The sequence below is a fragment of the Beta vulgaris genome, chromosome 6 (genome assembly GCF_026745355.1).
Source record: "Beta vulgaris subsp. vulgaris cultivar EL10 chromosome 6, EL10.2, whole genome shotgun sequence".
Lineage (NCBI taxonomy): Eukaryota > Viridiplantae > Streptophyta > Magnoliopsida > Caryophyllales > Amaranthaceae > Beta > Beta vulgaris.
In genome coordinates, this window is record NC_079207.1 from 66,514,427 (window position 1) to 66,657,772 (window position 143,346).

The 143,346-nt window shown below is 35.0% G+C and overlaps 12 protein-coding genes, 1 long non-coding RNA gene and 4 other non-coding genes across 22 annotated transcripts in view; 8 read left to right on the forward strand and 9 right to left on the reverse strand.

Annotated features, from left to right (window-relative positions):
- The first annotated feature begins 19,590 nt into the window (after positions 1–19,590).
- Positions 19,591–21,692, forward strand: LOC104897565 (F-box protein At1g67340). The gene is made up of 3 exons (XM_010684471.4): positions 19,591–20,124; positions 20,222–20,384; positions 20,548–21,692. The coding sequence occupies exons 1-3, from the start codon at positions 19,751–19,753 to the stop codon at positions 21,343–21,345; spliced, it is 1,335 nt and encodes a 444-aa protein (XP_010682773.1). The 5' UTR covers positions 19,591–19,750; the 3' UTR covers positions 21,346–21,692.
- Positions 21,693–44,152: 22,460 nt separating this feature from the next.
- LOC104897566 (REF/SRPP-like protein At1g67360) lies at positions 44,153–46,415 on the reverse strand. The gene is made up of 3 exons (XM_010684473.4): positions 46,256–46,415; positions 45,893–46,141; positions 44,153–44,789 (listed from the first exon to the last, which is right to left on the reverse strand). Exons 2-3 carry the CDS (start codon positions 46,139–46,141, stop codon positions 44,337–44,339), a joined length of 702 nt encoding a protein of 233 aa, XP_010682775.1. The 5' UTR covers positions 46,256–46,415; the 3' UTR covers positions 44,153–44,336.
- Positions 46,416–51,631: 5,216 nt separating this feature from the next.
- LOC104897567 (uncharacterized) lies at positions 51,632–57,148 on the reverse strand. 2 transcript variants are annotated; one of them, XM_019250455.3, is made up of 7 exons: positions 56,818–57,148; positions 55,513–55,692; positions 54,605–54,738; positions 53,839–53,935; positions 53,180–53,455; positions 52,476–52,813; positions 51,632–52,127 (listed from the first exon to the last, which is right to left on the reverse strand). In XM_019250455.3, the coding sequence occupies exons 2-7, from the start codon at positions 55,667–55,669 to the stop codon at positions 51,909–51,911; spliced, it is 1,221 nt and encodes a 406-aa protein (XP_019106000.1). In that variant the 5' UTR covers positions 55,670–55,692; positions 56,818–57,148; the 3' UTR covers positions 51,632–51,908. The 2 variants fall into 2 exon arrangements, with proteins under 2 accessions (XP_019106000.1, XP_010682776.3); XM_010684474.4 differs by having other exon boundaries at positions 55,513–55,739.
- Positions 57,149–60,736: 3,588 nt separating this feature from the next.
- Positions 60,737–62,403, forward strand: LOC104897568 (inositol-tetrakisphosphate 1-kinase 1). The gene is made up of 2 exons (XM_010684476.4): positions 60,737–61,304; positions 61,594–62,403. The coding sequence occupies exons 1-2, from the start codon at positions 60,933–60,935 to the stop codon at positions 62,299–62,301; spliced, it is 1,080 nt and encodes a 359-aa protein (XP_010682778.1). The 5' UTR covers positions 60,737–60,932; the 3' UTR covers positions 62,302–62,403.
- A 1,299-nt stretch (positions 62,404–63,702) lies between these two features.
- LOC104897569 (cytochrome P450 78A5) lies at positions 63,703–66,947 on the reverse strand. The gene is made up of 2 exons (XM_010684477.4): positions 65,567–66,947; positions 63,703–64,626 (listed from the first exon to the last, which is right to left on the reverse strand). Exons 1-2 carry the CDS (start codon positions 66,500–66,502, stop codon positions 64,003–64,005), a joined length of 1,560 nt encoding a protein of 519 aa, XP_010682779.1. The 5' UTR covers positions 66,503–66,947; the 3' UTR covers positions 63,703–64,002.
- A 17,319-nt stretch (positions 66,948–84,266) lies between these two features.
- Positions 84,267–87,447, reverse strand: LOC125498306 (uncharacterized). The gene is made up of 2 exons (XR_007275192.2): positions 86,672–87,447; positions 84,267–84,805 (listed from the first exon to the last, which is right to left on the reverse strand). It is a non-coding gene; the product is annotated as an uncharacterized LOC125498306 (long non-coding RNA).
- A 2,682-nt stretch (positions 87,448–90,129) lies between these two features.
- On the forward strand, positions 90,130–90,922 carry LOC104897571 (DNA polymerase II subunit B3-1). Its single transcript, XM_010684478.4, has one exon. The coding sequence runs from the start codon at positions 90,351–90,353 to the stop codon at positions 90,789–90,791; it is 441 nt and encodes a 146-aa protein (XP_010682780.1). The 5' UTR covers positions 90,130–90,350; the 3' UTR covers positions 90,792–90,922.
- Positions 90,923–92,123: 1,201 nt separating this feature from the next.
- Positions 92,124–97,598, reverse strand: LOC104897572 (65-kDa microtubule-associated protein 8). The gene is made up of 11 exons (XM_010684479.4): positions 97,027–97,598; positions 96,477–96,680; positions 95,489–95,746; positions 94,508–94,720; positions 94,252–94,407; positions 94,004–94,163; positions 93,750–93,901; positions 93,560–93,647; positions 93,165–93,238; positions 92,940–93,014; positions 92,124–92,685 (listed from the first exon to the last, which is right to left on the reverse strand). The coding sequence occupies exons 1-11, from the start codon at positions 97,108–97,110 to the stop codon at positions 92,338–92,340; spliced, it is 1,812 nt and encodes a 603-aa protein (XP_010682781.1). The 5' UTR covers positions 97,111–97,598; the 3' UTR covers positions 92,124–92,337.
- A 5,811-nt stretch (positions 97,599–103,409) lies between these two features.
- Positions 103,410–110,824, reverse strand: LOC104897573 (uncharacterized). Its single transcript, XM_010684480.3, has 4 exons — positions 110,644–110,824; positions 109,649–109,802; positions 104,677–104,912; positions 103,410–103,972 (listed from the first exon to the last, which is right to left on the reverse strand). The coding sequence occupies exons 2-4, from the start codon at positions 109,797–109,799 to the stop codon at positions 103,610–103,612; spliced, it is 750 nt and encodes a 249-aa protein (XP_010682782.1). The 5' UTR covers positions 109,800–109,802; positions 110,644–110,824; the 3' UTR covers positions 103,410–103,609.
- A 5,759-nt stretch (positions 110,825–116,583) lies between these two features.
- LOC104897574 (hypothetical protein) lies at positions 116,584–123,626 on the forward strand. Of its 2 annotated transcripts, none has more exons than XM_010684481.4 (23): positions 116,584–116,691; positions 116,810–116,866; positions 117,645–117,741; positions 117,833–117,901; positions 118,003–118,095; positions 118,333–118,459; positions 118,587–118,656; positions 118,741–118,782; positions 119,236–119,364; positions 119,450–119,563; positions 119,652–119,694; positions 119,834–119,881; positions 119,964–120,088; positions 120,188–120,200; positions 120,304–120,380; positions 120,480–120,584; positions 120,933–121,083; positions 121,173–121,249; positions 121,348–121,405; positions 121,503–121,672; positions 121,766–121,903; positions 122,003–122,089; positions 123,054–123,626. In XM_010684481.4, exons 1-22 carry the CDS (start codon positions 116,689–116,691, stop codon positions 122,054–122,056), a joined length of 1,860 nt encoding a protein of 619 aa, XP_010682783.1. In that variant the 5' UTR covers positions 116,584–116,688; the 3' UTR covers positions 122,057–122,089; positions 123,054–123,626. The 2 variants fall into 2 exon arrangements, with proteins under 2 accessions (XP_010682783.1, XP_057251443.1); XM_057395460.1 differs by having other exon boundaries at positions 123,135–123,626.
- On the forward strand, positions 122,775–122,877 carry LOC125499124 (U6 spliceosomal RNA). The gene has a single exon (XR_007275843.1). It is a non-coding gene; the product is annotated as a U6 spliceosomal RNA (small nuclear RNA).
- LOC125499297 (U6 spliceosomal RNA) lies at positions 123,524–123,626 on the forward strand. The gene has a single exon (XR_007276011.1). It is a non-coding gene; the product is annotated as a U6 spliceosomal RNA (small nuclear RNA).
- A 341-nt stretch (positions 123,627–123,967) lies between these two features.
- Positions 123,968–124,067, forward strand: LOC125499144 (U6 spliceosomal RNA). Its single transcript, XR_007275863.1, has one exon. It is a non-coding gene; the product is annotated as a U6 spliceosomal RNA (small nuclear RNA).
- A 343-nt stretch (positions 124,068–124,410) lies between these two features.
- LOC125499143 (U6 spliceosomal RNA) lies at positions 124,411–124,510 on the forward strand. The gene has a single exon (XR_007275862.1). It is a non-coding gene; the product is annotated as a U6 spliceosomal RNA (small nuclear RNA).
- A 326-nt stretch (positions 124,511–124,836) lies between these two features.
- On the reverse strand, positions 124,837–130,505 carry LOC104897575 (uncharacterized). Of its 4 annotated transcripts, none has more exons than XM_048646519.2 (9): positions 130,055–130,501; positions 127,786–127,895; positions 127,298–127,366; positions 126,958–127,073; positions 126,796–126,850; positions 126,048–126,168; positions 125,884–125,931; positions 125,448–125,506; positions 124,837–125,347 (listed from the first exon to the last, which is right to left on the reverse strand). In XM_048646519.2, exons 1-9 carry the CDS (start codon positions 130,098–130,100, stop codon positions 125,249–125,251), a joined length of 723 nt encoding a protein of 240 aa, XP_048502476.1. In that variant the 5' UTR covers positions 130,101–130,501; the 3' UTR covers positions 124,837–125,248. The 4 variants fall into 4 exon arrangements, 3 of the variants coding, with proteins under 3 accessions (XP_048502476.1, XP_010682784.1, XP_048502477.1); XM_010684482.3 differs by having other exon boundaries at positions 125,448–125,542; positions 130,055–130,490; XR_008969752.1 differs by having other exon boundaries at positions 125,257–125,347; positions 125,448–125,542; positions 126,040–126,168; positions 130,055–130,505.
- A 7,174-nt stretch (positions 130,506–137,679) lies between these two features.
- On the reverse strand, positions 137,680–138,753 carry LOC104897702 (uncharacterized). The gene is made up of 2 exons (XM_010684639.1): positions 138,379–138,753; positions 137,680–138,303 (listed from the first exon to the last, which is right to left on the reverse strand). Exons 1-2 carry the CDS (start codon positions 138,751–138,753, stop codon positions 137,680–137,682), a joined length of 999 nt encoding a protein of 332 aa, XP_010682941.1.
- A 3,029-nt stretch (positions 138,754–141,782) lies between these two features.
- Positions 141,783–143,346, reverse strand: part of LOC104897576 (flavonoid 3',5'-methyltransferase) — a 2,750-nt gene continuing 1,186 nt past the window's right edge. The window contains exons 3-5 of the mRNA XM_010684484.4: positions 142,948–143,092; positions 142,580–142,711; positions 141,783–142,225 (exon numbers count right to left, since the gene is read on the reverse strand). Of these exons, the coding sequence (XP_010682786.1) occupies positions 141,917–142,225; positions 142,580–142,711; positions 142,948–143,092 (586 nt within the window). The 3' untranslated portion in view covers positions 141,783–141,916. The remainder of the gene's footprint in view (positions 142,226–142,579; positions 142,712–142,947; positions 143,093–143,346) is intronic.

Here is a 143,346-nt window from a genome sequence, read left to right on the forward strand (position 1 = left end):
ATCTTAGATGAAAACATGGCATCTAACAAAACAAAAAACAAATATTTTCCTATCAAAAGAAAATATATAATTATTTGAACTACTCCTAGCTACTTTGTTATCAAAGATGATATCCAAAAAGGTTGACGTGAGCCAATGGTATGGGGGCCAATATGGACCAAATATGTGTTTTCTGGATGCCTGAAGAGACTTCAGCTCCTAAAAAAGAAAATAAAGACTTTCTAGCTAGGTTGCAATTATGCAAAACCAAACACCCTTTAAACTACACAACTGTTCATGAAAGAGGGAAACGTAATAAAAGGGAAACTTACCATTGCATTTTTGAAGTTTCTAGCCATTTACGGTTGAAAAATTTGGAATCGTCAAAATTCTAGATTGTCCTTTTTAGACTCTACATGAAATGCATGTGATCTGTAGGTTACTATTTCAGTCATATGACTTGACGAGTTAGTTTGTTGATTGGTTACTAATTGAAGTAGTATCAACTAATTAACCAACATACCTCACAAATGCAATCAATACACTCTTAGCTTAGGTTTCTCGGCCTTAATTTGTAATGTTTGGATAAAATTATTGATATGCATGATTATTGATTTGCTTAAGACCACTAGATTATTTATAGATTTGGAATCATTTAATAGGTTGTCAATGAATTTTATAAAAAATACCCCTAATTTTTCAAAAGTTGAATAAATATGATAAAAGTAAGAAAATTAAAACTTTGACCGCCCTTCTTAAGTACGGCCAAATATAGGTGTGCCCCCGCGCACGTGTATCAATCTGTCAGCTCGTGTTTAAAAGGTCATATCGATCTCATTCGTTTGTCATTGCAATCAAGCTTTTTACCAGGCGTTCGAAAGTTATTGATCGAGCCAAATTTTCATCTTTAACTTGAATCTTTCCAATGTATTGAGTGTGTTATGATATATGGCCTTTTGAAGTTAACCCTAGTGCACAAATCTTTATGAACAAATGAAGTTACTCTTATAAACAAATGGAGTTACTTATATGATTATGTGGTTAGTCTTAATAATAAAAGAGTGTTAATTACTTTTACAAACAAAGGTGGTTACTTTTATAACAAAAGAGAATACTAATCAGTCTACTTTTGTGAACAAATGAGCTTACTCGTATGAAGAAATGGGGTTACTTTTGTGAACAATTGGGGTTACTCGCAGTGGCGGATGGACATAGTAACACGCTGGTGCACGTGCACCAACAATAAAAAAAAAAATCAAAAAATTTCAAAAAATCACGCAAAAAAATCCTGAAGAACAACACTCTTTTCTCTCACGCAGACTTCTAACTTTCTCTCTCACGCAGACCTCAAGCCTTCTCACTGCCTCCCTGGTGGCTTGACTGGCTTTGTCCGGCAGCCTCACCGGCGACTCGTGGGTTCGTCAAATCGCCAGTACTGCTGGTGGCTTCGTCCTTCGTGGGCGATTCGTGGTTTCGACGCTTCGTATCGCCATCGTCCTTGACGATTCGCCGACGTGCAACCACAAAAGTGGTCAGAATTCCTTCCTTGGTGGACGACGGTGGACGGAATCTACTCTAGGTACATCTTAATCTACTCAATTTGTTTAATTTCTTGTTTTACTTTATAAATTAGGGTTTATCAATTTCATGAGAATTGAAAAATAAATTGCAATTTTAGTTGTTATGGGTGTCTATATATCAGATTATGTAATGTAGAATTGTTATAAATGTTGATTTTGTTGTTGTATTTTGATTTGTGTGTTATTGCCTTATTGGTGTTTGATAATTGAAATTACGTTATGTTTGAATTGGGTTTATCACTTTATTGCTGATTTTGTTGATGATAATTGATGGTCTATCACAAATTGGCATATGTTTCATTGGTGAGATACATCAAATTTAGTTCAATTGTTACTTGATTTTCAGATTTGATAATGAAGAGAAAACGTACTCCAAACAAAATGCAAAACATTGCTAGTTTCTTCACTAAGAAAAATCCAATTCCAAATTCTCCTCCACATCCAACCCCATTAGAATTTGGATATTTGGTTTTTCTAGTACTATTTGGTTGTATTTTGTATAATTATTAGTTATATATTTATTTTTTTCGATTGAAATTTAGTTTGGAGTATTTTTTAAAAAAATTAATTTTGATTTAGTGAACGGTAATTGATGGTGAACCACCATTAGAAAATTCCTGGATCCGCCACTGGTTACTCGTATCATTAAATAGGTTCGTCGTATGATTAGATGATGTTACTCCTAAGAACGAATGAGATTACTCGTATGAATAAATGCATGTGGTCACTTCTGTGAGCAATTGAGAATACTTGTCTTATTAAATAGAGTTGTCGTGTGATTAAACGAGTTAACTCTTATGAACGAATAAAGTTAGTCGTATGAAGAAATCGAGTTACTTTTGTAAACATTTGGGGTTATTTGTATGATTGAATAGCATCGTCGTATGATCAAATTAGGTTACTCTTATGAAAGAATTAGGTTTATTTTATTGTTAAACGGGGGTTACTCGTATGATTAAACAATAATGTTACTCCAAATAAAAAACGAGGTTATTTAGATAATATTTTTACGGTTATCCATAACAATAAAAGAGGTTACTTTTATAAATAAATAAAGTTCTGTTATTCATAAAGCGTCTATGAAATTCAGCTAAGTGCACAAATTGGAAAAAAGGATGGGTCTAGAGAGAGAAACTCTTCCTTCTCTCTAGAATTTTAGCATTGTTCCATTGATTATTGTTTTGTTCTTCAACAATTGTTGAATCCATGACAAAAGGAGCAAAAAAAGGTAACGATGGATAAAATGCGAAACAACCTGTTAAGATTGTGAAGAAACCTCAAACTGAAGATGCGAAGAAGAAGAAGAGTGTTAATGAAATCTCTGAGGTAGTTGTTGTAAGTTGGACTTCGGAAGAGGATTTGGGGTTGCAAGTGTGGGGAGGGGGGTTGGGGTGGTGGTGAGGTTAGGGTTAGGGATTATGGGTTATGGTTGGGGTTAGGAGTTAGGGTTAGGGTTTAGTTAGATTAATTAGGATTTAGTTAGGTTAATTAGGATTTAGTTAGGATTAAGACTAACGGAGTTAATCGTCGTTAGTAATTAAGGGCATTTGGATGTATTACTATGACACTGAGGGGTATTTGGTGTATTTTGAAAACTTTGAGGATATCTCGTGAGTTTTCTGAAAATTCGAGGGTACTTGGTGGAAAAACGTAAAATACTATCTCCGTTTTTTTATTTGTTACGCTTTCCTTTTTTAGCGCTTTTTATTTAATTGTTGCACTTTCACTTTTTCCTTATATAATAATATATCACATCAACTTTTTACATTTTCTATATCATATGCCCAACCACCCATTTTAATAAATCCACCCAACCTTCCCACTACCCTATTTTTCTCTCTCCTAAATTTTTTTAAGCTTCTTTTACATTTTCCAAAACCAAAATGTTCTTTTGTTATACTTCTTTCTTGCTTTTAACAAAATTTCCTTGATTATTGTTGCTCAAAGTTTATGTCATGCATATCATTATATTATGATTAGACCTGGTTATTAGTCGGGTCGGGTCAGTGTCAATATATGGTCAGAAGCGGGTCGGGTCATAAAAGGATCGCCTCATAAAAGGTCAGTAGCGTGTCGGGCCAAATGGGTAGTGGACCGGTAGCGGGTCGATAATAGGAGGGCCAGCAAACGAGCAAGAAAAATTAGGAACAAAGAGAGCCAAAAGTGAGTTTAAATTAATACGAATCCGAATATGTAATTGCTTTTACCAAACCTATTTTATTTATCAAAATTATTGGGTTTCTATACTGGTCCTATCCGATAATGACGCTATCTAATAAAAACCCTATGTCCAATAAACATCCTGTAAGTTAATTTGTTTTAACCTTTTAGCTATTAAGCTACCTTGTCCAATAACCATGTCTAATTATGAATTTATGATGATAGATAATTTATTTTAAGTGGATGGATCTAAAATTCAAAAGGAAGAAAGTAAAAGTTAAAATAAAAGTAGAAAGGAGGAGCAAAGGAGGAGGAAAAGAACCCAAAAAAAACCAGGGATGAGGAAGCATAGACAGATGTGTCCCAAGGAGGAAGACACGAATGGTCTACATCATCCTTTGAAATCCAAATCAGCTTCCTAAACTTATCCATGGCCATGGGTGTCAGGATATTATGCTTTTCGTGTTTCACCATTTGTAAAACTTAGCAGCTTTTTAATTCAACTCTTTCTTCTTCACTTCTTTTTTTTTTTTCTCCTTTCCACTCATTCTCTCTCTCTTGAATTTTGTCGCAATCATAAAACTCTATTCTTTTACACTTAATTTTAGTTTAATTTAATTCGATATGTTTTACTTCAATCTAATTCAATTTAGTTCTTACATGATAATATATTTTTAAATTTATTAGTTGAAAATAGATTCAATTTTTTTTTTGAAAAAAGAACGTAGTGCAACTAATAAAACGGAGAGGAATAAGTTACAATGAACCTAGGTAAGTCCCGTCAAAAAAAAAAAAAAAAAAACTTGGATAAGTATTAAAAAATCAATTTCATTCAAATTGAACAAATTATAACTTCAATTCATAATTACAATAAGCCGATATACATTCATATAAGTTGAATTCAACTTTAATACAATATCCACTAATTTCATTATATAATACTTCAGCATCCATCTCTAATTACTTGCTAGTTGTTATATAAGAGATATACATGCTTTAATATAGAAGTAAAAAGACGATCTTGACCCTGTTATTTGGAGGTCATATCTAGTATTCAGAGTTTGCCTCAATTTGGTACCGATCATTCAGATAGACGGCTGGTACTCGTCTCGTAGACGCAACTGGTACTTATGAAGGTAATCAAATTCTTCCTTCTCCTCTTTTTTTTTTAAAACCACCAAAGCACGAAAGCCGGGATCAGTTTAATAGGTATTTTCTTTTATATACTTTGGAGAATAAAAGTAAAGTCGTTATGTGGATATGAAATCTAACTTTAGTGAATAAGTAGAGAGAAATATCTTCAAAATTAAAATTAAGATTGATCAAATTGAAAAATGAATCCACAATTATTAAAATGAGACAGAGGGATGTACAAGGTTATCGTTGATTGTGACTATGCTCATGTACACCTTGACAATATACTCTTGAAAGTTGAAACTGAACGATATCCTAAAAGGGTATTCAAAGATAAAGGAAATTCCTCTTTTGGTGCTCAAATACTTCTGCAATTTGGTGTTCATATAGATCTTGATTTTGTTTCGTATTATCGATTTCTTGAAATGATTTCCACATTAAAAAAAAATATTGGTGTTTGGGTACTAATGAGTTGTTGTATATAATAGCATGCACTATGATAAAAAGTATAATGTGAAATTTCGCTAAATCTATTTAATACATACATTTAAAATAAAAATATATTATATACTTTTTATTATATTATTAGAAATATATAAACCATTAAAAATGGTTTTTTGGATATAAGCTTGTTTGACAACGGGTTTTTTTTGAAGTAGCTTTTAGAGTATGGATCAAGTCATAACTTTACTAATAATGGTAAAAAGTAGTGGTTGGACTAGTATCTTGGAAAAGCTAAACAAAATACCTTTTGTAATTTTTTGTAAAGGTAAGGAAAATAAGGTTATGAGACGCTCGGCACGAGAGAAGATCCAACTTTATCGTTTACAAGAAGTGAATAAAGAGTTGCCTCAAGATTACAATCAATAGAAAATTGAGCATGATCAACTAGATGACGCACATTATATTAGTTATTCGATCCGCTACTTTATCGGCTTCTCAATAGATGTGTTTGATGTTCCAGGAATTGAAGGCGAGTAACAAAGCTTGAAAATCTTTAAATGCATTGGTGAATCACTTTCGATACGGAGAAGGTTGAAGAAGTTTGGAGCAGTAGAAGCTAAAAGCTTTATGTTTTATTATTGTCTCATTGTTTCAGCAAACAAGAGGACCAGCGAGAATTAAATACAAGAGCTAAAAAACTAACAAACTTAGCCCCAGCTATAATAAGAAAAGAAAGATAAAAGATAATATGCAAGATAACATGATCAAGATAAACTAGGAAACAAAAGATAATATAATCAAGAAAGAATATCTTGACTAAGCTGATGATATTTTCTTCATCCCCCCCTCAAGTTGGACTTGGGTGGAAGAAACAAGACCCAACTTGGAAGCCAAAAACTGATGTTGCTGCTCTGGAAGAGATTTTGTCATGATGTCTGCAACTTGCATGCTAGAACTAATATAGAAGGTTTCTAAAAACCCACTGGCAATGTGTTCCCTGATGTAAAAATCATCCAACTTCAGATGCTTAGTTCGTTCATGTAATACAGGGTCTTTGGCAATGCAATGTGCAGCTTTATTGTCACCATAGAGAGGAATAGGTTTGGGTGTAGAGAAACGCAACTCTTCAAGAATACCATCCACCCAAACAACTTCGCTAGTAGTGTGAGACATACTGCGAAGTTCAGATTCGGCTGAAGATTTTGAGACGGTCTTCTGCTTCTTCGTTTTCCAAGTAACCAAGGAGTTACCTAAGAATACGCACCATCCTGTGAGAGACCGTCTAGTAAAATTGCATGCTCCCCAATCCGCATCCGAGAAAGCACGGATCTTCAAGGGGTTAGCACTTGGATAAAATAATCCTAAATCACTTGTGCCTTTGAGATATTTAACCAAATGAATAGCAGCATGCCAATGTGTATCTCTAGGAGCACTCATAAATTGACTAGACTGTTGCACCGAATATGAAATATCGGGACGCGACATATTGAGATATAGTAAACGCCCAGAAGTCTGCGGTATTGCTTAGGGTCTGCCATCAAGTTGCCTTCATGATTGTTAAGCTTAACATGCTTGGGAAAAGGGCACTTGGTGGCTGTAGCTTCAGTAAGGCGAGTATGAGAGAGAATGTCAAGAATGAACTTTCTTTGGTTAATCATCAACCCGGATGAATTCCGAAAAACTTCAAGACCAAGGAAATAACGCATTTCCCCGAGGTCTTTAATTGTGAATTTGGCATCCAGACTTCTCTTTAAATGTGCAACATAATCTTCATCATCCCCAGTGATTAAAAGGTCGTCGACGTAAACCAAAATAATAGTGTACTTCCCTTGGTTTACACGACAAAAGAGAGAATAATCACGCTTACACTGAAAGAATCCTTTCTGAACCAGAAACTGAGTGAGCTCAAGATTCCATTGACGAGACGCTTGTTTCAAACCGTAAAGAGTCCGTTTTAACTTGCATACTTCACCATGCTTCGCCTTTGTGTAGCCTTGTGGAGGCTTGAGGTAGACTTCTTCTTCCAAGAAACCATGTAAGAAAGCGTTGTTGATGTCGAGTTGATGTAATTTTCAATTATGAGAAGTAGCCAAAGCAAGAAGAATTCGCAAGGTGGAAAATTTGGCCACTGGTGAGAAAGTATACTTGTAGTCTTTGTGCTTAATCTGTTTGTCTCCGCGAGCAACAAGACGAGCCTTGAGACGTTCGACATGACCATCGGGCCTATACTTTACCTTATAGACCCATTTCGTATCAAGGGTTGTTTTACCTTCGGGCAAAGAGGTAAGCACCCATGTATTATTGGCTTCAAGAGCGTCCAGTTTAGCTTTCATGGCTACCTGCCATCCTTCTTCTTTGGCGGCTTGATGATAATGAAGAGACTCATGTACTTTCATCACGTTATAAAAGGAGATAACGTGATCAAGAGAGTAGAGAGCATTAGCCTGCATTTGAGAAGTGAAGAAAGCAGGTGATAATTTCATCATGGGCCTCGTGAGTAGACTTTCCAGGGATAGTGTGCTCATAATCTTGGAATTTGATAGGGGTCCATTTGGGCCGGACATACCTTCGAATTTCAAGGTCCGTAGCATGCTCTTGATAGGGCTGATCTGCTGCTGCATTAAGAGTGGGAATGTGGGCTGAACTGGATATCATGGGCCCCGTATCTGGGCCAGTTTCCTCCAAATTGTCATCACGAACTGGACTCAAAGTGTCTTCATGAAGTGCTGGATCAATGGGATTATCAACAATGGTATCATGAGAATCATCTGGGCCCCTGGAAAAATCATCATCAACACAAACTTCTTGTTGAGTTAGAGGCAAATTATTAAGTTGTATTTTGAGATTGTCTTGAGGATCCTCCATTTTTAAAAATGGAAAAACATTCTCTTTGAATACAACGTCTCTACTAACAAAAATCTTCTTGTTTTTTAAGTCATACAATTTGTATCCCTTTTGAGCATATGGATAGCCCACAAGAACACATCTCACCCCTCTTTCATCAAATTTGTCTCCTTTGTTCAAACCCTGGCTAGCATAGCATAAACATCCAATGGTACGTAAATGATCGTAACGTGGCTTTTGCTTCATCAACCTCTCATATGGAGTTTGCCACCCTATTACCACACTAGGTAAAAGATTGATGATGTGAGTAGCAGCCAATAAACATTCTCCCCAAAGATACTTTGGTAGGCCTGTATGGAGTCTCAAAGCCCTAGCCGTTTCCAAAAGGCTCCGATGCTTTCGTTCGACTCTTCCATTATGTTGTGGCACTCCAACCACACTTTTTTGATGAACAATGCCTTTACTAGCAAACAAATCTGCACAATAGGTTTGAACAATTTCCGTGCCATTATCGCTTCTAATGATTTTGACTTTTGCATTAAATTGAGTAGCAATATAGACAAGGAAATTTTCAATTATGTGCCTCACATTATGTTTATTGTTAAGCAAAGTAGTCCAAGTTGTTCGATTGTAATCATCCACCACTGTGAGGAAATAATGATCCTTGGAAATATTTGCAATTTTATATGGACCCCAAAGATCAACATGAATTAAGTCAAAAATCTCCTTTGCCATGTTTTTACTAACATTGAAAGGAAGTTTATGATGCTTTGCACAGGAACAAGTATCACAAAAGAATTCTTTAACATGTTTGCAATTGCAAAAATCCAAATGTCTCATCCTTGAAAGAGATCCATGCCCTAATCTAGCATGCATAACATCAACAGACACATCAAATGTATTATGCCTTATTACATGACATAACAATTTTTCTTTATTCTTCTTTTCCTGCTTTCCTCCTCCTTGTTCATCCAGAACATAAACGCCATCTTTTTGTCTCCCTTTGGTCACTACCCTTCTAGATAAGCGGTCCTGAAATTCACATCCTTTATCATCAAAACATACAATAATTCCCTGATCCTCCACCAATTTGCTAACTGACATCAAATTGTGCTTGAAATCAGGGACAAAAAGAACATTTATTAATCGAAGATTATTGCCAACCATAATCACACCAATCTGATTCACTTCTTTTAAAGTCTCATCTGGCAATTTAATTTTCAAGAGTTTGTGCAAGTTAGTTAAAGATTCAAACATGTTCTTATTCCATGCCATATGATCGGAAGCCCCGGAATCAATAATCCAACCATCATCATCATACTCATATATACTAACATTAGAAGCGTAAATTTTACCTGCGAAGTTACAGCTCCCCAGAGAGGCTGCCTTCACCCTTGCTGCTGCTGGACGTACCTTTGTTGTTGTACATCCTCATGACTTGCTTACCAACAGCATTGATAAGTTGGGTATCATGTTTCGAGCCTTCATCATCATGATCATCAAGTGGGCTCTCATCCTCCTCCTGCGCTTCTTTCTCGACATGGGCTGCAAATTTGCCTTTTGGTTTGTTCCCTTTGTACCAATCAGGGAACCCATTCAGTTCAAAACAACCGGTTTGAATATGACCCCTTTTTCCACAATAATCGCATCGCAATTTCAGCTTTTCTTGTTTATCTTTTCTGTAATCAACATCATTCTGAAATCTCCGCCCCTTTTGAACCATGAAAGCACTCATCTCAACATGCCCTTTCATGCCTCCAGTAATTCGTTTCTCACGTGCGGATTGATGCACCAACTGAAACACCTTGTTAAGATTAGGCAGTGGGTCCATGGCAAGAATTTGCCCTCGAATTTCTTTAAGATCAGGACTTAACTTCATCAAGAAGTCAATGATCTTCGTTTTTTCTTCTCTTTGTATAAGTTTTTCATAAATCCCGCAGGTGCAAGAACTTATGACTCCACAAACACATTGTGGCAAGGCTTCAAGTTCTTGTATTTCGTCCCATTTCTTTTTCATCTTATTGTAATATTCTGCAACCCCTAAATCTCCTTGTTCAAGGCTCCCTAATTCACGTTTCAACTGAAACAGCAGAGGAGCATTTGATTGAGAAAACCTCTCAATGATCTCGTCCCATAGCTGCTTGGCTGACCCTACCAAGAAGAAATCATTGGCTATTTCTTCTTTCGTGGATCGAAAGATCCAACACCTCACCATGTGATCTCCTCTAGTCCATCGAGCCAAATCCTTCGAATCCTTCACTGGTGTTTTTAGGGTTCCATCAATGAACCCTAATTTATTCTTTGCACCGAGTGCCAATTTGATGTGTCTGCTCCAAGTAATAAAATTATTTCCATCGAAAAGGGATTGAGAGATTTGAAGGTTTGTTGCCTCATTTGGGGCAATGTATAAAGGGTCATTCAGAAAGTTTTGCATGGAGTCAAAACTTTCTTTTGCTTTCTCTGTCATTTTGTGGTTTAATAAAAATCTTTAAGCTTTTGGATTTTAATCCTGCTCTGATACCATGAAGAAGTTCGGAGCAGTAGAAGCTAAAAGCTTTATGTTTTATTATTGTCTCATTGTTTCAGCAAACAAGAGGACCAGCGAGAATTAAATACATACAAGAGCTAAAAAAAACTAACAAACTTAGCCCTAGCTATAATAAGAAAAGAAAGATAAAAGATAATATGCAAGATAACATGATCAAGATAAACTAGGAAACAAAAGAAAATATATTCAAGAAAGAATATCTTGACTAAACTGATGATATTTTCTTCAATGGTGAATATTGTTTTGAATGGCGAGTTTAATGTCGTGGTGAAGGGTTGAGGCTTCAACAATGTAGTATATTTTAGAGTAGCTTTTGAAGAAAGAATATAGTTTATTTTTTTATTTTTTTAAAAATCAATAACTAGTTTTAGTAAAACATAATTGTTTCAAAAGAATTTGGTATTACATATAACGATTCCTCAATAAGCCAGGATTAGATTGGGAAATTATTTTATTGAACACTAAAGCGTGGGATTCTTTTTGTTTAGACACCATCTCAAGAAATAAGTATTAGGAACCAAAATCCAAACCTATGCAAACACCAAATCGCATAATTTTATTTTGTTGAACATTAGAGAGAATTTCTTATTTTTAGACACCATTTCAGGAAATTGAATTATAATTCTTTTTACTAGTAAATGGAATTTGGTTGCTCTTCATACATTATATGAGTACATATGGAATATGATTATTTGAATAAGTTTGATTAGCTAAAATTTATTTCGTAGATTTAATAAGATCTTTATTTATTATTATATTAAGTGGCGTATAAAAACCTTCTTTTTTTAGTCTATCTTTGTTTAGTTAATTAATATTTATTAAAAAATCATAGTTTTCATTCAATATATAACTCCCAAAGTTTAAAAGACTTTCAAGTAGTCTCTTGACAATCATAGGAACAAATCAATTTAGTCCCTCTAGTGTTTTTCATAAAGGCATATATGCTTTATGAAAAATTGCTTCGACCTTAAATTTCTCTTATGATACGACCAAAAAAATTAAAACTCCATTCGATTTGTCTAAAAAAATACTTTCATAATTATAATATTTCTTATAATTTTTTTTCAATATTATTTGATAGTAATTAACTATTAAAGTAGTTCGTCCTTAAATATTGTATACACCTTATAAAAAAGAAATATGGATAATATATAGCTTGTAGTCTCTAATTTCCGATGTCCATCTGAATATGTTTCTAGCACCAAAGAAAAAATGTCTGAATGTGATTCGTAGAATCTTGTAGTTTATTTGACCACATTTTGTAATATGTATGACTATTTTTTGCTTGTCACTGTGACATGTTCAGATCGAATTGTGTGCAAGAAACTACACCTCAAAAAATTATTTGCAGGAATCAGATTTATTTTACCAGAGTTATTTGATTATCACCATGCATGCAATCACGGGTGAATGAGGATGTGCAAGGAGTCCAACAATACAGGATCCTAAAAATATAAGGATCCTAAGATGTATTATACTAAAAAAATATAATGTATTTCATATTTGAGGAAATCACCCTTATTTTCCTCTCTTAATAAATTTCTTAATGACCAATCTTTAAATAATCAATTTTTCATCTTTAATATTTCAACCTTAATTCCATCTTTATTTTTTATAAGTTACGGGGCCTAATTTTCATGTTAGAACAGGACCCCCAAAATCTTCAAGACGCCCTGCATGCAATGACTTCCAATTCCTTTTTAGTTTATCAAAATGGTCTAGTAGCTATCTACAGGAAAAGTAAAAATCTATTTAAGCAGCAGTTTACGTTAACTAGGAGGCTTGTGAACTAAGGGATATAGATTCATTTTGAACTTAATTAATAACCAACTTCGTCCAATAAATCATTTGATCTTGCACGTATGTTGCATCAAATTCAAAACATGAACTTTGAAATCTAAGAAAATAAACATATAGTATACTAAATGGTCCATATTAATCTATAAGTTTCTCAAATCTCATGAGTCATACAATGATACAAAGTCGCTAACATGTTACAGGCTTCACCCATTTCATTATTTAAAGAACGACAATTGATCAAATTAAAACCATCTTCTTAAGTTGCTTATACGCAATTTATATTTATACTAGTCAAAATATTTCACCTGGTTGGTTCACATACATTTTCCATGACAATCATGAAGCCTGTGAAATTAACGAACAAGAAATATTGATTTGACTAAATATATAACATGTTTCTCAAAGAAAGATATAAAGAGATCAAGATTACATTTTTTTAACAATATCTTTATAGATATTAATAGAATAAGCTTCCAAGTCATGTAATTTGTGTTATAACATAGAGAAAGTACATCTAATTAATTCGCTACATCTTGTAAAAATCGTGGTTTAGCTTAAACGATTATACATCTAACAGTGACTAGTATATATATAAATCAAAACTTTCTTCAATGAAGAGAAATGAGGTTTAAGTCTATTTTACACTAACAAAGTTTTTTCCTCAAAATACGTTATTGAGATTTACGCAAAAAAAGTAGTAATACACTTTTGTTTTTATGAAGAGTCCGACCATTCGACCAATACATATATAAGATGACATTATCTATTGTATAGTATATAGTTAGAATTCTTGAGCTTTGATAATAAATTAAAATAGAAGTATTAATGAATGAAGTAAGAAGCAAAGTTAAGCCAAGCACACAAGACAACGTCGTTATATTGACGTGACAACAATTAGTAAAATTACGGCGACGTGATACCATCTCATGTAGCGTTTTACAATCTTACGCGAACCTTAATTTAATCAAGTTTTAGTATCATTGTATTGTGTATATTTTATCTTACAATCAACATAGTGGTATATATTTTTGACAAATTATTCACTTTATGTAGTATTAAAATGTTTATATTAAGGAGGTATTATAGCTTTTGAAGTGGGCAAGAGAAAAGTCAGCCATCAGTTATCAGCATGCATGTTTCTTCTCTTTTTTTTATGCCGTTGCTTGAAAATGATTGAAGGTTTAGAGTCACTAAAAATGGTAAAGATAGAACCTGAAAAATAATGGCCTAAAAATGGTAAAGATAGAACCTTTTTCTCTTTAGTTAGTGGTAATACAGTATTCTGCTTTTTTTCTTGCCTCTTGTTCGTACTCAATGTATACGTACATCATCAGTACATGTACAACTAGTCAATTATCGCGTCAAACACGCACAATACTAGCTAGTGATAGGGATGATAATCTAGTTTGGATTCGAAGGAAAAAATTCAAGCCAATTTCGAGAAAAATAATAATTTGGATCTGACTCCATTTAAAAAGTTTAACTCCGAGTTAGGATAGGATCAGAGTCGGATCCCATAAAAAAATCCAACATCCGAATCCGACTCCAACTTTAAGTTAATTATCCTTTTTTATTTGTATTAACGTATTATATATATGTATAATTTGACTCTGAATTTGAAGCAATTGTATTATATAGGATTTTTCCATTGAAGAAATGATTGTTAAATTAATATTAATGTTTAGATTATATGCACTATGTAAGATTTACATATGATAATTACAAAAAATAGATATAATTAGATTTAAAATCCGACTTCTTGTAGGGCTGCAGTTGAATTATGTATAATTTGGTCCAATTTCGATCCATTGTCATCCCTAAGTGATCATATGTTTTTAATTAGTAGATTTTTTTTTTGTACATGAGAAAAAGTTTGGACACCCTTCTCTCAAGTGAGGTTCATAATTAGTAGATGCTACATTTTATGAATGCGCAACTTTAATTATTGATAATATGAAATGTCTATTTATAATAATATGAGCTAGTTTTTAGGTTATATATAATTCATTTATTAATATTTTTGCTTTACAATTGTAATACTAAATATCACTTGATTTAGTTGTCAATACTTAAGTGTATAAGTTTATATCACATGGGATTAAATTTTAAACGACGACTTTTTTAATTTTTTTTATCGTATGTCGATTACATGGAGTAAAAGTGTAAAACGCACTAAGGAGAGTGTCACTTGTGCTTTAGGTACTTTTTTATTGTAAAATTAATGAGTAAATACTTATATTGTATTTATGCATAATAATTATAATTTAAGGGTCGAATATCAACTATTAGCACATGACCCCCTTCCTTTTTAAAACAACCCTGATTCATTCACCACATCAATTAAACTATGATCGAAACAAAGAGAAATGCAAATTTAATTTAGAAGACCATATCTTTATGTGTGTTCTAAAATATGTACTCTGACGTACTTATTACTCCATGTGTCTCATAATATAGTGCTTGTTTTTTTATATTTTCTATTAATACGGCAATCAAGACATCGAAAGTCAAATGTACATCTTGCATACCGTGCAAAAAGAGTCAAGCATTACATTATGAGACGAATGGAGTATAAGATGATAAAGTTTTGAAAGACAAACGATAATATCTTAGAGAGCATCTACCACCATGACATGATCAAATTTGTTCATGGGATTAAAAAAAAAGTTCATCCCCATCATGAACAACTAACAAAATATATTTGGTCATAATGTGACCAACAAATGAATTAGTCAAATTTCTTTGATCAAATTTCTTTGAGATCTATAAAAGTAATATCCATTTTTCTATTTTTCCTTGAGCGATTGACAATTAATGATAATCTCATCATTTCCTTTTTTTTCTTTCACAATAGTCCTAACAAAATATTAACATCTATAACTAGTCAGGTTTGCAGGTCAAACTCCTTGGAGGGAAGGGGATGGTAAGGGAAACCTCACTTCAAAGAGCGCATAGTGAAATTTGATCTCATGACCTTGAAATCATGAGGCCAAATCTTACTTAGTCATCGTAATTTCTTAATTTGTACTAGTCTTTCAACTATAATTTTTTTCTACAAAAGCTAGATATGAGATACGATGAAAAATTATAGTAGTATACTCCAAATAACTGTTCTTGGAATTTCCTTGTGTACATGGATGACATTATCATTCACGGGAGACATTGAAAGAGTTTATTAATTAACTAGAATAAAAGGCTAAATGAACTTTGAATTTGCATGCAATGAAGATGATATTTGAAGGTCAACCAATATTTTAACATGTGATGAACTATTCTCTAATTATTCCAAAATTATATTGTTTTTATTCCCTTTCTTTAACTTTCATGCATTTAAATTCAAGACAATTTGGCTTAACGTGTTAGCAACTTAAAACAAGATGATTTGCAATTAGTAAATGTTTATTAGTTTCTTTGTGTAGGTGCAAAGGATGGGCCAAAATTCTAAAATTTAGTATTGAAGAACTAATCATATACCAAATAGATATTCCATGGGACCGAATATGAACAAGTTTCACACATTTCCAACCCTTTTCTTACTGTAAATTTTATTGGGGGACCCAAATTTGCGGTGGATTATCAGCTAATCTTTGTTGTCAATATTCCTCTTTGATAGATCAATATATATTGTAAACCAAAGTAAACAAATGGAATACGTGCTAACATCACTTCCAAATAATTTTTTTACAGCTATAAATATGTTGGTGTAATCTTTGTTGGGTTGACACTTTGGTCTCGAAACAAAGTTTATGTCTATATGATTATCTTTTACGCTCTTTAAATATTGTAGGTCCTGTTTAATTCGCCTTAACAAAATAAGTTTCGGTAAACATAAGTTTAGTTAAGTACAAATTAATAAATTGTGTAATTAAGAGAAAACAATAGAGAATAAGTAAAAATAAGTTTAGTTAAAAAGAAAACCAGTTTAGTAAAAACTAATTGAAGTGAACATGACCTATAATATATGATAAGCCAAATTAAACTAAGCTTGAGTCGACTTAAAATGAGTTGGGCATCAAGTCACTCTCGAACGTGTGATTTTTTCTTGAACTTGAAAAGCTCAACTTGAGATTTATCTTTATAAATTTCCAACTACGATACTGAGTACGCATTTTTCAAATCTATATTACAATGATGTAAAAAAAAAATAAGGTATTGAAAAGAGATGATTGGGATCATTTTACAAGATTGAATTGCCAAATATAAAACCTCTATTGTGAGTGTTTGATAAGTGGAGGTTTAAAAAGGAGGATTTTAAAAGTATAACCCACATATGAGTTAGGAGATATTTGTCCCACATAGAAGAGTTAGACTGTTAGAGAGAGAATGACTAATATATTGATTGGTAGGTTATTTCATCTGTTACCAATTGGTTTTAGGATGGAACCCTACCAAACATATATGTGGTCAAACTATCCTCCGACACGCACTTGCATTAGGCCCAATGATGTTTAACATGGTATCAGAGCGGACGATCATGTCCCATTATGAAATGCACAAGGTAAAACTCTAAATTTTAAAAAAGCTCATGTATGTATTCGACTTTTAAGATAAATTGACATATTTTTCGAACAACATATAATGGAACCACAGACAACTATTAAAAGATATAGGGAATAGTTTTGAAGCAAATTGGATTCGATCTGAGTAAGGGCCTGTTCTCCCCAGCTTATTTTCAGTTCAGTTTAGTTCAGTTCAGTTCAGCTCCAATAAGTTCAGTTCAGTTCAGCTCCAATAAGTTCAGTTCAGTTCAGCTCCAATAAGTTCAGTTCAGATCAGTTCAGTTCAGTTCAGCTCCATTCTTTTATAATTATTTTGTTAAATATTATTATTATGTTGGTATAATTTATTTTACTAATTACTCTTATTATTATTATTATTATTATTATTATTATTATTATTATTATTATTATTATTATTATTATCATTATTATGATTATTATTATTATTTAAATATATATCATTACTATTAAGTATTATTATTATTATTATTGTTGTTTCTATATATTATTTTGTTTATTATAGCTTTACTCATTATTATTACTATTATTATTAGGATGAACATGATTTAGGTCAAAGCACAAATAAACCCACTTTTTTTAGCTCATAAACCAATCAAATCGCGTCAAGACGGTTTATGATGTAATTTTTGTGGTCCAACCCAATCATTATTTTTATTACTAAATATTTTTATATTATTAAATCTAATTATTAAAATAGTAATATTAATTTATTTCTTAGATATTATTGTTATTATATATCATCATCAAGTATTAATATATTAATACAAATAATATAAAATAATTATTATTAATCATCATTATTATCATTTATTATTATTATTATTATTATTAATTTATGATTATTAATATTATTTATTTATAACTATCATTTTAAAATATCCAAAATACTATTATTATTATTATTCATTATTATTACTTATCTTTATAATTATTATTTAATATTCATATTATTCTTGTTTAAAATATTATTTATATATTTATTACATTCAGTTTATTTCAAATCAATTCAATTCAATTCAATTCAATTCAATTCAGTTCAGTTCAGTTCAGTTCAGTTCAGTTCAGTTCAGCTCTGATAAGTTCAGTTCAGTTCAGTTCAGCTCCAATAAGTTCAGTTCAGTTCAGTTCAGCTGTTTTATGCCGAAGAGAACAGGCCCTAACTCAAGAGTTGGTTTGATGTATTCTATTCAACCGATTTTGAGTTATTATGAAATGCATAAGGTAAAAAATTCTATTTTAAAAAAAAGCTCATGTATATACTCGGCTTTTAAGATAAATTGACATATTTTTCGAACAACACATAATGGAACCACGAACAACTATTAGAGGATATAAGGAATAGTTTTGAAGCAAATTGGATTGGAGTAACTCACGAGCTGGTTTGATGTATTCTATTCAATTGATTTTAAGTTACTATTTATAACTTACTAGGACCTAATTGTGAGACCATGATTTTGTTTGGTTGGATGAAAAATATTTCTAATGAAAAATGATTTATATCCGTACACTAATTATCTCTTGTTTGATTCTAGTATGAAAAAGTTAGAAAGCGTAGAAAAAATGGTAAAGAAAATAGAGAAAATGGATAAAAAAAAAGAGAGGCTATGACGACAACAATGTTGCATTCATTATTTCTAGAAGAAAAATGTAATGCATTTTAGTTAACAGGCCTAACGTAGCAAATCCCTGGGTAAAAATAGCACTTGAAGAATTTTTCCCTTCTTAAAAACAAAATATCGAATCATATGAATAAGGTAGAAACTCCAAGAAAAGAAAGATTAATGATTCACATAGATCACTTAGTGGGAAATGCTTCCAATAAACCCAACGAGTCACTAATAATCCCATATTCCACCGCAAGCCAATCGTAGAAAATTGATAAAACCACTTTTGTTGGAAAATTATTTCCGCGTAACCAGACACTCTCTTAATGAAACTTATCTGATCATAATACATAAGTCAAATTAAACAATCCGAGCAATTCATAATTTTATCATAAATATTAAATTCCTATATTAATACTATGGAAAAAGCTAAATGCAGCTCTAACGGCTGCGTATAAGAAGCTAAAAATGGAAAAAAAACAAGCATTAACTGATCATTTATTACATAGATTAATGCAAACTTTTGTCATAAATTTACAACTAAATTCCATTTTTAGCCATATATTTATGTCTTATATGTACTATTTTCACTTTTTAAGACAGTATATATCAAAACCATTAAATCAACAGAACAAGGTAAAAAAAATTCCAACATAGCTTTTCTTCTTTTCTCCCCTCATAAATTACTGGTCAAATAAATCTCCAGAGATAACTTAAATGCATGTTTTCCAAACAGTTTACATTCGTTCTTCCACAAGCAAAGCAATCATCTCACTCTTTCACACCAGAATCTAGTCAACACCATTTGACCATGTAAAATTCTCTCTTCACTCAATTTTTTTTTTTTTTTTTAAAAGTACAAGAATCAGGAAACAAGGGTTAAAAACGTAAATTAAACTTCTTATTTACGCATAAATTAAAAAAGAAAAATTACTAATTCTAAAAATTCCCAACCAAATCTCCTCCTATATAAACCTCTCACTCCCCCTTTTTCCTCTTCGTCGTCTCTCTGAGACTGAGGATAAATAGTTTTCAGATACTCTCCCCATTCATTCTCTTCTTCTAGAGAGATAAAGTTCTAGAGAGAGAAACAAACAAACCTCAAAAAAAAATTTAAACAAAAAAAAAATCAAAGAAATGAGAACTAGAAGAGGACTATGTTATCCGGAAGTTCATGCATCTACTACCACAACTATGACTCTATCTCTTCAAAAAAAGCAGATGAAGGTGAAAAAAATGATGAAGAAAAATAGAGGTTTTGTTAATGGCGGCGATAAAGATGATGATAAAATGAGATCGTTTTCGTCGCCGGAAAATGATTTTGTTTTTACTAACTTTGAAAAAGAAAAAGTTGATTTTCGTTGCCGGAAAAGAGCGAAAATCTCGCCGGAATTTGCCGGAGGAGGTTCGGATTTCTTCGATTCTTTACCGGATGATCTTGTTGTGTGTATTTTAGCGAAGCTTAGTTCTACTGCTTCTTGTCCTGCTGATTTCATCAACGTACTCATAACGTATGTTTTCTTGAACTTTACTTTCTCTCTCCTCTTTTTTAGAAGAAGATTTGTGATCTTGAATTGATTGTGTTTTTTTTGATTGATTTTGTAACAGTTGTAAGAGATTTAACGGATTAGGTCTTAATTCTATGGTTTTATCAAAAGCTTCACCGAAAACTTTCGCAATTAAAGCTAAGAATTGGTCCGAATCTTCTCATCGTTTCCTCAAATTTTGCTCTGATGCCGGAAATGTCGAAGCCTGCTACACTCTCGGCATGGTAATTTATTTTCTCTCTCCAAAAATCATGATTATTCACTCCTAATTTTCCTCCAATTATTCTCAATCAAATCAAAAATAAAAGTAGAAAAATACGAGTTTCATTTTCAATAGTCGGTAAATTTCTGCTGATTTTTTGTTAATTTGAAATCGTTTTGTGACAGATTCGATTCTACTGTTTACAAAACCGAGGAAGTGGAGCTTCACTAATGGCGAAAGCCGCCATTAATTCACACGCACAAGCTCTATACTCATTAGCAGTGATTCAATTCAACGGAAGTGGAGGAACAAAGAGCGACAAAGACCTACGCGCAGGAGTCGCTCTATGCGCACGTGCCGCCTTCCTAGGTCACGTGGACGCTCTCCGTGAACTCGGCCACTGTCTTCAAGACGGTTACGGCGTCCGTCAAAACGTCGCCGAAGGACGTCGTTTTCTCGTCCAAGCAAACGCACGTGAGCTAGCCACCGCTCTCACGTGCGCCTCTTCTCCTTCCTCTTGTTGGCTCTCATCCTCACCAACCGGAAACCGCCACGTGTCTTCAACAACAGCAACAACAACAACAAACGTAGGTTGTCCATTGTTAAGTGATTTCGGTTGCAATGTTCCTGCTCCTGAAGCTCACCCAGCGAACCGGTTTTTATCCGAGTGGTTTTCGGTTCGAACCGGTGAAATTAACTCTAATGAAAATGAAAAAAATCCTGGACCCGGTTTAAGGCTATGTTCTCATATTGGATGTGGTAGACCGGAGACACGTAAGCATGAGTTTAGACGGTGTTCCGTTTGTGGGGCCGTTAATTACTGCTCACGCGCTTGTCAAGCGCTTGATTGGAAGTTGAGGCATAAAGGAGAGTGCGCGCCTATGCCTAGATGGGCTGAAGAAAATATTAACGCCGTTAACGGTCACGGTAACGATAACGATGATGGTGTTATTAATGGTATGGATGTAGATGATGACAGATAACGGTGACTGTGACGGTAGCTCCGCCACATGAGTTGTGATTGGGTGGATAAAAATGGGGGAAAGGGTAAAATTGGTAATTCATCTTATGATTAAGGTAAGAAAAAAGAAAAGGAAAAAGAAATTTTTGGGTACAAAAATGAGAAAGAAAAGAAGGTGGGGACTTTTTTTTTAAATTTTTTTGGATGAAGGGTAAAGGGTTAGGAACTTGGGTGTTCATCTTTGGGAAAGAATCGATATTTTTTTTTCTTTGTATAGAGGAAGGGATTTGTTCCCTTTTGCGGATATGATGTACTTTTTTTTCTTATAATTTTAATTTAGCTAATTACAAAATTTTCAATCAACAACTACTCTACTATTTCGTCTTTTTACTTCTCCGTTTTCTTTTGTTGTTCCTATTACGGAAATTGGTCAAAGTAGGAAAAACTCTACTTTCGAAATGAAGGGATTGTCTTTTTTCGACAAGAAATTGAGTTGTATATTTTGGGTATAAGAAAATTAGTTGAATTAGTTGTGGATGTCATGTTGTAGTTATTTGTTACATATGGGAGAATGAATCTGTGAAGAAAAACATTAGGTAAGTGGATTGGGATGAATTACCAAACAGGAATTTTGCTTAAGCCCGCCATTTAACTTTGAGGGAAAGAGAAGTTAGTTCTTCATTTCTTTTTAGCTTAATTGTTACAAAAAGTTGTAATTTGTTTTGCAATTTCAAATCATATAAAAACATGCAATTTTAGGAATAATAGAAAGGGAGAGTAAGTGATTGCAAAAAAAAAGTTCTTGTATGCAATGTTTCACAATATTAGTTGATTGTGTGGGTTACCAATTATGGAGAAAAAATATTGGGGAATCTAATAATATTACTAAAGTCGCAATAAAGTCACTAATAATGCTTATATGTGTTACTGATTAGTACAAATGGTAGTAGATGATCAGATTAGTTGGTCGGTCACTCTATTATAATTCCTCCATTTCTCAATACGTGATAAATTTTGACTCATAAACCATTCATATACCTCACTTTGATTGTACTTTAACTCTTACTAAAATATAAAAACAAAATGATAATATTAAATGTTGCTGGATATGTTTCAAAGAACATTTTTCATAATATCAAATATTATAATGGTTACAACATAAATAATTATAGATTTTAATGGTCAAAGTTGTTGTTGGCAATTGAGAAACGGGGAAGAAGTATCGACAAATCGAAAAGGAGGTTTAATATTTTTGGAAAAAGATAATATCACTGATGATAAAAAAATATTGCTCTCATCAAAAAATATTGCAATTATTGGTGACATCTAGTTGTGAAGTTAGAAGGTGAATTAGGTAAAAAAAAATGTGAAAAAAGAAGGTATCCAATGAAAATATATAGTAGTATCATTATGGCTAATAGTCCTATTTATTTAATTTTTCATTTAAGGTACTGGCTTTTGCTTTTAGTTAGTGTTGGTCAAAAAAAGAGTGTGTTTTGAGTTTTTTGGGGGATTGGAATTGACCAGAGATTGGTGTGGTAAGGTAAGTGTTTTGATGTAGGAAAAAGGGGGTGAGAAGTGGAGAATGAAACATGGAGGAGTAAGTGGGCACTTGGGTTGTCGATGGGTGGGAACCAACTACAATTTGCTAGTGGTGGATGAAAAAGTGAGTATATCAAATTTGAAAAAGAAGTGAAGAAATTAGGTATATATGGAAAAAGAAGAACAAGAAAGGTACCCTAGTGAGTGCCTAATGTTGGAGTGATCAACTTATTCAACTTGGTAATTCTCAAATTCTGAAACTTTTTACAAAATTAAGGGTGCATACTATGTGATCGAAGTGTTGATAATGCTAAAAAAGAGTAAACACAATTTGTCATCTTTGCATATTGTCATTGTTGGAATACTAAGGCATAGGTCTTGTAGATCGGTGACTGTGTGTTCAATAACGTACGTATTTATATAGACAAAAACTACCGGATGATGACTTACCTTTATTTTTCCTTAAAGCCGGCGAATTTATTATTGAAAAAGATATGTACAAATTTTTTTCATCATGAAACATTTTAAACCAGATTTTAATAGTAACGTGTGATATCATATGCCGTAATTAACACCTTTTTCTTGATCCATGAGGAACCAACCAAAATTTCGAGCTTGGAAAGTGTGCGCCATACCAAAACTACCTCACGCTCATGAAACTAATCTAACTTCATAAACTTGAGAGTATTCCCAAGTTCTTCTCTTCAGTTGGAGTGAACTTATCCCTTCGACCTTCTTTCTATGCCAAGAGTTGATAGTGTTCCAAGAAACTTTGTCATCTTTGCGATATTCATTGGTGTAAACTCTAGTGTGAATTTAATACAACACCAGCCATGCATGTGCGCTATAAGGTATACATTTAAAGCAGTTAACTTATTAACATGGATATGTACAAAGTTGTATCTCATCACTCAACCGTTTACAATTTTTTTATGGTAACGTTTAGAATGTTACATATCGTCTCTCATACACTCAACTTTAGAGAGTTTAACGCTCGCTCTATAAAATACTTCTTTTCTGCAAAAAGCTAAATTCAAAACTTTCGACTCCTAAAAGACATGCGTCGCAACACCACAACCATCAAATCTATGAAATCATTAAAACATTACCACTTGGAAGCTCTCCCCTTTCACATACACATAGTGGGATCGGAGGGGAAAAAACCAAAAACTATTAATATATATTGCAATTATTAATCCCATTGAGCAATTTAGAAGTAGGTATAGGATGAATCAAGGAAAATGAGACAAGAAATTAGACTGTTGATAACAATAGTTCAGTTCTAACGCAATTTTCTAGATGTACTTGTATTTTGAAAATTTGGACCAATATTATGACCATACATAATAGAGGTTGGTGGTCCAAGGAATTGGTCAGCACTGAAGAAGGCTGGCTAATTAAGGTCAGTAGTTGAAGTCTTGGCTACTTTGGTTGAAGTTTTACATATTAGTACAAGCCGTGGTATAGATGCTGCTGACCATGTCTAACAACCAGCATCCTTCACAACGTCAAAGCATTAATGTACTGATTTATGTAATCCATTATCTTCTTGTTTTGTTTCGAATATTAGAATCAAGGTAATCTAAACATGCATAATTCCATATGTAAAAAAGGGATTCTCTATAAATATCTTTCATGAGAGTATTTATTTACTTGCGGAACTTTTTTATAAATTTGTGGAAAAAAAAACACGAATTTAGAAATTGAGAATCTATGGACTATATTAATTAAACGAATTTTTCTTAGCTTCATCGAAATATATTATTGTAACCAAGTTTGATATTTTTGAGACTTGTTTGAACTTATCTGAATGGTGAAACTCTTTTAATCTAAAAAGCAGGAATAAAAAAGTTAAACAACATCCCATTTAACATTTTAATTGATAGTAGTATTAGACTTTTCTTCCAAATTATATACAAAGTATAATTTTATTAGCATTAACATAATTTATATATACCTAGCGTCTGCACATGTTCGAGTTCTTACTCTACATTTATATATTTTCCATTAAGCTTTTAAGCGAATTCAATGTAGAGTTCGTCATTTTAGTTTATATATTTAAATAATATTTGCAATTATTAGATTTTCTTAAAAGCAAAACTATTGGAATCCATTTCTATTAATTGGAAAAACTAAAGCTATACGTTTCTTGGTGTTTTTAGTTTTGATTCTCTAGCTTATATGATTTCGAAATGTTGTTGATCTTAAGTATTTAAAGAAAAGATTGTTCGAGAAAAAGGAAAAAGATATTACTCCTATAAGAATAAATTGGGAATCATTACAAAACTATTCTGCACCAAAGAAGATATTAAATATTAGGAAGTTAAAGGTGCATATGCAATACATAGTTCTCATTTCGAAGCTCTTCATGGTGCTGTGGTGGTTAGAAACTTTTTCTTTCCTCTTTTTTCCATAGAATGGGCGAATATGGAGGCTAAATAATTATATACTACAATCTTTTCTTCTTCACTATTGAATCGTACATAATATTAAGTCTATGAATTAAGATTAGCAAGATATCTTGATAATGTTATTTATGATGAAATATTGATAATGGATCCTTCTGATTTTTATATGTTCGATACTCATAGTCCTAATTAAGTATGATCTTATATACTTTTGTAAAAGCGGAACTTATTATCCATGAACTTAATAAGAAAATCAGGTGAGAAGAACATATCCATATGACCGTACATGATATATCTCAATATGTCATGCTTGACTTTTCTAATTTAATTAGGCATACATAGATTAAATTGTGATTTTCAATGTAATTAATTATACAATTATTGTCATGTATTCATGAAATAAATATTTCATGCAAACTTTTAGTTCTATCACATTTGTTTATTTTGTATTGATATGTCTAAGAGAAAATTTTATGACGAAAAACTTGTTTTAATTCTACTCTTTGCGTTTTCAATGTAGTGACTTTGCCAACAATCTTGATTATAACAGTGATATGTTGATATTATATATATATATATATATATATATATATATATATTTATATATATATATATATATATATATATTTAGACGTTTGTAAGAAAATTTTAGTTGATCAAATCGTGTCTGAATCTTGATATCTACGTTGTATATACTCTCCATTTATTTGGAATTTTCAAAACATTTTCTTTTAAAGAAATATATATTTGCCATCCATTCCTTTATGGCTTGTACACTTGTCCCAAAAAAAATTCCATTAATTTCCAACACACATTTTTGTTTTATCATTGATGTCTTTGTTTAAGACTTTAAGTACCATCTTCATGAAATAATGGTGAATAACTAAGTGCTTAATTCAAATAAGGACGATGTGACAAAGAATTCTTAAGATATAGATTATACAATTCATACAAAAGATAAGACTTAAGAGACAAAAATTTCCCAAGTATGATAATACCATACCATAAAATGATAATACATGTTCATAAGCATTAATTACATATTCAATGAGATGGTCAATAAGCCCCTAAAGATGAAACTACACTCATACGATCATGTTGGCTGAAAGATATACACAATGAATAAAGGGTAGAAGTGGCACTTAAGTGAATATGTCCCATAAAAATAGAGTACTGACCACATAATTTTTGATGATGTTAAAGGCTCGAATTTTAGTGGCTAGTTGCCAGTTGGGAAAATCCTACTATATGATGGTGGTTCCTTTTCCCCCACACACTTAGGTATAATCATCCAATTTGCTTACACTTTTAAACTACTCCTTCCGTTTCATAATACTCGCTACATTTTTTATTGCGCGAAGTTATTTGTTACACTTTCTTTTTAGACAATAAACTCTCTTTATTTTTCTCGATCCTCTCACATGGGTCCCTTTTCTTTTTACTTTATACATCTTTCTTCTCCAAAAATTGCGTAGGAGTCCATGAATTGAAAAGTGTAGTGAGTAATATGAAACGGATAAAGTAATTAAGATCTCATATTATAACATTTAAACTAATATAAAATAAATATAAAAAATATCTAAAAATTGGAGACAAAAACTTTTGCTTTTAGACGTTTCAATAATATCGACCTAGTGATTATGCATGGTGACTAAGTAACATATCTTAAGGATGGTTAAAATTTGATGTTAATTAATTTCTTTGCTTGAGGATGAAATTGTCACCTCAATGGCATAACAAATTAAGCAAGAGAATAAATTTGTTACCCCACAAGTGTGGCAAGCAATTACTTCTTTTTCTTTATTCTCAACACTTTTTTTTTTTCTCTTCCCTCAATTTTTTTAAACACTAAGAGAAGATTATCCTAGCAAAAGAAAGTAGTGTACAAGAACCACTCATTGAGATTTGTTTATACTTTTTTTTTGAATTTGCGCCAACACAAAATTTCCATATCTTTTACTTTTCTTTACTATCTGATCTCCTTTTTTGTTTGGTGATGGTTTGCCAAATTTCTTGAAATTTGAAACTATTCTTTAAGAAAAAAAGAACTTGCAATTCGTCAAATAAAGAAGAGAAAATAACGTGAGACTCATATTAAAAGAAGTTATCAATTTACTCTCTTTGTATATTTGATAGAGAACAATTATTCAGATAATCTCACTCATTGATTGATAGCACTTAAATATATATACCTCGTTATATGAGGCAAACCTTTACAAATTTGGTATAAGCTAATTCAATTTGAATAGAGAAAAGAAATTGGTGTGAGACTCGTATGCCAAGTAAAGTTATCAACTTACTCTCTTTGTATATTTGGTAGAAAACAATTTTCCAAATAATTTCACTCATTGGTTGATAGCACTAGAATAAATAACTCATTATATGAAGCAAACCTTTACAAATTTAGTATACCCTAATTCAATTTGTAAGAATGAAGTTGAATGTTTTTTTAACGAGGGAATGAAGCTGAATGGTTAATCATATAAGTAATTTTTTTTTTTCTGTTGAATTTATCTAGTTTAACTTGAAATTTTGATATTTTTGATATTATTAATTAGCCAGCTAGCATATGTTTTCATGAGGTGCTAGTTGATCTAGGCTTAGCTAATGTCAACAAATAGCCTTTAAGATAAGAGTTGCAGATATAGAGTTGTTAGTCGACAAGTCTTAGAAGTGGAAGGAAAATAGCTAAAATGGTATAAAATAGCTCCAAGCACTTAATACTTAAGAGAACGTATTGTGTCGGACTCGTCCGACCATAATCTTTGGTCGGACGACTTTCAGGTGGTTCCAAAATTTTTTCAGTTAGTCTTAATTTTTTTTCAGGTAGTCTTCATTTTTTTTCAGGTAGTCTTCATTTTGTTTCAGGTAGTCTTCATTTTGTTTTCAGTTAGTCTTCTTTTTTTTTTCAGTTGGTTTTTGTACTTCAGTTAGACTTACTTTGGGTTTCAGTTGGTCTTTATTCTTTTTCAGGTAGTCTTCAATTTTTTTCAGGTAGTCTTCATTCTTTTTCAGGTAGTCCAACTGAAAGAAAACAAAGTCCAACTGAAAGAAAACAAAGTCCAATTGAAAGAAAATAAAGTCCAACTGAAAGAAAACAAACTCCAACTGAAAGAAAACAAAATCCAACTGAAAGAAAACAAAGTCCAACTGAAACAAAACAAAGTCCAACTGAAACAAAACAAAGTCCAACTGAAAATGGAAAATATCAAATGAAAGAATAAATGGGAACCTCCTCATTCAAATCCCATAGCAACTGAAATCCCATAGCAAAGTTTAAATTCTGGAGTTTTTGCTACTGCAGATTTATGTTATCAATCAAAAGGTACTGTGGAGTGGTGATGTGAGATTAATAAATAGAGTTTTTGCAACTGAAATTCCATAACCAATTTGACACACGGATCCTTTTCTTAAGTTTATCCATAACCAATTCGTCGGTCACGAGCTTTTAGTTGCAAAAATACCGTATTGCTTATTTATGTTATTCTTCATCCTTTGCACATTTTCATCCTCTTCATTCCTTCATCTTCATCTTCTCTGCAATTCGTCTTTTAATGGCGACGAATTCTTCGTCCTTGTGTTTTGCTCCTGTTGCTGGTGGACATGGAAACCTCGACGCTATTAATCGCGTTCTCTCTGATCTTTGCATCAAAGGAATTCCTAAGGTTTGTTTCATAAAATTGTATAGTACTGGGCTCAGCCCGTCTGACGAGAATATTGGGTCAGACGGTCTGACCCAATACTTTCACTTAATAGTCATATGGCACAATCTACACCTCTTAAACACCCGTGAAAAATGTGTAGTTCTCAGCTAGTGTTAGCCTTTGAAAGCAACCCTTATTTAAGGTTTTCCTCTAGAATGAAGAAGCAAAAGGACACTCAAATCTTTAAGAATCTTACTTGATGTACCCTCTATTAGAATTTTGACCATTCTTATGAGAAGATAATAATTACTCTCTTCGTTTTTTATCGTAAGGCACATTATAAAATTTTATTTTGAATATAGAACGACATCTCTTATAATATAACAATTAAATATTAAAAAAAATGTCATTAGACTTGCCTCAAAAAATATTACAATAATATTATTTTCTTACAAATTTTATCAATATCAAATAAAGAGTAATCTATACAAACATATTAAAAGGCGTGTGTGTGAAAATGTATATACGCAGGAAACTCGTTGGTCTTTCAAAGAAATTTTATCCTCTCGAGTTTTGGAAATAAGAAACATGATCTTCATGAGAGTTTCCATGCTAAATAGATTTTTAGATTTTTTTTAATGTTTATTGATTTACACATCCTTACTTCCACTTCTGTAGTTATGTACGTGAGGTTTTCTTTTTCATAATGCAAAGCAATGGCCTCCGGGTTTATTTGTTAGAACTAAAAAAGGGTGAAGAAGATGAATACTATGAGATAACAAATCTTCTAGGCGTGTGTAGACACTTTCTCAAAAGTGATATTCCGACCCTATACGAAGCACGGGTTGCACGGAATTCAAATTCGAGATACAAAGAAGAACAACAAGAGTCACGCTCGTATGAATCTTGTTAAAAATGAGAATAAGTTTTTTATGATTTTGTCTTTGATGAACAATGAAAAGATATACTTTAGAGAGAGTGCTTTTGAGAAAATAATCAAAATCAGAATGCTCCCTTTCATCTGTGGTAAACACCACTTTTATACACCCACACAAACAAACCGTCAAACAACCGCTCATCACGCACAAAACCGAGCAACAACAGAAGGCTGTCGCGAGCCGCGACAGAGCTCGCGAGTCGCGATGGAGCCTGTCGCGAGTCGCGACAGTGGTCGCGAGTCACGACCATGAGTCTGTCAGCCTCATGCTTCTTTGAGCCTGTCGCGAGCCACTGCAGAGATCGCGAGTCGCGATGACGTCTCTGCCCAGCTTTGTGTGTTCGTTTGTTTTCTTCGAGTCGCGAGCGAGATATCACTCCTTTCAACTCTTATTGTTTACTATACCATAAACAATTTACGTGCATACTTAACGCAACTTGAACAACGACACCATAACCAAGTAGTTCAAGCTATACGTTACATGAATTCAATCAACCAAATACTCTAAATTATCCAACAATCCTCCCCCATTTAGAGTATTCTATAAGATAAGCACTAAACACCATCAAAAACAAACATCTTATGCGTAAATGAAAGTGTATAAAACTTGAACTTTCATATAGTAAAGTACACATTCCAAGTATCCATATCCAATTGGTGTCGATAACGATTGAACCAATTTCAATACATAATGGAAACCCGAAGATACTATACACACAAGATAAAGATTACTTAAACTCATTATAAACCGACACATAAAGCCTTGTGTCCATATCTATTCATAAGTGTATCAAAGCTATGCCCCAATAGCTCCTTGAAGCGGCTAAACTTCACACTTACATAGGTAGATCTCTAAAATACATGCACAAAGCATAAACAAGAGACCTATTAAGTATACAACCTCCTTATACAACACAGTTATAGAACTATAAACTTAGGATGAATAAAAGTTCTACAATCATCTAAATGAAGAAATTAATCTTATTGAACTTAAGACCCAACGTCATATTGGGCGTTAAGTTAAGATTCCCTCATTCGTGATTCTCGAGGGGCTCCAATCCTAAACCGATTGCCATCCTCTTTACATTATCTCTAGCCAAGGCCTTTGTAAAACAATCCGCTAGATTATACGTTGTACGTACATAGTCAACAGTGATTACACTATCCTTGATAAGTCCTTGGATGTAGCTATGCCGCACACCAATATGTCTTGACTTACCTTATAGACTTGACTATATGCTCTTGCCAAAGCAGCATCGTTATCACAATGAATCGCTATAGATATCGGTTTTGGCAACAAAGGAATCTCAATCATGAGATTCTTTAACCACTCCGCCTCTTTGCTTGCGGAAGATAAGCAATGAATTCCGAAGTCATGGAGGAATCCGCTATGCAAGTTTGTTTCTTGGAAGCCCAAGATATAGCACCTCCCCCAAGTAGAAATACCCATCCACTTGTGAAGAGTGATCCTCTTTATTAGAGATCCAACTTGCATCGAATACCTTCTAAAACCGAAGGATATCCACTTAGGATAAACCATAGTCCTTGGTTTTTCCTAATACCTTAACACACGACGAATAGCTTGCCAATGTTGTACACTAGGATTACTAGTATACCTACTGATTTGCCTACCGCAAATGCGATATCCGGCCTAGTACTCGTCATTGCATACATCAAACATCCAATCACCCTTGAATACTCAAGTTGAGATACAGCACTACCTACATTAGGTAGTAATTTCTCACTAGGGTCCATTGGAGTTGACACAAAAGAGCAACCACTAACATCGAATTTCTTAAGAACCTTTTCAATGTAGTGAGATTGAGACAAACTCAATTTACCTTTGCTTCTTTTAATTCTAATTCCTAGAATGACATCCGCCTCCCCCAAATCTTTCATTGAGAACTTAGACGATAGAAAAGATTTAGTCCATTCAACTTGGGATAAATCAGTTCCAAAAATTAGCATGTCATCTACATATAAGCAAATCATCACACCATGACCATTGTCATCAAATTTGCTATATACACACTTGTCTGAATTGTTCAATTTGAATCCATTAGACAACACTACCTCATCAAATTTTTGATGCCATTGCTTAGGTGCTTGTTTTAGCCCATACAAAGATCTAATTAGTTTGCAAACTTTTGTTCTTGACCTTTGACAAAAAATCCAACCGGTTGTCTCATGTAAACCTCCTCATCTAATTCTCCATACAAAAATGCAGTCTTGACATCCATTTGATGGATCACAAGATTATGAATTGCTGCAAGGGCAATCAATAATCTTATAGTGGAGATTCGAGCTACAGGTGCATATGTATCGAAATAATCGATACCCGGCTTTTGAGAAAAGCCTTGTGCCACTAACCGGGCTTTGAACTTGTCAATAGTTCCATCGATTTTCATTTTCTTCTTGAAAATCCATTTGCACCCTATTGGTTTACATTTAGGAGGTAGGTCCGCTAAAACCCATGTGTTATTCCCCATGATTGAGTCCATTTCATCATCAATAGCTTCTTTCCAAAATGAAGCATCTTGAGATTGCATGGCCTCATCATAGTTAAAGGATCCCCTTCCACATTATAGACATATGGAAATTTAGTCAAAACACTATCTCTTGATCCTTCAACCAAATATACATGAAAATCCGGGCCAAAAGATTTCTCTTTCCTAACCCGTTTACTTCTCCTTGGTTGAGTTGATGTAGATGCAACATTTTCATCTAGAATTTGTTCATCTAACTCTTGATCATTAGTTTGATCAATTCTTGAATTTCGGTACTTGGAGTTATGTCCTTTGGTCTAGGAACCGATGAATATCTATTTTCATCAAAAATTGCATCTCTTGACTCCACAATAGTGTGAACCGACCAAAAGTCGTTTTGTTCTATAACATAGAACCTATAGGATTTGCTATGAGAGCATATCCTATAAAGATGCATTCAACTCCTCTTTCACCTAACTTTTTACGTTTAGGTTCCGGCACTTTCACTATTGCCCTACATCCCCAAACTCTAATGTAACTTAGATTTGGTTTTCTTTTGTACCATAATTCATAAGGGGTAACTTTGTTCTTTTTCATAGGAACACGATTCAAGATGTAACAAGCGTTAAAACCGCTTCACCCCAAAAACCATCACTCAAACCCGAGTAGGATAACATAGAATTTACCATTTCTTGTAAAGTTCTATTTTTTCTTTCCGCTACACCATTTTGTTGTGGTGTATAAGCCGCGGTTGTTTCATGTATAATTCCTAAAGCTTGGAAATAACTAGGATTATGAAATTCACCACCTCTATCGGTTCTAAACCGTTTAACCTTGTCACTTAGTTGCAATTCTACTTCATTTTTATAGATCTCAAATTTTTCTAGGGCTTCATCTTTAGTAGACAATAGATATACATAACAAAATCGTGAATGATCATCAATAAATGTTACTATATATTTTTTGTTTCCTAAAAAGGTGTACTATGAAAATCACAAAGATCACTATGTACCAAATCAAGCAATTTAGTATCTCTTTCCACATTATTAGGGAAAGAACACCTAGTTATTTTGGTAAGCATGCATGTTCTACACTTCTCAATACTTGGATCAAAAGCAGGAATTAAATCATCCTTAGCCATAGAATATAATTTTCTATAATTAACATGACCAAGTCTTAAATGCCAAAGAGAAGAATTATCATTAATAACACACACATTGTTTACTAAAGCATTTGAAATGCTAAGTTTAAACATACCATTACACAAATAACCAAGTCCAACAAACAAACCACCCTTAGATAATATAAATTTGTCCGACTCAAAGACCATTTTAAAACCTATTCGATTCAAGATAGCTCCTGACACTAGATTACGCCTAAGTTCCGGAGCAAATACAACATCTCTTAACACTAGAGATTTGCCGGAACTAAAGACCAACTCTACTTGTCCTACACCAAGAACTTGAGCTGTAGAGTCATTCCCCATGTATAGAACTTCTCCATTGTCCACCTCCTTGAAGGTTTTGAATGAAGACCGCTCCTTGCACACATGCCTTGAAGCTCCTGAATCGATATACCATGAACAATCATCCTGTACACAAAAGATTTCAGAAATCATACACATATAATTCAAACTTGAATTACATGAAAGTTGTGACAAGTACCTTGTTTGGCTTGGGATTGGCTAGACTCGCCTTTCCCTCCACCTTGCTCATTCTTTTTGTTCATTTTCCTCTTCCATAGGAAGCAATCCTTTTTGAAGTGTCCGGGCTTGCCACACTCCCAACAACCACGTTGTTGAACACCTCCACCATTCTTAGGCTTCTTAAAGTTGTTGCCTTTGGTGAAATTATTAGCCCTCTTCTTAGGATTTGAGTCTTTGAACTTTCCATCCTCCACCATGTTAATGGTAGAAGAATTAGGATTTACCTCCTTTTGTCCATCTTGAACCCGAATGCCCTCTTCAATCCGAAGATGAGCACCCAATTGTTCCACATTTATATCATCTTTCCTATGTTTAAGAGTATTTCTAACATCCTTCCAACTTGGTGGTAATTTGTTAATTATTGAAGATACAATAAAAGTTTCATCCATACTAATATTGTGTTGTTTAAAACTTCCTAAAATCCTTTGAATTTCATGGAATTGCTCCATCACAGGCCTTGTTTCATTCATCTTAAAGTTATTAAAGTTACTAACTAAAAACTTCTTACTAGATGCATCTTCGGCCATGTACTTTGACTCAAGGTCATCCCAAAGCATTTTAGCGGATTCATAGAAGTGATAAACATCAAATAAAGTATCAGACATACCGTTTAAAATGTGACCACGACATATATAATCGTCATTCTCCCACTTGTTCCTTCTCCTTGAGGCCTCCAAAGTTTCATCTTCCACAAACTCGGGTTTTGGAGTACTCAAAACATATGCACCGAAAGAGAAGTGAGAAGAAAATGCATCTTCTTTTGCCATCTACGGAATCCCACACCCTCAAACTTTTCAAGTTTCTGAAAATTCGAAGTCATTTCACGTACCGTAGCCATCTTCAAGAAAATATCACTTTTGGATTGTTAGAACTAAAAAAGGGTGAAGAAGATGAATACTATGAGATAACAAATCTTCTAGGCGTGTGTAGACACTTTCTCAAAAGTGATATTCCGACCCTATACGAAGCACGGGTTGCACGGAATTCAAATTCGAGATACAAAGAAGAACAACAAGAGTCACGCTCGTATGAATCTTGTTAAAAATGAGAATAAGTTTTTTATGATTTTGTCTTTGATGAACAATGAAAAGATATACTTTAGAGAGAGTGCTTTTGAGAAAATAATCAAAATCAGAATGCTCCCTTTCATCTGTGGTAAACACCACTTTTATACACCCACACAAACAAACCGTCCAACAACCGCTCATCACGCACAAAACCGAGCAACAACAGAAGGCTGTCGCGAGCCGCGACAGAGCTCGCGAGTCGCGATGGAGCCTGTCGCGAGTCGCGACAGTGGTCGCGAGTCACGACCATGAGTCTGTCAGCCTCGTGCTTCTTTGAGCCTGTCGCGAGCCACTGCAGAGATCGCGAGTCGCGATGACGTCTCTGCCCAGCTTTGTGTGTTCGTTTGTTTCTTCGAGTCGCGAGCGAGATATCACTCCTTTCAACTCTTATTTTTGTTTACTATACCATAAACAATTTACGTGCATACTTAACGCAACTTGAACAACGACACCATAACCAAGTAGTTCAAGTTATACGTTACATGAATTCAATCAACCAAATACTCTAAATTATCCAACATTATTTTTACCAAGAGGGTTGATTCTTTGGTGGCTTCTTATTGTATTATGTCTTTTCCTAGATGGTAATTTAAATTTTATTGTGGACACTTAAACCATGATTAAAAGTTGTTTGAGATGATAATTGTGTCATGCTATAATAACAAGAGGTCACGGGTGCAAATCTTGTTACGGACAAATTTTACTTTTGTTAATCGACATGACTTATGTACACATTGGACATAACTCTATAGTCGTCTATGCCCTAATATATACATATTTTGTCAGTAATAAACAAAACTATAACATATTTCTATGCAACAATAGTTATTGAATCCTAGATTTTTATTTCACTCAAAGACTTTTTCGAGGCAACACATATGTTCCAAGCACCCTCCCAATGTTACAAGACACATCGGCTTTCCTAGAAATATTTCGGGAGAAAATATGACCAGGTCCGGAGAAGTCCAAAAATTTCCCAAAAACAGACAAAATTGAAGGTTATAATACACGCTTTCGGACTTTCCCGAGGACCGAGCTACGGACGCCACGGGATGCCTCCTAGAGACATAGGAGGTTATTGGAAATGAGTCATGTGGATTGGAACGAATATGTGGATATCTTTATGTTCATTTCGAGAAAATTTTGGATTTCACGAGAAATAACCAAATGGGGTATTCACAGGCTTTTCGAGGCAACACAATTGGTGCCAAACACCTGCGCAAAGTTACAAGTCACATCGCCTTTTCTAAGAACATTTTGGGAGAAAATATGACCAGGCCCAGAGAAGTCAAAAAATGTCCCAAAACAGCCAAAATTGAATCTTATAACACCATTTTCAAAGTTTCCCAGGGCCCGAGCTACAGACGCCACGAGATTCCTCCTAGGGACACGGGAGATTATTGGAAAAGAGTCATATTGCTTGGAACAAATATGTGGATGCCTTTTAAGTTCATTTTGAGGCAGTTTTTAGATTTTACGAGAAATGAACAAATGGGGTATTTGGGGGCTTTTCGAGGCAACACAAATGGTGCCAAGCACCCGCGCAACGGTACATGTCACATCGACTTTCCAAGGAATGTTTTGGGAGAGTATATGGCCAGGCCCGGAGAAATCCAACAATATCCCAAAAACAACCAAAATTGAAGGTTATAAATACACGCTTTCGGATTTTCCCGTAGCCGGAGCTACGAATGCCACTGGGTGCCTCCTAGGGACATGGGAGGTCATTGGAAATGAGTCAAGTGGCTTAGAACGAATATATGGATGCTTTTACGTTCATTTTGAGGCAATTTTGGGTTTCACGAGAAATGAATAAATGCGGTGTTCATAAGCTTTTCGAGACAATTCAAATGTAACCAAGCACCCGCGCAAGGTTACAAGTCACGTTGGCGTTCCTAGGAACGTTTCAGGAGAAATTATGGCCAGGCCCGGAGAAGTAAAAAAATATCCCAAAAACAGCCAAAATTGAATGTTATAATATACGCTTTAAGGATTTCCTAGGGCCCGAGATCAAAACGCCACGAGATGCCTCCTAGGGACATGAGAAGTCGTTGGAAAGAATTCATGTGGCTTGGAACGAATATGTGGATGTCTTTACGTTCATTTTGAGGCAATTTTGGGTTTCACGAGAATAGAAAAAACGGGGTGTTCATAAGCTTTTTGAGGCAATGCAAATGCTATCAAGCATCCGTGCAACATTACAAGTCATTTCGGTAATCATAGAAATGTTTCGGTAGAAAATATGACCATGGCCGAAAAAGTCCAAAAATGTTGCAAAAATAGCCAAAATTGAAGGATATAATACACGCTTTAAGACTTTTTCGGGGACCAAGCTCCGAACGCCACGAGATGCCTCCTAAGGACATGGGAGGTCATTGGAAAAGAGTCATGTGACTTGGAACGAATATATGGATGCCTTTACGATAATTTCGAGGCAATTTTGGGTTTCACGAGAAATGAAAAAATGGGGTGTTCAGAGACTTTCGATGCAATGGAAATTGTGCCATACACCCACGCAACGATATAGGTCACGTCGGTACTCCTAGGAATTTTTCGGGAGAAATATGACCAAGCCTGGAGAAGTCAAAAAATGTCCCGAAAACAGCCATTATTGAAAGTTATAATACACGCTTTCGGATTTTCGCGGCCCGAGCTATGGACGCCACGGGATGCCTCCTAGGGACATGGGAGGTAATTAGAAATGAGTCATGTGGCTTGGAACGAATATGTGGATATCTTTAAATTTATTTCGAGGCAATTTTGGGTTTCACGAGAGATGAATAAATGGAGTATTCAGAAGCTTTTTGAGACAATGCAAATGGTGCCAAGAATCCGTGCAACGTTACAAGTCCCGTCGGTACTAATAGGAAGATTTTGGGATAAAACATGACCAGGTCCAGAGAAGTACAAAAATGTCACAAAAACAGCCAATATTGAAGGTTATAAATACACGCTTTCGGACTTTTTCGGGGTACGAGTAGCGAACGCCACATGATGCCTCCTAGGGGAATGGGAGGTCATTGGGAAGGAGTCATGTGACTTGGAACGAATATGTCAATGCCTTTATGTTCATTTCGAGAAAGTTTTAGGTTTCACAAGAAGTGAATAAATGGGGTGTTTAAAGGCTTTTCGAGGCAACACTAATGGTACCAAGCACCCGCGAATTGTTACAAGTTACTTTGGCTTTCAATGGAACGTTTCGAGAGAAAATATGGCCAGGCCTAGAAAAGTCGCAAAAACAACCAAAATTGAAGATTATAATACACGCTTACGGACTTTATCGGAGCTCGAGTTCCGAACGCCACGAGGTGCCTCCTAAGGTCATGGGAGGTCATTGGAAAGGAGACAAGTGGCTTGGAATGAATATATGGATGCTTTTACGTTCATTTTGAGGCAATTTTGCGTTTCACGAGAAATGAACCAATGCGGTGTTCATAGCCTTTTCGAGACAATTCAAATGGTGCCAAGCACCCGCGCAATGTTACACGTTACGTGGACGTTCCTAGAACCGTTTCAGGAGAAAATATGGTCAGGCCCGTTGAAGTCTAAAAATATCCCAAAAACATCAAAAATTGAAGGTTATAATACACGCTTCAGGAATTTCAAGGGGTCCGAGCTCCGAAAGCCACGGGATGCCTCCTAGGGACATGGAAGGTCATTCGAAAGAGGTAATGTCGCTTGGAACGAATATGTGGATGCCTTCATGTTCATTTCCTGACAATTTTGGGTTTCACGATAAATGAACATATGGGGTGTTTAGAGACTTTTCCAAGCAACACAAATGGTGCCAAGGACCCTCGCAACGCTATAAGTCACGTTGGCTTTCCTAGTAACGTTTCAGGAGAAAATGTGATCACGCCCGTACAGGTAAAAAATGTCCCCAAAACAGCCAAAATTGAAGGTTAATACACGCTTTTGGACTTTCCCCGGGATCCCATCCCCGAATGCCACGGGATTCCTCCTAGGAACATGATAGGTAATTGCAAAGGAGTCATATGGCTTGGAACGAATATGTGGATGCCTTTACGTTCATTTCGAGGCAAGTTGGGTTTCACGAGAAACGAAGAAATGGGGTATTAGAGGCTTTTCGAGACAATGCAAATTGTGCCAAGGACCCGTGCAACGTTACAAGTCACGTCGGTAGTTCTAGGAATGTTTCGGGAGAAGAAATTTGACCACGTCCGGAGAAGTAAAAAAATGTCTCAGAAACAGCCAAAATTGAAGGTTACAATACACGCTTTAGGAATTTCACAGGGACCGAGCTCCGAACGCCACGGGATGCCTCCTAGGGACATGGGAGGTCATTGGAAAGGATTCATGTGGCTTGGAACGAATATATGAATGCATTTACGTTCATTCCTAGGCAATTTTGGGTTTCACGAGAAATGAAAAATGGGGGATTAGAAGCTTTTCGAAGTAATGCAAATGGTGCCAAGCAGGCGTGCAACATTACAAGTCATGTCGGTACTCATAAAAATATTTCGGGAGACAATATGTCCAGGCCCGAAAAAGTCCAAAAATGTCGCAAAAACACCCAAGATTGAAGGTTATAATACACGTTTTTGGGCTTTTTCGGAGCCTGAGCTTCGAACGCCACGATATGCCTCCTAAGGACATGGGAGTCATTGGAATAGAGTCATGTGGCTTAGAACGAATATATGGATGCATTTACGTTCATTTCGAGGCAATTTGGGTTTCACGAGAAATGAAAAAATGGATTGTTCAGAAGCTTTTCGAGGTAATAAAAATTGTGCCAAGCACCTGTGCAACATTACAAGTCATGTCGGTACTCATAGGAATGTTTCGCGAGAAAATATGACTAGGCTCGAAAAAGTCCAATACTGTCGCAAAAACACCCAAAATTAAAGGTTATAATACACGCTTTCGGACTTTTCCGAGGCCCGAGCACCGAACGCCACGAGATGCCTCCTAAGGACATGGGGGTCATTGAAAATGAGTCATGTGGCTTGGAACAAATATATGGATGTCTTTACGATCATTTCGAGGCAATTTTGAGTTTCACGAGAAATGAACAAATGGGGTGTTCAGAGGCTTTTCGAGGCAATGCAACTGGTGCCATGCACACGCGCAACGTTACAAGTCACGTCAGCACTCCTAGGAATTTTTCGAGAGAAAATATGACCAGGTCCGGAGAAGTCCAAAAATGTCGCAAAAAAGCCAAAATTGAAGGTTATAATACACGCTTTCTTACTTTCTCGGGATCCGAGAGTTCCGAACGCCACGGGATGCCTCCTAGGGACATGGCCACATAGGAGGTCATTGAAAAGGAGTCATGTGGCTTGGAACAGATATATGCATGTCTTTACGTGTATTGCAGGGGTAATTTTGGGTTTCACGAGAAATGAACAAATGGGGGTGTTTAGAGGTTTTTCGAGGCAACACTAATGGTGCCAAGCACCCGCACAACGTCACAAGTTACGTCGACTTTCTTAGAAATGTTTCGGGAGAAAATATGACCAGGCCAGAAAAGTCCAAAAATGTCCCAAAAAAGACAAAATTGAAGGTTATAAGCAGTAAAAACTAAAGGTGAACCAATCAGATTAAAATTTAGCCGAAGTAATTTTACCTCCGTTCTTTTTCTATTACAACAATGTGTTTGGACACAATTTTTAAGTATTTGGAAGAATGAGTAGTTCAGCATTAAATTAACTCTTTAATTAACTAGAGTATGAGAGAAATCATCTTTAACAAATAAAAGCAATTTTTATAAGGCAAAGTGAGAATTAATGATGGTTTTAATAAGATAAAGTAAGGGCAATATTGTCAATTATAGTTGCTTTTTATACCAAAATTAGAATGGTTAGATGTGAAACTACCCAAATAAATAGTAACTATTGTAATACAAAAAGAACGGAGAAAGTATATTGTAACATCGTCTCATGTACGAATCTATAATATGTAAACTTCTGTGTGTTATAGGAGCTTTAGTGCTTTACCGCTTAATGCTACCATACATCATCTATTCTTAAATAAGTAAGATGTTGATGGAGACTGTGGAATTAAAGAAAGCAAAGAGATAGAAACAAAAAAATTGTGACCTATGTGCAAAAATTATAAGAGACCGTCTAATTTTAATTTAAAAGTATGCATTTTTTTTTGTATGAAGGAGATTCACTTGAGGGGGATATGGTAATTTACTCAAATGAGTCCTATGAAGTTTGATCCCTATAACTCAGGGATAACATATGGGAAGCGATATCACTACTCCACCACCTCAACCTTAATTAGGCAATTATTCAGGTCCAATATTAAGAAGAGAACATACCACTTTTTTAATACAGTGAATAGTTTAAGCTATGTCGATTAACAAAAGTAAAAGCTTGCAACAAAATTTGAACCCGTGACCTCTTGTTATTATAACATGACACAATTACCATCTTCAACCAACTTTTTATCATGCTTTAATTGTCCACATTATTATATTTTTATCTTTTAAATGTGAGTTTTCCTTAATATATTTTAGTAGGAATGAAAAAAAAATGCATATCAAGTTCAGAAACACAATACCAACCTCGGGAAACGCCCGGGCCCAAATACTAGTTAATAGTTAAAATCCAACCTTAGGTATTATGTGTGTCTTAATTTAGGTCTAGGTCCTAATATAGGACCAACTTACATCATCTATTCGGATGATGGAAGAAAAAACTAAATTAGAAGAAGAAAACAATATAACAGAGACAAAACTTTGTGACCACTATGAACCCTGAAATCCGCCGCTTGATTCGCTTTTCTAAAACAGTGGTTGAACGAGACTTCCGAAATATTCTTCAGGTCCTCAACCGAATCACCAATCAAACCAGAAATTTTCCATGGAACCTTCAAACAGTGTCTTAATTTTGAAATGAAGGGAGTACAAATATTACTTATTATAACTTATATTGAATCCAATTTAAAAATATATTTGAATTGCCTACAATTAGCATAAAAGAAGTATAAAGTATCATATTGTATGAGATGTAACATGTGGGTAAATCTTTTTGAAAATTGCCAATAATGAAAATAAATTTCTGATTTACGTATAGAGATCAAAATAATTAGTTCCCAATTAAGTTTTTTGTACGATTAATAGATACATAATTAGTTATTAGGCCCGAGCTATGCACCGGGTAAGAAAAAAATTTATTTATTAATATTGTACTTTGATATGATGACACTAAGGGCCTGTTCTCTTCGGCATAAAACAGCTGAACTGAACTGAAATGAACTGAACTGAACTGAATTGAACTGAACTGAATTGAACTGAACTGAACTGAATTGAACTGAACTGAACTGAACTGAAATGAATAGTGATATGTGAGAGTAAAAGTATTGTCAAGAGCTGAACTGAACTGAACTGGACTGAATTGGTCTGAACTGAACTGAACAGGTCTGAACTGAACTGATCTGAACTGAACTGAATTGAACTGAACTGAAAATAAGCTGGGGAGAACAGGCCTTAAATATAACTTGGTCTAGTGGTTAAAACTTTAGTACATAAACTTGAGGTCATGGGATCAAAACCTATACTATGCAATTTCTAATTTTTTTTATTGTACATGGATTACATGAGCTAAAACTCCTAAGGAAGAGCGCCACGTGGCACCGTTCCTGGTTTATGCACACCTTTTAATATATTAGTATAGATTCTTTTTTAAGAAAAATTAAAGCTATCCTATTCTTGTTATTCTTTTAAAAGTACAAATAATGGTACAACGTGTAACATATCTTAAGGCTGGTTGTATTTTTATTTCAACTACGTATATAAAGAACTAGAGATAAAATTGAGCATTTTACCAAACATTGATTTAAGGGGAGGAAGGTGGAAAAATCAATCTCAAAATTCAGTCTACTTGTGCATTTGTTGTTGGGTACTTTGGTATATAAATCAGCTGCATAAAGCTTGTAGCCATGGGCCGATAGTAGCATTTGAACATAAGCGACAGATAAGCCCATCTATTTCCTAGACAAATGCAATTGGGCCGAAAGCTCTATATAAAAAGTATCTAAAATTGGAGACAAAAACTTTTGCTTTTAGACGTTTCAATAATATTAACCTAGTGATTATGATTTATGCATGGTGACTAACATATCCTTAAGGATGGTTAAAATGGTGAGATTAATTAATTAATTCCTTTCCTTTGAGGATGAAATTGTCACCTCAATTACATAGCAAATTGGGAAAGAAATTAAATTTGTTAGACAAAGAAATCACAAGGAAAGGTCACATGCATATAACATTATTCTCCCTATTAAAAGATTTAAAAATACTAAAACAAAGAGCAAAAAAGGCTTCCCTAAGTTTATAGCAGACCAAGTAAATATTATTCATATCTTTATCATAATCTAATATTCCTAATAGTAGTAGAAACGCATGAATGTTATCTCTAAACAAGGTTGTTAATAAGGCTAGTTGGCTCGCAAACTATTCGAGCTCAACTCGATATTTTCTAGAGCCGAGCATGGCAAAGCCTGATTCGAAAAGTTCGTGAACATGCTCAAAATATGTTTTAGCTGCATTATTTTCTTATTATAAAAATTAAATGGAAGATTATACTTAAATTGTACACAATACTTGTGGAAACTCAAAATAAGGAATCTAAAACTATTCACATAATATATGTAATAATATATCTAAAATAATTTTTTAACTCAAGCTAGATTCTATGGCTAGATTCTAAGATAAATTGAACTTGAAAATTTAAGACCGAAAAACTCGAAACTCGCTCGAATTCAAGTAAAAGTGTTACAAGCCGAGCCAAGCAACCCCGAGCTCGTCTCGATTCGGCTCGTAACACCCCTCTCTCTAAGTTGATTAGTAAAGTTTCTAACACTATGAAAAAAGCAAATGATACAACTAAAAAACAGAGAAAGTATCAACTAGTGGTAGTGAAAAGGCAGCAGACCCTTGTCTCTTAGAATATCGATCCAAAACCCACAACCCATCATCTCTTACAATGACCCTATTCGAGGTCAGGTCTTAAATGACATTTTCAATCACCGATTGGAACTGCATGTCTGCATATGAACTACGAAGACATAATCAGCGCAAGATTTCACATATATAGAATCATATCTAATCTTCATAGCACATTAGTACACAACAACCTTCCCAAGACTTCAAACATCTGCACACATTCAAGTTTCGACAGATTCACAACTAACATTACATATTCTAAATCAAGCTAAACCAAACACAAAACATCAGAATTAGATCTACATATATCTCACTGTGAGATCGCCTCTTGACCAGCCGCTGAATGTCCAACATTGCCCTTGCCCTCGGCACCCTTTGACTGCTTAAATGCAGTCGAAATTTCATCTATTGGTACCAATGGAACATAGCTGAAAATTGTGTACCCTTGTCCTCGGATGTTTGTGATCACATTGTTGTACTTCTCGGACCAATGTGTGGCTGTAGGAATTGTCATCTCGGCCACCATGTGGAAGACTGGGAAATCGTCAAGTTTTGACCAAACTTTGACTGACTGGTTAAGAACCAACTCCTTTGTTTCGTTGGCGGCATATTGGGCTGCTGCTAGTGGACCACCAACTTGAACTTGGTGCACAACCTCTTTGGCTATTTGGGTTGTATGATCAATCACAATGTGGACTTGGGTCACTACCTGCTTGGCTAACGGAGGAGCGTGCTCACTGAATTTGGCACTAGCCACATCAACCTGTACATACAAGGTTAAGTTCCAATTCTACTTATGACAGGAAATAATTGCACATTTTAACATTAATTGTATTCCATATATGTCTAGCAAGCTTCCAAATCTTAAGATCATGAATTCTAAACAATGTTGCAACTTATATAAGGAGACAACAAATCAACAAATCAACAAAACAAATCAATAAAACAAGCAACAAAGGCAACCAAAAAGGATAGAACAATAAAGAGAGGATTTAGGTCCACCTTTGAAGAATGAAGCATAGAAGTTGAAGGAAAGCCAGCACAAGCTTCAGGTTTTGGATAAATTTGCATCTTAGTTTATCATCCCTAGTCTATGTTACTCAGATTAGGATACTAGTACTGGACACGGATAGTGTCCAACCCCAAGGGTCTAACTCGACTATTATATGAAAAAATTAACGACTTCAGCACAAAATGAAGTGTCCACACTCATGTCGGGGTGTCGAGGATCTCCCGTAGCATTTGAGGTAAAATAAAGAGTACGAGTATCATAGTCCATAGTTTACAATTCCATGGTCCATACCAAAGCTACAAATGACTCGGCGAGAGAATGAAAATCAAGGTTCTTTTCACCTTCCTTGGATAAGTTGGGCCAATGAGTCTAAAAGAAACACATGGAAAATTTCATATGCGGACCAATATGTTTCCATAAGGAAAACAAGATCAAATAAAAGAATTTAAGAAACAACATTAATGAATTTTACTTCCTAAAAGCCTGCAATATTTGCTAATCAAATTGTTCTAATTCATTGCAATCTAGCTTCAAAACCCCAAAAGTGCTTTTCCATCAAAAATCAATACAAAATTTAGCAATTTAGATAGTCAAAACACTTCTACCAAAATTAAGCTCAATATTTTTACAAGCATAGAGTTGTAAAAAAATCAATCATCAATGTCATATGAACAAAACATTTTTGATAGTCAAAACATATGAAGAACAACTTTTTTCATTGAGAGGTATATAATTAACTAACACTTGTATAAAGATCAACTTAACATAACAATCAATCAACCCAAAAACTCAAAAACAACAAAACATTATAAAGGGATTAAAAATTGATGCAAAAATAGAAGAAAAAATTATACCTTTTGATCAAGAAAAACAAGCATATGATCAGGGACATGTTTGAATTTATTGAAAACAGGGTTCACCACAGTAGTAACAGCACCTTCAACAGTTCCTACAGCTGATCTCAAAGGCCCAGAATTCTGCTTAGCATAATCATACAGATTTGATAAACACATGATTGTGTTAATTGCAGCAGCTCTAACAAAACCCAGGTGCTTTAATTGTTGTTGTTGGTTATTTTTCTTGGTTTCATCATTGTTCTCCATCTATTATGAAAATAAATTCACAAAAACAAAAATTAACAAAAACCCAGAAAACCCAAAAGTCAGTATTAATTGAAATGAGAAGAAATGAAGAAAAATGATAGAAAAAGATTGTACCTTGAAGATATCGAAATGAGTAGAAGGTTCTTGAAGTTGGAGATTGTAGTTGAAGGGAAAGTAATGAAAAAAGAAGATGAATAAGATGGGGAATCTTTTGGGGGTATTTATAATTATACAGTGAAAAGAAGAGTGTAGAGATATCTATGATCGAGTGGTGGAGAATGGATCTTGATGGTGATTGAATAAGGAAGTAGAAGGAATCTTTAATACTGATTCGTACCCGGATCCAATTTGGGTCTTCATGTGTTTGATCCAAAAAGTATAAAATATAATCCATCCCGTTTTTTATTAATTTACTCATTTTGACTTTTAACACTATTTACATATATGACTTCGATCATTTCTTGTAATTTGTACTCAAAAAAAATAGTTATGTGAGATCTTGTTAAATCTGTCTCAATTAGGGATGGCAATGGAGAATCTTTTACAGACTAAGACCCGCCCAGATACGTTGAGTCTAGATATTTCAGACCCAAATTTGTTGGGTCTGGCGGGTCCACGGGTCCTAGCTAGGTCTTTCTTAATTTTAAGTTTCCATCACATTTTTGAATATATGTAATTAAAAATTTCCGCCCTAATATTTATAAGTCTTGCATCCATGGTTAAAGCATTATCTAAATAAAATTCACGCATAAAATCTTAAAATATTACAACTTCCAAGTTTTAGGTGGAGTTACAACACTAACGAGCTCACAAAATCACAACTCATAAAACCTTAGAGTGTAGATAATTTTTTTTTCTAATATGTAAATGGGCATGCGGGCCGGATCTGGGTCTAACATATGTAAACCCGAACCCGACACGACCCATGCTATCTGGGATCCGGATCCATTGGGTTTAAAATTTCTGGACCCAAACCCTTGAAAATGAGTTGGGTCCTGCGAGTTTGGGTCGAGTCCAGGACCCATATTGCCATCTCTAGTCTCAATGTGTATTATTCAAATATCAACTTTTGTGATTTTTGCTTATTGATAATTAGATATATTAAGGCTTACATTAATGTCTCGACAAATGTGTCCCAAAAAAATGGGTAAAGTAATAAAATCTGAAGGAAGTAGCTTTTATTTACTGATGTAGAGCAAAAAGGTAGAAATTCTCAACTGAAATTGTCCTATCTAGGATTCAAGTAGGGTAGGCGAAGTAGTGGTGTGGGTGTATCGTACCTTTGGGGACTTGGCACTGGCGAGTGTCGAGCAACTCCCTTGTATGGAGCATGGCTTTTGATGAGTTGATGACGATCTGTTCGATCATTTGAAATGTAAAATATAGGTGATTAATTGAAGGGGTGGTATGTGATCGCGAGCAAACAATGGCCTACGTTCATAAACTCATGGTGAAGCTCCTTGTGGAGTTAAAGATGGGGCGTCTTGGGGGTTAGTTGCTCAACAATGTTGGACACCACCTAGGGACGCCTTTGTTTGAGCTCAATATAGACGGGGAAGCTAAGTGTACAAGGGTTGGGTGCGTCGTCAGACAAGAGTGGTGATTATGGGGATGGATGGCAAGGCGTTGGTTGCAACATGGAAGGTGGAGGATCGTTAGTTGGGATTCATTAATTGCTATGTCCACGTGTTGTAAAAAGTGATTGTGTTCACCTTGTTAGAGTAATTTCTTCATAAGAGCGAGGAGGAATCGGAGTAACTGGCATTTCCATTTTATTGATGATGACATTGTTCATGCCAGTCGTATATTAGATCGTGTGTGTCTTAGAATTTTGTCCGTAGGAATACAATAAAGTTGATCACGAGCTAGTTCATTGCTTATTACCTTGGGTTATTAGTAGGAAAGTTTGGTTATTTAATTCCTTCTATTAATCCATTTACGGGCCAATGACATAAAGGCTTATATGAGATCTTAACAATGTCATGGCTCTTTATTGGAATTGGACAATTCTATGAACGATATGTAGTTCCCCTTGTGGGATTTCCTTTGGAAAAAAAAAAACAAATTGTCATATAGTTACTTATTATTAAGTAACATGTTAGCTGAAATAATTAGGATGACATATAGATTATTTGGTAAAGTCTTGTAGTGATAGTACTCAAAACTTGTGACTAAAATCTGTCTGCATATCCACGTTCTCATGTGATGTGGTTGGACTATTTCTTGAAAAAATAACTCGACGTTAGTTGATTCGTAGCTAAGATAAAAGAAACGCCTAGTCATCGATCAATGATTAAACTTATTTTAAAGTTTTTACAGACTTAGTGTAGGTACATGATGGTTTGATAAAAAGTGTAAACTGAACGAAGGACTATTTTTTAAATTCTTTTTACATATTGGTTTCACTTCTTTGAAATTTTAAATAACTATTTCGTTTTCCCTCAAAAAAAATTAACATATTTAATTAATTACGATAAATTTTACTTGCGTTTTTTCTATTTTTGAGAAAATGCATTCACTTATCTAATTGACTCTACATGAGCAATTTTCTTTACTACAAAACTTCTTATAAAGTGTTCCTATATTTTTGTCAATCAAATTAACTTTACATTATTTCCGATCCTACAAACTTCTATATCCCATATTATTATAAGTGATTCGAAAAGCATTCACTTATCTAAAAGCACGTTTTGAGCTATTTGCTTGCCTTTCTCCATCGATAATTATATTAGTAAATTCATAGATTTTAAAAGATATCAAAGTAATATATAAGTTGATATCAAAATACAGTTAAATTGGTACTAGAATGGCTATTTTAGTGCCAACTTTACAATGATTCAGTACTAACTTATACTTCCTCTATTTTTATAGTTGCAATAATTTTCATATATAGGTGTTTTTTTTTATTGCTTTCATTCTTGTTAAAGGTTTTGGGACAATTTGATTATTTTATCCTTTACTTTACCTATCCCACATGCAAAAAATATGAATAATTAGGTCAAATCTTACTCTCTTCTTTTTCCTTAATATATGTGCAATAAAACATTTACTACTTAGTATTTACTTTGATACTCAAATTTATGAAATTACTTTACTACCCTTATTGAAATTTATTTTGGATTGTGACAACAGGGCCGGTTCTGAGGGTAGGCAAGGAGTGCCACCGCCAAGGGCCCACGACCGTGTGGGGCCCAAAAAAAGAAATTAACTATGACCAGTTAAATAAAAATTGATATACTTTTTGAATATTTTGTGAAATTTGTGCAATTTTTAATAATATTATGTGCTTATTTTTTATTGGTATCATTAACAAAATATAGATTATAGTTTTGGGTACGAAGGTTTTAATTATATGACCTATAAAATATTAGGATCGACTCATATAGGGGCCTTTATTTTTAGGTCCGCCTAAGGCTCAAAAATTATCAGGAACGGCCCTGTGTGACAATAAGATGCCAATACAAGGTCGCGGACAATAATGTCATTTTCCATTGCCGGCTTTGTTGTGTGGTGGACAATGGAGACTAGAAATTTCCCCAAAAATATCTTCTTTTTACGCCTTCCAATGCCCATTTCTTTAATGAATTGGGTTGGGTTGTTGAATTTGATACCAACTCTGTGGAGTATGGACTGCATTTGCCTAAAAGTTCTTAACTGTTCAAGCCCATGTAAAACCTCTCTAATCTTTCCAAGCACTGAGAATTAAGAATTTAATATAAGGTATATGTATGTACAATATTCGAGATCAAGCTTTGACACATTAATTACTTGCAGTTTTGATAATAATAATAAGAAGAAGATAATAGTGTATATTTCCTCCGTTCCTAAATTCGTTCAAGTTACATGAAACAGTTTATAATGTTTCGTGCAAATTGAACGAAACATGTTATGCGTTGTTATGAAACAGTTTATAATGTTTCGTGCAAAATGAACGAAACATGTTATGCATGGTTTATTGTGTATTGTACGAAATAGTGCTGATGGTTTTATTAATATTGCACAAATTGGTATATTTTCGGGTAACAAAAAATCAAGCAACTCATGTCTGATACAGGTTCATGTATGGTCAAAATCATCGCCCCATTGAAGATGAAATTCATCTCTTGCAATTTTTATTTATTTAGGTATAGGAGGAGATAATTTTTTTCCAAAGAGAAGTCTTTTAGAGGAGGAAGGCGCCAAAAATTAATAATTTAAAGAAACAAATTGACTAGAGTTGAACAACAATTCTTTTAACTCTAAAAAAATATACTCCATTTTTTTAAAATGTAACATATTGACTGTGGACACTATTCATTCAATACACTTCCATTAATTGTTATCTATACATAAAAAAAACATAGTCATGTGTGATCTTATTTGATTTGTCACGGTATACACTTTTTAAATATATATATTTATATTTTTACTTTTATACAATTAGAGATATTTTTGGTCAAAATTGTATCTCGCCAAATGTGAAAACTCCAATGTTACATCTAAAAAAACTGAGGGAGTAGCGATTTTTACAAATAAAAATCATAGAAACAAAATGACCATAGAGTTAAACAATAGTTCTTTCCAAAAATCAACTTCTTCCTGATTTATCTCTTTTATAATCTTCTTCCTCTTCTCCCTTCTATTAGTTACCTGCTACAAATAAAATTATGCAACTTTACTTTTTCAGGCATCGCGTGCATATAAGCCTAATATTGTACTTCTTGTGTTTCTTTTTACTTGCAACCATTGACTTTCACACTTGTCAATGTATAACTTAAACCATCCATATCTTTAACTATCGATAATTAAAAATTATAAAAATCAGATTTTTGAAAAATATATACTAAAACAAATCTAACAAGATCCCACATGATGACATGAATATGTTTTTCCTTAACAGTAAATCACAAAAGATTAAGTAGAGGTTGTAAATAGTATAAAAGTCAAACCGTTGCAAGTAAAAAGAAACAAAGTGGTATCCAAAGAAGAGGGTATTTGTGCTCAAACCAACCAAATTTTATGCCCTCCTCTTCATTATAATACTAGTAAAGATTGGGCACCAAACTTGCTGCCTATCTCAGGCCTTGGCCCAGCTGGGTTTACACCCCAACGGCCCAACATAACCCACCTCCACCCCATTAGATCAAATGAGCCCAGAGGGCCCACTACCACCTGAACCACCTCAAGGGCCAAAACTTTGGGGAAAGTAGCCCGAGGCCCATCTTGTCAGGCCATAATTGCCATTTTATGGTCCTGAATACATAGAGAGAAAATCTGAAATGGAAACTTGGAAATGCAAATCTCCACCTTTTGGCATAAGCTTTTTCTTATAAAGCCACTGTTCAGTGTTCATATCTAATATCTCTATCAAAAGAGTACTACTACTTGGCTAAGTTTTACAATTCTAGAGGCCGACTTTTCGTAACTTCAGGATTCCAAACACTCGTATAGTCCTATCTCCGCTAAAATTTAGCCAAATAGAGTTTTCAATGTCATAATTGACAATTCTCATAATAGAAGGATTAAGATTTATTAACTTGTCAAAGAAAATACAAGGACCACAACTCATGTTAAGAGAGTTCATAGCAAGTGAAGTTTCATAGAACCTATATCATCTGACTGCAACCGAAAACATAGCTCAGATGAAAAATTGGAAAATTACAAATGTTTAACAGGAGATTACAAGTTTGACACTCAGGTAAGCTTTCTGTCAGTCACTTGATTACAGTAGACATACTTAAGTATTGCTCTTACAGCTAAAGCAGACCAGTGAAATTAACAGGCTGGCTTACCTCTCGAAAGGATCCCCTCTATTTGAGTTTGATGATGGATAAACAGCTGCAGCTATTCTCTCTCTCAGATTGAATTTCCCCGCAATGAATGGGCGGACATCTTCAACCCCGGCTAAGCTCTCGAGAAAAGGAAGTAACTGCAACAATTCTTGATCTGAACGGTCATCAAACCAACTCTCAATGGGGATTCCGTTGTCCACTTGGAAACCAAATGCCTGCAGAGAACAACTTTGCCTTAGAAATTCAGACACCTATTAACAGGTTGCTTGAAAGATGCTGCATTTTATAAGTTAAGATGGCATAACTAGCTCCAGAACAAGATTTAATACATTATTACGTCCATATCTAAAGATTCGAACACATTTGAATTGACTATCAACTATCAAGTTTAATTCAGATCACTTTTTTGAGAAACTCAGAAACTTCCAAATTATTCAATCAAATTCTCATAAAATATTTGGGACAATTAGACCATGATATAGCTGTATTCTATGATGAAACTCACTGCGAGCTACATCAGACCAAAAATCAAAAAACAAGTGAAGCTGATTTAGAACAAATACCTGTGGGGAGTTGTCGATTATGATAACTCGTGATAAATCACGGCCAAGAACAGACAGATCTTTTAAGTAGTTTCCATCCACATAAACGCATGATTCACGATATACACGATGACGAAATACCCTCCTCTTTGGATCCAAGACGTTGAGAAGCTGTTCAGCATAAATACTTTGGCTGGCGGTAAAAATAATTATCTCAAACAGGCTGGCGACCCTTTCCATAAAATCTTGAAGGTGGGGCCGACATCGGACGTATACTGTATGATCCCTCTCGTTAAAGTTCACAGTAAATGTGAAGTCTGCATCATCACAATATTCAAGACTGGAGTGGACTAAGGTCTCTGCCATTGAAAAAGAGGTTTGCTTTTAAGTCAAGTTAATGATAATGCTAAGCGGCTTTGGTGCAATAAAGTTTAGTATACTACCCCTTTTCTCTCTTCTAGTTGCAACACCTTGACCTTTACACTCACCTTAACCGGAACTTTTTTACAAATATATAAACACGAATGTAGTCTTGTAAGAAGTTTTTTTGTTTAATTTCAATATGTATTTTTGAACTAGCAAGTTCCTTTTAATTTGTACTAGTAGATAGTCAAAATAATTAATGGTCAGATTTGTGCATTAGCAAACATGAGAATCAAAGTGTTGCAACCACAGGATGCAATGTAGATGGACTTTATCAACACTGTTACTCATGCTATGCATACCATCTAGATCTAAGACAAGAGTGGTTGAGGGACATCTCCGAGTTTGTTTAGGTAGCAGCATCTGGCGAAATGTTGGAACAACCGTTGACAATTCAGGTAAGTTCTTTATAAAGAAGTATGGATCAAAATCGTCGAATTCCTCATATTCCTCCTCCTCCACGGATGCATCAACCATCACGGAATCTTGTTCATACTCATCTAAGCATTCCAGCTTTGAATTCTTCATAGCAAGATAAATGGCTGAGACTTCCGAAGACATGCATACCTCTTTCGTATCTGCATAATTAGAATTATGTATCAGAAATATATATTCTGACATTTTTGTTGGTCAAAGAATTTAAATGACAATCAAAAATATATAATTACAATCTTTTATGATAAGCAAGATTAATAAGAATTTTGAAATTTTTACAATCTAGTCTAACAGTGTCTTCAGAATATTATGCTATTCATGCGCAACAAAATCAAAAACTAAGCTCCAAAACACAGTTGGTCAGTACCATAGAGCTTTATTCTTAAACAAGCATATGCGGCAGATGAAAAGAGGAAGTTTGAAGTTCAAAAAACAAAAATGAATGGCATATTATGAAGCTTCTCTAACCGTTTTAATACTGACTGCAAAATAAACATTATGCCATTTAGTGTATCGCAGGACTCACCTGCATCTACAATGTCCTCCTCGACACCTTTTGACAAGTGAAATGTTGGTGAAAAAATAGTTCCCGAATCACAATGAGCAGTCCCCTCATTACGTTCCTATGAGATGTCATATAGACAGCATTGAAGTCAGAGGAAAGAACAAATATACCTTTATGCTTTACAGAACAAGAGAATCATGTAGAAGTAGACTAGCAATTTTGTAGACATTAGCTTATTCTAGAGACAGCCTCCTAAAAAGAAACAGAATAGCAATGAGCTACAACTATATCGTTTCTCTTTGTATTACAGAAGCATAAATTTATGACTTTCGCCAGATATAAGACCAAATATCGTCTTCTGCTCCAGCAAGGCTTTGCTTTTTCAGAAAAAGGCTACGTAAACAGAAAGTTGCAGTTATACGAGCAATGGAGCATCATCCCCCCCCCCCCCAAAGAAAACGTACTTACCACATGCAAAAACCTTATGAGAACATGATATGACATAATGAAACAAGGCTCATCTCCATTCTCCACCCACTTGTTCCAGCAATCTGTGTATGTTCTACTCCTCAATCCTATGGAAAGTTCTGACGAGGTCTAATCCCATGACAAAGAACAGGCAAGATGTGTAATTGTACACACATTAAGAAGATACAGAAAAAGCTTTTTTACAGCTAGTACAATTCACTAGAACACCCCATCCCCAGCCGCCATGCAGAAAGAAAGGTGGAGAGGGACGATATATGCAACAATTACAGCCATGCATTAGAAAAGCAACAGCAATTACCTTAAGGACTGTAGAGGCATTATAAACTTCATCAGAACCCAACGATACATTGGAAGTATCATCTTGCAACAAATGAGAGGTCAAGCTTACGGTGGCAGAGTCATCATCTCTCTTAGCTACAGCCCTACCTGAAGCTAAAAATGCCAGATGATTAGATGCATGAACTGAATTACAAGGAGAGGTGTTTTACAGCTATAGTCAAAACTCAAAAGCATATTGCATAGACACAAAACTTCAGTTATTGGAGTGTAAAACCTATAATAATTGTTACCAAATTTCATAGACTGCATAGAAATACAAATATACTTAAACCTGTTTGAAGATCTCTCACTAACATCCTAAAATAGATCAATCTATTATAAAACCCCAAAAAGGTCAAGTAAAGAAGTGAAGAAGCAGCTAAACTGTACTTTGCAACTCGAAAATCATAGGTTTACCTATCATACTGGCATCAGATACTTATCCACAACCTGAAATGAGTATCCTCACCTATGAGGATTGAGCATATGTTACTCGGACTTGCGTACAGTAATCAAACACAAGCATATGTCCTAGTATCCGACTCGACTACTTTATGAAAATCTCCTTGATATTGGCCCGCCAAAAGCAAGTATTCTAGCAGGGAATCCTAACCATTGAAAGTCTTTTATAGGGACATTTAGAAATAAAATTGAAAATCGTAACACGTAGTCAGAAAAACTCCATCGATAATTTCCACATCAACATATTACAAACTCATAAGCCACATATCATACTTTCTGTGTGTGTCAAATGAAGTCAATTTGCTGATTTTAAGAACATATTCCAAATTTTCCAAGCAAGCAACTATAGGACATGCAAAGAAAACTGTTGCAATTCAATATGTCAGCAATAACATAAAGTCTTTAGCAAAAATGGAGCTCTCTTACCATAGGTTGATTTTCTAGCAGATGAGGTAATAAAATCAGCAGCTTTCTTCTCAACCACTTGAACATTTTCAGATACCTTCTTCTGGGATCTCAGTGTTCTAGTATTGGGAGGCTGTCGGGCCGAACTTCTAGAAGAAACTCTCTTCTTGGTCTGCATTGCCAAAGACAAAATGCTTTGGACTTTATCATTAACCACACTTCAGTCAAAATCCAATCACGGAGGTTGACTGCAAAACCAAAAGTCTCTTTTGAGAGTATAGATCAAGGCAGTAAAAGCATACAGAAATTAGAGAGAGAGAAACAGTAAACATTGCACATATAAACTGCTTCAAATTGTTGCAAGTTTATGAACACAACCTGGATAAAAATATCCCAGTTGACATGAGATACATTTCCAACATTAAAGCTTCTTCCAAAAAACCACTAAAACAACACTACATATATCTATGTCAATCGGACTCTTTACCTTACCTAATTTACCTCATATACATGTGTCACTCTACATGAATGAGGATACTTCGACACTCCATTTTGAGCAGAAATTACGGAAAATTTTCATAAATTAAGCAAGTCGGATACTCGAGCATGTACCCATGTCCAACATGAGTACCCAAATCCGAACAACACATATATACACATTCAAACTACAAGCAATGCATAGGCTATAGGTGAAATAATCCAAATTCAGCCATGAGAACTGTACATCAAGATTCGAAATCCACCCAAAAAACACTTGCCAATTCGCAAGTAACCCTATACAACTTGAGAGCATTAGCACAACCAAATACTCATAAAATTTCCCCTTAGCACCAAATTTCAAAACAATACATATTTTCAGATCCTCATTTACTAGCAATCAATCGCATACCAGATCCAAGTACAACAATTATGATTTTTGTTTCGCAAATTACACAAAGAAAAAACAAATTGCAAGCTCAGAACTTAAAAAAGAAAAAAATACATCTACCTAAATCATACTACTAAATCACCCCACCTAAATCATACTACCAAATCTTCCAAGCTCAATACTAAATACATAAGAACTTACAAACCACCAAATCTTCCAATTCATGCAAAACAAAAAACTAAATCACCATAACTGACAATCCAAACTACTAAAAACCCAGAAAAAAACAAATCAATTTCCCACAAATCTCAACCCCTAAAAACAAATTATCACAAACAATACTCTGAGTTTATGACACTAACAATGCACCCCAGAAAAACCCTAAAAGTTTCAGACCCAGATAAATTTAGAAAGTTAAAACTTCAAATTTGAGCTAAAATGAGCTAAATTAAAATTACCTGAACTCGATTTTTAGCTCCTCTAATTAACCCAGAACAACAAATTTTGTTGTAAGAAAAAGAGGAGAGAGAATGAAAACGAAAGATTACAGAAAAACCCTAAATTTATTTTCAGTAATGAAGAAGAGAGAATATATTTTCTTTTTTTTTAAGTGGGTTTTTTTTTGTTTTTGAAGAGTTGTAAGTTTTCTGGTTTTCCCTCCAAAGAAGAAAGAAGAAGAGGTAAAATGAAAAATGGAAAAAATTGAAAATTTTAAAAGAAATTAAAAAAAAAAAAGGAAAGTTTCTGAAAATTTTATGGCGTATTTTTCTGGTCTGAAAATCAGAGGAGAGAGAAAATAAATATGTGATGAAGAACAAAGTAGACGAAGATAAGTATAAATTATTTACTTGAATTTATTTCTTTTTTATTTAATTGTTTCATAATAAATAATTGCAGTTTTATGACGTGTAATTCAAAATCTGACACGTGTCCACTTTTATTTGAACTAACCAATGAGAGTGCGCGTGAGGTTGAAAGAAAGATGTCAGCGCGTTTGATGTAGGAATACTGTGGAGTTTACGACGTCGTATTGATTGGACCGCTTTATAAAACTTGAGACAAAAATTGTTAAAATTGTTAAAGTGGTCCTTGTAATTTGTGATTATTGTTGTAAAAGTCATGCTAATTAAGACAGATCTGACTTATCTTTTTGACCTAAATGGAGAGATGAATCATGAGAATGTGGTTAATTTTTTTTATAGTTTGGGTAAAAAATATGGGTATCATGATTTTTTACTGTGAGTAATTTTAAATAATGAATGAATGTGTGTGTTTGTTTGTGCTTCAATGAGTAAAAATATAAGTTGGGATTGGAGCCAATTTGACACCATGATATGACCTACGACAAGAGGCAAATAAGTTAGTTTAATAACGGTTAACATCTTTACATATTAAATAGTTTATATATATATATATATATATATATATATATATATATATATATATTTAGATTTTATATTTTAAAATTCAACAGCACTTTACTTAATAGTACTAGATAATTGATAAAAATATCAGTGGTTACAAGTACTTAGAAATGGTAAAAGTGTATATTAAGCATTTTAAGGATAAAAAAAACTTTTAAAAGTTCAATTTTACGAAAAAAGAATTTTTAAATCATTCTTTGTAAAAAAAAACTATAAATTTAATTTTTCTTGCAAGATGAAATTTATTCCCATCTTCCGGTGTGGTTTTTCTATTTCGGCGTTGACCCTTTTATCTTGCTTTAACTCCCTATTTCCATTAACTTTAACACTACCTGTATACATCTCAAAAAACACACCAAAATATGGGAATAACTTTTACCTTGCAGGAAAATTTGAGTTTGTGTTTTTTTTTGCAAAAAATGATTTAAAAGGTTTTTTTCGCAAAATTAAACTTTTAAAAGTTTTTTTTTTTGACAAATTTTTCAATATTTAAAAACAATCCTCTCAAAATAAATTGTATTGTGAGATCAAATTTTATCTCCTATGGTATAAATTATGAGATCAAAGATTTTTATGAGAGTATGGTCCTGTTTTTTTGGATTTATTTTCAGTTTAGTTCACTTCAGTTTCTTGCAATTCAATTTATTTCAGTTAATCGTAGTTTAATTCAGTTCAATTTCTCCATTCCAAAAGATCGGGGTCTCTACATATTTTTAGAGTAGGTCTTTGGACAAACCATCTGGCATTTAAGTTAACTGTCAAACGAGGTTAGTGTATGAGGCCCAAAACGCGACCCACGCATGTGGACCCTAGGAAATCAATCCACGTTAGTCTTTCCTAATTTTTTCACTTAAAACTAGGGGTGTAAATGATGCGAACCGAGTTTGAGTTTGAGCTAGCTTGACTCAACTTGTTACATTTCGAGTTGAGTCGAGTTTTCGTCGAGTAAATTTTGGATAGCTTGCAAACTGGGTCATGTTGTTAACCATAAGGTAGAAAAATATCGAATTTAGGTATTTTGTATGAGGCCCAAAACGCGACCCACGCATGTGGACCCTAGGAAATCAATCCACGTTAGTCTTTCCTAATTTTTTCACTTAAAACTAGGGGTGTAAATGATGCGAACCGAGTTTGAGTTTGAGCTAGCTCGACTCAACTTGTTACATTTCGAGTTGAGTCGAGTTTTCGTCGAGTAAATTTTGGATAGCTTGCAAACTGGGTCATGTTGTTAACCATAAGGTAGAAAAATATCGAATTTAGGTATTTTGCTGTTGATAATTAGTTATTCGAGTTTCTCACGAGTTTTCAAGTCGAGTATCGAGTTGCTCAACTCAACTCGACTCGCCAACATCTTGAGTCGAGTTTTGACCGAGTCGAACGCGCGTTGTCTCATCTCATTTACACCCTCACTTTACCCCAAAAACAATAACTAATAAAGAACCTCAACTATTAACTCAAAGATCTTACCTTTTAACCCTACATTATATATATCAGATAATCATAATTATTAACCCAAATGACATACTTTATATCATACTAGCCTTCATATGCACGCGATGCGTGCGTTAATTTCAAAATTTGTTAGTTTATTAGATACTCCATTCGTACTTTATTTATGATTAAACTTAAATGTGAAAAATTCAAAAGTTAGATGAATTTAGATATATTAATTCGCTAATGTAAAAAAATAAAAAGGTTGTGAGTGGTTGTTAACATTAATTTTTTGTGAATGAATGTTGAACAGAAAGAACAAAAATAATGAGTTGGTTTAACTGAATTAAAGAGTATCAAAGGTAGTGAATGTTCAGACTTTTCATGTGCATGTTATTTATGCCATCTTTTTTTATAAGGTATAAATATTTTGTCCATTTAATTTTTGATTGAAGTATTTGATGCATATACCATTTTAAACTTGTTTTAAATGGCAAGTTGGAATGAGAATTTATAAATGATTTGCTTTGTAATTTTTTTCATTCCATTAATTAGATCATTAAGGGTATTTTAGTCACTTCAAAAGAGGACACCACACCTCCTCCCTTGGCTTATATAATAGAGATTAGATTATGTTGGGGATCTGGGGTTGGGACTTGTGACTCGAATTCTAATGTTTTGGATCTCGTAGGCCAGTAGCTATGGGCTGCAAATGTATTTCTCGCGGGCTTGGAGGCTGAAAGCTGGGCTTTCTTCATTCGTGGCGTGGGTTTTGTGCTGCCTCAAACTGCATAGTTGGCCCCAAAATAGTGGCAATAATTTTGTTACTTTTTGTGCAATTATAATCCTATATTATCTCGATATGCTCTCCTTTAATTACTAGAAATCTATTATGTTATCTAAAGTATCTTTGATTCTCTCTTTTTGCAACCTATGATTATTAATTGATTACTGGATCCAATCTATTATTTGCAGCATATTCTTATATTCTGTCTCCATTATTACTAGTTCTTACTATTGTTAGTATTACTTATTGACGTATAGATTTATTCGATAAGAGATAATGGCTCGTTGAAATTTTTTAATCTAACAATTGAGGTCTCTTTGACATAAAACAATTGAACTGAACTGAACTACACTGAATCGAAGTAAAGTGAACTGAATTGAAGTGAATTGAACTTATTGCAAAAATAAGATGGGGAGAGCAGGCCCTTAGTTCAGTTTTAATTTCTTGGATGCTTTTGCTTTAGCTTCCATTACTACATTTTGTGTTTGTTTATGTAAGGGTAGTACAACATTATATGAATATAGGCAACTAGGCAAAGTAGAAACAACCAATATTCCAAAATATTTGTGCACCTTTAATTAACAAAGCAAAGATTAAGTATAAAACTATACAAGTGAAAGTAATATGTAAGATTCGGTTTTCATTGGAATAAGGACATTAAACTAGGTTATCCCCAAACTTTGATCATTAACAAAGATAGCAAAGTAGATTATTTACACGTGAAAGTATTTCCTAGATATGGTAGTATTGAATTGAAATTGTCTTGGCATCAATTTATACATATAGGAGTATAAATTTGACTCGTTTTTGTTACTTTTCCAGTCTTTTCTTTGTTCTTTCCTCACATTGAGTTGTTTCCTATATAGTAGTCCCTAAATCAGCAGTTTTCTTTCAGAAACTACAACAAAACAGAACACACATCAAAGTAAACATGCCTGAGAATGAGAGGAAGCTTAGTGCAACTACTGTAGGATATGCAATGCCACCAAACAAAGTAGAAACCGTAGTACAACCTTCCCTGGTTGCCCATGCTAAAGCTCGCGGAATCCATCTCATTCAAGTAGATATTGATAAGCCACTCGTTGAACAAGGCCCCTTCGACTGCCTTGTCCACAAGGTGTATGGCGAGGACTGGAAGGTTCGACTTCATGATTTCAAATTTAAGTACCCGGAAGCTATCATAATCGATTCTCCCATTGCCATTGAACGCCTTCATAACCGCCTTTCCATGCTTGAAGTGGTGAATCACCTTCCTGATCCTGTTCAGCAATCTCAAGGTTATTCCTTTGGGATACCTAAACAGGTGAGAGTCAAGCTAAGTATCTAACAGTTGGGTGATTAAGGCCACATAAAAAAGATTGTAATACCATTACTTTTCACTTGTACTCATTTCTGAAAAGTGCGTTCTCTTCACCTTAAAAATCCAAGTTACGGAAGTTCTAATTAGTTAAAAATAACTTCGCATAAGTTCTGATAAGTTGAGCTCAGAATGTCAGGTGAACAGAATATAGCCTTAGTAAGGGACGAAAAGATGAGAAAATTTATACCCTGTTAAACATCTAATTTGCTGATTGTTTATACTTTCTCAACAGGCAGTAATCAATGCAGATGATGATGCACATGAGTCTTTTCTGAATATGAGTGAGAAGTTGAATTTCCCAGTGATTGCCAAACCTCTGCTCGCTAATAGCAGCGACAACGCTCATGAGATGTCCCTTGTGTACAGCTCCCACGGGCTGAAGAAGGTAAAACCACCTGTTGTGCTGCAGGAGTTTGTGAACCATGGAGGGGTCCTCTTTAAGGTCTATGTAGCTGGGAATCATGTCAAGTGTGTTAAAAGGAAGTCCTTGCCTGATATTCATGTTTCCGATGCTGCTAAATTCGAAGGCCAAGGGGATATCATGTCATTTTCTCAAATTTCTAGTTCTGCTGCTGGGGATGATGACACACACATAAAAGAGGTTGAGATGCCATCCCCGGCTTTCGTTCATAGCTTAGCACAAGGATTGAGGGAGGCTTCCAAGCTTCATCTATTTAATTTCGACATGATTAAAGATGCAAGGGAAGGCAATAAGTACCTGATTATTGATATTAATTACTTCCCAGGTTATGCTAAAGTGCCTGGATTCGAGAACATGTTGACTGACTTCTTCTGCGACATCATCAACCATAAGAATGAAGCTGCAACTGCTCCTGTGAGTACTGAAATAGATGTCAGCAAAAATGAAAACTGTATAACTGTATTATATAACCATATAGTTGTTCCAATCTTCAGGTTGATTAACCGAACTACTAGATAATAGGATTTAGGTAACCATAGTAGAAATATGCTTAATGGTTATGAATTATGATCACTGTTAAATTTTTTCAATCAGGTTAATAAATGTGTGATTGGTTATTAAGTGCAGTACCCTAGAGAAAGTATACCTGTTTCAATTCACAACAATTGCCTATATACCAAATACTATCACTTCACTTTCCCTCCTCGGCTTGAATCTCTGTTTCTTTTGCTGTGAACTTAATATGATTCAGATATTTCGATTTGTGTATATGCATGCATCCTCTTGTCTTCTGTTCATGTTTTCTGTTCTTCACTTAACATAGTAATTTCTTTCTTTCTAATAATGAAAGAACTTAAAATAGCATAAGCTTTCTTTCTGTTTCCCTTTTGAGAGAAGGGGGGAGGGGTTGCGCAGTTTAGATCCTACACATGGGAGCACGACATACATCATGCTCCTGAAATCAACCTGCAAGAGAATATACAATGCTCAGTCAGTTAGAGTTATGGTTAGTAGTTAGTACCATGGAACCAAAATATTAAGTTTGATACCAACCGAGAACACCCCTACTTGACAGTGCACCTTTCATATAGACAGATATTATCAGCATTGAAGAAAACTGTGTTTTAAACTAAAGCTTAGCATCAAAGAAATCTGCAGACTATTTTTGGAAGATCCCAATGAAAAGTGAGAAACGAAGGCTTTTCTTTTGCGCGTCTTGCAACAATCAAGAAGGAAATGTGTCTTCAAAGAGGGATTGCTTGCTACATTCATACGCGATTATAAGCTTTGGTGAATTGATGTTGTTTCAATTTCTTGAGCTTGTCTAGAATTAATATGATCATCGGAATCTAGCGAGAGAAAGTTGAGAATCCAGATCTGATAGATGGCTGATCATCAAATCCATCTCTACATGCTTTAAAAAGCACAGTTAACCTGCCTACCTAACATAAGCAACAGGAGGTTTGTCATCAGTCACTCCTTTCCAGTTTCCACATACTAGTTAAACAAAGACTTGCATATGCCATGCCCATACATCACATCTCCGATGTGGCGGTGTCGATTAATGTCAAATGACTAGTACATAGTAATAATTTTACTTCTGCAAGTAAGCAATAAAAAGGACCTACAAAGTACAAAGAGAACTATGAATGATCCGTCAGCAGAAATATTCCATCTCTAGAACAGAAGGGAAGCTTTTACCACAGGTGTATCCTCTAGCAAGATGAGGAGGTAACTCTGCAGCTTTCTTCTCAACAGTTTGAAGTTTGAACACTTTCAAATGCCTTTTTCTCAGGGATCTCAACACACTGGGTTCTAGTCTTACTATGTCTAAGTAACGCAGGTTTATACCATAAAAAAAAGGGAGAACTGTACCAAAATTATCTTTTACATCATTAAAATTTAAACAACACTAACCTGTCTCAAAATCAAACCAATATATTGGATGTTGCACGTTTATACCATCAACACGACGTTTTTATTGGTTATATTCATCTATAATGACATAGAACATGTTATGTAACGTTATCAGTTACAGAATTATAGTAACTGAAAACCAAAGATCATCAGACATGTAGTCGATCTTTCTTTGTGATTTCAGTACTAGATAATGACATCAGCTTCGAGCTCTAATGAGCTACATCTTACAGCTAATATCCATCTTAATCATGCTAACTCGTTACTAATTCTATCTAAACATTTATGGAATTCATAGGATAATTAAGCTAGATTTATGCCAGTCTTACGAGGAACCACATAACAAGCCAGTGGTTTCTTCAGTTCAAGTGAAAGCCTTAAACGCTCCGAGAGATCCACAGTATTAAATTGAGCTGGCAACCACTTAAATTGGTGAAGCATTCGAGCCAACCACAAATGCACAGTGGCCAAGCCCAATGCCCTTCCTGGGCATACCCTTCGACCTGCTCCAAATGGTGCAAGTCTTAAATCTGTGCCCATGATCGAAACATCCTCATCGATGAACCTCATTGGCTTGAATGCCCATGGATCATTCCATATAGTTGGATCATGGGTGATGGCCCACATATTGACCATTGCCGTTGTGCCAGCTGGAATCTTAACCTTGTCTACATGGACATCATGGATCGCTAAGCGGGCCCATGAAAGTAGTGGACCTGGTGGGTGAAGCCTAAGGACCTCCTTGACTATAGCTTGAAGGAAGGGAAGGTTTTGAAGATCTGAATCTTGGACTTGCCGCTGGTTGTTCCCAATGCACAAGTCTAGTTCTTCTTGGGCCTTTGTTTGGATATCTTGGTGTAGAACCATTCTAGCCATGATCCACTCAAGAAGTGTAGCAACTGTGTCAGCTCCTCTAAAGATTGTTTCCTGCACAAGTTAGATATGATCAATTAGTAACTTGCAGAATACTAAAACAAAAATGATATATGCACAAAAACATGTGAAGATTCTGAATATGTACAGAAAAGCTAATGTAAAGGGTAGCACCACAAAAAAAGGTCCCTTCAAATAATGGAGTGGATACATGATGAATGTGCTTCCCCCTAATTTCTTACGCTCAGTCCCCCACCCCAAAGCCGCAGTGCGGATGAAGTTCGGAGAAGACGAGTGAAGCTCACCCGAGCTCACCACATCTCCATTGCACCTCTACTCTCAGAAAACAAAAGGACGATAATGTTTGGTAAAACATGAGCCATGTGTATGTCAAAAACTCATGATGGTAGAACCTAGAAAAGAAAAGGTAAGTCATGCATTTCACATGATCAAATAGTATAGGGCTATGAACACAAAACTGTAACACAAAATTTGTTGCAAAAATCTGAAAAAAGGAGTCAAACGGTGGCCAGGGAAGATAAATCTATCCAAGGATTTGGGATTTGGGGTGAAGTACTAAAAGAAAGATATACTACTACTTGACAAAATTATCATAGTAGCATGAAATAAAGCAATTGGACACCTGTACCATATTTTGGACAGTATGGGACCCAATGACAATTCAAAAGCTAAAGAGATTAAAAGACTACCAACTTTAGATCGCCTTATGATGATTATGTGTGCATCTTTTTTCTTTTTACTATCCCAATATTAGTATAATTTTGTGTTACAACAGTTGCACTGCACAAGGAACACTGTTGTTTAACTTCATCTTTATCTTCAGAATTTAAAGTTTCAAGAACTAAAATTTCTAAAAAAAAAATCACATAATATATATAGAATATGATTTGTGCTATTCATATAACTAATTTGTATCATCAAACTACGAGTATTATGCAAGTAAATTTTAGAGTACTATGTTGAATGTTCTTACCCATAAAACAGCCACCATATCAGAATGACTTAGTCGTTCATCATCAGGCAATGATAGCAGCACACTTAGGAAGTCATTTCTCTGCTTGAAGTTTACATCTTTTTTCCTAACTTCAATGAACTTACCTAGAAGTTCATTCACCCTGCAAGCCAACTTATGACATCTCCTTTTCACTCCATTAAAATCCAGGAGACCTAGAGGGAAATAATCCTCCAAATTGAACTCGGAAATCAACTCATAACCCTCCCTGACCATCAAGCCTAACTTCTCCCCTTCACTACCCAAGTTGCTTCCAAATACACTTTCTAACATGTTCTTCAAAGAAACTCCTAGTAGTATCCCTCTTAACTCCACCACTCCTCTACTCTTCATCTCCTTCGACACATTTTCCAACATTGCATCTGCTAGGCATTGCCGAACCTCTTCAAGGCTCGAGATTCTCCTAGGAGAGAACATGTAACTTGCCGCAATCCTCCTCAGGTGGCGCCAGTATGTACCATGGGGAGCAAATCCGATGGCACGTTCAAACATTAGCAAACGAGCTGAGGCTTTTATGGGACGATCTGAAAATGAAGGTGAACATAGGATTTGCTTGGCAGTTTCAGGGTGGCTACTAATGATCATAGGTGTGGTGCCCAAACTCAATGCCATGAGCCTAGTGCAGCCCAAGGAAGTTGCCATGGTGGCTAGTTTACGATGGGCCAAAGAGCCCATTTGAGGCAGTGACCCTAACAAGGGCCAACCTGAAGGCCCAATGAGTTTAGGGACAGAATTTAGGTTGTAACTTCGCCATGCAAAGCCTCCGGGGATCAACCAAAAGTGCAGTAGGAAATAGAGCAAAAAAGATAAGAAGACAATGGTCAGTGCAGAGAAGGTTTGCTGGGTGAATCCAGAACAAAGAGGCAGATTTAAGAGATAGGTAAGCATGGAGTTCATTTTTTAAAAATATTGAGTTTTGTGACTGTTTATATTAAAAAGGTTACCAAAAGCAGTATGCAAATATTTGACAACTAAAGAACTAAAGAACTTAACAAGCTGAAAGAACTGTCTGGAGTTCAAACTTATGATTTGTGAGAGGATAGCAAGTTGGATGACACATATTTATAGAGTTAGAGACAAAGCAGATAAGTTACAGTACAGTAAGTACAATAAAGTTTATGATGGTTAGCTGGAATTAGAGTTTATTTTCTCCAATAAACCCTGATTAGTGGTTAGTAAAATTAATACTTTATGTCCAAATATGTGGTTTAAATCTTAACTACGAGGTATGTTACTGTATCTTTGCTAAAGAAGAGATTAATTATATTCAATTCAAGACCTAAAGTATATTTACCCAACTAATATACCATTATAAAAACATCCAATATATTCTCACAAGAGAAAGAACATGATCAGTAAGATTGACATAATAATGTACGGAGTATTCTTAAGCATATAATATTCTCAAGAGTTCATTATAAAAAGCAATGGAAAGGATTAGGGAAATAGAGATTACTTAAAGAATTAAGTTGGAACAAACATCAACTCCCAACATTATTTAAAAATAGAATCAGGACCACCTCCAAACCAAATCTGTTCGCCCTCCTCGATTGGTTGATATTTAGCAAAAGATATTACAAATTAAGAGTAAATTGGAAACAGTAAAAAATCAGGTTGAAATCATGTCTGATTTTGTGTCACAGCTCCTAATGACTTTGACAAGTTACCAACTTCAAAATAATAATAAATATTTACTAGTAGATGCACAATAATGACCCTACTAAGGAACATGGAACATAAAATGCAATGGAAGATCTTTACCATGGAATTACATTATCGTGATTCCTGTCTTTAACAAATTAAAATTTTAATATTATTGATAGAGGTAGATAGGCATTAGGATGACACTATTAAACACAATACTTTCTCCCTATCATATAAATTATAATATTTAGCATCATACACTATTCAACTACTACTATAAGATAAAATATATGGTAGGACATAGAATCTCTACCACGAAATTCAAGTATGGTAATTCCTAACTTCAAATATGAAACAACATTTTCACCCGTCAAATGAATTGCCATAAAAGTTAAAGCCATCACAGTAAACACACTACTACACAAGCCTATTTGTTCCATTAATGCTAAAATATTCTCTTATCCTCTTTCCCAGTTGCTGTCCTAAGTCCCAACTTACACTACATGCCTAGAGACTTTTTGAACCTAGACAACTTTCTATAAGGTGCATGGATTACAATTTATGATTTCATGCATTCAGAAACCTCCTAAACTGAAAAATCTCCGTGCATGATGCATTGATGCATGCACCGGTTAAGCATCTACGCAACTAGGAACAATTCCAACGACTTGCCCCCTTAAGTTTGGTTGCCCAACATCAACCCAAACCAAAAAAAGGAAGAATTCCTACCTAAATCAAATTGCAATTAAAGGGATACTTTGACAAAATCACATGATGCATGCGTGTTTTTTATTTTACATATTGGTGAGTTAATCGTAAAAATGAACTCTATATTGAAGACATGTCATTCAAGAACATATAAAACTAGAGTAATAAGAATCATTGCTGCTGCAATACCAACAAAATTGACCAAAAAAAAGACTATCCACACTTTAATCTCTTAGATAAATACAATATTTAGACAGGAAATGTTTTTACTCAGTCTGATGGTATGATTATTGGGAGTCCTGGAAGGGAGCCGTAACTAGAGAATTTGTTCAGATTTTGATGAGTATGAGGAATAAACTACAAAACTAGAGTAAATCTTGTGAGTTTGAACAATAGAAAATTAGCGAAACCCTAATGTATCATAGTCTCTAAACTAGAAGAGAGCCTGAGAGATAAATATACCCTAAGCTCCAAGGTGAACCCTTGTGAGTCTGAACAATAGAAAGTTAGCGGAAACCTAATGTGGCATAGTCTGTAAACTAGAAAAGACTCTGAGAGATAAACATACCCTAAGCTCCAAGGTGAACCACTACAACGCATCAAATTACATACACCAAACCCAAAGCTCTTTCTGTTCACTGGCTTAGGTTTTGATAACAAGTTTTCCATTATTATTACTGAAACTCTTAGAGATAATCATAAACAATTAGAAATAAAACAGGGTCACACTTTTTTGAGCATGTACGTTATGTAACTCGACTCTTCGTTTAACCTTAATACGCATGTTGGTACCTTGACAATCCAATATGAATATGAATAGTTTGGCATTTCCTTTTTGGCCATATCAAGAAAGTTCCCATAAAATAGTTGAGTTGAACACTTGAGCATGAACACGTATCTGACATAAGTACTTTTTTTTTTTTTTTTTTTGGTGAAAAAGGCGAGAATCACATAAAGTTAAACATAATGTTAAAGTTATTACAATCCGAGATGTATGCATCCATGCAGAAAATAGGGGGATTAATAAAATCCGTAGCTACATTCATGCTATCATCTAGTCTTCTTGCCTCCTTAGCAAGCTTGTCCGCAAGTTGGTTCTTCCTCCGTGGGATGTGGATAATCCTAAGTGTGTGGAAAGCCTTGCATAGCTCCCTGCATAATATAATAATGTTCGTATACAAAGTGAGATCTGTGGGATCCTCCTTAAGGAGACAAGTAGCCTGAAGATTATCTGAACAAAGAATACAATCAACAATATTTTCATTTAAAGCACTTTGGAGCCCTTCTCTAATACTAAGGAGCTCAGCCATTAGAGAAGAGGACGCAAAGGTTTGTTTATAAAAGCCCTTAGTCCATAGTCCATTACAGTCCCGAATAATCCCACCCAAACCTACCGGGTCATCCCTATTACAGTACGAGGCATCCGTATGGATCATAAAGGTCGCGATTCTGGGTAAATGGGGCACATTTATAAGCTCATGGGGAGGGTCACTTTCGTTAGGCGTGGCAGTGGTATGGGTCCCAAACTCTCGACTAAGGTATAATGCTTGATCTATAATGGCGTTGGTATTAGTATGTTTTCCCTCAAATACTTCCAAATTTCGAGCTTTCCAAATCTGGAAACATAGTGTTGGGAAAAGGCTCTTCCAGGGTAGTCCATTAACCTCCGTCGTGTCCTCCAAGTTCTGACCTAACCACTCTTTTAAAGTGCCATGATGTAGGCTATTCCCGGTTGTCATGACTGTCCATACTTGAGTTGGCGAGTGTGCAATCTCGCAATACATGCAGACTATCTTCATAAGCGTTATCACATATTGGGCAAACAGGCGATTGGATAATGCGTCTAGTGTAGAGGAGTGCCCTGTGTGGGATTCGGTCCCTCCATGCTAGCCAGAGAAAAAACCTAATTCTAGGAGGTGTACGGGCTTTCCAGACTCTCTGTAATTCCGTGTGCATCTGATGATTCTTCCCTATAATGTCCCACAGGCTCTCCTTATACGCAGGGCGAGGGAAAAGCCTTGTGTAGTCACTAACCTCGAAATGGGGTGGTCTTGATCGGTTTCATTATATAGTACAGCTTGAATTCTCTTCTTGATGCCCGAGGGTAGGGAAAAGGAGAGTCTATGAAACTCCCACTCGTTGTCTCTAAGAATGTCCGAAACCCTAAAGTTCTCCTCCTCTTTCCTAAGGGGACCTTCTATACACTTCCTTAAAGGGCCAATCCCCACCCAGTCCTCCTCCCAAAAATTAATGGACTCCCCTTTCCCTAGTAACCAGGTATTGTTTTTGGTCAGAAGATCCCAACCCTTTCCTATCCCTTTCCAAACTGGCGACCCATAGTTGAAGCTGGTTACATGGTTCTTGTGTACATACTTAGATAAAATACACTCTTTGGCCAAACTATCTTTTCCATGGCACATCTTCCATCCCAGCTTGGCCATAGACGCTCTATTTAGGGCAAGTTGGTTCCTGATGCCTAGGCCTCCCATTTCCTTAGGTAGGAAGGTAATGTGTCTGTTGACTAGGTGTATACGATTTTTCGTCCCCGTATCACCCCATAGGAAATCATTGCAAATCTTATCAATGTTGTCCATTGTGGCCTTTGGCAGAAAGGTCGCCTGCATATAGTATGTGGGGATGGTTGATAGGGTGGATTTAATTAAGCAGAGCCTCCCTGCCTTAGACAGGAACGCTGTTTTCCAATTTGCCAGCTTTCTCCTCACCTTTTCGATAACGAATTGAACTTGGCTCTTAGTCGGCCTCTTATGAGAGAGGGGCAGTCCCAGGTAAGTGCCTAAGTCTTCGGATTGGGAGATGTTCAAAGTCTCTTGAAAGAGGAGGCGGTCAATCTCCGGTGTATTCGAGGAGAAAGTTAAACGACTCTTCTCTTCGTTAATCTTCTGCCCAGAAGATTCACAAAATTGCTTCACAACCTCCCTGACCGTGAAGGCTGTCGACTCCTCGACCCTTCCAAACAGTAAGAGGTCATCAGCGAACATGAGGTGGGACACAGGGACCTTCTTCCTTCCCACCCAAAAGGGAGTCCACTTCTTTGCTAGGCAGGCCTCATTAATCAGTGTTGTCAGAGCCTCCAAGCACAGATTAAACAGGTAGGGTGACATTGGGTCACCTTGTCTAAGTCCCCTAGTGTGTTTAAAATTTTCCCCTTTTCTACCATTGACTAAAATAGTTGACGAGGCCTTGGAAACACAGTCAAGGATGATTTTGATCGTGTGGTCATCCAATCCATGGATTTGAAGGCACTTTCTAACAAAACTCCACTCAATTCGATCATAAGCCTTCTCAAGGTCAATTTTTAGTGCAAACCATCCTAATTTACCCTTCTTCCTAGACATAGAGTGTAAAACCTCCGAAGCTACCACTAGGTTTATATCCGGTCCCCTTCCCTTAGTGAAGCTATTCTGATTTTGGGAGATTAGCTTAGGCATAAACGGTTTAAGCCTATTAACTAGAACCTTAGTGAGAACTTTGTAGAGAGTGTTGCATAAACTTATAGGTCTTAGGTGTTTTACAGTTTCCGGGGGATTTTGTTTGGTATAAGGCAAATTGTGGCCTCGCACATAGTTTCCGGTATACAACCCTCCCTCACCCAACCTTTAATTGTCTGACAGACCTCTTCCCCTAGTAGGTTCCATAGTTTTTGAAAGAAGACCGGGTGGAGGCCATCTGGTCCTGGAGCTTTATTGGGGTGCATCCCAAAAAGCGCACCTCTCACTTCCTCATTGGTTACTGGTCCCTGTAAGTCAATCAAGATAGGGTGGGTCCTAGTCTCTCTAATGCTCACTTCCTTTTCCGTCCCATATAGATTGACAAAGAAGTTTGAAATGTGCTCTCTAATATCTGCGGCATCCTCCAAGATATTCCCGACTCCATCCCTAATACTTAAAATTCTGCTCGCATTCCGGGCAATAACCACACTTCTATGGAAGTATCGTGTGTTTCTATCCCCTTCTACAATGTTCTTAGTTCGGCTCTTGGCTGCCCATAGGGCCTCCTCCTGGTCTAGGATTTGGGTTAGCTCCTGTTGGAGTTCTACTTCTAGGTCAAAAAGGAAACTGGAATGTGGGGATTCAGCTAATGCCTTTTGGGTTCCCGTCAGTCTTGCTAGCACTCTATTCTTCCTATGGTATACATTCCCAAATGTGGTCCTATTCCAATGGATAAGGGAACGACACAAGGCTGCTAAGTTTTCCTGCAGGTCTCCCTCCCTTAGATTCTCCCACTCGACCTCTACAAAGTCATGAAATGAAGGCTCAAGTAGCCACATTGGTTCGAATCTAAACGGCTTCGCTCCTATTGGTTGGGGTCTCTTATCTAGGTAAAGGAGAATCGGGCAATGGTCCGACGTAATCCTAGGAAGATGCCACAATGCCGAGTTTGGGAAGGCAAGAAACCAATTAGGGTTCCCCCACCCCCGGTCCAGGCGTTGGAAAATAGGATTATTCTTTCTTTTATTGGACCAAGTGAACTTAGGGCCGTGAAAACCTATGTCTATCAAGTTGCATTTATTCATTGTTTCAGCATACAATTCAGCTCTTTTTCTACTCAAAGGTCTCCCACCAAATTTTTCACTTTGGCATAAAATCTCATTAAAATCACCGACAGCTATCCAAGGTACATTCACAGTATTTGCCACCACAACAAGTTCGTCCCACAATGATTGACGTTTAATAGCATTCGGACTAGCATAAATTGAAGAAAGCAAAAAGGAAGATATGGGGTTACGTACCTCCACAAGCCCATGCACACTTTGAGTACTCCCTCCAGTAATATGGATAGTTACCCTATCCGGGTTCCATAAGAGAAGAATACCCCCAGCAAAACCAACCGGATCCACCAAGTGCCACGCCGAAAACGGTAGCTTCCTCACGATCACCTCCGTATGTTCCCTACTAACCCAAGTCTCTGCCAAAATTACTATGTCCGGCCCGTGTGTACTCACTAACTGCCTAAAGTTTGCTTTGAATGAAGGGCGAGCAATCCCCCGTGCATTCCAAAATAGCACCGACATATTCCTAGGTACGGGGGGTCGGTTGAGAATGCTTTGGTATAGCTCCCCTCCGTGAGCTCCCAACACTTCTACTTCTCGTCCCGTTATCGGGCACATCCAAAAGGCACGTTGTGGCCATAGAACCGTCACGGCTTCGCGCAGGCCGTTTTTCTCGCTTTCCTCTTCCCAACTCACTGACAATTGGAGTTGTTTCAGAGGTGTGCGAATCCGTGCTGCTATTAGAGCATTGGTGTTGCTCTTGAATGTCACTCTCTGTGCTGAATATGATACTCGAACTAGTAGCCTTCGGTGGGGAAGCAGTGGGGTTGGGTCCAACCAAGGCCCTAGGTTCTGTAGAAGTGCTCTTTCTTCCTCCTCCACCCCCCCTTTTTTCTGCAGCAACCATTTCATGAATATTTTCATGGTGGTCGGTAGGTGATGCATGGTCTGAAACTGAGGCATGTGCGGGGGAGTGAAGGCACAAGCATCGTGGTTGTACATGAGCAGAATTTTCGACATCTTCGGGTCGACCTTCGGGTTCAAGATCATCTCCTTCATTTTCTCGAATGTCATGTCTTCTACATAACCCTCCTCCTCCAGTGGGAACACATAATCCGTGAATCCCGGATTCAGTTCCGGCATTAGCGGTCGCACATGGCGATTGAACAAGAGAGGGCCCGTGTAGTCCTGGAACTGAATTCGTGGGGGGGAAATGGGTGGTGATGGTGGTGGCGTGTCTGGGGGGGAAGCTGGTGGGGGGATGTGATGATGATTTCCGACCGTTGTTGGTTCTGGAAGGCTAGAAGTGGAAAGGGGTCCATTTCGAGGTTTTAGTATGGCAATTTTTATGGGGAAGTTTTCTGTGATGAGTTTATGGGTTTTTACTTCAGAGTTTTCGGTCGAAAAAATAGATGGCAGCAGGGTCTTTTCTTTAAATAAATTAACTTGGTTGGGTTCCGTGTAGGTAGCTTCTCCTTCCCCACTTTTCGAGTTGTCATTGGGTGAGATTTCTGTTTTATCAGAAGGGAGGGGAGAAAAGGCGGCATTGCAGGTTCCTTGGGTCTCACAAAGTGCTTCAAAGGGATTTGGGTCTGACACACTTTTCATCTCCCCTCTCTCCTCTTTGCCGTTGACATGTAAAGTCTTTGGGACCCACTTTTCAGCAAAGCCTTGTTTTTGATTTTTACCTGTTTCCCTCCTTTTTTTCCCTTGGACCTCCTTCCACCCTGCTCCAACGGGAATTTCATTTTCATTTTTTCCCTTCTCCTCCCTGTGGTGTATCATGGTGGCTTTAGGACATGTTTTTGAGTGGTGTCCAAAGGTGTGACAACCACTACAAAATCCCGGACCTCCCGTATAGATTACCTCTTGGTATAGTTTCCCTATCCAAACTCCAGTTGGTAGTACCTTTGCTGCACTAACCCACAAGCATATCGACGCGTACCGTCGCTTATCCCCTTCAATGGAGTTAGTGTCAATTTTTAGAACCTCTCCCACAGCTTTCCCTATTCTCAAAAGTATCTCCCTGTGGAGGAACTCAACTGGAAGCTCAGGTAGATGAGCCCATACTTGCTTCTGTGATATGTCTACTTGGGAAGGCTTAAATCCGGGTACCCAAGGTTGGGTCCATATGTAACTCCCAGCTACACACCATGGGCCTCCCGTAAGCACCTCCACCTTCTTCTCCATCGATGGACATACAATTATGTAGAATCCTTTTCCGATGGCCGTGACCTCCATCACGCCTTTCCACCTCCATTTCTTACTTAGTTCTTGCTTGAGGAATTCTTTAGAGAGAGATTTCCCCATAGGTTTACATATGATAGCATTTTGCCATGGTTGACTTAATACACCATACTCTTCTTCCGATAATGGTAGGAAAACGTCTTTCGCTTCCATATTAGGTGGTGGTGCAGTAGCAAATGGTAGATTATGGGTCATTGTATTGAATGATTCCGACAGTGTAAAACCCCCTCTGAAATCTGCCCTTCCCAGGGCCTGTTTAAACGTACCTTTGTTGATGGTGGAGGTTTCCGGTGATGTTCTAACGTTGGCGGCGGTGGCGGCTGGATCCTCCGGTTGGCTTTGCTGGGTTGTGTGGATGACGAGTGGTAGGTGACTTTGTGCCTTGAGGGCGGTTTGGGGTTGAGTTTTATGTGGTGGTAATGGAGGAGAGAGAAGAGAGAAACCTCTCTCTTCTTTCTCACTCATCGTTTTTTTTTTTTATTATCCTGTGTTTACTACATAAGTACTTAAGTTCGAGTAATATGGCAAGCATGAAACTAGGTAGATCACCTGAGCTAATCCCTAGAAGAAAAAACCTATGGGCAAGCTGATTGGATAACACCAAAGATAATGGACTAAACTAAAAGGTGAACAAGAACCTAAACTTTTGCAAGTAATTAGACGTTGGAACTGAAATGCATGATAGTTACCTCATCAACTTCCACTGGAGAAAAACCTAATTTAATCAATACCTTTCCCTCTCTCTTAATTAAGATCACATTAATTATCAAGATGAAGTTGTTAAGAAATAATTTCATTGTCATGATTTGTTGTCAAACCTTTACTTCACCTCGACTACATCTAATCGTATTCTCTCACCAATTGTCTAGCTTCACACGAACATGTCATTGGCTAATGTTCCTCACTTAATACTTAGTGGGTATCTACCAATCACTCATTAGCTATATTACCTTCTTTTTCCAGGCAGTGATTCAATGTAAAGACAGTCTGATTAAGATACGACCAAACAATGTCCTAGGGGATATACACAAGTTAACACACTAATCCATCTACAATATCCATCTTTGGGCTTGTCTATTTATAAAAGTCTTATTCATCAATATGCACATGGACTGGATTTCTTATATATGTTTCCAAAGAACTAAATTACTTGGGAGATATGCTCATCAAGCCGTACTACTTTTGCCATTTTCTTACGGCCTATGCAGCTATGCAGATTATAGCGACATATTATTTTGACAACTGATTGTAAGTATCTCTACCCTTGAAATTTTGGCTTGCAACCCTTTTTCCCCAGGGTATCAACGTAATCAACAACTCAAAGTGTTTTTCTTGCATACATGACTCATACAAGATGAAATTAAAGGGCCTGAACTTGGTCCATGATTTCTTTTAATTCTCTCTTCTCTACAGTTTTGAGTCCGGCTAGTTGGAGAACGATTTACTAGAAAATAAGCATGTGTATAGATGTATGTATCCTTATTTCAAAACTAAAGCCACCTTTACCAACTAACCACGGTCACAATGTACTTCTTGTTCTCTACTAAAGCGTTCCACATATAATAGTTTTATCTTTTGGGTTTTTCAGGTACACAATCTTTGACTGCCACAAGCAATCAGATTCGTTGCCTATCCTCCTAGACAGAACTTATAATAGGGGACAATGCTGGGAGTGTATAAGAATGATGGCTAAATATAACATGTTACTATATTGTAAGAATTCTCGAGATATCACTTGACTATATATAGAGTTGAAATTAGAACGAGTCACTTACAAAAAAAGTTCATGCCATTCACTACATATACCTAAAATCACACAGGTTTGTAGAAAATTGCTTCAATACCATGTCAGTTAGCAAACAATCTTTCATGTGTCTTGTTACTCTTGTAGTCAACCATATTTTATGCAAACATGCATCAAGAAAGTTTTGCTAAGACATAAAAAGTCATAAATGATAGAAGGTAGATAATATCCTAACAGTTTGCTATGGGAATCATATTACTTTCCTGTCTTGGAGGGGATCCATCATGTAAATTAAGCAGTACAAGAACAGTTTGGGATCATCACATGGAACCAAAACGGGTTCATTTTTATGCACGTGGCTGTTAACAAATCTCAGGCAAATTCTAGATAATCAAGTGAAATATATGCAAGTAACTAACAGCGCACAGCTGTACATGGCACGAAAACATTAAGTTTCTGAGAGCCATGTATTAGTTGAATGGGTTCACCACTAGTGAGACAACATGAAAAAAAACCTTCAACAAAGTTCTATATCAAGAGCAGACCCAGCCAGGATTTTATATACGTAATGTCAACATCATAATAATTACATCACACAAACATGATAAATAGTTCATGGCGAACATGATAAATATGACTATGGAAATCTAGATCCAAAATATCTCGAGATTTAAAAATGTGAACCATAATCATTCTTGACCATTAAATTTTTTTAGTCATAGCTATCATGACCAACATACGTATGTCCCTCTTTTAATAGTATAACACTTGTTTTCAAGAAGTTTTGGAGAAGTTGCAAATACAAGTACACAACCATAGGTGGTAAAGGGTATTTCTATATCTCTTAATCAGTCGACTCCCATGCATGCATAGGTCTGCCACTGTTCTGTATGCACTTGCTTTTAATCATCTGAAGCAGTAAGCAACCTCATGCTAACAGATGTAGATTTTGAAATGTGGAATGGCGTAGAACCAGTCACTATTTTTTTTTATTATTATTGAAATCAAGGAGTTTCAAGGTGTTATGTATAGTAGATATTGAATAAAGCTGCAATGTTCATCAGAATCTTTTATTTCTAGTCCATATTTGACATCTAGTTGTGAAGAAAAGTCACTACAGTCTACAGAGTACCCAACTACGTTATTTATACTTTTTGTTTCACCTCAATTATCTGCCTTAGGAACTCGACACTCTAACTGTCTAACATAAAGCAATATACACTTGACACTTCATGTTGGATAAAAAAAATGCAAAACTTCCCTCAACTGGACAAGCACTTGCGCACATACTTGTGCCTCACATCAGTAGTTGAGTGATCAAGTCCGAGTAATATAGATGCGCACAGCTCATAGGTAAATAACAAAGCTAGAATGATTTAGAGGTGAAAGGATGGTAAAACTTGAGTGTATAGGCCTTCTGTTGTTCTTCAAGTTCAAGGCTTAGGACCAAGGCAATGTCACAAAACTCACCTTATACCCAATAGAAGGCTTGTTTTTTGACCTATTTTAGGGCCTATTTTAGTGGTCAGATACAATCATACAAGTAGACGACATTCCTAGGTCAGTAAATATTATAAAATGACTCCAAGCATATGCAAGATCAGCAATGAAAGTAGCAGAACATAGTAATAATCTTACAGGTCTTTGATATGCCAAACAAAGAAAAAGGTAGAAAAAATTAGGAAAAGCATACTCTAGTCTGCCTATATAGTTGGCAGACACAGAAGAATTTCACTTTGAATACTTTAAACTTTAAAGTAAGAGGCACTACTCACTAGCGTAGGAGCAAATGACAACACAAGAGTGTAAATTCCTAAATAAAGGAAACTTATTAGTAGCATCTAATCATAGTAATTCATATACATGCATATATTTTGCAAATTTATTGCTTAAGCAAAATCTAATTTGTACTAATTTTAAGTATTTACCCAGAGAAAACGAAATGTACTCATAACAACAATTTAGGTTTAAGTTGAGACGTATGAATTTCGTGTAGACAGTTAATTATATAGTTAGTTTTGACTCAATGTTTATATGCCTATGACTCCGCTAAAAAACTTCAAGATTGCTTGCAGGAAAAAGAAAAAGGGGCTTCATGTCAATTAGCACCTGCTCTTTATCACTTTACTTGGACTCTAAGTCCTTGGTGAGCCAAGTCAATATTAGAGTTTTGTTGGAATGACAAAGTTCCTAGATAAATAGAAGGAAAAATTGTCAAGAATAAGTCAACCTTTGCGTTGACCGCTTTTAACAAGTCAACCTTCATTTATTCCAGTAGCAAGTAAGCTTGTACATGAATTAGCTTTTAACAAGTTTTTTACTTATGACCTGAACAACCCCTATAATTTTGTTCAGTTTTAACAGGTGTGTATTCTAGAACTCATTAAATTGTTCTCTAGAACATATTTGCACTGCTTGAATTTTATAAAAGTTCCATGAGAAACTTAAAACTGAACAAAATTGTAGGGGTTGTTCAGGTCATAAGTAAAAAAACTCGTTAAAAGCTAATTTATGTACAAGCTTTACTTGCTACTGGAATAAATGAAGGTTGACTTGTCAAAAGCGGTCAACGCAAAGGTTGACTTATTCTTGACAATTTTTCCTAAATAGAATTCTTATATTCTTTTCTTTGGTTTGTAAAGTGTGAAAAGTTGTTCTATAGATGGAAATCTTTTCCTCTCTAGTAGAAGGAAGGCCACATGTTGATCTCTATTCTTAACCTTCTTTCTCGTCTTACATTCATCCACCCCCTCCACATTCACCTGTCCTTTTTTCTCGATGTGAGAAACCAAAGTAACCAATAATAGAAAATTGCAAATGTGTATTCCCTTGGAAAATGTTTAAAAGTTTCTCCATTTAACCAAATAAACCACATAATATAGGTTTCTCGCTTACTACAAGCATAATGTTAGTCTCCGATAGCTAGAAATTATGGTCATTGCTTGTGTTGTGAAATAGGTTCCGCGATCGCATTTAACTTCCATATTTCATACCCTGGTGGAATATCTAAATGGTTAGTGTTATGAGAACTATGGCCAAACTAGCTTTTCCTGATTTTTGCTCACCAAGGGTGTACATTTTATGCACACAAGCAAATGATTGATAACATGGGCACATTATTATACACATAAACAAAATAATCCAACCAAGTGGTCTTGGCATAATGGTTGCTCACTTTGTCCCTTAACCAATTGGTCGGGGTTCGATCCTCAACCTTTGGGAATGGAAAGAGATTATTGGTCAGCCCTTTACCCTTAAGTGGAGCATTTGGGGCGATGGGATTAGTCACTGCTATCGGCGGTGGATATCTTGGTTGTTCACCAAAAAAAGAAAAAAATCCGATGCCCTCAAAGTAGACACCAAAAAGAAATGCATATGCTAAGTTGCTAACTCCATTTGAATTATAACAGATAAGGAGAGGAAAAAAACCTTATTTGAAAAAGGAGAATATCTTATGATAGCAGAATCTGAAAGCACACCTGCTGCAACAGTTCCTTTACAATCTGTGGCACCAAATAATAAAAATGGGACCTGCTAAAAGAAATGCAGCACATTACACTCATGGGACCACATAAAATTTTAGAATAATTAATACGAGGAAAATAGCCGGGGGACACGTGGATATTTTCTCTTCCGTAGCTTCATTGTTACAATGTTAATATTAGAAATCATGAATACCACTTTATCAAAGGCACCACAAGTCCACAACAAAACATGAAAATTCCCCCACTCAACTAAGTACCTGGACAGCCTTATGAGTTATGACCACAAGAGTATTGTTTCAGTAAGAGACATGTAAAGAAACAGAAATGCCAAACATCAAAAAGAACAGTAAACAGAACAGTAGCCGCTTGCCCCTACATACTTGCTTGGATCAGCTGGTAAATGTTTCACTTTAAGTCTATAACCGAAATATCTCGTGCTTCGGCGCAGATATTGAAAAAAAAATTGGTAGAGAGTACTTTCCCATTCAAGGCTGGATCCAGCTCGCATCGGAGACGGAGACTAATAGGCTCTAGATACCAAGTGGTTTACCTAAAAAAAGTGTAGTAATTGCTTGAGACTACCAATAGGGAATCTACAAAAGAACTAAGACTCCGCTCGGTTGGATGGACAATATTTTCAAGGAATACATAAAAATATGTATTCAAGCCGAAACACAATTGTAGATTAGTTTTCCTTAATTTGGTTCCTTTCAATGGAACGTTAAAAAGAAAAGGATGTACGTAAATGAAAACAGGAGGATGAATGAGAGGAAGGTATAAAATAAAATAAAAAAAAGGAAAATGTTTTTCCACCCTTGGAACTATTTTACACCATTTGAAAAACTTTTTCCACCTTTTACAAACCAAACAAATAAAAAGAGGAAAACCTTTGCAGAAAAATGTTTCCCACCTAAACAAAAAATCATCTTTACAGCAAAAATTATTTCTCAGGACCTTCTGGTTCAGGGAGTGGAGGAGGCAGCGCATCCAAGAAAAAGAATTTAAAAATTTTGATCAAAGTGGAATGTTGTGGTAACCATTCATTGTTTAACATTATCATCGTATTTGACAGCATCCACGCAATCAACCATTTCCAAATAAACAAGTTAGTAAATAGAAGTCACCAGAAACGAAAAAAGAGAGAGGATGTACTTTGGCTGTCATTATGGTCAGGTAAGATTTCTTTCTAATAAAAGTAAGAGACAAGCAAGAATCTGCCTGCTATTTGTCCTAGCCATACTCAGAAAAGAAAGTCAATGGATCTTACATGAAGAGAGCTTTTAAGTTATGACCCAACTGCTACATTGAAAGCTTTTAGTGGTTTATATTTAATAGCTGGGTTTTACAAAGGCAATAATAAAAATGAAATTCACAATATAATAGTAACATCGACAATGTAATTTGAACTGATAATATGACGACAATTTTTTGACAAAGGTAGTTGGTTTCTCTCTGGATAGCTAAAGGTAGTGATACTATTCATTCTATGAATCATAATCCATAATGTGCTTATACAAGAGCCTCGGACAAAACCAGATGCATATCCCAATATATAAACGAACATCAGAGGCGGCTAAGGCCATGTGCAGGGTGAGCAACTGCATAGGACCTCCGAAATATAAGGGTCCAATTCTATTAGTGGTCCGCTTAAAGAAATAAAAAAAAAACTCAATCTAATTACAAATTTAAAGAGATTAATTTCTATTTGGTATTTTTCTTCTTATCCTATTCTTCAAAAAAAGCCCCATTTATAATTCTTCCGTTTCTTCTATTCACCAAAAAAATTTAATCTTTATACTTCCTCCGTTTTCTTTTAGATGTTACAAGACAGCCCTGACGAACATCCACAGTAAACAGGATATAAGAAGAAATTGGATGCCTAGAATAAGTTTGGTCCACTCACTAGTCACTAGTAAACCACCATGAAAATGGGCAAGAATCTCGACTATTACAGGGTCTAGAATCAAGCCAATACAACAGAAAGTTAAGCCCTCCATGACAAGAGATAGGCTGCTTTCGTTAGACCCTACAATGCAGATGCAACAACTCATCAACAAGAATGAATTCATTGCTTGTGCATGGCACAAGATCCAAGTGCACTCATCATCAACTCATTTGCTACTTCACAAGTTACAACAAATAAGTGAACGGCCACTTCCGCAATATAAGGTTATCAAATACCATATAATAGGACTGACTCTTTAAGCTTTACTAAAAAGAAACAAAAGCTCATAACATGGACGTTACACAAAAACTTATAAAAATACAAAGTGCATCTAGCAATAGATAGATATGCATTATTGTACACTCACTTTAGCCTCATGGCTTATCAAAAGTCAGGATTTGAGATAAGAATTAAAGTTATACTAAAACTATAGTTTCTATACAAAAGGAATGCTTAAATAAGAAGCAATGTTACAGAAGTTTATGCCTCTGCTGCTAACTAGAATCATATATAGGAAAAAAAATATTATAGGCATTCATTTTGCAAATGGTAGGCTTTATATAAATAGTAAAAGTACTGGATTTTCATTGCATTCTCCTGTCTTATTCTACAGATATGCAAAAAGTAGCACGTTTTTAAAAGGAATCCTAACTAATATACTGATTCGCCTAACTAAAACCATGGGTATTCAGTCACAATTTTCTCTAGAACTATCGACAATCTACTCAAATACATACGATAAGAAGCTGGCATTATGTACTCCCTCTGTTCGGAGATTTGTTGTCACATTTTCCCAAACCCTAAGACATGGTTTTACAGCAAGATTTGTTCTAATAGTTAGAACATGTACATCACTCCCCATCACTTATTACTAAATAGTAGCACATCTATAAATCTAATTTTCACTACTATATTAGGGCACATGAGAGCTGCTTTCCAAAAATCCTAAAATAGTATATGTGACAATAAATTCTGGACCGCTGGTATTAACATGTTGTTAGCTCTTATACAGAACCTTATATGATCCACATATGCACTTAAATGTCTAGCATATATGACTATTAATATATCGCCACCACCACTAAGAAGAGTGAGTTCTTTAAGCTTTATTGCATTATTATTCTCATTCGTATCATACCGTGCAATTACTTCCAATAAACAAACTTACGGCCCACAACATTAAGCAAAGGCTTTCTGTTCTTTTTGTTTCCCAAGGATACTCAAATAAAAGGGCGCACTGGAGGCATTGTGATCGTGTAGCTCGGTGTTATTTAAAACATAGTATTGCCCTGCCATCATCTTATTTCCCAAGTTACTCCCCATATGTGGAGCTAGTTCAACCTAATGACACATTGTTGATTTTAACTGCCTATCCATCAAATATAACCAGCAGCATCCTTATTAGTTATTATATGGAAGAATGTGCACTTTTATCTGAGAATTATATGAAAAGAAAGTAAGGAAAAAAATGTTTCGGGAAGCCACTTGACTATACCAAAGATCAGTTTTCATTTGATTCAGCCTTTTACTAAAGTGAAGCGAAGAACACTCCTACGTTAGACCTTTTAAATTTATATAGATAAAGGTCATTCTTTTGTGTTTTCTACACTTGGTTCCCAGAAGATGTTCTCCCAAAAATTGTGGCCTACTTGTATAATTGTATAGCTGAACTTCATCATATGACAGTTAATGAAACAGTTACTGATCAAATGTGAATTATTTGCCTTCCATTGATGTGAAAAATAAAACCAAAGGTCAAGATAAGAATGTTCCAAATGCTAGCTCACGTTCTAAGTCCATCCCCTGCCTCTCAAGCATGAAATTGCAGTCGAGCCATACAAAGGTCTGGAATTTAGTGATCTTTTTTTACGGTGCTATTGCCTTTCATAGACCTTCAGTGCACATTGCATTTGCTCAATCTAGATCCTTGATGAGAAGCAGCCAACTGAAATCTACTAATCCTCATTTATCTTATCGAACCAGAAAAGTTACTCATATTTATGAGGAAAAAGAAAAGAAAAAGAGGAATCTGATTACTTGACCCTTTTCTGCACCCTACAAGAGAACCAGTGAGCCACAACATTTCCACATTCAAATTCTCACAAATGACAATAGGTTGTTGCTGTCCTCAGCTGGCCAATGGCCCAATTACTATCTACTACTATGTTGCAATAAACTAAAAGAATGCAGTGAGGAGTCAAGCAGTGGTATAGCCAACAGGCACCCTATTACCAATATAACTCCAGCCTTTGGGAAATACGCTATCCCAAATAAGCCCTAGATCTTGAACTTATTTCCTCGTATTTACTTCTGTCAAGTGTCAACCCTTAACAATCAGAGGCCTCCTCCTAAAACAATAGATTTTACATGTAGTCTGCTTTATATCTAACTTCACTCAGATGCAAGCTCATTAACATACCGTGTAGATAAAAATGTTGTCACATTACATTTATAGTACATGTCGAATAGACAAGTGGGAACTCATAAATCAAATCTGCTCCTGTGTGAAATCTAACGTAAAACCATCACTTGAATTACCCAAAAAGTGGCTAGTGATACCCTTAAACCCAGTTTCTATCTGAAAATAGTCCATATATCTCTTCTTGTGCTTTACTATTTACGGCTAAAGGACTACTTCAATTAAAAATTTAAAACAAAGAAAAAACTAACCATCGTTGGGCAGCATACATCAAAATAGTACAATGCAAAGCCCAAACCATTTGTGGAACATCTAATCAGCCCAACTAATTACAAACAGATAGCACAGAATGGGAAAACAATGACAAAACATATAAGCAGTCTCCTAATAGAAATCCAAGAGTGGCCATGTATCACTTTCCAAAGACATTATTAGCATATGAAGCTTCAAAATGAGACTTCAATCTAATTTCAGCCAAATTGAGATATATTGCATGACCTGGAAAAAAGAAACAGAAACATTTCATATCATAACATAAGATGTGGAAGACGTCGGGGAAGAGACCAATGAATCAAGTCTTTAATTATCCCTATACACTCAGCTATTTGCTACAACCAGCATTACTTAAACTCATCGTGATATAGAGCATCCTTGTACACCTAAAAATGACAATGATGTACATATACTCTGAATTGGACCAAATGATGCAAGCCTTCAAAATATTCAAATACGACACTTCACTTCATTCTACAAGTAAAGAAAAAAAAAAGCTTCATTGGAACTGAGTAACACCACTCCTAAACGTATCCAGTATTCCTCACTGGGCCAAGGAGTAAAAGAAGGGACAAATCCTATACGTATAACCTCATTCACTGCCTTCCTCCCCCTCGGAAATCAAATCTAAAAGCATGTATACTTCTTTGTATCTGGAATAACTCCAGACCATTTTATGTGACTATCTAGATAGTGGGGCCCCTCCCCTACCACATGTAAGGTCATGCTAGTCGCTAGATATCACTAGAGGAAAAAGGCCAAGGGCTGCGGCCAAAAGTGGCCTAAGCCCTTGCACGGTTGCACCGCAGCCCTTGCGTTTTTTTCCACTAGTGTACGACATTAGTCTCCACTGACTCGATCCTTCATGATTCCCTCTGGATTCAAACCACGCATGCTAAACAATTGATTGTTTACTAGTATATCACTTCCCCAAAATCCATTTTCCAGATCAATGATTCCACTAGTTTTATATAGATAAAGATAGATCACCTATATATCTATGACCTCCTTGCAAGATATAGACTATGTAGCACGGGTACTTCTACTAGGTCGTATTCGTACCCCTACCCATGCCCGATACGATACGTATCTTGTATGGATATGCGTACCCACTCCTAAAATTTTGATATCTCGCCGTTTTCCGTCCCCGTACGCATAATCTGGCTCTGTGCAACCTAGGATATACTCCCTCCGTCCCAAAATATAGTTCCCATTTCTTTTTTGGTATGCAAGTAGAATATAAGAGGGATAGTAGATATTTTTGGTTTATTTAAATAAATGTTGTATGGGAAAAGATGATTTTAGGAGAGAGAGTGGAGAATAATTGGTGAAAGAGCATCAATTGTAAGATTTTGGTTGAATAGATAAAGGAAAAAACAAAATTCAAGAAGCAAATAAATGATGGGACACGGTTTTTTTAGACAAATTACTGAAAAATGTGGAACTAAATATGGAAATGAGAAATATATTTTGGGACACCCAAAATGGAAATGGGAACTATATTTTGGGACGGAGGGAGTACTATATAGAATGAGATCCCCAATTAAAGGCATTTCTTCTCTCGATGCTCATAGAAAACTTGCTAACTTTAGGTCATATTTCTATTTTCAAATGCAAATGATGAAATGACCTTCTATATATAGGTATTATGCATGAATCACTCGTAAGTAATTCCAATACATAGTTTTAGAATTCTTCAATGTGTTCACTAACTAGATTTCTTTGCTAACAATGTCAATAGACAAACAAAACGATAGAAACAAGAATTCAAGCCATGATCCATATTCGATACACATTCTCTCAACACAATGCTAACAATTTTAGCACGCAAATGAGAATTCGATAAGCAAAATCCTGAAAGACGAATATCAAATCGATCGGTAGAACACTAATTAAACTTTAAGTCGATAGAACAAAAGTTATATTCAATTGCTTTTCAAATTTCAAGCCACAATACACATCTCAGAAAATTATATCACTAATAGGTATGAAAAATCACCAAAATTCTATCAATTCGAGAACTTAAATGAAAACAATTATAAAATGTCTCAAATATTATAGTCAAATTAATCGAAAGAACAGTGAACTTACGTTGATGTTTGAAGGACTTCGCGAAAAAATACTTCATTGATGCACCTCCTTGAATAAATCGCAAAAAGACAATATTCTTCGAGCATAATTTCCATTGTTAATCTGCTAAATTGGACTTTGAAAACAGCCATTGAAGCTGTAGGCGAAGAGAGAAAGTAGACGACGAAATCCCTAAAATATTTTGCTTTGGCTTTCGCTCTGAAATTTTGGGATGTTTTGGCGCGCAGAATAATACTGTAGTAGAAGTATATTTCTCGACCAAAATCGACGGAATGCCCTTACTTACATACGGTAAGTCGGTAACCTAGTGGTATTGGTAATACGTTTGATTCCAAGAGTTCTGAAGACTGAAATCGAATCTTACCCCCTTGTAATTTGAAAGAGGAATTCTCAATTTTTGTTCTTTTCGTAATGGATTTCAACTTATCTATTCAAATTTGGGCGTGCAATATGAAGTACAACAAAAAGAAAAAGTTAAATACAGCAAAACATGTAAAAAAATTAACCCAATCCTTTTTGAAATTTAGCTTTAGGTGAGTAATGCTTTGCCAAATTATAAAAAATTTAAAAAAAAAATAACATATATATGAAAAATTAGATGTTTAAACGTTTTGCTTAAAAATTATATACTTCTGTATGTGTTCAGATGTTGTGATTAAGAAAAACTTGCACAATCATGACTCGTGAATCTGGAATAATCGTTTTGAGGTTAAACAAAAATCATGTATAAACACTCTTTGTATTCTATATTATCTTTCAAAAATATTTTCTATTTTTCATAAGATAATTTTGTAAGGAAATGTGGGTACTCGAGATCGTTCCTTAAGTAATGTCGTCTCATAATCATGATGAAATCTTACAAATTTCGTGTTATGAGAGAAAAACATTTAAAAAATGCTATATGATGTATGATATTAGGAAAACTAACAAGTAATTCAAAAATACATCATAAGAAAGGGTGTTTAAATATGCAAGATTACCTTCAAAATAAGAATTCTCATAGAAATACGACAAGCTAATTTTTTAATTAATAAATCTCTTAATGTCACCCAAATTTATTTGGGTATATCCTATATACTAGCAGTACTTGACAATTGTTATCCCTATCCTCTCCTCACTCCCTTCTCACTCTTGGTTGATGCATCAATCATGCAATTTTAGTTCTCATATCACATGTGAAACTTCGTATTTTCTGACATTCCTTTGCAATATATCATTTTGGTTGGACATAATTGTCCTAATACCAATAATTTGATTCGCTTTTTAGAGTAGTTGTTTTTAGCGTGTTAGTCGTTGCTAGTAAAATAATGGCTAATTGAATAGAAAGCACAAACGACTATATATGGCCTAAGTACCCTGAGCAGCACAGCATTTTGGTTATGTAGTTCTTAGCATGATCTTTGACTCGATGTGCAACCCGTAGTATAAATGCAGTTGGAGGTCTGAGATTCTGCCTAACTATCAAACTCTTGATTAATATATAAATTTTCTTCTCCTTTTCCCCCTTTTTCTCTCTCTATTTTCATTCTCTTTCAACTTCCTTTATCTTTTTTCCCATAAAAAAGAATCTTTTGATCTCTTTCTCAATTCCCAAAAAAAGTCAATTTCAGTTAACCCAATTTTAAAAAATTGAATGTACATCCAAATAACATATTGCAGCAGCAAGGAACAAGATATCAATGTGGTATCTTTGCAATGCTTTGTCGAACCATCTACCAGTTCCTCTAAAACCCTTGACCAATGATGATTCCTCCCTCTTTTGGATTGTTGTAATACATGGATGAATCATCATCATCCTCGCACTCGGGCTTGGTTACAACCTCCTCTTCTGTTGCGAATGGACATCTCTATAGTAGGTGACACCCTATCGTATTCATGTTCTCAGAGAAATTGGCATTCTCATGTAACAAGTCATGTATATGCCGCAACCTGCATTGCCATCCTCACTATATGGTGTGCCCCTATCGTTGCCCTTGCTCCCCAACGCCTCTGTCTTTGGCGTCACCTCCTTGATTTTCGTCCAGCACAACACATCTCCTAATGACGCCCTATCTTCGTTGCATCTCCAACCTCCCCTTCTTGGTTTGTCGTCCAACCACATGTTGTCCACGCCACCCGGCTTTGAAATTCCCTTGCTTGGTGAGTTACACATGCATGAGAAAAAGACAAAAAGTTGATTGAAATGTTACACACGCACAAGAAAAAGACCGAAAATTGATTGAAATTGGGAATTTCAAGAAAGGAAGTTAAAGAGAAGAGGAAGATAAAGCAAAAAGAAAGGCACATGGTGTGAACATTATGAGATACTCGGGCATAATCTGAGACCTCCGACCACATTTATGTTACGCGTTGCACCTCAAGTTAAGGTCGTGTTACGGATTGCATCAGCCTAAGTTGTGTTGCTTAGTGCACGTAGACGATTGGTCGTGTTGTTATATCCAATTTACTCTAAAATAAAACCTTTGGTCATTAGATTAACGATCCTATTTCAATTGCTCTAATTTGGTAATGTGAATGAATCGATGTCAAAATAGATTACGAGGCGATATGATAGACATTTCTTGTTATGGGAGGAATGAGAATGGATCATGTGACGGTTGACTCGCAGTAAAGCCAGTGCCATGATACAACAGCTACTAGTCTTATGACTCCTATTTATATCAACTCCATTACCGATGGAGCAACACGTCATAGTCTAAGCATTGCATAAATGGAGGGATAGATGATAGGGAGGACAAAACTTATAACTCCCCAAATTGATATGTTTTTTTTCCTTTCTTTTTACCGAAAAAGTATGAAAGCAAAAATAATTTTATTTACAGGAACTCAACCATATATTAACGGGTCTCAAACTTAATATTAGCCCGATATCATTTGAAAGGATAATATTTATAACCATATAATTAATATATATTACAAATTTTAAATTAACTTAATAGCTCTTGAAAATATATTGACAAATTTTAAAAAGATGTACAAATTATATAAAATATTTTGCAAACAATCATGGTCCATTTTAAAAACCTATAAATGTTACTACATCCGAATTCCAGAAGTTTATCTACTTTGAGTCTTTGACCGATTGCCTCTCACAAAAAGATTCCAAATAACAACAACAGAAAGTGAAGAGAGTATATATTTTATGGAAATTCAAAATACAAATAAATTAAACAACTCAAAAGAGGTGATTTTCAACCTCACAATACGAGTCATAACTTAACTTTTTTTTTTTTTTGAGGGGGACTCATTTAATTAAATGAGTCACTGGCATCAATTGTCAACCCATATATTTTTATTTTATTTTATTTTGAAGTTAAGTTCGGGACGAACTAGTGACTATAAAACCGTTTTTTCAAGTACAAGGACAAAATTTCCTAATTTGTCAAAATATATAAGATGGGATAGTAAATTATGGTTCGTTGGATTGACTATAGCCATTAGTCGCTAAATTAGGTAGAGAATGCCTTTAGTTTTAGGTATCATCAGCAACTCGATTAGCTTTCCGAAAAATGTAAGTCACTACTTAACTTTTGACAGCACTAATGGCAATGGTAAATGGCCAAAAAAAAAAAAAACCAGCCAATTTAACACAAAGCAATTCCCGCCATTTTAATCATATTCATCCCTCCAAAAATCTCAAAACCCTAACCATCTCTCTCCCTCTTTCTTCAAAAAAAAAATGGCGGAAGAAGAAGAAAAAACCTCAACAGAAACCCTAAATCCCTCATTTCCAATAGGAAGAGTGAAAAAAATCGTGAAATTCGACAAAGACATCACTAGAATATCCTCCGAAGCTCTATTTCTCGTCTCAGGAGCTTCCGAGTTATTCCTTGATTTTCTGGCGGAGAAATCGTTGGAAATCGCAACCGAGAAGAAGCGGAAAATTGTGAAGCTGGATCATCTTAGAATCGCCGTTAAGAGACATCAGCCAACTCGTGAATTCTTGCTTGATTCACTTCCGGTGTCTTTGCAGCCGTTGGATCAACCTCCTGTTGATCGGACGGTTAAGGAGAAGTCTGTTCTTCCGCGTAATACTCGTCGTATCTATAGCTTCTTTCGAAAGCCGTTGGATAATGATGATTCAAGAAATCAAGCTCAAGTTGGTGGTGAAAATGACTAAATGAGTCCTAGTGAATAGTGATTATGATGTAATTTTGAGAGTGTTAAAATTGGTGAAATGTTTGTACTTGTGTGTTTCTAGATTGTTGACATTTTTAATTGAATGATGATATCTTTTTATGTTCTTATTGATCTCATTGTTGTTATTGTGAAATAGCATGGCAATGAGTGGAATTCGATCGAGGGTTGAATGAGAATAGCCTCTTCAGAGTTGGAATGGTAATCGTAACTTCGTAAGCTTTGTATTAAAGATGCATTGTGAATCTGTGATTTTGGAGTGTGTGATGTCCTGTGGTATAATCTGTGCCTAATTTTAGTATTTGGTAATGAATTTATTACTGTTATGTTGGTGATATTCTTTTGAAGATGTTTTTAATTGATGAAAGTTCCGCCCAGGTCGCCTATCATTCCTTGATAAAATTTAGATGCAAGGTTTTGGATGGGATCCAAAAATGAAAAGGAAGCGCCCTCATTTAATTTCCTTCCGGAAATTGAACGGGCGAGCAAAGGGGATCAAATCCCCCCTGTGACTCCCAGCTGCAGTTTCTTGTTGATGGGTAGTGGTGTGGTGTTATGTTATTGTCGTAATATACCTTCATGATTATATCGTGATGTTTTAATGGAGTAAATGTTTGTGAGTTGGATCATTCTCCATCTGTTTATAAAGTCTTGTTTGTTGGACTTAGGCTCTGTTTGTTTTAATGAAAAACAAATTTCATGGGAAATTATTTTCTAAGGAAACGTTTTCCTTTGTTTGATTATGGGAAAACTTAGGTAGAAAAAGAAAATGGAAATAAAAGAGAGTGAAAGGATAGGAGGAGAGAACAAGGAGAAGCAAGTACTAAGGAGTAAGGTGGAAAATGTGGCATACCTTGATTAAAAAAGGACAACGGTTTTCATTTTCGAAAGAGCAATTTTCCACCTCTGAGAAAATGATTTCCCTCTCTTTAATAACTAAACAAACAACAGAAAAGATGATGGAAAATAATATTCTAGGAAAATGTTTTCCTCCAAAACAAACGGAGCCTTAAGTTGCTCGTTGAGTTCCTTTTTTACGATCTCTGAATGACGGGAAGGATTAGTAGATCAAACCATTATATGCATATATGGGTCTATGTTACTTTACATTGATTGACAAATGAATTCATGATGAAGTCGTTGAAGGCTAAGATTTTGCTACTACTCATATCTTTGTATATGTGTGGTTTTATGTGTTAAAGCATTGTATTGCATCCATGAATTCGAGTACTTTAGTGCATTAAAGAACATTTAGTAACATATCATGTTGGCACTTGGCAGTATATTTATCGTGAGCTGAGTTCATACTGGTAGGTTGATAAGAGAAAGCTCTATATTACACAAACTGGTCCACTGAAAGACTACATACATCTCCTCCTGAAAAAATGCAGGGAACTTTACAAAAGAAAAGTATATCTGGGGAAGGAGGGGGGGGGGGGTTGATAATCAGAATATCTGATATTATTTTTGCACAAAACTCTCAGATCTATGCTATGTTACAAACTCTTATGTGTTTCTTGTGAGTGCTCTCAGATTTCAGGAGATAAGGGCCCGGAAAAGGTTGATACAACTGAAGCTGTTTCATCTCTTGAGTGAGAAGCAAATTCAGATTGGGCATACATTTGCTGTCTTAATGGTTTAGTTCCTTCCTGCATGAATGATGTACATAGGCTCCGTGGGTTGAAACTGTTCGATCCTCCTTGTGCACCCAAAGATGATCTCCTGGTCGAAGGATTTCCGTTCAAGTTTCTGCTTGTAGGGGAACCACTGTTGAAACTACCATTTAGATTTCTGTTTGGGACACGTCGAGCACTGGTGCCTGGTCTGGGGCTCAATGAGAGATTATTTTGTACAGCTGCTACTTTTTTCTTTTCTATCTGAAATTTTTTAAGAAGCCCCCAGATAAGTACTCAGGTGAGCAGCAATTATTGCTATATTTCTCTACTAAATTTGCTTACTTGTCCTTTTTATTCCTTATCATGTTTTGTTGTGTAAATGTGCATGTATATGTTTTTCTTAAATGTTGGGGGGTGGGGGGTAAAATCATTTATAATTGCGTGTTTTTCAACCATGATTTATATAATTACCCATCTATGTTGTCTTTTAAGACCTTGTTCTACGTGAAACTTACCCTCTGTCTTTGCTTTTCCTCTTCCTTTTCTTGCCGCAATGCCATGTATTCTTCCAACATAGCTAGCAGAGGTGCCTAAAACAATAGAAACAATAGCCTTAACATGCTTGAAGTGAATACAGTTTACTTTGCCTGTATAGTTCTGTTTTCTGGTCTTTAAGATATAATTCCAAAGTAGCTCCAAATAGGAAGTCGAGAAAAATTACTCAAAACTGAAGTTCATACCTCGTCATATAAAAACACTTTCTTTCTTTCTTCTTCCCAACCTTTGATCCATGAGATCAACATATCTACTAAAGCTGCAAGCAAGTCTTTGTATGAGAATCTTGTCATCTGACTTGCAATGACTCACTTACCTATGTGCAATTATACTGTAGCTCTTCTGTCAAAGCTTAAGGAAATGTTGTCAACTAATGTTAATTGCTTTGTTCGATTACTGCTAAAGTTTTATTGGCAACAAGTAAAAATATTGTGAATCAGATTTTTGCTTGTCATTGGATCTTTTACAACAGCTTTAGTGTAGTAAAGTCTTAAAAGCATTAGAAATGTCATTGTTGTAGAACTTCTGTGGGTTGGTATTCTGTTGATAAAGAAACCATGCAAATAGCTATGAACATTACCTGGGATCTTGATTACTGTGACTCTGGCTCGCTCTGCACGTTTTAGGTTCCTGTGAGCACCTCTGCTGACCGAATATCGATTTTCATCCTGGAGTGCCGGCAGCACAACAGCATCAATACAAACAGTTAAATCTAGGCTCAGGTGTTCATATATCCATTGGACTTGCTAAATTATATTGATGATCATTACCATGTTATATTCTTCTAACCACCGTTCTTCATCACGTGCCAACATCAACTTATCCACCCTCTCCATTATAGCTTTTCTACTCGACGCTTCTTCTTGTGCTTTAGCAATCTGCTCATCCATGCTTCTGAGAAGATGGACAAGGTCGATTGTCCCTTTTATCCACACATATACACATATGAGTTCAATAAACATCAAGAATTTGGGAATTGCAAGTTTTTGCTTTATTAGATGGCAAATTGGAAGTCAGCTTTTACCTGAGTCAACTAGGTGTGTAATGTTTTCCATTTCAGATGGTGAAGGGATTTCCATATGTGATCTACTGCATATCTCTTGAAGCTCAAACTGTTTTCTGTGGAAAAGCTCTTTCATCTTGCTTGTTTTTAGTTCGTCTAGTCTCTGTACTTCAGTCTCAGCCTTGACACAGTAGGAGGCATCAGACACCCTTGTCAGTTGTGACCTACATTTGTGCGTTTTCTCTAAATAGAAAATCTCATGAACTGACCTGTTGGATGATGTTGGGGGTGAGGCTTCCAGGTTTTGTTATCTGGTCGAATGGGACTACCAGTAAGTTAACAACATGATAAAACTGTTGACGCTCTTTCTCTGGGGTATCAATAAGCTTCCACATGTCTAACAATGCTTTACCTAAATGGTGAAGCTGCAATGACAAGGAGTCAAGGACACTGTATTATTAATATCAGTAAGGAATGAATTGGTAGATTCAGCCAAAGAAAAGTCAGATCAGGAGGCAGTCTAACCTTCTCAATCCGCTCCTGTTTTTGTTCTTCGAGAGTCTTCACAGTCTCCTCAAGTTTAGCCAAAATGTTGTCACTTATATTTTTTGCTAATCCACACAATTCATTTAAGCTTGGATGAATCTTTGTAATAGTCATTGAGGAATCCATGCCCAATAATGCAGCCAGGTTATGGATTTGGCTTGTATATCTTTCCACCTTTTGGAGTCTGTTGCCCTTTATATCGAATGATGAAGAAGTTTAGTACTAATCTTTAGTATGCACTGGGTTTTATCAAGCGCATAACACTGCTTTGTCCTTAAAATAATAGGTTACGTTTCTATTGTAAGCCCAAGTTTTACTTAAAACTTTCTTATCTCCAAACAGAAGTAGAACTTCGAACTTTCTCATATTATTCATCTTAGTAACATCATCAGCTAAGAACTTCACAAAACAGTATGTTATCGTATGGTTGAGACATAAGAGACAAGACTCTAAGGCTCTGTTTGATAGGGTGTAAAATATTTTCCATGAAAATGAGTTTTTCTTTTTCTCTCATTGTCCGTCGTTTGGTTTGGTAAGGGGTATAAAACAAGTTTTCCATCAAGGGAGCTCTAGGTGAAAATCATTTTCCTTTTAAAAAGAAGGGAAAATATATTTTCCTCCCTCTTCCTTAGCAACCTTTTACTCTCCCTTTTACTCTCCTCTTATCCATCCTCTCCCTTCCTCTTCCATTTTTCTCTTTTCCATAACTTTTTTTACATTGAACCAAACAAAGGAAAATTAGCTTTGCATTTGAATTTTCCATTGTAAAAATGTTTTTCATGAAAAATCATTTTACATTGAAAATGTTTTACATCCAACCAAACGAAGCCTAAATGGTGAATGATAGGCAAAAGTATTTTCAACTCAATATATAATAAATAACCTCAAATTGAACTTAGCCTATTATTTAGGGACATAAAGAGCATCTATTTTCTAGATTGTTACGGTAGTCTGTAGTACCTTCTCATTTTGGAGTTTTTTCAGCTCAGCTTGGTACTCTTCAAGTTTCTTCAATGAAAGATCATTCTCATTGACTTTCATAGCTGATGCAGAGTCATCATATTCTGACAAACCTGCTATTTCTGCTTTAATTTTTTGTATTTGTCCTTGAACTGCTTGGAACTGGTTCATTCTCTCTCGTTTCCTCAGCCTCATTTCCCTTAAAGCTGGGGTGATCGAATCTATCTGTTGTCTTAGAGTCCCTGCCTTCTTCTCTGGCTGTTGGGAGAAAAGAAAATTTCAGCCATAGTATCCAACAAAATTCTTTTCCTAAGAGATTAGAGTTGATGCAGAAGAATAATATTAACTCTCATAAATCTTGTGAGCTAAGTTCACTAATAGAATTTTTTCTGACAAGATATGTATAATCACATCTATTGTCTCATTTTCTCCTAAATGTAGGCCTATGTTACTCGAACCCTGATACAAGTGTCCAGTGAAAATTTCACTTGATTTTGGCCTAAATAAGTCCATACCCATGTCGGAATGTCAAGTATCCCACACGAGTACTTGAGGTAAATTGAAGAGTCCGAGTAATGTAGATGTAGACAAGATCATTTTAGACTGATTTCTTACTATTATGTTGAATGAAACAAAATCACTGCTGCTATACACTTTTGTTGTTTTATTAATCTTCACTTGTGAGGCAGTTTGTTACAACGGTAACATGCAGTAGTGCAGTACTGAATGATTCACACATTCACCCAAGTTTTGAGCACATTCTGAACATACCAGTAGTCAGAGAATGTTTTTTTTTTTTTTTTTTTTTTTTCTGTGAGGAAAAGGTTTTTACAAAGCATACCATATTAGTTGTTTATTGAATAACTTCTCTGATAACAGCTCTTCTTGTCATTGCATAAAATTGCTGTCAGTTCATCCTAATCTCTTTTTTTTTAGTTTATAGGGAATATATCTCAATCACTAAGATGCCCAAGGAATAATAATTTACCCTTTCAGGAAGAGACCGTTCGCCGAGTGACAGAAGAAGCTGAGTGAACTCAGACTCAGACTCAGCCAATTCCTGGTGTAGACGTGATCTCGCCATGTTAGCATAATCAACCTTCTTTCTGTATACCTCAAGGCACTCTTGTTCAATGTCCAGTAACATTTTCTCCCTTTCAACTTCATCCTCTCCAACTTCATCCCATATCATCTGTTCCATTAAATTCATATACAGTAGTTAATTATCTAATCTATATGACAATATAAATTACAGCAACGCCCTCCTACAGGGCTCTAGAATGCAACTGACTCACAACCCCGAAACGAGGATCAAACCCCATGATTCTCATATACATACTTCCTCCGTTTCATATTAGTCGCTACACTTTTCATATTGCAGATAGAGAGAGTTTATTGCTCAAAAAGGAAGTGTAGCAAGTAATGTGAAACTTTCTACAATAGAAAGTGTAGCGAGTATTATGAAATTGAGGAAGTATATCAGTCCTGAGGTTAGAAATATTCACCACATCAAAGCAAAAAAAAAAAAAAAAACTTGCCTGCAATTCTTGAAGCAGATATCCACATGAAGTTTCGAGTAAGCCGGAGCTTCGAACTGATACCGGAGTCTGTATTGACCCCATTGAGCCTTTCTTTTAAGGTGAATTAGGGTTAGCATACACTGCTAAACCCAGGAAGTTTTTTTTTGTTTGTTTAGGCTCTGATAATGGAGGCCAAAAAAGGTGGAAATAATGGTTCTCTGAAAAAGATGGTGTGATTCTCTGATGGGAAGTTTAGAGATTTTTGCTTAAAAGAAAAGACTGAACAGAAGTAGGTGTGGTGTAACTAAAGCTTTGTGCTTAAGGTTGGTTTCATACTCATAGGTGGAAGTTCTTTTCTTTCTCTTCTTCTTTCCTTTTCTCTTCCCTCTTTTTTTTTTGGTTTTATTTTTTGGGGATGTTGGGTGATCTTCCAGGTTGTCTCTTTCAAGTTTCAACTGTAATATATACTATATTGGAATTGGGTATAAAGTTTAATGTCTCTTTCTTTCAACAGCTTCCTTCTTTTTTCATATTACATGAAATTATTATATGTATGTTATTGTGCTGGTTGCTATGCTTTTCTGCAGGTAGAAATACTTAAGTAAGCAATGAACAACAGAAAAAAAAAGGTTTGGATCTGCTTCAGTTACAAGCTTGACTGACCTGTCATCAATTTTTTGGCATTAAATTTCCCCTCCTAATTCCTATGCTTCCATGAAAAAGGGGTTTACTTTAATTATGATAATATATTATTAATACAATCTGTTTATGTCAAGAATTTTCTACTCTTTAGTTTTTTCCCGAAATGATGAGTTCTTTTCTAAATTTTTTAGGGAATATTTTTTTGGCTGTTAATGAACGACTAAGGGCCTGTTCTTTTCGGCATAAAACAATTCAATTCAATTGAACTGAAATGTATAGTGATATGTAAGTAAAAGTATTGTCCAGAATTGAACTAAACTGAAAATAAGTTGGGGAAAACAGGTTCTAAATACGGTGATTTAGACGAGATTTGATCTCAGATCTTGAGTATCACTTCTATTAAGAGTTTACCTTCTAAAGATGAAATTCAATTTTACAGGGAATATGGTAGCAGGCTATAGCAGAAGAATTTGGTAAGTTATGATTTGAAGGGTAGGGAGAACTGAGAAGGTCTAAATTCTTCGTGCATTAATTTAGGGCTGATAGAAGATTAGTCTGGATAGGATCCTCCGTGGTGGGTGGGAATGTGGGATCCATATATGATTATGATCTTTGGATAAAAGCATATGATTTGAATTTTCATAAATGGTGGGTCAAAATGAATAATTGTGTTTTAGCATTAAATTTATTATTACCTACTGTAGTATATTTTTCTGCCTTTATATATTTTTGTTCTCTTCGTAAAAGACAGTTACAACAGCCATAAAAAAAAGGAAGTTACAACTTATAATGGGAAGGAAATTTATATGTGTACAATTGTTTACTACTGTTGCATTACTGTTCTATTTATTAAAAGTCGAGTGTTTGTTTAGTTGATAATACTGGCCTGATTTTTATATACATGTCATACGTGAAACAACAAATAAAAAGTAAAATTTTTTTTAAAAATTGTTTATAAAGTATTAAAGTTTCTCTAAAGAGAAAATCGTCATAAATTTTGTTTAGTAAATATTAAAAAATTACGTGCATATGTAATGAAATTCATTGATTAAATAATATTTGCAGCATTTTTTAAATTGATTTAATTATTGTGTGAGTGAAGGTATTTCTTTTCTTTAAGTGGACATTGAACTTATCAAGAGTTGACTTATATAATAGAGGTCAATGGAAAATGCAATTCTAGTACAAATCAGTGAAATTGTTTGGCCGTTGATGTCATAATGTTAGATATAAAGTAGGATACTAAAGATATGATAAATATCGGCAGGATATATTAGTAGTTAGGATATAATATTATCTTAGGCAAATATTATCTTATGATTTATTTTCAATAATTATTAAGAATAATATATCTTCTAAAAATTATTTTTGGGTAGGAGTCATTGTTCATTATTGAACACACCTTACTAAAATCATATTGTTTTTCTTCTCATAAACTTGTCACATAATTAAAAAAAACCAAGAAAACTTAGTTTATGGAAATTTTTTCTCTCAAATTGGAGATTTAAAACTTTCCATGGAAATATCTGCTTCTCAGATTTACTCAAACCACCTTTACTTTTTAGAGGTGTTGTGGTTGTATTGTATTGACTTTTAATACTATTTACACACCTTACTTTTGACCTTCTTCAATTATTTGTACATCAACAAAAATGTATTCAAGTGAATTTTTTTATATTTGTCTTAATATGTATTTTCATAATGTCAACTTTTTATAATCAAATATTGATGTTTAAAATTATTTAGGACAAATGTACCAAGTTTTTTGGATAAAACTCAAAAAAATAGAAGAGGAAGTGTTTTTAAAATATACTTTATATATATTTGCATTCGTTTTAGGAAGTTATTTTTAGATCCAACTAAACAACCACTAAATTAAAGAGTTATTTTAGTTTTCAATTTGTGTAGTATGACTAATTATAGATAACCATTTAAATTCTTAATAAATTTGAAAACTGAATTTTGGAAACATACTTACAAAATGAATCAAACAATGTCTTTAACTTGCTTGACAAAGATCTTCATGGAATTTAAAAGAAGATTGGTTGTCAACCATGCAAGACAGCTTACACGTCAAATACTATTTTTTTAAAAAAATTCGTCTATAGGAGCTAGGAGGTATGAGATTATGGAAAGATACTTTGATTACTCGTGTGGGCTTAAAAAACATATTAAAGTGAAGTAATTATAATATGTTTCACTCTGAAATAGTAATTATAATATGTTACATATTGATTTTAGTACTTTTTACATATTTTATTTTGACTGTATTTCTATGATGATATTAAATAAGAGTTTGTCTTGTAAAAGATCGTTTGCTTTTAAATTAAAATTAGGTAATGGTAAGACCAATATTAAAAAGAAAATTAGCCCAATAATGACTAAGTTAACTTTTTTCGGTGACTAGTTTAATCCATTTAGTAACTAGGTAATGGTAAGACCAATATTAAAAAGAAAAAAAAAACTATATCTAAGCAAGTCCATACGCCACGTGGCATTTTATCTTTAGTTGTTTCGTTTCATGTTATCCATATACATTAAAAAAATAAGAAACATGCTCCGTATAAGATTCGACCACGTAACTTCAAGTTAATACAATAAAGTTCTAACCAATGAATTATGGAACATTAGATGCTACTCTTTTAAAATGAAAATATTAATAACTTGGAGCATTGTTCGGGTGTTATAACTAGTTATCTATCTATACTAATATATTAAAAGGCGTGCGCAAACAAGAAACTGCGCCACGTGACATTCTCCCTATGGAGTTTTAGTTCATGTAATCCATGTACAATAAAAAAAATTCAGAAATTCCATAGCATAAGGTTTGACCCCGAGACCTCAAGTACATATACTAAAGTTCTAACCACTAGGCTAACTTATATTTAGTGTTATTATCATAAAGTATTATATTAATAAATGAAATTTTTTCTTACCCGGGGCATAGCCCGGGGCTGATAACTAGTTATTAAATCTAAAAGGTGAAGTGAGTACTGATAAATGGATGAAGAATTTTCAAAGAGTAATAATTAAGAATTAACATAACATTATCAAAATCAATTTTGTAATACTGTCTCTTCATTGCTTATTTCGAGTTAGGGTAAAATGTGAAATTCTGATCTGATATCTTTAAAAATGTATAGTTTTTTTTTTCAAGACATTTATTACTAGATACTCCTATTTTCAAAAGATTTTTCTGTACTCTATCTACTTTCGTATTCAAACAATCTTCCTAAAATAAAATATTTATGCATGTATATAGGAAGTTAAAAATGAAAATATGAACCAATAAATAAGCACTAATTACAACGATTGATCCCCTAAAAAAAAAAAAATTTACAACGACGCGTGATTATGTAATAAATTCTTAAATAAGACCATTATAGCCTATAAAATATATATTTAATATTTATATGCAACCTTTAGAGCAGCATATATAAAAATCCTTAATTTTGTTCCCTTTCACACTACTTTACACTACTCTTAATATAAATAGAAATGGCTTACTTTTACATTTTCTCTCCTCTTTATCTCGATCTATGTTGCTACTGAAAATAAGATCTTCAAATAACTAAAAGAATAAAGGAATATCAGTCATATTTTGCTGAATTAAGAAAGTAGTCTATTAGCTCCAGTTAGAAGTGGATTTGCTTTGAATTAGGTGCTCCATTATTATAGTTGTTATTTATATACCATATTTTTATTGCTCAATTATTGAATCCAATCCATCCACTCAACCTTATGAACCAAAACTTGATTAATGTTACTATTTATATAATTTTGTTGATAAAAGTGGATTATGAACTATAATAACCTATCTTTTTTGGTACCCCACAACTCCACACCAAATACTTTAATGAAAAATTAGTGGAAGATGATTAGTACATGATAAGTTATTCCTACCAATAGTAGAATTTAATCAATAATGTCATCATAGTCAGCTCTCTATCACTATTTTTAAACAGGAGTTCATTGTCCTTTAATCAGTACATCATTGAAGGCAGTGTTTGGTACAATCAACTATTAGATGCCAAAATTGTCAAGCATTTCTTGGCAGCATCTATGCTTTAGTAAAGGTGAAACAAATGCTACCGTTTAACATATCTTCTGTATTCCCTGCCTTTCTAGTTTCTATGGAATCTTTCCAATCCTATATAAGTACACACTATTGTCAATTGTGATGGTTGTCTTAAACTTTCTAGGTGAAAGGCCCTCAAACAGTCAACACCACGGGCAACGACAACCGTACGTCGTCTAGTACAGGGCGAAGTGACACTTTTTATTTTAGAGGATTTAAAATACGAACTTCATTGTTTGTTTAGCTATATTGTTTAAATTCTGTACTTTATTTCACAAAACTTAATCAAGATATGATAAAACAATCCATCTCTCCCAACATCTCCAAGTGCTAGAATATATGGCACCACTAAACCTCAATCACCTTATGATTTCGGCAAATTCTTTACTTGAAAACTTGTGATTCACTTTATATGTACTTTTGAAATATGTTTAAGAAATTAACATTCATCTGTTATAGTCACAATGAAAATTTTAATTCCTTATCTTTTTGCAACACATATTCATCTTATAAGCTATATAATTATTCAAGTTTCTAGACTCAAGAATCATTATATACTTTACAACAACCTTTTTTTTTTTTTTCCTTTCTTCTTCAAAGTTTTTTATGCAATTCACTTATCCGTTTTGGAACTTGTTGAGTGCTCTCCTATAGGGTGTTCCAATATCAATTGAAAACTTACATTTTACATTGTACCCTTACCTCCTTCCGAGTTTTCCAAAAATATCTGAAGTTTTAGAATTATCTCAGTGAAATGAGATGTTTTATTTGTAACGCATTTTTGAGGTTGGAAGTTCATTTACCTAGCAAAATTATTATAAAGTGAGCAAAACGTAAAATAAACCCATTTCCCCCTTTCTTTGCTTAGAACAAGAAGTTTAAAATAATGAATTTGGTTTCAATAAAATATAAAATACGAAGCATAGTGTTAGGAAACAGGGTTTTGTAGTTTGATTAGTGCGGAACAAAATCAATGAAATAATAAGAATGAGAAAAACAATAAAGAAGAACAAACAAAGAACACAAGGATTTACGTGGTTCAGTCAAAATAGACCTACGTCCACATGTGGAGGATTATAGCTTCTTCACTATTATGGAGGAAAAAGCAGAGAGAATAATACAAGTAGTCCTAAATTATAAAGGCTAAAAGTGTTTGAAAAATTGTATGTTAAATAATGAACACCAGGAAAGCCTTTTATAACACAAGGAACCCCGTACAAGACCCTAAAAGATAACTCAAAACGAAAAAAGTCAAAAACCGCGTAACAGCTAAGCCGCCCGATCGGGCGAGCAAATTCCTCAAGCCATTGACGCCGCGGGCCAGATCGGGCGACATTGGCCCAGTCGTAATTCACGACGGATACCTGACCCGGTCTGGCGGGATTGCGAAAACCGATTTTGACGAAGTTTCAAGGCACCAAACTTAACACATAGAATACCTCTTTCAAATTGCCCTAGACAGCTGGGACATATCCAGATAAAGCTTCTCTGTTTTTGCAAAATTTTCCAACAATTGCAAATACTTCTATATTCCTTCGATACTGCATTTGGAATATGACCAGCACATGCTCCCCTGGAGTCTTTTGGAAGGGCTGTGCTTATATTTTGTAAGACAAGGTATGTGCTATTATATGAGGTGGTTGTGCCAAACACAAAGTAAAAGAAAAAGAAACACACAATATGCATCATTACTATGCCTAGATTAAAAATACTTGATAGTAGATTAACAGTAATGTAGACATGTAGTGTCATAGTACCTGGTACATTTGACCATAAAAAGAGTGGATATTCTAAGCCACAAACAGACACCAAGAGCAGCACCCCCTAAACTTCACCTAACAGTCTAATCTTTAGCAAACAACCAAGGGTCAAGAAAACCCATCAATAATAGCGTGGACCCGTATTGTAAAGTCGGCCCCCAGGGGTAGGAACCCGGGTATCAGCAACTTGCATTCTCCCACGCCCAAACGATTCATGGCGCTGTCGATAAGAATCAAACTGTACCCCACCACCATACTGTCGATGAGGTTCCCCAGGAACTGAATCTGGTGCTTCATATCCATGACGACCCATATCCATGTCACTGGGCCCACTGTTGCTCCGTAAGGGGCTCATACCTGCAAGCTGGTACTGCTGTAAGCGTGCATGTGACTCTCTCTGGAGAAGGTCTTTTCTTCGAGCAGCATGCTGAGCTCGAAGTACAGATAACTTTTCCTGATATTGATTATTGATATTGGCGATTTTCTGAAACATCCAACAAATTTTTTCAGCAGTCCAATATTTGAGATAATTTATAATGTAAAAAGAACAAACAACATTTGCGAGATAGCCCCGAGTATGGAGCAACGAAGAGCAGATGACAATATCAAAGCAACTTCACTGATATGGATCACATTCTCTGACAAAATCAAAGCAACTTCCCTTGCGTGTTTTAGAAACTCTGACATTAAAGATGATTACAACAAATTGCACAGCTAGAAATTCTGCAATAAACACCCAGTAAAAAAGATAAGCAGAAAGAAGACCTGATGGAGGAAAATAGGAAATCAGAGAATTTTTCTTTTGACATGTGATGAACTACAGCCGTTGTTAATTCCTTGGGGAAAGACTAACAGTTCAGCAGAATGTATTTTAGCCTTACAAGAGTTTATGTTATAATAAGTTGTGCTCAATATTATCAGGTGTTTAACTCACAACCGTTTGATAGATGGTAATAGTTTTTCCTCAAAAAACATATGCAAGTCAAATAGACCTCTACGAAATGACAATAAGCTGTAAGCCTGCAACTTTGTGACTGGTCTCCAGGACAACCAATGAAGAATGACAATACACAATTACTTTCTCCTTCAAGACAGGAACAGAGATTGACAAGCAGCAGTTTGGTATATCGACAAATGTATTTCAGCTGCTAGTGTACATAAAGATCCAATTTGAGACAGTAAACTGACCTCTCTGTGTCTAGCATTTTCTGAATCCTCTGCATCATCCTGTTCCTTCATTAATTTCATAATATCATTATGGAAACTTCGGTCAAGCCTTTCCAAAGTCTGTGGGGCTGCACTGTCTTCAAATCCAACTTCCATAGCTTGCTCCTGAGGATGGACTCTCTGTTCTTGATTGGAGCCCATTTTCGTGTCTGATACATGGTTAGGGTACAAAGATCTGCCAGCATTTCCCCCTTTTCCTGGAATTAAAAAGGCAACCACAGATTCAGATATAGAAGCTGAAGAAATCCAATTGGCCGACTGACAAACGCAATTGATCGAACTCACAATGAGCATTAGATATATTACTAACAAATAGCAATGAACTACTACTACTACAGGCTAAAGCGAAAAGAAGCCAAGATCGCTAAGACGCTAACCACCTTGCTAGAGAGACCAATATAGAGGGATTTTCTGAAAGATCCCCAACGAATTCCTTCTTTAGAAAAGGGTAAGAGGATGAGTTATTACAGTAAATAAACTAGAAGTGGGGGGACTAGATGCAATATAGCACCACAATTCTTCATTTTTTTGAACAGTGCAAAAGTGGAGAAGCTGAAAGTTGCTTTTCTTAAAGAGCAACTATCATAGACAATGACGTATTGGAGCAGGGCAAGTCTGCTTTGCTTTGCGAATTCTGCTTTCCAGGTTCAATTTTGGGAAGTGGCAAAATCCCAATTAAGAGATTGCTGGACACACAAAGGCCCATAGCCTTGACTAAGCATACATCTGGTGTTTTGATTTGTGGGTTTGGACTTTGGAGAGGAGGGAGGCACTCATGGAAGGACACCCTCACCCTTAACACATAGAGGAAAGAGGAGCGACAAACCATAAACAAGATATAGCCAAGTGAAACAGACATCCAGCCTACTGCAAAGGTAATGGAATCATGACAAGATTTTTCATGGGAGCTGCGCTATCAAGAGCAGCATCTATCTATACTATATGTTTGAAAGCTGCACAAGATATGTCATACAACAAGCAATAATAGCATAGGTTTACTGTGTAATTAATTTGCCTTCCAATAATGATGAGTGAAAATGGACTTGGCAATTCTTATTTGTTGACCCATGATCTTATGGTTATATACGTTATGCTTCAACCATCACAACAATGAATCACTTGACAATTTGTAGCATATATATAAGTCCACTTTATTGTTACCACTTACCATCACAAATTCACAACCAACTTAATGCCACATTTTCTTTTCATGTCTCCTTCCTTTCCATTATTACTAATTTTCTACCACTATAATGATGAAGTTTTCTATAGCCTACACAATTGCATGTCCAGTTCTCTGCTAGCTGAACTGGCCCCACAGTACTCAAGTAACTCTGATAAGCTTAAGGTAAAAACCCAATGAAAATCCAGCACTATTATGTGGATGATATTTGAACTTATACATCCACACAAAACTATCAAATGTAACATTACAGCATATGGTGGAAAATCTGCACGGAATTGAGGCCCTGTGTGGTTAAAGTCCTGGCATAGAGTTAGTATGGGTTTGAAATCAACCAAACCAAAAACAAAATTGACAAAGTTAATACCAGATAGGTCCACCCTTCAAAATCCTAAGATATCGGGTTACCCCAGCCGGGTACCAAATGCAAGCACTACGACCAGAAGACCTGACCCTCAGAATGCACCCTAAAACTCCGCCTAACTCCACCTGCAACCCCTCACCACACTTTTTACACCAACTCTCTACCGAATCACCGCCATTCTCCCTCCCCTCCTTTCTTGACCACCAGCATCTTGAAATCCATCACATAAAATAAGAATCACCGCGACAACTATCTACACAGAAACCAAGAATCCCACAATGTAGAGAGGTCTTTGATTTAGATCATCAGTGGTCATGTTATCTTTGGCCACTAAAGTTTCAGATAGACCACCAAAGGTTTGCCTTTTCCAATTAACCAAGAAAAGAGCAACCTTGAAAGATAGTCATATGTAAAACATTTAGAAGGATGGCGGGATAGATGTGCCATCAATAGGGGTGAGGAGGGGAGAGCAGGCGAAATGCTTTGCCAGTGGAAGATGCACTGATGACAACAGATGTGGAAGGATGAAAGAGGTGATGGTAGTAAAGGGAGAATAAGGTGGAACGAGAAAGAGAGGAGACAACTCCGGGGGGTGGAGGGTGTATAGAGGAACATCAGAAGAGGATGGGAGGAGTATAAATCATACAACAAGGATATTTGGTGGATTTCATTTGGCTGAACTATCAGGTATAATCCAAAATCACCTGTCTTAAAACCATGGGTCTGATACCTAACTCAGAAAACAAATACTACCAGCAATAAGTTTCGCCACCATTAACATCCCCACCTTAGAAAGAGATGATGGTGAAGGAGAAGGACGTGGAACGAGAAACAGAGGAGACACCTCGGAGAAGAGGAGGGAGAAAAAAAATATGGGCAGTTTGATGGATTTCATTTGAATTTTGGCTGAACAGATGAATCAGGTATCAAAATCTAGGAATCAGCTATCCCAAAACCCTGGGTTTGATACCTAAGTTATAAACAAAATCTTGACAGCAATAAGTCTCGCCACCATTAACCTCCCTAACTTATCTAGCACAAAAGAAATACTACTAAAATATGTGGCTTTGTGACACAAAACAACAGTGTAAGACAACTCAAAACAACGAAGTTGATGCACTCATATAAATTGCTTAGCTTTAAGTTATATATTGTATTCCTGTCCTAAGCACATGTTGAGTACTTGACTTACCTTAAAAGCAATACAGAAGTTGTTGAAAAGTGTTAGTAGCAAGGTGGTGCAATGATCTTTGTCAAAAAGGAACTCGCATAACAACAGACTCAATGTGCAACTGCCAAAGAACCAAACGTTCTATTGCATATAGCTATTGTGTTTTGTGCTGTCTTTCAGTTCCTCAATACTAGCTAATGCTTTTGTAAGAAAGCAGTGGAAACATTTACATCTGAAGTCATCATGAAGTTCTATCTGCAAATCATTTTGCTTCCTAAGATCTTTAACAAGTTTCTAAAACGTCGAATGAGACACCAGCGTTGTTCGGCAGCTTACTTCCTTCTCCACCCCCCCCCCCCGGCCGGGCAGGGGATGGGGGTGAGGGAAGAAAATTGACTTCTACAAGTGCTCTGATCTATCATCATGAACCTTATCAAAGTTATTACCACAATACTCAATCAGAAGTATCGATGATTCTCTCAAAGAGAAACTATGTACCAACAGATCCAGAATTAGGTAGGAGGGAGGGGGGGGGACAGGGACATAGAAGATGTGCGTTAGTTACAAGCAGAAAGTGAAAGAACAAAAAATAAGAGATGTAAGGCATTGTAGGAAGATTACTCAAACTACATTGTGTTTAGACTTTAGAGCATCGTGCATTTGCATTTACACAAGAGTATCAAATCCAGTCAGCTTTATGCTTGGAACTAGGCCCACATATAGCGGTTCAATGCCTAGGAAATTTGGTATGAAGTTCATGGATAGTAAGAAAATGATTTTACTGAAACAGAAAAGTTAATCATACACACATAGCTACAAAGTTATGTAGGTGTCCCGGGTAGGCTTAGTTACAAAGTAATGACAAGGCTTCCCAAGGAAAGAAGTACGTATACTTGAGCAAATTTATAGTACTTTCCCCTGTTGTCATTGATATCTTACACCGGTCCTGAAAAGGTGTCATAAACATCACTTATAAATTAAAATCTTCAAGATGACCTTCATTTGGGCCAGTGAGTGACACCTCAGCTCATAGCAGTCGCCTTTGCATACAGAAAGTGTAGATTAATACTCATGTAGATATCTAAATGCCAAATGAACCACAGGATGTCAACAAGGTTCGTACAATATATTCCAAAGGGTTGTTTGAGACTAGATCTCCCAGAATTGGCCTTGCCTAGTTCCTAGGGAGATAAATCTTAAATCTAGCTGGATATCAGACAAACCAATAATACTTTCTTCTCACTGTTGTAGATATTTTCTCAACCAAAGACGGGTCTCATCGACATGAATTATAGCTAAGGTTCGTTTGAGAATTAAGGACATCATATACAATATAATATGGACCACAGCTAAAGGACTTGTATCAAAGTCAACTTCCCTGCAACTTTCCCACTTTTCATCAATCTTTAAAAGTGCTTGTGAGTTACAATTTCTGTCCTTGTGATCAATTATAGGGTTAAGTATCATCCATGTCGCACTCATCTTTGAACGGCCCAATACCAATTGATCTCCTAAACCCAACAAAGGTAACTTATGATGTATGTAAGGCTGTAAGCTCAATATCTGTCTCACATATGAGTCATAACGTTCAAAATTGGACCAATGAAGGGTGATTCTTTACTATGTGTAATCGTGATTTCACATGTAAGTAAGAATTCAAATATTTTGACATCAATCACACAAATTGACAATTGAGAATCAACTAACTGGCGACTTGTCAAGATTGCAAGATAGGTACATTCTAAGCCCTTTACGCACAAAGATTCAAGGATAATCCAACACATTGGAGTCAATTGAGCTCAGAGCTAGATCACATCTGCTCATTAACAAATGACAGAATCTCAGTGCCTAATCAGCAAGTGCTCAATCTGACCAGGAGGTAGTTCATTTATAAATTTTATCCTGGATTATAAATGAAGTAATTGATCATTACCCCCAAGGCCTCTAACAAAATCACGTTAAGTCTGCTGGCCTAGCTTATATCAAAGACTGAAAGAAATCATCAACTCTTTAAAAATCTAAAATGGCCACAAGTAAAGTCCTATTCAAGAAAAACTGGCTGTAACTTGAAATAAATAGAGTAATACAGATGCACTCTCAAAGTCATCATAATAAAACCATTAGTCGTACCATACCTCTGAACAGGCTTATATTTACAATAAACATGAAATAGAAAGTTGAAACTAAGGTCAAATTACTAGAAACGGAAACTTACCATCACTGTAGAGTTGAGGTGACATTTGCTGGGCATCTCTATCCCATTGCCACTGACCTTCTGCTTTTGTTGAAGTATATTGACGCTCTTCCTCGTTTGGAAATGAGTCAGGTCGCCTAGAATAACTATTCACAGCCATATTCTGTTGCATCCTCTGGCAAACAAGTAATGCATTTGAGTTGAAACATCAAGGGTTGAGACACGATATCGAAAGTGGGGTTACAACAAAATTTAAAAAGAGAAAGTAGTATAAAATGTTCATTTATCTTAAAAGTTGTTTTGAAATTTCATTTCCTTAAACATATATATTTGAGATAAAATCGCTTCGATTGGCTTCGGTTTTGAGTTTAGGTGCATTATCCGTCATTTCCTAATTAAACAAATGGTAAAATCATTTTTATAAATTAATTGACGTTCATATATCACAAAAAACACAAGTACACTCCTTGTAAAACCGCGATTTAAATCATAGAGCATGGCCTGCCATGACGAAAATCACACGTTCATAACCCCAATTCCACACCAAATCCGCGATTAAACTTACAAAGTCCTCAAAAATTAATCCACACTAACATAATAACCTTGCCAAATTACTCTGATATAGGGCACAATCAACCAATCGAGTCAACAACAATCGAACTCCCCAAACAGGTAAACACTATTGAGTTACTAATTCATCCAATTAGCCACAGGTTCACCCAATCATCTCAACCAAATAACAATTATATGAAACAAATTACAACAAAACCTCAATCCACGATTACTAAACAAATTGAAAGTTCAAACACATCACCAAATTGGGTAAAATTCACACAACAATTCAATCAATAAAGCTAACAATTAACTCACTAATTCATCTCATCCCTATACCTCAACAAGTACATAACTCAAACCCATTACTAAAAAGACATATTTCCAAAAATCTCAAAACGCTGAAGCAAATCTAGAATAAAAATAACATATACTAACTATTATTTACAAAAGAGTGAGGATACCTAACAGAAAGAATGGCGTTATTACTATGTTGTTGTTGCTGAATTCGTCGACGACACCCTCTGAGAATTTAGTGCTACTGACTATGACTTGAACTTTCGCTAGTATTTTTGACACTGTTTGGCGAGAAGGGAAAGATAGTCAAATTATGATGGAAGAATTGAAATTTGGAGAATGATTGAGTGACTTGAACCTCGCCAATCCTCTTATTATTGAATTTTTATTGATTATGAATATATTAAAATACTCTCTCAGTCTCAAAATATAGTTTTTATTTTTATTTTTCACTGTAATTTATATAAGTAGAATATCAAAGGGATAGTAAAGATTTTTTGTTTATTTAAATAAATGTTGTATGGGAAAAAATGATTTTAAGAGAGAGAGATAATGGACAATAATTGGTGAAAGAGCATTAATTGTAACATTTTGGTTGAATAAATAAAGGAAAAAACAAAATTCAAGAAGCAAATAAATGATGGGACACGTTTTTTCTAGACAAATTACGGAAAAATATGGAACTAAATATGGAAATGGAAACTATATTTTGGGACACCCAAAATGGAAATGGAAACTATATTTTGGGACGGAGGGAGTATTATTTTTATATTACTTCTCCCTTCATTTATTACATATATATTAATATTTTATTTTAATGTGTCTAAGAGGGTTGGTAACTTAAGAGCACCTTTAGTGGTGATTGAAAACAAAGATCAAGTGGGTGATCTTAAAAAAAATGGATGAAAATAAGATCATGGATTGATTGGGATGAAAATTTTGTATGGGGTGAGTGAAATGGTGAATAAGATTGTGGGATGAATGATGTCAAATGTCACATTCTAATTGGATTTTAGAATATAGTAATTGTTATAAAATTTTCAATGGTTTTATTTTAAAAAATACAAAGTGAAAAAAAAAATATCAATAGCTCTATTTTTTCGAGCTCTATAAATATAGACCCATTTTGCTATATTTTGGAAAAAAAAAATTCAGCTATTTACTTATTTTCTCTAATTTTGTTTATTTTATATGAAATATCTTTCATTTTTACACTTCAAAAAAATAAAAAGCAAAGAGTAAGAGAGAGAAAAGTAGTTGGGTGGGGTAAAAAAAAATAAGAGAGAAAGAGGAAAAATGAGTTACGATGATTTTTTTTTTCATGGTTAAGAGGATATATAGGAAAAGATTGTGAAATGTTATTTTTCAGAAAGCTAGAAAAAGAGTGGGATGATCTTTGTTTAAGATCATGAATAATGGTGCTCTAAAGGTTATTCAAACCTTTTCCTTGAAATTTACCTCCCATTACAAAGGTTTCAGTGAGCACCTAAACTATTGGTTGGTCCGGCGATCCCAGGAATGACAATTTAGTTCGGATTCAATCTTGGTACGCTTCGATTTAAAGAAATCGAACTTGAGTCAACTATGATAAAAATAATTTGGAACCGACTTTATTAAAAATTTCCGACTTCGAGTTAGACGATAGTCGAAGTCGGATCCTATATATAAAAAAGAGAACGAGATCCGACCACAACTCCGACTTTAAGGCAATTAGTACTTTTTTATTTTTATTGATGGATTTTGTGTGTATAGTATGACTTCGACTTCGACTTTGAGTCAATTGTATTATATAAGATTTTTCTATTGAAGAAATGATTTTTGAAAAAACTAGTAATGATTACATTATCTGTACTAAAAGTATATAAGATCTATATAAAATTATGACTGTTTAAAAACATAGTAATGATTAGATTATTTGCATTATATAAGATTTTTCTATTTAAAAAAGGAGCAAAAAAAATCGAGTTTGGGTCGGAGTCGATTCAAATTTAGATTTTCAGAGTCAGGAGCCGACTTCTTGTAGGGTCAAAATCGAATTATGTATAATCAGGCCAGAGTCCAACTAGTTGACATCCCTAAATAATACCCTGCATCATTTACCAATGTGAATTTGAAGTCTTAAGTTTTTAATCAAACACTTGATAGAACTGTGAAAAGAGAGTTATAGCATTGCATTATGCTCAAGAAAGTACTATCTTCCAGTTTATTTTTTATTTTCCAATATAGTAAGTTATAGTAGTATAAATTATTCATCAATAAAACACTCGACTTCAAGATAATACATGTATTTGAATATATAATTATTTACAAATTAAGAATATGATACAACTTGTTTTTGAAATATAGGTTAATGTGTAAGAACATAACCAATAATATTGTAATTAAATGGTGTAATAATGTTAATTACGGAGGTAAATTTCCCCAACATTTCACATAGTTAGCTACCCATACAATGCAAGAGATAAGAAATTGTATTTTTAACACTATGCAGTCAGGCACCTCTGTGGTTTCATGAAATGGATGAGGTATCCATTCGTTTTGAAAACCTTATACCCTTTTGGTTTACCTATAATAAAGCCGAGACCCTTGCATAGATAACAAACTAGCTAGAATTCATACGAATTGAAGTATAATTGTTTTTAGTTGCAAAATTTGATTGGTTTAGTTTCTGTCTCTTAAGTCTCTCACCATTCTTTTTTTTTTTTTTACTTTTCAAAGTTAAATTCTATGAATAAAATAGAAAATTTTATTGAATTAATTTATGATTTCTAATATTATCATATTTTTAAGTTGATTTTTGAACTAAGTACAGTACTTCATAAATTGTAAAGAAAGTGCACACTTTGATTCAAGTCAATTTTTTCATAGGTTTAGTTTGTAAGTGAATTTTTAAGTTTTGTAAATTTTCCTCATTTTAGTGATTTGCATAACGTAAATTATGCAATTTCATAATTTTAGTTGACTTGTGATCGAGTGATTGTTATAATTATATTTTTGGTATTTTTGTTTGAAGCCCCCTTTGATTTGTAAGTGAATTTGCAATTTAAAATGGGAAGGGGGTAACATAATCTCTTCATTCGGGGACACCATAGCTCCCCCTTCCCGTATATAATCGAGATATGTTGTACTTTAATTCTTGAATGATATTTTACATAAACCTTTTTACCTTGATAATTAATCGCCATTATATAATAAAAAAGATAGGTCCAAATATATGTAAAAGTTTTATTATATATAGGAAACACTATAAATTTTTTTTTTCCTTGTCTAACTTTTAAATTCCTATTTAATTACAAATACACCTCTATTTTTTTTTTATCATGGCCCACCATTAATTGTGAATGGTTCTTGAGAATAGTGATTTGTAAGTAAATTTTTGTAAATGTTTTGGTATGTATTGACGTTCTAGGTTATTAGTTTTAGTTTGTATGTTAATTTTAAGTTTTAATAAAGTTTTCTGATTATCTGAGTGATTTGCGTGATTTTCATAATGTGATTTTCTCAATTGTATGAGTGATTTGTAAAGATTCTTCTTTTAAGTGATTTATGAGTGAGTGTTGTAAATTAATTTTCGGTACTTTTCTTTATTGAGTACCGATTTTGATTTTGACATTCCTATTGTAATTTAGAAAGGGAAAGGGGGCAAAATAGGCATTTCAAAAGAGGACATCATGCTTCCCCCTTCCCTTATGTAATAGAGATATTTATTTTGTTAACTTAAATGACATAAAATCACACAAACCTGGACCTAATTCATCTATTAATCCGCATAACGCCTAATATTTCCTTGTACAATGTTACAAATTGCCTTTATCATGTGGTAAATTTCTACTTATATAGGGGGACCTAGATAATAAGTAACTTCCTCCATTTTGTAGGAACTCAAAATTCCTAGAAATTTTTAATTTCTTTATTTTACTATTTTGTTGTCAACCAAACAACTTACCAAATTTTCAATTCCTAAAAATTTCTATTTTCACATGTTTTCTTATATAAAATTGTTTGATTTAACAAGTTAAAAAGCAGTCATGTATTATGCTCTAATTAATCATGAAACTTTATTAAGTAGAAAGGTGAGAGAAGATAGATAGTAGATACCAATGAGAATCCAGACAAAGAAAGAAGGGAGAGAAAAATTAATTTTTCTATATCTATACTAATATATTAAAAGGCGTTCCTAAATGTGGAACGGTGTCTCGTGGCGCACTCCCTAAATTATTTTACTCCATGTAATCCTCATATAATAAAAACTAGAAATTGCATGGCATAAGATTTGATCTCATGACCTCAAGGTCATATATTAAAGTTTTAACCACTAGACCAAGTGATATTTGGTGTTATTATTTTAAAGTATAATATTAATAAATGAAAGTTCTCCTTACTCGGGGCATAGCCCGAGCCTAATAACTAATTAATCTAGTAAAACCTGTAATTGAAACTAGCATGAGATAAATACCACAAGCGTATCAAACTTACAACTTAGCAAAACATAGAGCCGAAAATTAATTTTAAAGATAATTTGCAATTTGTCTATCGCATAACCGACCTCTACTTTTTCAAAGGGTTTTTGTGGAAGGACTAATTAAAATAGGCATTTTCTAGGGAAACACCACTTAAAAATTTATTTGGAGGGAATGATCAAATAAAATACTTTTGTTAGCAACTAAATACCACATTACGATTTTGAGGCAAAATTGTCAACTTCCGGCATTGACTTATACTTCCCTCCAAAACATCGATTTTTTTTCTTTTGTCTCATTCTACCTCCCTTTCTTACTATTCGAAACCCTAATTTGCAACTTTTCCCAAAGTAATCGAAGGTGCTCTCCTCCTCGGGACCTCAACTGCAATTCACTCAAACCATTTCCAACAATTTCTCACCAACGTTTGTTTCGAATTTCTTCCCAAAGTAATGAATTTCTTCGTTTCACTTTATTATCTTCTGAAGACAAGAAAGTAACACTCCCCTGTTATCTCTCATCACCTATGAATCTCCTCATTTTATCCTCTAAATTCACAATTCAAATTTCACACTCAAATGTCACTCAAATAAAACAGGCGAAAACAAAGTAAGAGAGAAAAAGTTGAAGAAACACAAATGGATCCGCTATATCACTTCATTCTCAACCCTCCTTCCATTCCTTCATATATGTACAAATTGAACTTAAAATCTAACGTTTCCGCCTTTTTAATTTCTGGGTATATATTTTTTTTTGACATGATATATAATGTTTCTTCTGTTTTTCACTATTTGAAGAAGTGTCGAAAATTTTACCCGGATAGGGAAGAGAAGGTTGTCTTGGATGATGAAGTGGCGAGCTGGTGGTGGTGTATGCTGTGTAGTAGTTGTGCTGCATAGGTGGTGAAGTAGCGGGTTGTGGTGGTTGTGCAGGTGCAGGGAGAAAAGAGGTGTAGCCGATGATAGTGGCTGGGAGGGTTGGGTGGAGGGAGAAAGAAGAAGTAAATGGGGGTGTTAATGGGAGGAGAGAAGACCTGGTTGGTGAGAGGCTGAAAGGAACTAGGGTAAAATGAGACAAAAGAAAAAATAATTGATGTTTTGGAGGGAAATATAAGTCAACGTTGGAAAGTTGACAATTTCGCCTGAAAATCGCAATGTGGTATTTAGTTGCCAACGAAAGTATTTTATTTGGTCCTTCCCTAAAAAAAAAAGATTTAAGTGATGTTTCTCCATAAAAAGCCTATTTTAATTGATCCTTTCTCACAAAAAATCTTTTATTAAACGAAGATTTTTGTAATAGGATGTATGATCTTACCCTCTCAACTCTCAAGTCTTGACCTCGTATGAGTGGAAAAAGCAAAACTAAAATGAAAATAAATCCATTACATTGGCCAAACATTAAGCAATGGAGTATACAAATCTAAACCTACAAATCACATAATACTCTTAGAAGCCCAAGATATAATTAAACAGTGAAGTGATTTTACTAAGTTGCCCTTACCCTTTACATCCGCACGCAATTTGCACGGCTCTAATTTTAACTCCAACTAACTTGACTCAAGTCAATTCCCTCCAATTAACCATGGTCAAAATTCGCGGTCTTTTATATATACCTCTGTGACTCTGTTTACACCATTTTTGCCTTCGACTCTCATTCTTCAAATTCAAATTTTCGAATCATCAAACCAACTTTCTCTCTCTGATATTTTAGTGCGCAAGTTTCTCTCTCTTACAAGCTCAAACTCTCACGAAAATGGTGAATTTCTCTCTCATCTCTCCAAAATTATTCTTAGCATTACAATTTACATCAGCATATCTGTTTTCAACCTCTTTTTGCGATTCTGAGTTCTTTGATTCTATTTCCTTTTCGTTAGGTTGTGGCGCAAAAAGTGAAGGAAGCGGAAATCACAGAGCAAGAATCGCTTCTTCTGGTATTTTTTTAAGTTTCTTAACTCAATTGAACTGAAATTTGCTGAATCGCTAAGTGTTACTTGATATTTTTTGTTCGATTATCTGAGTTTTGTGATAATTACCTTTTTTTAGAGCATTTGAGCTTCAGGTTCTAACTCATTGCATGATTTCCTTTAGTCTAATGCCTAATTTTCGTTGTGATAATCGAATTTACTGTTTTATCTTGTAATTAATGTGTTTTCGACCTCATGGAAATGAAAATTTGCTGAAGCGCTAACTGTTCATTTTTTTTGTTCGGTTATCTGAGTTTTGTGATAATTATCATTTTTAGAGTATTTGAGCTTCAGGTTCTAACTCATTGCATGATTTCCTTTAGCCTAATGCCTAATTTTCGTTGTGATAATCGAATTTACTGTATATCTTGTGATTAATGTGTTTTCGACCTCATGGAAATGAAAATTTGCTGAATCGCTAACTGTTACTTCATTTTTTTTGTTCGATTATCTGAGTGTTGTGATTATTTACATTTTTCTATTGCATTTGAGCTTCAGGTTCTAGCTCATTGCATGATTTCCTGTAGTCTTATGCCTAATTTTTGTTGTGATAATCGAATTTACAGTTTATGTTGTGATTATTTTGTTATCTACTGGAATTTTGTTGATGTTGCTGATATTCGGCTGAGTTTAATGTATAGATTTTGAATTTTGCGAAAATTTTGTTGTGCGAGAAGTTTCTTAGATTAGGTTTCCATTCTGGACATGTAATTAATGCTTGGCTAATGAAAAAAACTTACTGCAGACGAGGAATCTGCTTCGGATTGCAATATTCAATATCAGTTTCATAAGAGGCCTGTTTCCCGAGAAATATTTTAATGATAAGAATGTTCCTGCTTTAGGTAATTTTTTCTGTTGATTTGTAGTGTCTTTAGATAGATATCTGTTAGTCTAAGCAGTATGTATGTTTTGGTATTTCATGTTAATCACCAGAGATGAAGATAAAGAAGTTAATGCCGCTGGATGCTGAGTCTCGTAGACTGATAGACTGGATGGAGAAAGGCGAGTATACTTTTTTTAATGATTTTCCACATCAAAATTGTTTGGCTACATTGCTATTTGTTAATGTGGCTGATAAATTTGGCTATCTTGTATTTCTGTAGGCGTATATGATGCATTGCAGAAGAAGTATCTAAGGACACTACTGTTCAGCATATGCGAGGCTGTAGATGGTCCGGTGATTGAGGAATATGCATGTAAGATTCTTCTGCATGCAATAAGATTATTTCTGCATTTTCAATGTGTCAATTGGAGCGTATTCATCATTATGTTGCAATCTCTAAGCACGTATAAATATGAGATTCAAGCTCTTATACCATTGATCCGCTTATATGCAAGTCTTCTTGTTTCTTATTATCATAAGAACTGAATGACACTGCCTGACTATGATGCCTCACTGAATAATCTGTAATTGCTGAATGCAAATCTTGCAGTTTCTTTTAGCTATCCAAATGGTGATAGTGAAGAAGTCTGTATGAATTTCAACCGCACTGGAAACAAAAAGCAGGGAGGAACTTTCAAGTGCAACTCTACCAATGAAGTCACTCCCAATCAAATGAAGTAATTCCCACTAAATAACCTCTTTTCATTTTGAATTTTAATTTGATAGAAGATTGGAAGCAGTTGAACCTACTTTTACGTTAAATTTTGTATACTTGAAGTCTTATTTGGAGAGTAACTCTTGTAGGAGTTCAGCCTGCAAGATGATTCGCACTCTGGTTCAGCTCATGAGAACACTTGACAAAATGCCAGAAGAGGTAAAGATATTCTGCTAGTTAATCACAGCATATGAATATACGTTAGATTTTGCACATCTTTGATGAAACTCTTTTACATTTCAGCGTACAATATTGATGAAGCTCCTCTACTTTGATGATGTTACGGTATGTTTTTGCACGTTTACTGTATTATTCTCGTTGTTATGTGCCTATTATGCATCTTGCTTATGCTGTGAATGACAGTTAAATTCTTAGAAACTTCTTAAGCTCAATTATGGTTGGAAATATAAATATATATATATATAATGATATTTTTTCAGAAGCATAAATTTGTGTAGCTGTTAGTTATCAGTACAACTGTACTTTTAGCATTACATGACCACTGTCCATTGGATCAGCGTATCTTTGTCTCACAAAGTGCAGAATACAGACGCTGGGTGACCTTGATTCTTAGAGATACATCTAAGTACACAAGAGTCCTAAATAAATGAGTCGTCTAGATAGTCTAATGGTCGTAAATAAAAGCTCTAATATACACGTGCTTCCCTTGTTTTTATGTTTTAGATTATTCATGGTGTGTATCTTTAAGTAAAATCATAAATGTCAACTGAATTGCAGCCAGCGGACTATGAACCACCATATTTCAGAGGCTGCACAAATGAGGATGCTCGTAATCTGTGGAAAAGAAATCCATTGAGAATGGAGGTCGGAAATGTGAACAGCAAGCATTTCGTTTTGGCCCTGAAGGTGAGAATTAAGTTTTTGTGATATGGTTGGATTAGAAGGTTATAGTTCTCTCGGTCTTCATAATGGCAATCATCAATCTTTGTAGGTCAAGAGTGTGCTAGATCCCTGTGAAGACGACAATGAAGAAAATAATGATGATAGTGTGAGTTTAGGAGCTGATTCTGTTCAAAGAGATGATACTTCAGAGTCTGGCAGTGAGGTCCGTAACCTATTTTCCCGTTCATCTTGCTTGCCGTAATTATATTAAATGTATATTGTGTTTTAAACCCACTTCAAATCTCATTCAGGTTAGCTCCTCACAAGAAGATCAGTACAGAGTCGAACCAGTGGGTAATGCCCAAATTTCTCTCTTGACTAATTAGCCATCGATACTGTCTTTATAGAGCCTATGTTGGTTTCTTTGCTAGCTTTTATGTAACATGCTGTATCTGTGTGAGTGTCTTTTCTAAACTTTGCCCTGTGTACTCAGACATCCAGCAACCTTATCAAGAAGATACCATGGCTTCTCAAAGAAGTGGTAACAATGCTGCTAATGTTTTAGGCTGTTGGATCAAGGAAAATGCCTACATGTTTATACAGAAAAATCTGGTACTTTGCAGATCAAACACAGGATGCAGCAGAAGATGAAAATCAATTAAGTCGAGTAAAGGATTGGATCATCTCTAACATTAGCGAAACTGTGGAATTCACTGATGTGCTTGCTAATTTCCCTGACATCTCAGTGGTAATAATTGTTTCTCTGGACAAACTACACTTGCAGTTTGTTTTGTTCTTGAAATTTGTCTTAGCAATATCTTGTTTCTAAGAGTTTGCTTGATTACAGGTGCTGATTGAAGGTAAATTGATTCACTTTACCCCTCCAGAGAAGAGAGTATGAAGAGCCTACCTTTGAACTTCCATCATAACATTATGTACATATGTATTTTTGACTGATGACAGAGATCATGGAGAAGCTCGTTCTCGAAGGTGTTCTAGCTAAATCTGGGAAAGATACATATTATGTTAACAAACAAAAGGTTACTAGGATCTACTCTTTGTCACTCATGCTCATGTCTTTCTTGGCACATTATTTTGTAACTGTGTACTTTGTTATAAATGTCTATATATAATTCCAGGATCCTGAGTATGAATTTGATGTCAAAAAAGAAATAGATGACCAAGTTCCACTGAATGGAGAGAAAACTGCCCCTGCTTCTGGAGAAGATTTCTTGTATATGAAGGTTGTCTACTTTTCCTGCACGTTAGATTGAGTTCTTTTTTTGCCATATACCAGTAACCTTCTATTGGTGCAACTATGTGATGATTTTTTTTGTTTGAGATCAAAAGATGGCTTTTAAACTTTGTCGGCATCGGAGCATTTTTGCTGGACTGGAGAAACATGATTAAGAATTTTGCAAATGCTGGAACAAGATTTGTTTTAGGGAGATGCATAGTCGAGGGTTTATAATATGAATTGATATCATAAATTATTGATCCTGTGAGAATCATAAATCACTGCTCGAGATGATGTCTTATTTCAGTTTTTTGTTCTGATCTATAGTGTCCTAACTTATAAGTTCTAAGTGCAGGCCTTATACCATGCTCTTCCAATGGATTATGTCACAATCAGCAAACTTCAAAGCAAACTTGATGGTGATGCTAACCAAACCACTGTAAGAAAACTGATTGACAAAATGGCCCAAGATGGATTTGTTGAAGCTACAAGCAACCGCAGGCTAGGTATGTGTAGGTGCATTATGCTCATGCTCGTTGCTTTACAAGCTCGTACAATATTATCTTATGTTCATGTTCATCATGTTTTGTCTCAGGCAAGCGTGTAATTCATTCAGATGCAGCTGAGAAGAAACTACATGAAGTCAGAAAGACGTTGGATTTTGAAGCAATGGTGATGATGACAATTATTTGTTTCATTTTAACTTTCAGTTGCACCAAGAAAAATATGCAAGAAAGGCTCTTGTTACTGAATTCTTATCTGATCAACAGGACGTAGATGTTAATGCACCGCTAAGCAAGTTGAACCATGCTGAAGTTGAGAAAATTGGTAAAACACTCATCTTTTTCTGACATCTAGTATACATAATTTACAATATAGACTATTATAGAGTCTCCTATCTGCTAATCGTTTTGGTGATTCACAGGAAAGAAAGCTGATGTGTCAACCTGTGGCGTCCTACACTCCATTGGATCTGATATAACACGGATGCGAGTAAGATCTGAACTTGATACGCATCAAAACGGTTCCTTTAGGAGTGATCAGTCTATTTCAAAAACCAGGGAGGGTCCGTATACTCCTACAAGCAAGAACGGGGTTAGTGCAATTTTACTGAAGCATTCACCCTTTGTTTTGTATTAACTAATGCATAACTGTATTACTGATTCAGTTTAATTTAATATTTCGCAGCCAGCAGTTTCAAGAGAGAGTACTGTACCTGGGAGTGGTAAACCCAAATTAAATGGGAATAGCAAGAACTGCAATGAAGCTGATGATGTAATCTGCAGCAGACCATCTCAAGACAAGCGGTCTAGGAAGGCAAGCACGGTAAGCTATAATATTATAGCTAGCGATCTATTCATGTTTGAAAATGGTACTTAACTAAGCTATAACTTCTGACCTGTGATCTACTTTGCCTGGACATAGGTGAAAGAGCCAATCATTCAATACTTTAAGCGCCAGAAATCTCAAGCTGTTTAGAACGGCCATGCATGCTCTTCAAATATTCGAGAGGTAAACTTTTCTCGCTGATTTATGCCTTTTGAATATAGTGTACAACTAAGAGCTCTGTCACACCTTGAATTTGGAATGGATGTGAATGTTTTAATTTGTTACAACGTATCATAGTTGCTGATCTGCGAGTATAAACTTTCAGCTGACTTCCTTAGCTGGTTAGCTGATAAATCAGGAAGTTCTATTAGGAAGTACCATACTACCATATAAGTAGCTAGAGAACTAAAGACCTTCTCAATTCTACACTAGATGACTTTTTGCTTGTTACGGTTCAATTTCGAGTTTAATCACATTGTTTTTGTATTGGATTTCTTGTTAAATCATAATTTACACAAGTATGCATTTGCTTGTCAGTGACTGTGAGTTTCAAATGTGCACCAAATATTGGCCAAGCTGGATATTGATAAATTATGAAGTTTCTACGGTTTTGCTTTCTTTTAGCTGGTTAATTTAAATATATAAAATTAACTGTGATTCAGTTCAACTCATAATTTTAGAGTTCAGGAGCTGAAAACTGATTAGCTATAATATTGGATTCTTAGCAATTAGCATATTTATAGGAAAATTGAATGTTATTTACTGTTGAGAAGCGGAAATAATAACAAGGTTTAAACATAAGAGTCCCACATAGGAATTTCTTGAAAGAAAGAGACGGTTTATATATCAACTTAGCAAGCAATAGGTTGTCCCTTCGGGGACATCTGATAAAATTGGAACGATACAGAGAAGATTAGCATGGCCCCTGCGCAAGGATGACACGCACAAATCGAGAAATGGTCCAAATTTTTTTGTCATTTTTTGCACGATTCTTCTTCTGTGAAAGGTCTGTTTTCCCCCCTAGAGTTGTGGATAAATGTTCAAAAAAGTTTCCCTTACTAATTGCTGAGTTCATATTTTTACAATCTGAACATTTTTAGCTTGAAAGCTTTGTAAATAATTAAAATTTATCCCCCATTTTTCTCAGTATGGTGGAGCTATCAATCATCTGAATATTTCAAGAAGTGAAGACCTGATGTTGTTTCAGTAACCTGGGGTTTTTTTTTAGGTACAAAAGGTGGAATTTTTTGCATCGTAGTTGTGGTCCAATAGACTGATAGAGAGCTATCTATTCTATTAGTATTTACGACGAAAACTTGATTATTGATGTTGGGTTGTAGTCATGGAACTTTGTAAGTTTTGAAATACTGAAAGTTGCATAAACTTCTCCATGGCTACTTCGTGTCTTATCAGATTAGCACTTCTGGTTATAGAGCAATTTACTCAGAAAGTTTTCTATAGATATTGTAGGCTTGTAGCTCGCAGGCCAAGGTATTTGCAAGGTGGTTGTTGAATAGAGTATGTAATACTATATTACTGTCTACAGCTATTGGTCCCACATCTCTATTTTTACAGACTATTCCCTCTTTTATTAGCTAGAGGCTTCAGGTACTGTTTGTCCCTTCGGGGACATCTGATAAAATTGGAACGATACAGAGAAGATTAGCATGGCCCCTGCGCAAGGATGACACGCACAAATCGAGAAATGGTCCAAATTTTTTTTCCCTGAAAAAATTGGTCTCAATTTGCCTTTTTTTTTCCCAAAAAATGTGTTCAAATGCCTGTTTTTGTCAAAAAAATATATCTTCTGATTTCTAAGCTAATTATTGATGAGTAATTCTATAATAAAAAACTTTTCTCTTCCTATCTATTTGATAGTGAGTTATTAATGATTATGATCAACGCTAAGTGATAATTGATGAAACAATCAGTAATCAAGTTTTTCACAGAATCATGAGTAACTACTGATGAATAATTAAGGATTGATAAATTAGCTTGTTTCCTGTATGAAGACAATATTTACAGAAAATCACTAATAATAACATGCAAAATGAACTATTTGGATAATTTTCCATATCAAAACTTGTATTTATATAGAGAAGATTAGCATGGCCCCTGCGCAAGGATGACACGCACAAATCGAGAAATAGTCCAAATTTTTTTTTCCCGAAAAAATTGTTCTCAATTTGCCTTTTTTTTTCCCAAAAAATGTGTTCAAATGCCTGTTTTTGTCAAAAACATATATATCTTCTGATTTCTAAGCTGATTATTGATGAGTAATTCTATAATCAAAAACTTTTCTCTTCCTATCTATTTGATAATGAGTTATTAATGATTATGATCAACGCTAAGTGATAATTGATGAAACAATCAGTAATCAAGTTTTTCACAGAATCATGAGTAACTACTGATGAATAATTAAGGATTGATAAATTAGCTTGTTTCCTGTATGAAGACAATATTTACAGAAAATCACTAATAATAACATGCAAAATGAACTATTTGGATAATTTTCCATATCAAAACTTGTATTTATATAGAGAAGATTAGCATGGCCCCTGCGCAAGGATGACACGCACAAATCGAGAAATGGTCCAAATTTTTTTTTCCCGAAAAAATTGTTCTCAATTTGCCTTTTTTTTTCCCAAAAAATGTGTTCAAATGCCTGTTTTTGTCAAAAACATATATATCTTCTGATTTCTAAGCTGATTATTGATGAGTAATTCTATAATCAAAAACTTTTCTCTTCCTATCTATTTGATAATGAGTTATTAATGATTATGATCAACGCTAAGTGATAATTGATGAAACAATCAGTAATCAAGTTTTTCACAAAATCATGAGTAACTACTGATGAATAATTAAGGATTGATAAATTAGCTTGTTTCCTGTATGAAGACAATATCTACAGAAAATCACTAATAATAGCATGCAAACTGAACTATTTGGATAATTTTCCATATCAAAACTTGTATTCATAGAATTTTCACAAAACCACATTACAAGGAAACCAAAATGCTTTCGCTGATTGGCATAATCGTCAAAATAATCAGCACAAAGCACAAATTACTGATATGTGTTACAGTTCTCTTCCGATCTAAGCAAAATACATTTCAGAGTCAGGCTAAATGGAAAACACTTCATTGATGAACATGTAGGTGAGATGCGGACAATCTGGTAAATTCCACTTGGTGAAAACTTTCACCATGTATCTTCTCTTTAAGGATCCCAATTCCCACGTCGAGGAAAAAAGTTGAAGCAAGAAACAGCTATTTAGTCATCTAGCACCCCGTGTCATTCGAAAATATAGGAACTCCAGCATTTGCCATTATCTTTCAAGGGTTAACAGAGAAGGTTAAATGAAGGCATGTCTTCAATGCCTAGTACTTCATCCATTAGAAGCTCTTGCTCTAATTGTGCCCTCGTTGATTTTAGAACTTCCTGCAACAAGTTTAAAGAGAGCCATTAGTCTGTGTTAGTTCATACTCGTGATAGAAGGAGACAGGGAATGGGAAAGAATGATGATTGAATGTCTCCTTACGTTGAACTCCATGTAAGACGCATTCTTTTCTAGCCATTGCTTATCCATAACCGCAAAGGCTACACAATAAAGCAAATCAAAGGCCCAATGGTTTTCTGAAATTGTAGCAGAAATTTCTAATTAGTTTCAGTCACACTAGTACATGATAATTTACTATGAACGGATATTATGCCGTGCACAGTTCATTGTTTGCAACTTGAGTTGCTCATATCATTGGAAGGTTAGAAATGTACAATAGAGGTAGTAACTTCTGTATTTCAATTAAATGTACATTTTCCTTTTTAATCTTAGTAATATGGAATTGATATTTAAAAGTGGGAAAGAATATTTCATTGCTAATTTACGTGATAAATGATACAAAATAATGTTCAGTTGAGTGTTTAGATTCTTTTTCTTTGGTGCAAAGTGTTCAGATTATATGGAATGTTGCGAGTACCTGATAACATCTGCAAGAAGACCGCTCTAACAAAATTCCTTCCTTTCGCTGTATTAGAAAAAAGATAGTTAAGATTGGCTATGACTTATGAGGCTCGATAACTAACCAATACGAGATCCAGAAACATAAGTGTAAAATCCAGACAACAATGTTTACTTTCTTACGGGCATCTAGATTAAGCATCTGTATGAGCATAAATGTTATATTTACTCCAGCAACAGCAAAGGGATACTCCCACGTTGCACGTTTTCCACCTTGTTTTTTCACTAAATGCTGGTAAGATGTCTGCAACAAGTACAGGTGTTGAAACTACAATGTTAGTCTTGAAAGAGGAAAAAAACAAGGCACCAAAACACACCGGGGAAGGGGGTTGGGGATTATTTAGATGCAGGACATAAGCAGTATATTAAAAAGAAGAAAGACGGGTATCACAATGCCAAATTAGTAGGCACTAATCAGTAAATACATACTACAAAGTTAATGGCACGGAAGACGCCACACTTTTCAACACACCACATAGAAACACTAATTAGTGACCTTTGTCCCCCAACGTTTTACCCCTTTGCTATTGTAGTATTGTCAAAGTCAAAGTTCATCAACTTTGACCAGATTTTTTTAACTAAATATATGTATGAAAAACGAATCTTGTTAGATTGGTTTCAATGTGATGTCTCAAGATAACAACTTTCTATAGGCATTACCAATACATGGTTAAGATACTAATGGTCAAAGACATGTCTTGGAGGTTCACTCTAGAAAACACAAAATTCTCTTAAAAGTTCCTTAGAAGTCTTAACCTAAAGGAATTCTGAATTATCCAAAAAAAAGTGTCATTATCCAAAACATGCTCAATGCAAGATGATATTACTAATATTTCTGAATTTTTCATAAATATCTAGACGAGGATCTTACAGAAAATGTCTTGGCAAAGAACAGCAAGTTCTCCAAAGAAATAAAGCCAGCTCCTCTGTGCATTGTAACATAGACAAGATCAATGAAAACGAAAGTCATCCATATAGGATATCAAAAGGCACACATATGACAGAGAGAGTTGAAGGCTGGCAAGTTAGAAACCTGAAGTCCGTTGAAGGATCTCTTCCCTGCCATCCCATTTCTTTCCATTGCTCAGATATTAAAGCATGGAGCTGCTGATCAGGGTATGTAGCATACCATAAAGCCCTGAGAGCCTCCTGTCAATACGAATCATTACCAAACATGGGAAGGTTATTAAATACATCAATTTCAGTAGAAAGTAGAAACATCTTGCAAACGACAAAAAATCGAGCTTTATATGCATTTTCAATCAGTATATTTGCTGTGAATCTTTTATATACTTCAATCTAGATATATATGTGATTTAACATATTGATATGCACTCTTACCACGTAAGTATACTCGATCAGTGGGCGCATACCTGGTGGTCTGATCTTGAGGAATCGAAGTAAATCTTCATGCGATGCTTCAACCTATTAAGTCTTTGTTCCTGTTAATTATATTCAAGAGAGAGTGTAACTCAACATAATTTTGAACAAACTATTGAACACTTCTGACCTCCCTATCTAGCATCTGGCAAATTGCACATATATTCAGCTTCCCCACCCCCTCCCAGAAAGTGGAAAAAGAACTAAAGAAGTGAAAAAATTGTCCACCTTCTCAGACCCACAAAAAAAGATTCAAACTCAGTAAGAACTAACTTTTCAGAAAAATCTCCGAAAATCTGCCATTAACAAGCCTGGACAATACACAAATATGCATGTCATTTTGTCAAACATACAAGAGTTACGGATGAAAAAAAATTGTAACAAACATAATCTATGCCATCTCTTCCATGCCCCCACCTCCAAAAAGGTCCAATCTGCCCCTATGCCCCATCCTCTGTACAGTGTTGCACAGTGCTTTTACCTGCAAGGGTGTCAAGGTAATGCATATACGTTCATAGGACCCCTTCCTCTTGAAGCAATAACAAGTGAGGCCTTTACCTATCCAAGTTGGTGCACCACAAGTTGCATCATCTGCACACGACAGAAGTAGAACTCGGAATCTTGACTTGTTAAAAACAGCGCATTAACTTCAACTATGTACAGCAGATGAACTAAGATAAAGAGCATTGAAATCTGAAACATTTTTTTGAATGTCATATATTTCACAATCATACATCAGTTTTCGTGCAAAGAGTTTCCTGCAACCAGCACGGGAGGAGGAAAAGCACAAAACAATACATACTAGTATGTCGCAAACAGGGAGCTGCTAAAGGCTAGAGCCATGATGAACTTCGGCACAGTTCCATTAAGAAAGACTTAAATCATATAATTATAAGCGTTATTACTATGTGACATTTAGTATTAATATCCCTCTTATTATAAATTTCCAACATGAAGAAAGGGAATAAGTGCATGGTTCGTCATTTGACCAAAGTGAATCTCCGGAATCAGATTTCAGTGCACCATATGATACATCCAAAGACTCATAGACAAAGTTATGGGTTTATGCTTATGATCCAAAGACTGAATAGGTGTAGAGAAGAACTCAAACAATAAGCAAAAGCGAAAAAGTCGCATTATCAGTGACTAGTGGCATCATCAATTCATCATATACATTGATATTGCCAAGCAACCAAACAAATAAAAGCGAAATCTCTCATGTACAACTGTTGTTTATCCATGCAAGATTTTCTTCACCAAAGGAGAGAGTTGAGACAAATAAAAGCTGATGCAACCCATCAAAATATTAGCATACTACATTTTCATGTAACTATATATCTTCATATCACAGTTGACACAAAAGAGAGTTGTGAAACCCTCCCTTTCAAACCAACATGGTACCTATATAAAGTTAACTTCTAAGTAAAAGATGGAAGTACTAAAAGACATCTCAAATTTCAGGATCCCAATAATTATAAAGATAAGTGAGGAAGAGTTGCCGGGTAAAAAGGTAAACTCTAGCTCAAAACTAGGATTACGAAATTATTCGTTTGCCGGGCAAAAAAAAGGTAAACTCTAGCTCAAAACTAGGATTATGAAATCATTCGTTTGCCGGGCAAAAAGGTAAACTCTAGCTCAAAGCTAGGATTATGAAATCATTCGTTTGCCGGGCAAAAAGGTAAACTCTAGCTCAAAACTAGGATTACGAAATCATTCGTTTGTTTACGGGCATAGGTTATATAAATGATCAAATCAGAGTCAAACCACCATCACCGAATTTATTGGAGTCACAAGCATGTTAGTACTATTTATGAACTGAGTTAACAAAACTTTGTATACATTTCAAAATCTTAATCTATTCTTGGTTCTGTAAACTAAGGTAAAAAACTCTTTCTAGCTTCATGACAAAGGTATATGATGACTTTTTAGTGTCAAAGAAGCAACTCTTTCACTTTCTCCGAATTGTCCATATCCACCAGATCAAAAATTCCAAGGTTGATTACCAATTGGGTTGAATTCACAACTCTTGTTTGGTTAAAAGCAAATAATGCTGGAAGAAATGCATAGTAAATAAAATCAGAATTACCATGAAGCAGAAATTACAAAATTCCCACATGAAAGACAAACATCTCAATCATATACTCTAGTTCTTGGAAAACTGCAATACACTATATCATATTGTTAACTAAGCATTAAACTTTAAACATAAGCATTTCTGATTAATATATAGCAAATCTTTCGTGAACTAAAATAGCTGAAATCATGATAAATGAAGCTCAAGAACAAATCATAATCTTCCTCAACACAATTTCTCAAGTTTCATCCGTTAATCAAGATAGATCACTATTACATTCTATCATAATCATAAACAACAATTAACAAAAAAAAAAAAGATCCAATAATCCTTCCAATCAAAAAACCCACTTTAATTGACTAAATTCTTTAAAAGCATAACACATAATAGGTGCAAGAATTGCACAAATTACTAAATTATGAATTCTGCAACAAAATTATCCCACTCCCAAAAAAAAACCCAGAAATTGCAGCCAAGAAAATACCCAGAAGAAATACACAATAGAATAGTAAATTAAATTGCACCCCATAAATAAATAAATAAATAAATAAACCCAGATAAATGAAGTATTTCTTTGTGCATTTACATAATAAAATCAAACATAAAAGATAGGGATGAAAAAATGATAAATATAACTAGAAATAGATGATCATAAAAGAAAGAGAGAGAGTAGTACGGGAAGCAACGATGCAGGGGTTTCCATGGTTTCTTTCAGTTCCCATTGATTTGATGTTTGATGGTGAAATTGCTAAAATTTGTTAGTATGTATTGTGTGTTGTTGATCAATCTTATTTTACTACTAATTTTCTCTTTCTTCCTGTGAATCTCTCTACAGTAGAGTAGAGTGGGTAGTTCGTTACTAGTTGCTGGGTTAGTGGTTAGAGTGATGAGTGAATAGTGATGAGTTGATGACTCAATGATTCGGTCGTCGTTTTGTGGAAGGTCTCAACATCAACTCCTACTCCTACTCCTACTCCTTGGTGGTTTGTTTGACACTAGCTAGTAGTATACGTTTTTTTTTTTTTTAATTGTTACAATTTGACTCTCGTAATTTATATGATACTCCCGACTTTTGAGTAGGGATGATAATATGGTGGATTAAATAGGAGACCTGCTTCATTCCTGTTCAATTGGGGTGGAGATGTGTTTAGATTTGGTGAGGATGGGGAAGAAAATCTTACTCGCAATGAGTAGTGGAGCAAGTGCGGATTTTATGCTATATTCGTCTCATTCCTACCCGTCCCACCCACTATATGTCCCGCTCCGCCCATCCTTCATCTCATACCCTATTTTCTATGAAAAAACATATTTATATATTAGAATATTTATTATTAAAATCTAAATTATATATTTATATTATTAATAATTTTATTTTGTAACGATAGTACTGAGTACTGATAAATTGTTTGGAATTATTGGAAGCATAGTTACAGGTATAAAGTGGGTACGCCACGATTATGAACCGGGTGCATGAACCCATGCAGGTGGTGGTGCGAAAATAGGTTTAAATATGTACCTGCTGGACGGAGATGGATCTGAAAATTTCCCCCATAATGAACGGCGGGGCGATGATAGGAACGAGAATTTTATGCGGGTGCGGATATGGAGGGACCATCCTCCGCACCCGCCCACCAATTACCATCTACTCTTGAGTCTTGAGCAGCATGCGATAGTCTTGTTGTATTGACAATTTATATGGTACTCTTGTGTAAAGGACTTCAACTTACATTATAAAAAAAACTAATTGTATGGTACTCTTAAGTCTTAATTGAAAATTTAATCTTTTTATAGTATTAGTAATAGAAAATTAGAGATACCAAATGGTTACATTTCTGGGTTGACGTGGATGGCATATAGCTTAGTTGGTAAAGGCTTGTTGGGATGTTACCCAAGACTTGAAAGCGAAGCTCGTCTACGTTAGTGCACTTAATCACTCATTACAACAACAACAAAATGTGTTTTGGCAAGTAATTAGAAAGTCAAATTGTAGCGATTAATAAATAATGGAGGAAGTATGTATCTATAAAATAGACAAGATCATAATTCACTCATTTTTTTTCAAAAGTGTTTCACTTTGACTTCTTGGACTATATATGCACATGTTTTAAATTGAGCTTATTTTTTTCAACACATAAACATAAATGTTCTTATATACTTCCTCTTTTTCTTTTTACTTGCAACGGTTTGACTTTTACACTATTCACCAACTTTACTTAGTTTATGTTTGGTGATTTATAGTTAAGGAAAAACATATTCATGTGGGGTTTTGTTAGATTCGTCTAAATGTATATTTATCTAATACTTTTTATAATTTTTATTTATCGGTAATTAAACTTATTGATGGTTGAAATTATGCATTGGCAAGCGTGAAAGTCAAACTGTTGCAAGTAAAAAGAATCAGAGGAAGTAGAATATTAGGATTTTTCTTATGGCACATTTCATGCGTTCTTTTTATAATGGAAGTGTTTGGACTTTTTGCACTAAATATTACAGATATTAATAATCAAAGTTTAGGTTGGTATGTGGGATATTTGCAAATGTCAATATTATATAACAAAACGTACTAGAGGTCAAAGTTGCATGTTGGTAAAGTGAAACTTGTGCGTAACATCGAATTTTAGGTAAAAGAAAATTGTTACGATATGTTGGTTAACATGTTTGTTTCCACTAATTATTGACAAGCTGGAACTTTATAATGAAGTTAAATAATTGATTTAAAGTATGTTATTTGTTTTTGTATACTTTGATTAAACTAGGGAGTAAAAAAATGATTCTCATTCTCTCTCTCTTTATATATATATATATATTTTTAATTGGGAAATTAAGTCAGCCCAAGGGCTAACCCCTATCAAGACTACTAGTCTTGTAGGAACTACCAGCACATTGGCTGGTAAAGCATGCAAAGCATGCTAAGGAAATACTCCAACATAATGGGGGGGTAAGGATCGAACCCCTGACCTCAAGGATCAGAGGGAAGTGCTCTACCACATGAGCTAGCTCCTCATCCTTTTTCACCAAGTACCCCCGAGTTTTCAAAAAATTCACCTGGTACTCTCCAAGTTTTCAAAATTCACAGGGTACCCCTAAGTTTCAAACCAATACACGGGGGTACCCTTAAATGCCCTTAATGACTAACGGCATTGACCGCCATTAGTCATTAACCCCATTAAACCCTAATTAGGCCTAATTAACCTAACTACACCCTAATTAGGCCTAATTAACCTAACCCTAGTCCATAATTTCAAACCCTAACCCTAACCCCACTACCACCAGCCCCCACCCTCCCACCACCCCTGGCAGCCCCCCCTTGACAGCCCCCCACCACCCCGTGGCAGCCCCTCCCCTACACCGTCGCCACCCCATCGAATTACCCACCCCTGCTCCCGTCCCCACCCCTGTCGAATTACCCACCCCTGCCGCTCCCCACTCCCGTCAAATTACCACCCCTCCCCCTCCCCTGCCCGTCGCCTCCCCTCCCCAACACCATCGAATTATGCACTCCCTTTCCTTCGCTCTCTTCTCGGCACAAGTCGCCCACCAATGAGTCGCCCACCACCTCTTCAGCGCCCCCTCAAACTGCTCGGCGTCAGCGTCACTTGTGTTTCATCCCTAAAATCGAGTGGGTGGGGGGAACTATTGGGCGGCGCAAATATGAGATGAAGCGAGGGTGGGGAAGGGGGCATCGCGGTGGGGGAGGGGTGCGGAATTCATTCTTCGGGGGTTGGGGGAGGGGGTGGCGACGAGGTTGGGGGGTGGCAACGGGAAAGGGGAAGGAGGGCTGCGGAATTCTTGGAAGGGGCCTGCTGGGTGGGGGGTTGCGGTGGTTGCGGGGGTGGGGGGCTGCGGTGGGGGTGGGGGTTGTGGCTGTAGGGGATGGGGTGGGTGGAGGGGAGGGGGTGGTGGTTGGGTGGTAGTGGGGTTAGGGTTAGGGTTTGAAATTAGGGGTTAGGGTTAGGTTAATTAGGCCTAATTAGGATTTATTTAGGTTAATTAGGCCTAATTAGGGTTTAATGGGGTTAATGACTAACGCCGGTTAACATCGTTAGTCATTAAGGGCATTTAAGGGTACCCCGTGTATTAGTTTGAAACTTAGGGGTACCCTGTGAATTTTGAAAACTTGGAGGGTACCAGGTGAATTTTTTGAAAACTCGGGAGTACTTGGTGAAAAAACCGTATAATTAATCCAAAAGATATAGACCTCGCAAATACTTTTCATAAATAGAAAAACAAAAGGCATGCTTCATGATATTTTATTTATATGGAGTAAAAAAAATGATTCTCACTCTCTCTCTACATATAGAAGTATAATTTATCCAATAGATATAAAACTCGCAAATAATCTATATAATACTATAAAGCAATAAGGATTTGCTTATGTGTCAAGAGCAAATTGAATTGCTGATGTGTCAATCCTTTGTAATATCTTTTACAATTTTTTGCCACGTGTATTTGTCTTTAAATATTTCGGTTATGCATTACTTTTTTTAGGCATATAATTGGAAAGCTATTTAAGAAAGTTCTCTGTTATGGAATGTAAATCAACTAAATTTTAGGAATCGATTGCTATTATTTTTTATTTTTTTTTGAGGGGATTGATTGCTATTAATTAGTAATTACTTATGCATCATAAAACTGCCAAAAAAAATATATCTCCTAAATCCGATATTTTAGGCACTAATTAAAAAAATCATATCCCCTAAATACGGTATTTTAGAAACTAATTAAAAATTCATATCCCCTAAATTCGGTATTTGAGTTACTAATCATATATTTTGGCACTAATTAAGAAATAAATTTATACCAAGAAGCTGATGTTTTAGGTACTACTTAAGCTATTACAACTACTTAAATGAACATGTTGTACTCTCTTCTTAAACCCAAATTAAAACAAAAGTCTTAACAAATTATAATATTAAACTTAAAGTTTACCAAGAAGGGACGTATTAATCATACAATAAGTTGTATTATAGGTTTTTTTTTAAAAGTTCAAATTATAAGATTTACTCGCTACACTTTGAAAATTTCACTATTAATGAATGAGGTTTGACCATGCATTATTTACTATTAGATAAAATCAAATGTTATAATGTAATTAACATGTTGTTGGATTTGTCTCAACGTATATTTTCAGAAAATCAAAATTTTATACTTTATTCTAATACATAATTAAAGATATTAGTAGTCAAAGTAGTGCATCGACAAGTGTGAAAGTCAAAGTGTAACGAGTAATTTGAAACGGAGGAAGTATATTTGTTCAGTTTATTCACAACAACCGAATCACAACTAAAAAAAAAATATTACCATACATATGAAATTTGATGAGAGCTCATAATTTCTAGGTGTTCATCTCAAAGAAAAGATAAAATGTCATATAACATATTTCCACATATAAATTGATTTATATTTCTATATATTACCGTTCATTTGGAATAAGTATTATTGACATGAGTCAGTGAGCTAATCACAAACTCACAATAAAAATGAAAAAAAGGGTGAATTGTGCATGTAACAAATAATTGACAATACAATTTATTCTATATTTTACTTTCCAAAAATAAATAAATAAAATGGGTCAAATAGTATGAAACTTACAAGCTTTAAATTCTAAGAAAGGTGCATAGAATCTTACTTCTATCTAGAAGCCGAATATAATCTTAACAAAATTTAAGTTTGCTAATAAAGTTTCAAACTGTAACAAACCCTTGCTTAGAACTCTCAGTTTTCACTGCCATAAAAATTCTGTCTTTTTCCATCTCAATTTGAACATCTAGAAAGTGAATCATCATCTTCATGTAAAAAACTTAAGTAGATAACATCTGAATCTCACACATCCAACGTTAATGGATAAAAACACGATCAAATTCATTTTTTCTCCATTTTCGAAAATATCAAGTATGTTTGATAAATCTGTGGTCAAACTTTTTGGATAACTTTTTTCGAATAAATCTGGAATTGAACGGGAAATTTTTTTCTTTAATAACATAAGATTCAATTGATCGAATGTAGCAATTATTTGAAATAAATCTCCATTTTATTTAAATATGATATTGCCCAAATTCAGGAGAAAGGTTCAATTAAATATAACAATACTAGCTATGTTTTAAATCTCCATTTTTGGTTTGTAATGTGCACGGGTTCAGTTAGCCATATCAAGAGTTACTAGCATTAGGGTTTGAAATTTTATTTGTGATAAAGATCACGGGATATCAAGACAACAAAAGAGTGGGGGTGAGAGGGACTGTGGAAAGTAGGGACGATAGAAAGTGGGAAAAGAAGTGGTTGCGTGATTGAATCCTAATAATGGAGCGAACTGTGATTTTATTTGGTCCTCAATGTGAAGCACTGGGTAGAGCAAAGACTTCTTCAGTCAACGCTGCACAATAATATTAATTACATCAGTCATTGAACGCACGAGTTATAAGTCGGTTTTAAAATATTCCTCATAAACGATATGATTATAAAAAGTTTAAATCACGATCTAATATTCACCCCATGATTTTGGGAGAAACACCATAAAGTAATAAAATTTATAAATAAAAAAAAATTCCATGCATTTTGCACGGGCCAAAACCTAGTTTCATATATAGAAAAACAGAAAGCATGATTCATGATAATCTATATATGTTAGAGATTAGGGGAAGAAGAGTAAGAGAAGTAGAGGCAAAAGTATGAGTAGATCGATTGCCACATTCTTACTGATACAAGTGTGGTGATTTATACACCAAGGTTGCGTACAAAATTATGCATATACTACAGTGTACGGTACAATTGCATAGTAAAGGTTGATTATTCACTTATCTACATTCTGTTCTCAACACTCCCCCTTGAATAATCATCCATATACATTAGAACTAATTGCCTCATTAAAATGGCAGTCAGCAAATCTAGCTGTGAATAGATCACCTGTCATTGGTTCAAGATACTTTATAATGGATGGTGATTCAAAACCAACATATATTCCCAGCCTTCTTTGTGGACCCATTTTTGTGCGTTGTGGTGGAGCAATGGGGACATATACAGCGCATCCGAAGATTTTCAAGTGTGAGACATCTGGTTCTCTGCCAGAGACTAACTGTAATGGGGAGAATTTATGATAGGCAGTGGGTCTCAAGCGAATTAGTGATGCTGCATGTAATATAGCATGACCCCAAACAGATGAAGGCAATTTTGACTTCATTAATAATGGTCTTGCAATTAATTGCAACCTCTTAATTAATGCTTCCGCTAGACCGTTTTGTGTGTGGACATGTGGAACAGGGTGTTCTACCATAATTCCAATTGACATGCAATAATCATTAAACGTTTGGGACGTAAATTCCCCTGCATTATCAAGCCTCAATTTCTTTATTGTGTGATCTGGGAATTGAGTTCTTAATCGAATAATTTGAGCAAGAAGTTTTGCAAAAGCAATATTTCTACTTGACAAAAGGCTCACATGTGACCATCGTGTTGAGGCATCAATTAGTACCATGAAGTATCGGAATGGTCCACATGGAGGATTAATTGGCCCACAAATATCGCCTTGTATTCTCTCCAAAAATGTTGGCGATTCAGTTGCAATTTTATTTCTAGAAGGCCTTGTTATCAATTTGCCAAGAGAACATGCAACACATGATAATTCATCTGATTTAGGAATTCTTATGTTTCTTATCGAATGTCCAATTGAATTCCCGATTATCTTCTCCATCATTCCTGTGCCAGGATGACCTAAGCGGTCATGCCATAAAGTAATCAATGTTTTGTTCTCTAATTTTCGCTTAGAGATCATATTTATTTCAACTGGACATGTGTCAATAAGATATAATCCTGATAAATATGCTGGCAATTTTTCACATATAAATTTCTTGCCACATTTATTTTCTGTGATACAAAGATATTCCTTCTGGCTATCCATCATTGTTTCTAGATGATAACCATTTTTACGCACATCTCGAAAACTTATGAGATTTCTCCGAGATTTACTTGAGTATAGTGCATCATTGATGACTAATTTTGTCCCATTTGGGAGCATTATGCAAGCCTTTCCAGAGCCTTCTATTAATTTGGATGTTCCGGATATAGTGTTAACATCGGCTTGGAACATTACCAATTTTGAGAAATACTCTTTATTTTTCAATATGGTATGTGTTGTTCCACTATCCAAAAGGCATTGATATTCATTTCCAACTCGATCCATATCTTCAGAGTAAAATAAACATATAGTTAGTTTAAGAGAAAACAAATGTGTATTTTATTGATAGTAATGAAGTACATGACTGAAATAAAAGTACAAGTGAACAAGAAATAAAACAAATGCATTTGCTAAACATCGTTGTTTTCTCCCAGGGTAAAGTCTTTTCCCGAGTCAGCTTCATCCATGAAAAAGTCAGATATGTCAAGGCTGGGCATGGAGGTATTTGCCTCATTGACAAAGTTGGCTTCCGCATCCTTTCCTTTTCTTTTGGAAGCTTGGTAGAGTTCTACTAAATGTTTGGCTGTGCGGCAAGTGCGGCCCCAATGCCCAGTCATACCACATCTGTAACATGCATCTTTCCCTTTTGGGTTTTGCTTGTAATTTCCTTGTTGTCCCCTTCCGAAATTTTTAAAATTATTGTTTCTCGGGAAAAATTGGCCTCTACCACGTCCACGCCCTCGGCCACGATAATTACCACGGCCTCTCCCACGACCGTTGTAATTACCGCGTCCACCCCTATGTACAGCATTTGCTTCTGGTGGATCGGAGCTTTCTATTGCATTTATTTCATGTGAGGCTGAAGACCCTGTAGGTCTGAGATTATGATTTTTCAATAAAAGATCATTATTCTGTTCAGCCACAAGCAGCACCGAGATTAGCTCAGAGTATTTTTTGAAAGCTCTTAACCTGTATTGTTGTGCCAATATTATATTCGTAGCATGGAAAGTGGAGAGTGTTTTATCTATCATCTCCTGTTCAGTTATGGGATGATCACAATATTTCAACAATGATACAATTCTAAACAATGTTGAATTGTAATCACTGACTGTTTTAAAGTCCTGGAATCTCAGATTTGTCCAGTCAAAATGTGCCTTAGGGAGGAGCACACTTTTGTGATGCCCATATCTTTCATTTAAGCTGTCCCATAATTCTTTGGGATCATCCACAAGTAGATATTCAGTTTTCAAACTATCATATAAGTGATGCCTGAGAAGGACTAAGGCTTTTGCCTTTTCTTGTTCAGTTGCTATTTTAACTGAAGTGGTTGATGTAGTTGCATCATTTTGTTGGGCCGTGATACTTTGAATTGTATGTTCCAATCCCTGGGCCTTTAAATTCATTTGGGCGTCCACCTTCCATTCTAAAAATTTATGCCCAGATAGATCTAGTATGTTAAATTGTCTTTTCATTAGATCTCCCATCTTTACTACAAACATGTAAATATTTATAATTAGTAAATGATAATAAATCATATGTATTATCTCCCCCTGATTTTTATCATCATAAATATTATGCAAAGAAATATTACAAACACAATCCATATAAGTTTAGTATATAACAGATACTAATCTTTTGAGAACAAAACAAAAAAAATCAAAGAAAAATAAATGATAACAAGAAAAGGAAAAAAAAAGGACTATATAATACATACTAAAACAAAAAAAACTTAGTAAAATGCACAATTAATGAAAATTTTTGTGCATTTTTTTTGACTATTTCGCCGGGGGGATTTGTATTTGGATTTTATTTTTGTGTAAAAAAGAAAACAATTATCCCCATTAATAAAGCTATTAGAGCCATAATGAGGGATAAATAAAATCGTATCATCATAAAATCTTCTTCAAAAGAAGAAGATGAAGGTTGGCTATTGTTGTTGGGATTCATGGTGGCCGGGAAAAAATGGGGGTCGAAATTAGGTGGAAGAAGAAAAGTGGGAGATGGATAGATTTTGGATAAAAAGTAAAGATAAGATAAGGGGTGTGTGGTGGTAAGAGACGGGTAATCCGGTATTTATAGAGGTAATTGCCAAACTGTATTTTACAATATGTAAATGTATACATGTTGGTAATAAACAGATAATTTAGTTAATAATATTGGAGAAACTAGGACACGTGACCAGAAGTAACTATTACCAGTGATAACAATATTAACAGAAACAAGAAAGAACTATTAAACTTATGTGATAAGACGAAAGCAATACCCAAAAAAACTTGTGACAATAATATAAGTATCTCATAATATGTCCATTATATTCTTTATATCATTAGTTTTAGTTCTCTCTTATAAGGTTAAATGAAAGACAAAAGGAACAAAAACAACAACAATACTAGAAAAGGGAAAATAAAATGCTAGACAATAAAAAAACAAGGGGAAGATGCCAAAAAAAGTAGGACTTGCAATTTTACTTGTTAGCTTGTACGTGATATATGCAAAAGGAAAGTAAAAGTTGGGTGATAAGATCAATGTGTATGCTTTGACTATAGGCTATAGTAAAACCTCCTTTCTTTTTTTTCTTTTTTTTTTATGGAGTGATGTGTCATCAATCACCATGCATGAAGGCCATATGTATTGTGAAAGAGAAAAAAAACATGAAGGCTATATGTATTGTTCTTTTACAGGTTATAAGAAGTAGATCACTCTTATACTTTCCTCCTTATTTCTCATATTCAAAAGTCATCTATTCTTTCTCCCTCTTTTCTTCTTAAGTATAATGATATCTAGTGTATATCCAAGAAAAAAAAACATGATTCGATTACATTCATATTATTAGAGTGAGTATCAAAAAAAAAAAGTGAAGGTATGTAGTGGATATGGTGAGTATATTTTTTTTTTTAGTATCAAATAATTTCTCGGGAAGTCTAGTAGAGTTAGATATGAAAGGTTCTAAATTTTTTTTTATGAGTTTCTGATATAGAAGATCCGAGTTCTCGGCAACTATAGAGCATACTTCTCACAAAAAAAAAAAACTAAAGTAGTTTGTAGTAATTTATGTGAAGTGGGGAAAAAAAAATTTATACCTTAGAGTTCGTGCTGATAACGTGTTAGAGATTAGGGGAAGAAGAGTAAGAGAAGTAGAGGCAAAAGTATGAGTAGATCGATTGCCACATTCTTACTGATACAAGTGTGGTGATTTATACACCAAGGTTGCGTACAAAATTATGCATATACTACAGTGTACGGTACAATTGCATAGTAAAGGTTGATTATTCACTTATCTACATTCTGTTCTCAACAATATATATATAAACAGAAAGCATAATTCATGAGCCATGAGCCCATCCATTGAAGTGAACCAAAAGGTAATTTGGTTAGATAGTCATAGTCCTAGTACTGTAGTCCATATTGGTCTTTGTATTCTAGGAATGAAGACAACTGCTAAATTTGGACAACAAATTGTGAGACAAATTCGTGACAGAAAGAGTGTCCCTCCCAAGAGACAAAAAGTCTAACAGCCTGCAAAATTCAATTTATAAACACAGTTAAATCAGTAGATCATAGAAAAAGTTGTTAAGTCATTGTTGTCTAAATTCAGATATCTAAATAAAATGTTTATATAGGAGTATATTCTATCATTTTCAGGGAATCAGGGATGATTGAATTATGGCATGGCTTTAGCCTTTAGATGAAATTAATGTTCTCTCTTTTACGTGGAGTATTTTGAATTTTGGCTTGTCCTTGAGAAATCATTTGTACTTTTTTCCCCCTCTTTATTTAGTTAGTTGATAGACATAAGTTTAGTTTTACAATTTGTATGAAGTTAAATTTTAAGTTTGTAATTAAGTCGTATGAATTTTTTTGAAGTTGGTTGTTTTAAAATAATACTACTTCTGTTTTTTTTTTTTGTTGCAACGATTAGACATAAAGTGTAAGTAGAAAATATCTAATCGTTGCAACTAAAAAAACAGAGATAGCACTTGTCAAGTTGGTAAGGACTAAGGAGTTTGGAATGTATAGAAAAAGTTTTTCAAATAAGATTCATATATTTAATTAAGATTTATATTGAATCATTATATGTTGTAAGCTTGATTGGGATTTGCGAAAACAAGAATCAAGGATGTATTAGCTTCTAGGTCAGCCCGTGGTTGGGTTGGCTTGGGCTAAATCAAGCGACTAGCCAATTCTTACAATATGTATTACTAGAGCTGATTATTTTGGTCGGGTTCGTTTTTTGGGCAGAGTTTTTGGGCCGCAGTCAGGTCTGGTCCGGTCCGGTCCAAATTTTTTTTTGGTTTTGGGCAAGTCAAAAATGACTTTCTAGTCTATTTTTTTGGCCCGTAAAATCCGCTTATTTTGGCCCAAAATAGCAGGCTTTAAGCACAAACTTTTGGTCCGAACTTTGACCCAATCCGATTAATGGGCAATTTTTTTAGGCGCGGCCCGGCCCGGCCCATGATCACCTCTATTTATTACTAGTACCATAAATAGTATATTTAAAATTGGCACAATTGGATTATTGCCCAAAAGATCTCAATATTTTATTGACTTATAACATTATCCCTTCAAAAAAAACATGATAGGACTATTTTATTGGTACAATTACTTAGAACCACTCAACATAACATTAGAGAAAAAAAAGACGAAACTTCAATATTTACGCCTGCAAAGTGTAAGTCCATCACCAATTGAAAGAAGGCTTGATTCAATGCGAGGGTCCTTTGCAAGGAAGCTATTTAACTTCTTGATTGGCTCAAGTCCATGTTTAACAACTTTCATAATTGGGTCATTCTTGAATATTTCATCATCTTCATCATAAGCAACTGAGCCAAACCAAAGAGTGTTGTCAAAGGCAATTAGTCCTCCAACTTTGACAAGTTTTAGCAATGGTTCATGGTACTTGATGTAGTTTTCCTTGTCAGCATCAACAAATGCAAAATCAAAGGTCCCTTCTTTACCCTGTGTTTTGGTAAGTCAACAATGTTACGCGGAACTATTTAAAAACTCAAAAAAGGAAATTAAATAATTGATTCATGTTGAGATATGCCTTAAATTATAGGCGCTAGGATTAATCAAGCATGGAACGGTGTCTTATAATTAACTTATGCCTTCATCATTCTATAATTTGTATTCTCTATTCTAAACCTAATAAAATCAGTTTTCTCTATTGTGTGGACGTAGCTAACACATTGTTAATGAAACACGTTAAATTCTTCTGTCGATTGCTCTTTAATTCCTCGTTGCGTTCTTACAACAATCTATTAACCACCTTGAGGATCTTATAATAGTACAAATAATCTTTGTATGTCTTACCTCATTAATTAGGTCATCCAAAAATGGCGTGGCGGTTCCTTCAACAAAGTCAATTTTATGCTCAACTCCGGCCTTTTTGATGGCTGGTAGTCCAACTTCGTATGCTTCTCTATCTGGGTCAACTGCTAAAACCTACAAACATTAAAAAAAATATTAATGCTTTTAGACGAAAGAAGCACACACTTTAGAAAGATATTTAACAAACTCTATCGTACAGAGTTATTTTGGAACTCTAGAGGATCTCGACACCTTTAAAAAAGGAAGACTAAGGGCTTGTTCTCTTCGGCATAAAACAGCTGAACTGAACTGATCTCGACACCTTTAGTAAAGTTGGTTAAGAATAATATTAACTTGTTGAGAAAGTTCACCTTGCCATCTTCAGGGAGAGCGAGTGCAGTAGCAAGAAGTGAATAGCCAGTAAAAACGCCAATTTCTAAAGTGTTCTTGGCATTCATGAGTTTCAATAGTATTGAAAGGAATTGTGCTTCATCAGCTGATGCATTCATGATGCTCCTGAACAACCCAAAAGATAAGAAATAAGTACATTTACTTTAGTGTTTGGTCTAATCAATATGTGACTTATAAATTTTGGTACATTAGAAACTAAAAAGTATATTCATGTGAATTTAGTTTAAGTTAGCTTATCTAAGCTGATAGCTTATCATAACTTATTGTAATTGTAAATTGAAATTAAGTAGCTCTTATTTATTGGCTCCCAACTTAAAATATAACCTTGGACTTAATTAATCTGAATAGATGAAAATTAG

What these genes read in the sequence shown, in the direction of transcription:
- LOC104897565 (XM_010684471.4), top strand. Translation starts at nt 19,751, where the DNA reads ATGAGAACTAGAAGAGGACTATGTTATCCGGAAGTTCATGCATCTACT. An exon ending in TTCATCAACGTACTCATAAC is followed by an intron (nt 20,125 to 20,221) that starts GTATGTTTTCTT and finishes ATTTTGTAACAG; the next exon opens with TTGTAAGAGATTTAACGGAT. An exon ending in CCTGCTACACTCTCGGCATG is followed by an intron (nt 20,385 to 20,547) that starts GTAATTTATTTT and finishes GTTTTGTGACAG; the next exon opens with ATTCGATTCTACTGTTTACA.
- LOC104897566 (XM_010684473.4), bottom strand. Translation starts at nt 46,141, where the DNA reads ATGGAGAACAATGATGAAACCAAGAAAAATAACCAACAACAACAATTA. An exon ending in TTGTTTTTCTTGATCAAAAG is followed by an intron (nt 44,790 to 45,892) that starts GTATAATTTTTT and finishes TTGTATGTACAG; the next exon opens with GTTGATGTGGCTAGTGCCAA.
- LOC104897567 (XM_019250455.3), bottom strand. Translation starts at nt 55,669, where the DNA reads ATGCAGACCAAGAAGAGAGTTTCTTCTAGAAGTTCGGCCCGACAGCCT. An exon ending in TCTTGTCTTAGATCTAGATG is followed by an intron (nt 52,814 to 53,179) that starts GTATGCATAGCA and finishes TTTCAATGGCAG; the next exon opens with AGACCTTAGTCCACTCCAGT. An exon ending in TAATCGACAACTCCCCACAG is followed by an intron (nt 52,128 to 52,475) that starts GTATTTGTTCTA and finishes TGTTCTCTGCAG; the next exon opens with GCATTTGGTTTCCAAGTGGA.
- LOC104897568 (XM_010684476.4), top strand. Translation starts at nt 60,933, where the DNA reads ATGCCTGAGAATGAGAGGAAGCTTAGTGCAACTACTGTAGGATATGCA. An exon ending in CCTTTGGGATACCTAAACAG is followed by an intron (nt 61,305 to 61,593) that starts GTGAGAGTCAAG and finishes CTTTCTCAACAG; the next exon opens with GCAGTAATCAATGCAGATGA.
- LOC104897569 (XM_010684477.4), bottom strand. Translation starts at nt 66,502, where the DNA reads ATGAACTCCATGCTTACCTATCTCTTAAATCTGCCTCTTTGTTCTGGA. An exon ending in ATATGGTGGCTGTTTTATGG is followed by an intron (nt 64,627 to 65,566) that starts GTAAGAACATTC and finishes TAACTTGTGCAG; the next exon opens with GAAACAATCTTTAGAGGAGC.
- LOC104897571 (XM_010684478.4), top strand. Translation starts at nt 90,351, where the DNA reads ATGGCGGAAGAAGAAGAAAAAACCTCAACAGAAACCCTAAATCCCTCA.
- LOC104897572 (XM_010684479.4), bottom strand. Translation starts at nt 97,110, where the DNA reads ATGGGGTCAATACAGACTCCGGTATCAGTTCGAAGCTCCGGCTTACTC. An exon ending in AAAAACTCCAAAATGAGAAG is followed by an intron (nt 94,721 to 95,488) that starts GTACTACAGACT and finishes TTCGATATAAAG; the next exon opens with GGCAACAGACTCCAAAAGGT. An exon ending in AGGAAAAGCAAAGACAGAGG is followed by an intron (nt 92,686 to 92,939) that starts GTAAGTTTCACG and finishes AAAAAATTTCAG; the next exon opens with ATAGAAAAGAAAAAAGTAGC.
- LOC104897573 (XM_010684480.3), bottom strand. Translation starts at nt 109,799, where the DNA reads ATGCAACAGAATATGGCTGTGAATAGTTATTCTAGGCGACCTGACTCA. An exon ending in ACCTCAACTCTACAGTGATG is followed by an intron (nt 104,913 to 109,648) that starts GTAAGTTTCCGT and finishes TTTTAATTCCAG; the next exon opens with GAAAAGGGGGAAATGCTGGC. An exon ending in AAAATGCTAGACACAGAGAG is followed by an intron (nt 103,973 to 104,676) that starts GTCAGTTTACTG and finishes TGGATGTTTCAG; the next exon opens with AAAATCGCCAATATCAATAA.
- LOC104897574 (XM_010684481.4), top strand. An exon ending in CATGGCTTCTCAAAGAAGTG is followed by an intron (nt 119,882 to 119,963) that starts GTAACAATGCTG and finishes GGTACTTTGCAG; the next exon opens with ATCAAACACAGGATGCAGCA. An exon ending in TGCTGAAGTTGAGAAAATTG is followed by an intron (nt 121,406 to 121,502) that starts GTAAAACACTCA and finishes GGTGATTCACAG; the next exon opens with GAAAGAAAGCTGATGTGTCA.
- LOC104897575 (XM_010684482.3), bottom strand. Translation starts at nt 130,100, where the DNA reads ATGGGAACTGAAAGAAACCATGGAAACCCCTGCATCGTTGCTTCCC. An exon ending in GATCCTTCAACGGACTTCAG is followed by an intron (nt 126,851 to 126,957) that starts GTTTCTAACTTG and finishes TACAATGCACAG; the next exon opens with AGGAGCTGGCTTTATTTCTT. An exon ending in GATGCTTAATCTAGATGCCC is followed by an intron (nt 125,932 to 126,047) that starts GTAAGAAAGTAA and finishes TTTCTAATACAG; the next exon opens with CGAAAGGAAGGAATTTTGTT.
- LOC104897702 (XM_010684639.1), bottom strand. Translation starts at nt 138,753, where the DNA reads ATGGGAGATCTAATGAAAAGACAATTTAACATACTAGATCTATCTGGG. An exon ending in GATTCCAGGACTTTAAAACA is followed by an intron (nt 138,304 to 138,378) that starts GTCAGTGATTAC and finishes ATAACTGAACAG; the next exon opens with GAGATGATAGATAAAACACT.